The following is a 144,179-nucleotide window of genomic DNA, read 5'->3' as shown; positions in this document are numbered from 1 at the left end:
ATGAGGAAAGATGAGAGAATAGAAAGGGTAAAAAAAAATTTGAAATGGGAATGTGAAAGAGAATTTGATATAGTAATGTCAGTAAAGGTGACAAATATTTTCTGGCTAATACATGCTTGTTTGGGGAAATAATTCTAGTCTGGGTCTTGTATGCCTAATTGTAAAATTGTAAAGATGGTCTACATTTAATGCTTTTACATTATGATAACAAAATTCTTTGGCAGGACTGATGCCATTATAGAAACTTAATCAGGGATGAGAAGTAACTGATACAGGAATATTTCTTCTTATTACCTGTCATGACATCCTTGAAAAAATGAAGCAAATCCTAACCAATAAATTTTTTTGTTATTTATGGCAATGGGGTTAAGTGATTTGACCAAGTTCACACAGTTAGGCAATTATTATTAAGTGTCTGAGGCCCTGTTTGAACTCAGGTACTCCTGACTCCAGGGCTAGACAGTGCTCTATCCACTTTGCCACCTAGCTGCCCCCAGGCAATAAACTTTTGAAATGGGAACACCTCCCTGAAACACCTATCTCAATCTACTACCCATGTCATAGCTCAATCTTGTTGGTACGATTATGACATAATGATTTCTTTCTAGTCATTACCTGCTGACTCCCAATGAATAAGTTCGCTTTTATGTTTATTAATCACAAATGCCAATGATTATATTTGAAAATAATTAATTATATCATAGATATGCTACTTCCTAAAATCCTAGTGTGGCTACAGCAAAACTATACATAGGGGTACTCAAGTGATCACAAATTCAAACTATTACAGAAAGATCACTCTATTAAAGTAACACCATTTTGTCCATTAAGCTTTGTAACAAATTATAATATATCTATTAGTCTTTACAAGGATTCATTTTAAAGTCTAACAGAAATGGTTAAGATATAGCTTAGACTACCATTTATGTGCTCACTATTGAATCCCTAGTTCTTGAACATCCACTGAAATATTGTTCTGTCAAGGGCTGAACATTCCAGGCTAAGGGAATAGAGTGGGGAGGACTAGTTTCAGTTCATTTATTTTCCCTCCACAGAAATTGATTTGAATGCTAGAGTTTGGTTATATTTTCTAAACTTTTAGCATATTTTCAGAAGACAGGTCAAATTTTAGAGTCAAATTACAGATAATAATATCAGGAATAATAAACCTCTTAAAAATAATATCATGAAGGGGCCAAATTGACCTTTTTCATAAGGTGGCCATTGAAAAATGAATTCTCAAATGTCCATTCATTTGTAAATATCAACACTTGGAAGTTGACCAGAAATTAAAAATCTTCTCAGAGCCCTTTGTAACTATTAAATTCACAATATAATCCAGAGAAGTATTAAAGTTCTCTTACTTTACTACTTGAAGGATCTGATCAAGCCTGCCTATCTAAGGCCATTAATTTATAGATGGAGAAATTAAAGCCCAGACATGTTAAGTAAATTGCCCAAAGTCACCTAGAGAGTAAATAATGGAAACAGATCCTCTAATATAAAAACATGTATCCTTTTCATGTTATCATAATCAACAGTCACTGAAAAATTTCTCCTTTGGGGTTCATCATCCTGGTCATGAACTTCTCTCAATATAATTGTATTTCTAATTACCATAACAGTTCCTAATAGACTATTTATACTCAAAACCTTCCAAGCTTCATAGGTTAAGTTTGAGCTTTCCTAGACATAAGATCCAAGAGTTCAATTATATATATATATATATATATATATATATATATATATATATATATATATATATATTTTAAATATAGTGGAGGTTAAAGTCATTCACATTTGATATGTGCATCTGTCAGTAGAATAACAAGAAGATATAGTATTAAAAAAAAAGATATAGAGGCAGCTAGGTGGCACAGTGGATAGAGCATGGCCCTGGAGTCCGGAGGACCTGAGTTCAAATGCGAACTCAGACACTTAATAATTACCTAGCTGTGTGGCCTTGGGCAAGCCACTTAACCCCATTGCCTGGCAAAAACCTAAAAAAAAAAAAGAAAAATAAAGAAGATATAGTATTGATTTCAGAATCAAGGAGACCTGAGTTCAAATCTAATTCTGTGGTTTCCTAGTGTCTACTAAGGAAAGTTTGAAACTTCTTTGCTTAGAATTCAAGACTCATGTCAGTCAGATGTTACCATACATCTATAGGTTTATTTCATATTACTCTCTATCACATACCATAAGTGCCATTTAATGGGTAATCTTATGTCTTAAAATCATTCCCTTTAATTTCTTTCCACTCCATTAATACATCTGCTACTCTCTGCTTCTGGAAAATCTTTTCTCCCATTCATTGCATGCTAAAGTGTCATTATTCCTTTAAAGCCCAACCAAAATGCTACACTCTCCATGATATATGTCCTGATCCCACTTATTGGAAGCAATTTTTTCTTTTTAATATCACATTGCACTTAATATTGGATTTATATAATATTTTAGCATTTAAAATTTTTATTATAGATCATTATTTGTTGTTTTTGTTATACAGGATATCCTAAAAGCTGTAGTGAGGTTTTACTCTTCAGTAAATTTAAAACTCCACTAAGACATTTGGGACTTGCTACATTCTATATTTCAGGCAAATTATAATTGCTTTAAAAGAGCTAGAGGAAGTCCTCTAGTTTCTCAGGTAGATTCTCTATGGAGGATTAAAAGAAAGACATGGAAAATAATGATGGTGGGGTGGAAAAAATTTACCATCTGTACAAATGAAGAGATTTCACACCCCAATATGATCACATAATCTATTAAGATATATGTCAATGTGGCAGGGAGTATCCAGTGGAATACCTCTAAGAAATGAACTTATTCCTTTTCTAACATTTTATATTGATTATTTAAATGAAGGCATAGATAGCAGTATCAACAGATTTTTAGATGGTACTAATCCAAGGGAGCTAACTGCAACCTGAATGACAGAATAAAGAGGCAAGAGGATCTTGATAGGTTAGAACGTGCGATTGTACATATTAATACTAAATTAAATAGGGAGAAATATAAAATCCTAAACATTGATGATGGTACAGAGGATAGAATATTATGTCTAGAGTCAGGAAAATTCTTCCTGAGTTCAAATGTGACCCCAGATACTTCCTAGCTATGTGACCTTGACCGAGTAATTGATCCTTGCTAGTCACAATTTTCTCATCTGTAAAATGAGCTGGAGAAGGAAATAGTAAACCTCTGAGATAACTTTGCCCAGAAAACCCCAACTGAGGTAACTGAAACTGTACAGCAAAACTTGATACAAAAAAATCAATTTCACAGATACAAGAAAAGGAAAACATGGATAGACAATTTCTGAAAAAGTCTAGGGATTTTAATGTGCTACAAATTTAATTTGAGTTTCCAAGGTGATGTTAGCCAAAAAAAAACTAATGCAAACGACCTCCATTAAGAGATGCATAGATACAGAGATGGGATGGGTATTTTCCCTCATGATTATTCACATAGAATATTGAGTTCAGCTTTGTGAACCACAGTTTAAGGATATTGCTAGATAGAATGCAGATTATCTGGATCAGAGCAATGAAAGTAGTTAAGACACATAATTTGAGGACTGCCTCAAAGAACTGAGATGCTTATTTTGGAGAAAAGAAGACAAGGTGGTGGCAGGGAGTTTGATAGCTTTCTTCAAGTATCTGAAAGGTTATCAGACACAGGAAGAATTGGAACCACAGAGTAGCACCAGAAGCAATGACTCGGAAAGAAACCAATTTAAATTTAATGTAAGGTAAATTTTTCTGATAATTATAGAATATGTCCAAAAGTAAAATAGGTTACCTTGAGGGGTAATGGTTTGCTCATCATTGAAGAGATTCAAGTATTTTCCAGGTATATTATAATGGAGGTTCCTATAGTAGACTATAGATTAGATTAGGGAGGTTTTACCATTCTTAAAATTCCTCTGCCCAATTTGTTACCTTCATTCCTATCTTATTCCCTTGCTAGGAGGGCAAGGTCCTTGGCTAAACTTTAAATCTTGCACAGTGAATAGCTTTTTGTTATGTATACAGATGCTTAAGATGTTTTCTTTTTTGAAATTTTGAAAATTTTGAAAGGGAAATTCATAAAATAGCCTGGGGTGTTGACCAAAGGGACTGAATATGAGATTAATAAACAGAAATCTTGCCCATTAGACATTTGCTGTTATTGGTACAATGAATAGAGCACTGGACCTAGAGTTAGAAGAACTCATCTTTTATGAGTTCAAATCTTGCCTCAAATATTTGCTAGATATATGATTCTGGGTTAACCCTATTTTCCTCACTTTCCTTATCTATAAAATGAGTTGGAGAAGGAAATGGTAAACACCATTTTCCCTGCCAAGAAAGCTCCAAATGGGAGTCAAAAAAAGACACAATTGAAAAAATACAATATTAAATCTTTTAAAGAAGTTTAAACAATAGCAAAAAAAAAAAAAGATAAGCAGCTAAGTGGGCTAGGATCATCTCTACTGTTTTGAAGGATTCTCAACACTGCATAAGATGAATCTAGAGGGGTATAGGGAGTTCTGGAAAGAGTTCTGGAGTAAAAGTCAGAATACCATTGTTCTAATTCTCTCCATTCCCCTAACTTGTTTTGTGAATAAGGAAAAATAACCTGCTCTTTCTTGATCTTTCATTTTTTTCATCTTTAAAAGAAGGCAATTGGAATAGCTGATGATCTTTAAGGTCCCTTCCATTCCAACAACCTATAATTCAGTGAAAATAACTCTTTTTGACAGAGAAATCTATAAACTATCTTGAAGTTATACTTGTGAAGAGGAACTATTGTTAAAATGCTAACAGGAAATGATATCATTGTACAAAATCTCATTGCCTAAAGCAAATTTTATCATTCATATGTACCTTCTCCCTAACTCCCATGGGATTTTATTGCAATTCCAAATTGGAAAAAGAGAAAGGATTCCAAATTTCTCAGCACAATCCAGGACTGTAGGTGTCACAGAGCTGTCCCATAGGATTACACCACAGGACTATTGGTATGTTGCCAGAATATGCATTACCCTACCTCCAAAAATTAGGGTTCGAAAATTGTACTTATCCTCTTTTACTCCCAGGATTGGAGGCTCATAATCAGCATGTGGAGCCTTGGGGATACACCTGCAGTGATCCATGTCCTCTTGTCATACATAACAGTCTTTGGCACCATCCACAAGTCTAATTAGTGTCAAGGATTGCTACTTCATGCATCACTTTAAAAACACAAGGTAAATGAGGATAGTGCATTTTTTAAGAGTGTGTTATAATCACTGTTCTGCTGCCTTGCTTTCCATTAGAGTGACTTGAGTAACTTACCAGGGCTTAAGGACAGTTCAGAATTCATTTCACAATTGGAAGAATAGCATAATATAGCTTGTCCAAAAGGTATAAAACATAGCAAATATTGTCTTTAAATTAATGACCTCCCAGTCTCAGGAACCAGAACATATGACCAGAGATTGTAGATCTTTTTTTTAAATATTCAGCTCATAGTGGGTTCCACAAATAGAGTCCCAATTCTCCTACTGTTTAGTTTCTCTCTGACAAAAAAGTCTGCCACATGGAGAAGCAGTAGTTTCCCTCAACTTGACCCTACCCTTTCTTCCACATCCCATAGGCTATTAGGACAAAAATAAATCAATTTAAGAAAATATTTTATTTTTTCTTCTTGCTCACATCACCTTTTCTTTTCAATTGAAATTTTATTTTATTTTTCCAACTACATGCAAAAGTAGTTTTCATTGTTCATCAATTTGCAAACATATAAGTTCTACATTTTTTTACCATTCTTCCTTCCCTCCCCCTTTCCCATGGCAGTGAACAATCTGATAAAAGTTGTATCCATACAATCATATTTAACATAATTCCATATTAGTCATGCTGTGAAAGAGGAATTAGAACTAAAACAAAACCAAAAAAAAATCATTAAAAAGGGAAAGGAAAAAACATAAAAAATGGTTTTAAAAAAGTGAACAGGCCATGTTTTGCTCTGAATTCAGGCCCTATAGTTTTTTCTCTGGATGTGAATGTTATTGTCCATAGCAAGTCTCTCGGGATTGTCCCTGATCTCAGGACTTCTGAGAGGAGCTTCATCCATCATAGTTGATCATCTCACAATGTTGTTCTGCACTCAACATCACTTCATGCAAGTTTTTCCATGCTTCTCTTAAGTCTAACCACTCATGATTTAAGAAAACATCTTAAAAGGCATATAAAATGTCTTAGATTATTTTTCAAACTCAGTTCATGTAACCTCCTATAAGAATTCATTTTTTATATCTCACACAAGTTGGTATATATTTTATGTAAAATTTATTTATGTTTTATACTTAATTTTTAATACACATCTTTTTTTCTCCTTTTTTCATCTTTAGTTTTGTATCCTCACAGCCCAACACAATGAGCCTGGCACACAGTTATCAATCAAATGTTTGTTCATCAAATTGAATTCAATAATAATTTGTACATTGAAATGACACTTTAAGTTTTAGGAACCACTTTATGTAACTGACCTCACTTGATCCTCACAACAGTATTGTGAAAAAAACTACAATTGACCCCATTTTATTTATCTATGAGAAGTTACTTGATTTTCTCATGGTCACATACCTAGTTTTATCTGAAGTAGAGTGTAAGTCCAGATATATTGTAACTATAAATATACAAGTCATCACAGAGACACATGTATGAAACCCTGGCTGACTTGCTAAAATATGCAAGAATATAATTTAGTTACATTTATACTACTTTTGGGGCATCCCAAATGTCTTGATCTTTTAAACTGCCACAAAGACTTTTGGAACACAATGAGTATGTATAATATATATATATGTATTAGCAGTAATTGTTCTTTGATATTGAAGAAGACAGTGACATCAGCAGAGTGAGGTCATGACTTGCTCATAAGACTGATTAAAGTGAGGGAGCATTGTGCAAAGACACCATTCTCACTCTCCCATGTGAGTCCTGACATGGCAAGATCAGAACAGCTGTTGCAATGGGAGACCTTGAACTTTTAGAGTAAGGTCTTTCCCATATCACTGAAGTTCTTCAGTGATACAGCATTGTCAGGCAACAAACTTTTGACAGAAAGGTAAAGCTATCTGTCTATCATGGTCTATTCTACTCAGTTCTGAAACCATATTCCTCTTCAGAAAACAGAGACTGATTTCCCACAAGCTACCTGGTTATTAATTGGCATTGTTTATGGTCAGAATCATGATGGTAAGTGATCATCTTTGAACCTCAGACTTTTATTCTTGATTATTGAAAACATTCTTGCCAAATGCTTTCATTCTGGTCCAACTTGCACCTGTCCAAGAATTTCATCTCTTTCAATACAATAAACTCCTAGATGTCTTTCTTCTATTTCCAAAAGCCAACAAAATGGAACTGGGGTCTGATGCCATTATTCCTAGCTGGGATATCCAGGTAACTCGGGGCTTACTTTGAAGACTAATATTTTTATCAAAATAAAGCTTCAGACCTTGCAGTACATTCAGCTAAAAACATCAAGAGGATACCAGCTCGATGCCAAGAGCCACCTATGAATTTTTTAACTGAAGTACATTTAATATATGCTATTGGAGCTGGAATTACCAAAGCTGCTGGCACCCAACTTGCCCTTCAATGGACCCTCATTAAAGAATCTAAAGTGCAATCATTACAGGACCTCAATGACTCCAGTGTTATTATTTTTCATCACTCTCTTCCTGGGTGGGAGTAATTTGAGTACCAACTGCCTTCTTTGGATGAAGTAACCATTATATGTACATATGCATATGTAAATAGAAATCTTATCAATGTGTATATGTGTTTATATTTGTGCAGCAGATCTTCAGAAATTTAGGTCATTCTTATAATTCCAAAGAACAGGAAATATTTAGCAACATTTACAGTTGTTTGAATGAATATTAACTGTATCCAAACTTCTTAATAAATTTAGATATATCAAAGATAAAAAAGATGTCCACTTGAAAATTTTCTGTGAAGAGAACTAAATGGAACTCAAATAAAAATACAGTGAAAAATCAATCAAATATTAGACTTCAAAAGTTAAAAATGCATCCTATCAAAAGATCTGCAGATTATATTGAACTATTAGATATCTAGAAATGCAAGTTCATAAAACAAGTTTAATTAATTAATTAATAAAAGGGAATCCTGGAATAGAATACACTGAAGAGAATGCAGAATTTGCTGATTCCAAATTCATTACCTCTTCCTAAATGATCTTATTTGGCTCTTAATATACTGGCCACATTTCTGGGTATTTGAAACCCTCTCACTTAGTATCATTGAAAAGTCATTAATATGCTTCTATTATCTTTTTCATATCATCAATAAGGATGTTCAATGAAATTATACACTTAACCCTACCATAAATACTTCCTCCAAACTTAACATTAGGCCATTTGTCAGTAATCTTTGTGGTCCCATTTTTATGATGGCAGTGGTGGAAGGGATTGCTATCTCTTGCAATTTTTAAATTCTTTAAAATCTGAGACACTGTCATATAGAAGAGCAGTCTATCTAGTTCTAAAATAGAATGCTATATGTACACAGCTAAATTTTTGTGGTCTGATTGATCTCTCTTGCTATTCCTCAAAATAGTGCAATGAAATAAAAATGATCTTTCTATACAGTACTTTACACTAGACTTTGTAGCATCTAAATTCCATATCAGAGAATTATGAGATAAAGCCAGGTAATTAGTTTGCACCTGAACTAGTTCAAAACTGGACATTACTGCACTCAGTTCATACCATTCACAATGCCTATTGAAACAAGGGTTCCTTCTCAGGCCTAACATCCCCAGATATCACTAAATCCGAAGTATCTATCTACTTCCTCCTCCAGGACTATCTCAAGTTACAAATTGAGTCCTCAGGGACATCATCACCACTGAGTTAAAATATACAATATATTGTGTGGGTCTGCACTCCTTAAGGCCCTATGATCAAGAGCTCTCATGAGCATTCTTACAAAATAATTATTCAGCAGACACAATTAGCTCAAAGTGAAGGTATTTACTGATTCAAAATCATACTAACAGTTAAAGAAAAGTCTTCCAATAAAATTGAACCATACTTGCCTATAATCACAACAGTGGAAGAATAAAAAAACACCAAATTACACTATCAGAGAAACATATACTTAGGGATTACATGTGTCCAAGGCAATTTATACCTCTGGCATTGCAAGGCCCCAATATCACTTTACTTCTTTTGGTATCTTCATACAGTTCTCCCTAGACACAGAATTTCCACTGGAAATGTCAATCAACTCAGCTCTCTGAGTCTATTATTCACCACATCTTAAATCCTGGTGGTTAGGGTTGGCTCTCTTCTTGATGAACAGAGGTTAGAACTTTGCCCTGCCTCAAAATTCTGAATCGGATTGGGCCTATGTATAGTCCACTACCAGATTCCATGCCTAATGAGAAGATAAGAGAAATCCTTTCTGCTCCTATATGTTATGAAAAAATTCCTTCTCTGGAGCCAGATTCTTCATCTATATATATCCTGTCCTCTTCTCTTTGTAAAGGAATCACACTTCTTAGACATGATTTATACATTCATTACCTTGAAGTAATGTCTTGAATTTAAAGGGTCAATAAGGCTTTTGTATGATCCTTAATCATCAATGACCAACTGAACTCTATGCAGTCAAATTCTTTATACCTCATAAAGGGAGGAAAGAACACAAACCAATGTACATATTTCCTTTAATACCTTAGTATCTCCTATGTCTCTTATCTTTCTGTTATCGTCTAAGAACTCAGCAACTGCATTGAAGAGAAACCAACTGATCAGAGATTTGCTGATCTACTCTTCTCCCACACCCAATACTAAAACTATTTTTCTATAATAAACCTCTGAATATTTATTTTTTTTCAGATAAAGGGCCAGTGGGAGGCAAGGAGGAAACATTGGCTCTAGAATCTTGGTGATACGAGTGCAAGACTGTTAAACCTAAAACTGTAAAAATCTTAAAAATATAGGGCTAAAATAAAATGACAGAAAATATAGGTTAGATATTTTTAAGTTTTTATTCTCTAAGATCTTATCTCTAAACCTTAAGGTAGAGGCCATTTAAATTGCTGAATGACCATCCTTCAATTGGGAAAGAGTTGATCTTTTATGCAAAAGCAGAGAATAGGGAAAATTATTAACCTTCTTTGTGTGGTCTTTGTGTGTATCTCTGCCCTAAAACTGTTCTTCAAAGACAATAATTCTTATGCAATCTATCTGATCTCTTGTCTCTTCCTGGCAGGACAAGTCTTCCAGCATCCTGATCATTATCCTCCTTAGTTTGCAATTAACAAGAGTCTTAATTTTTTACTAAATTGACAAAGGTGACTGATATGAAGGTTGAGTACTCTAAAGAAATAAATCTTTTTATTAGGATTATCTATAGTCTTATTATGCTTACAAGACCTAATTTTCCTATTTACTATCTGATATTAGTCAAGTCATTTAACTTCTGGATTATTCTTTTGCATGACTTTTGGAATTTTGATGTTATATCAGAGAAAGACACAGTTAGAGATAGAGTCAGAGAGAAAAAGAGAAAAATTATTAAAAGGGCTTATAAAATTTAGAATAAGAAGGAGGATTAGAGGTTACCTAATCAATTCACATATTTTACCAATGAGGAAACACACCCAGAGAGAGATTAACTGAACAGCCAAGATTCAAATCCAGGGACTCTGACTCCAAATCTAGTGCTTTTCTCATTAAATCACATTGCCCCTAGTTAACTCTATCCTATGCTCTTATCTCTCACTTAGATGATTACAATAGCCTTCTTTGACTCAAGGGTCTTCTGGCATCCAATTTATCCTCAACACTACTTACAAATCAATATTTAATAAGGAACAGGTCTGACCATGTTATTCTCTTACTTAGTAACCTCCCATGGTTCCTATTGCTTCTATATAAACATTCCTTTGCTTGGACATCAAAATCTTTCATGATCTGGGGCCAACTATTTTACCAAATTAATACTTCCTTTCACATATGTATTAAGGTCCAAACAAACACATTTTTATTCTTCCTCAAATACAATGTCCCATCTGCCACTTTGCACTTTTGATTCACACCTCTAAAGGACTCTTTCTTTACCTCTACTGCCTACAATCCCTACAGCTTTTAAAGATCAACTCATGTGACATCTTCTACATGAGGTCTTTTTAGGATTCCCCCTTAACAGCTAGTCTCTTTTCTTTGAAATAGTTTAGTGTTTATTTTATATATACTTGTGTATATGTGTGCATTTCTGTACTTCTCTCCCCATAGAATGCAATCTCCTTAATATTTGCAGAATATTTCATTACTGAGGGTTTCATTTTCAAGATATATAGGAATCAGTTCAAATTTATAAGCAGTATTACCCTATTCATAAAAATAAAAGGTTATAACAGGCAGAATTTATTAAGTGTTTCATATATGGAAAGGAATGCACATTTATGAAATGCCTACTTTGTCAAAGTGCTAGACAAAGTGCCTTGGATTCAAATATAAAACAAGACTAGTGCTATATTCAAGGAATCTCTATTCTACTGAATAAAAACATGTAGGGGATTGTGGGTGAGGTAGGTAGTTGGAATTTTGGTTCATGAAGAGGAAGAGAAGTTCAAAGAGAGAGTCAATTCAATATTGAAGTTAGTAAGTCGATGGACTTTTTTTTTTTAGGTTTTTGCAAGGCATATGGGTTAAGTGGCTTGCCCAAGGCTACACAGCTAGGTAATTATTAAGTGTCTGAGACTGGATTTGAACCCAAGTACTCCTGACTCCAGGACCGGTGTTTTATCCACTGCACCACCTAGCCACCCCTAGTCTATGGACTCTTATACATGGTGATCTGAGCTAGGGATTCAACTCACTCCAAACCCATTATCACATTACTATAAATCCACTTTCCATAATTATTATTCCTTCTATTTTGACATAGATGATCTCTAAGGTCCCTTTAAGCTCTAAAATTCTATGATTTGTATTCAGATAACTAAACTTAAAAATAAAATCATACTAAAGAGTGAGTTCCTTGATGGTTGGAATTTTTCTAATAACTATTTATATTCCTTGCAGTAAAGAGCCTAATAATTTATATGTAGTAATTGTTTGATTAATGTTAGTCAAATACATAGAGTTCAATAATTATTTTCAATTTTACAATGTAGTTTCAAGCTGCCTTGCACATAAGGGGCACTTTTTTATAGACTTTGATAACTACTCAAAATCCTCTTTCTTTCATAGTACTAACCTCTGTCCATCATTAGTGAAGCATGAAGAAAATACTATTTGCCAGCAGTGTTTGACAGATTTTTACTGTTCATTCACTTTTTCCAATAAAAATATTAGTTAGCATTTACGTAGTTTTTTCTGGCTTGCAAAGTACTTTACAAATATTATCCTCATAACAAACATGGGAGGGAAATGCTCTTATTTTCTCTATTTTATGCTGGGGAAATTGAAGCAGACAGAAACTAAGTAGTATGCCCAGGGTCACATAGGTAGTCTAGTAATTATTTGAGGTTGAATATGAACTCAAGTCTTTCTGAATCCAGGTCCAGTGTTCTAGCCATTTTACACACCCTAGTTTTGTCAATATGAGATTTGTGAGAGTAAACTTCCCTTTATTAAACCTATATCTCAAATCACAGAAAGAGAAAAAATAAAATGAAGTAAATGCAAACATAAAATTGAAGACCTAAAATCTTCTGGTTTTTCCCCATCTATGATATGAAACAAACCTCTTGGCAGAAATCTGATCCACAAAACCCAGAAAGAAAAGCCAGGAGAAAGAACATCGACCTCAGGATTTGTTTTCTGAGGTCCTGGGTGAGTCCCAGCACAGAGGGCGGATCAGTCATTGATCAGATTGATTAGCAATGGGGTTGGAACCCCAGGAGTCTGAGAGCCCAAGAGCTGGACCTGCTTGATCAGCAGCGGGGCTAGAGCTTGGTCAACCACGGGGGCTTGGGTCAACTAGGCAGCAGAGGCATTGGTGTTGGCGCTGACCCTCTGGAGCTTGCTGACAGGGCTGGGGGGGAGAGTTCTGGTACAGGAGAGCTGAGGACACCATCCCTGGACTCCTCTGGGCTGAGGCCTCTTCCTAGCACAAACACAATTGCAGACCTTCTGCCTAGGGCACAGGTGTGTGAGTAGAAGAACCAGCTCAACTGACAATAGGGAGAGGATTGACCTCACCCCAGGGTAGAGTCCACCATTGATTGAAGACAAAAGTATTTAACAGCTTCAACCACTCCCTCCAGGCTAAGGGAGAAGGCCTCAATCAAGGTCACAGACAATCCAGAGAAAGCAACCAGCACCCCCTATTGGCCAGCTGGAGATATTGTACTCAGTGAATAAAGCCTCTAGGGATCCTAACAACTAACATAAGTGTAAGTGCAAGTCTTAGCAAAAGTCATAGCTCTGTAACTCCAAAGGACCTCAGAAAACATATAATCTATCTCCCTCATTTTATAGATGAGGAAATTGAGTGAGGTCAAAAGAGTGACTTTCTCAAAAGAAAACAGATTAACAAGTGGCAAGAATTCAAACTGTGGCCTCCAGAAACTAAGGTCACAGTCATTTCTTTTGCATTAAGTGTTTCTCACTTGAGAAGTTCAACAACGGATTGCAAGAGAATTTTATAGCCCTGGATAGTGGTACAGACTTGTTACTAGCAAGGTTAAGACATAGATTACTTGATCTGGGGGACTCTGAGTCTGAGACAGAAAGATAGGCAGGGACAGGCAGAGAGAGAGAGAGAGAGAGAGAGAGAGAGAGAGAGAGAGAGAGAGAGAGAGAGAGAGATTGAAGGAATTTCTTGACTTTTTTTTGACATTAATGATCACCCTCTTTTCTTGGATATTGTTTCCTCTCTAGAATTCCAAGACATTGTACTCTTTTCTTTTCTACTTATTTAACTATTCCTTTTCAACCTTCTTTGATTATCATTCACATTCTTCACATAGTCTACATACCTAAAGGTAGTTGTTCCATGACACTGTCCTGGGTGCTCTTCTGTTCTTCCTTTCTCTTACCACACATCATAAGCTCTTAGGGGTGCAAATAGCATTTCTAAGAAGATAATTCTCAGCCCTGGTCTTCCTCCAGAGTCACAGACTGCCTTTTATTCATCTCAAATTGAATGCCTTTAAAGCATCTCAAATTCAACACATTCAAAACAAACTTTGTTATCTTACTCCTATAAACTTTTTTCTCTTTCCAAATTTTTGATAACTGTTGAAGGCAGTGCTATTGCATAAACTCACAACCTCAATATCATCCTCAACTCTGCTCCCCCTCAGACAATATCTCCAATCTGTTATACCAAGTTACCATTTCTAATATTTCCAGATTCTTGACATATATATTAATCTTTATGATTTGATTATAAGAAATTGGAATTTTGGGGAATTCTCATGATTTTTGAACTCATAATTTAATCTATATTTTTCAGAACATTTTATTTATAATTTTTAATAAATGAATGAAAATAATAAATAGTGAATCATTTTTCTCTGACTTTTAATATAAAATTTTGGAGTTTTCCTGTAAAAAAGATATCAGAAATGCATGATTTATTATTTTATGGAAATCTATGGATAGATTTATTCAATATATAAACATTTATCAAATGAAATAATTCTTTAATAAATATGAAATATTAAATTTAGTATTATCTGAAAAGAATTGTAGTCTGTATTGAATGTTCAAATGCCAGAAAATATCATTTAACATATTGAGAAGTAATCAAGTAAGGTAACATTCAGATCTTTTAACAAGATTTATAACACTAAAGAGAATCATTTGTCAAAATTACCATCTTATGGACTTCATCTATTTTCAAAACTTATTATTTCTTGGAATGCTATTCATAAAGTTTGTATAAAGGATACTATGTAGAAAAACTTAATATTTATTTGTAAGATTCAGTATTAGCAGCAGATAAGGTCATCAATGCACACATAACATAGCAATAGTTATAAGCAAGAATGACTAATTATATAATGATCATTCATGTTATGGTTACCAGAACTGATGACCTTAACCTTTCACTCTTTATATGAACACTTCTTGTTCTTCTTCTTAATTTGATGTCATTAAATTCCTTCAAACCAGTATCATGTTGAATATTAACCCCTAATTCTCAAAGGAGAATTATAGTATTTTTCTCTGCATTCTTAACTGATAGTTCTCAAATTCAGGATTTGAAAAAAACAAAGTAATTTCCTGAAAAATGCTAGGAAGAAATTATTCATGGAAAACCTAGTTGATTTTAGTTTTATATATATTCTATGTGTACCCTTATCTCTACTGACACAGCCTACTTTAGGTCCTCAGTACTTTTTACCTTATTTCAAATAACTTTCTAATTGTTGTCCCGGCTTCATGTCTCTATCCATAACCATTTTCCAACATGACTTTTCTAAAAATGTTTAACCACATTACCCAGCTCTCTAAAGAATCTAATAACTTCATATTTCCTCTAGAATCATATACAAAATCCTCTTTTAAATCCCTTATTTTTCTTCCTCATCTCTACCTCTTGCCTTCTGCACTTCTTCAGAAATCAGATCAAGTCCAGGTAGGAGGAAAACTAGGAGATAACTATCATGAAAATTTAAAGAATAGAAAGTATCCAGGATATAGTGATCAATAGTGTCAAATACTATGCAGAAAGTTAAAGAGCAATAATGATTTTTAAAAAGGTCATTGTCATGGATCAACTCAGCAGTATTTTATAATTCCTTCCAGTTGTGTTTAGCACTGCGTGCATAGGCATAAAATAGGTGGTGGAAATAATCCTGAATTGGGATTTGACAAAACATTGTTGGCCATAGTGTTCAAGAGTCAACAATTCAAAAAGAGAGGATAGTTTCTAGTAGTCAGTTGAATGACAGATCAAGATAGTACCTCAGAAATAACTTTTCATTTATCTTATCCACTTATTATGTTCTATTTTCAATTGAAGCTATTTAAGCAAAAAAAAAAAGAAATTATGTTGGTCATGTAATGAGAGCATGCAAAAAGAAATGAACAAGCAATGAAGTGCTTTTAGAATAATCAATCATTCATATTCAATGTCTTGACTGGTTGTTGTCCATTATTGAAGAGGAGAAAATGACATCACCATGCTAAAATCAAGTTATGATTTGTCTGACTGTGCAGCTATTCAGAACAATATGAGTTCAGAAGCTCTACCAAAGGTCAGGCACAAATAGACTACATAAACATTTAGGGTGATGTCTTCAAATTTGTACATCTTGTGTTCCTTCTGAGCCACTGCAAGTCTGCTCTGCTCACAAGTTACAGTTTCTTTTCTGATGAAGGTACACCATGCTGCTCCTATGCCAGTGTCTCCCATGTTCAAAGTCTTACTGTTATGTTAAACTGAATGGTTCAGTAATGTATTTGTTACATTAATGAAAAATCAAAGAGGTCTCTAGCATCTTGGGTGTATTTCCTGAAGTGAATTTATATAAGGGCATAGAAAGAGTTACACAATATAGACAGGAATGGGTTGGTTGAAATCTTTCTCACATCATTGTGTTCTTTGATTCATTGAAAGTCTATGTTTTGGATGCTCCTGTAAGACTAAGATTTATAATGGAAGAGACCTCGTGACTCTTCTTTTGTTTTTCTTCTTTTTCTTATTTTCCTTCAGCACTCCCACAGTATTCTATACATGAGCAATGATTTCAAAATATTTGTGAATTCACTACATAATATCCCTATGAAGAAATTAACTTTTGGAATACAATCTAAAGTAAGTTGTCAATGGCTTATATTAATATTCTGAAAATAATAATAGCAATAAAACTAACAAATATTTATATAGTTACCTTGAGTTTTAAAAAATATCTTACAAATATTATCTTATCTGATTTCCACAACAATCATGCTTCTGATTTTTATTCTAATTTTATAAATGAGAAAATTGAGGCAAACAGTGGTTAGATGACTTGCTAAAGGTTATTGAGCCATTAAATGTCTACGATCAGATTTGAAATCAGCTCTTCTTGACTCCAAGTCAAATGTTCTATCCATTCATTGCAACACCTAGTTGTCCCAGGTCCTGGAACTTGAATGTGAAATCTTAGTAACTGATTTAAGATCCTTTTTTTTAATTAAATGGAAACTTAAGAATAGCCTGATGACTTATATAATTGTATAAATACATCTCTGGGATAAAAAATGCTTAAATCTACAATTTTTCTATAATTATAGTGATTTTCAAAACTGTTTGCAATGTTGCCATCAAATCTAACTTTATAAAAAGAAATGCAATCCCTGTGCAAAAAAGAATTGCTACTCTTGCTCTAATTCCATTAAAATAACTGTATGAACTATTCCAGTGCTCTGTGATTCACTATAGTTCACATTTCAATAAACCTAAATGATTATGTTGAAAATGGAAATACTTTAATCCAAAGGATTTAATTAGAATAGAATAATATATTTATCTGGAATAGAGGGGTTTTTGTCTTCTTTTGAACTACCTCCTTCCCCAGTGACTTCTCATAATAGAGGAGTCCATTCATACAAACTTGCCAAGCAATAGAACACCTCAAAACTTTTCCCAAGAGAGCTAAAATATGCCATTTCCTGTGCATTCTCATTTTCCAAGAGCAAGAAAGAAAAGTGAATATGAAAACTGAAATTCCCATGTCTTCATCTTTCTCAACTGTTTTATTTGAATCAAACATTCTCAAAACTATTTTTCCTTCACTAAAAATGATAATCACAGGCCCTAAAATCACAAGTTATTCTAGGATTTCTTGGAAACTGGGAATGTCTTTCTATAAAGTTGCTATTGATTTCCTTCCATTTTTTCCCCCTTCATATTATTCTCAACAATTCTTTTTAGTTTCTTTGTATCTTGACAAAAAAATAGAGGAATAAATTGCTGCTTCTTTTTTGAGACATATTTGTTTTAAGAATTTTTTGAATAATTCCAATGTCCTAATATATAAAATTTCTTATAATAATTGGTAACATTCTAATCCCCTTCCAGCTATCATTCTTCTCTTTAAAACCAAACTCCTAGGGAAAATCTCTCTATATTCATTGTCTATACTTTCTCACCTAACACTCTTAAGTCATTCACAATTTGTCTTCCATTGCTAATACTCACCTGAAATTGCTTTCTGAAGTCACCAGTCATCTTTTTAATGTTAAATTCCACAACCTTTATCAGTATTTATCCTTTTTGATCTCTCTGAAGCATTTAACACTATTGAATATAAATTTCTTTAGTAACCTCTCTTTCTTGGAGTTTCATGATGTCCTGTCCTGATTCTCTTTCTACCTGTAACTGAATCTACTCAGTTGAGCAATGATCATCTGGGATCTCATCTTTCTCTATATTTTTAGTGATCTCACCATCTCCCATGCATTAAATAATCATTTCTTTGTAGATCACTCACATTTCCACGAATAAAGTCTTTATCTTCAACTCCGTATCAGACAGTTAAAATTAGATATCTAATAGGCAATTCACACTCAACCTATCCAAAATAAAGGTCCCTTGAACTAATGCCTATTTCATCTATTCGACTTGTTATTCTCTGGGGTTTGGTTTCTTTATCTGTAAAGTGAGGATGCTGAACTAGACAGTCCTTAAAGTCTCTTCCTGTTCTACAACTATGATTCTACAGAATTGTTGTATTTTTTTTTCCCCTGGTAACTTTCCTATCCAGAGTAACATCATTCCTCTACTCATCTAGGAGTGATTAGAAGTCACGTGGGATTTACATTTAGGAGTTATATTTTACTCTTCATTATCACTTACTACTCCCTATTCAATCAATTGCCACTTCTTTTTAATTTTATCTCTTTGCTATCTTTCATACTTATCACCTTTCTTCTATTCATTCTAATTTAGAATCTTGTCCTCTCTAACATGGTTTATTACAATATTATTCCAGGAATTTTCACTATATATACCCTCTCCTCTTCCCAATTTGTCTTCCATATGGCAGCCAAGTTGATATTCCTGAAATACAGGTCTAATCACATCAATCTCTTGCTGAAAAAAATTTGTTCTTTCTAAGAAATTCTATGAAAAAATAAAAATTTCTTGATTTGGAATTTACAGTTATTCATAATCTGTCACCATTCTATTTTATCAGGCTAGTTACATATTACTACCTCTTATGCCCTCTATTTTCTAGCCAAACTAGTCTCCTTGTTTATTTGAAAAAATCCAATATTTTCTCTCTATATATGTTTTTGTCCCCTACTTCTGCCTCCTAAAGACCCTAGTACCATTTGAGTCTTAATTTAAATACTTCCACCTTTAAAAGTTTTTAGTGATTTCTCCAAATCACTTTGTAACTTTTTTGTAATTTAGTATTTTATTTTCCCCATTTATATGTAAAAGCAATTTTTAATATTCATTTTTAAAACTCTGAGTTCCAAATTCTCTTTTCCTCCTTCTCCATCCTCCTCATTAAGAAAGAAAGCAATTTGATATAGGTTATAAATGTGTAGTCAAGCAAAATATTTCCATAATTATCATGTTGTGAGAGAAAAACCAAAAAAAAAAACCTCAAGAAAAATAAAGTTAAAAAAATATGCTTTCATCTGTATTTGAATACCATCAACTCTTTCTCTAAAGAGGAATGCCACTCTTTATCATAAGTCCTTTAGAGTTGTCTTGGGTCACTATATTGCTGAGAAAAGATAAGTAAGTCATTCACAGCTGATCATCCTACAATATTTCTGTTAGCATCCCTCAATATCGCTGTTATGTAACTTTTAATAAATTCTGAATTTATTTGTAAAAATGCTATATCCTTTCTAGTGTAATATTCACAGATACCTTAAAGACAATGATTTTCTCATATTTATCTTTGTATCCTGCATATCAACAATAGGGCTTTATACTTAATAAAAAATTGCTAATTAATTAGATGATTCATGATTTAGTTTTTTACATTCTAATTTGATTGAAGATGTATGTTGCTTGGACATGCCCCTTATGTCTATTCCATTTTTACTTGCTCTTCTCTGGCGTTCATTTTCTTCATCTGTAAACTGAGAACATTCAACTAAATAGCCTTAAAGTTTCTTTTTTTTTTCCATCTATGGCTCTATAAAAATAGGATCTGTTCTAAGTCATTCATTTACCCATGAAATAACTAAAGCACAAGAGAGCTATCAGGGATAAATAAGATCTACATGCAATTCTAAAATTCTATTATTCTATTTTTGAATATTTTATTTTTCCCAATTATATGTATAAACAATTTTTAACATTCATTATTTTTAATTTTGAGTTCCAAATTTTGTCCCTCTGTCCCTCCTTTCCTCTCCCCTTCCCTAAGAGAGTATGTTATTTGATAAAGGCCACATATGCACAATCATGAAAAACATTTCAATATTAATCATGTTTTTAAGGAAACACCCAAAGAACACACAAAAACATCAAGAAAGTGAAAAATAGTATGCTTTTGTCTCTATTCAAACAATATCAATTCTTCCTCTGGAGTCTGATAGCACACTTCATCATAAGTTTTGGGGATTGTCTTACATCATTTTGTTGTTGAGAATAACTAAGGCACTGACAATTCTTCATCAAACAATATTGCTATTGTTGTATACAATGTTCTTTAAACTATACTTGCTTCACTTTGTATCCAGTAAAATAAGTCATTCTATTTTTTTTTTTTTTTTGGAAATCATCCTGCTTATTGTTTCTTAAAGCAAAATCATTGTTGTTGTTGCTCATCCTCTGTTTTGGAACATCAAGGGAGTTGATGCCATGACAAGCACATGATTTGGATTTGAGTCAAGAGGGGCTGTGCTAAGTTAGCAGCCTCACTTTCTTTTCCACAGCCATCTGGGTACAGTGATCAGATATAAATCAGGATGACTGGAGATGGCCCTGGATGTGAGCCAGTCAGGTAAAGTGACTTGCCCAAGGTCACGCAGCTAGTAAGTGGCAAGTGTTGGAGGTTGGATTTGAACTGAGGTCCTTCTGACTCCTGGGTCAATGTTTATCCACTGCATCATCCGGCCAATCTACATTTTTTTTAGTAACTAAATAATATTCCATCTCAAACATATCCCACACTCAGCCTTTCTTCAATTGATGAGTATTTCTTTGATTTGTAATTCTTTAACGACACAAAAGGAGCTGTTTTTAAATATTTTTTATACAAACCGGTCATTTTTCTTTTTTTTCTTTGATCTCCAGAATACAGAGCTAGCAGTGGCATTGTTGGATAAAAGGACAGGCAGTTTTTATAAACTTTGGGACATAGATCCAAATTGCTATCCTGAATAGTTGGATCATTTCACAATTCCACAACAGTGTCTTAGTGTTTCAATTTTCTAATATCCCCTCAAACGTTTATCATTTTCCTTTTCTGTCAGATTAGCCAATCTGATAAGTGTGAGTTGGTACTTCAGAGTTGTTTTAATTTGCATTTCTCTTAACATTAATGATTTAGAACATAAACTCCTATTATTCTATATGGGTAGTTCCTTGAAGTCAGGGACTTAGGTCTCTGGTGCCTAGCAAATTATCTTTATTCTATGATTTTTAGTACTAGGAACTTAATAAATATTTTCTTCATTGTTTATTTAGATTTGAGTCTGTGTGGGTTTATTCCAGTCTTCAAAAATGTCCATGTTTCCAGAGCCGCTATCTTGACAAGAGTTTTATAAAAATTAAAAGCACTGGCTGCATATTTTGATTTTTCACTGTTGGCAAAGACCAGAAATGAGAAGGGAAATTAGTCAACATTTGATTATGTTTTGACTTAATTTTGACCTTCAGCCTTTTCTTGGAAGAGATATTCAAAATCATAAGGTATTATTTTTCTCCTTTGATACATCTGATTCAAACAAGTTTTGAAGCCTTTTAAGAAAGGGTAGTCAAGACAAGCCAAGTGTCTGATCTCTGCCTAAGGCCTCTCTGAACAGAGATAACTAGAGGACAGTCATTAATCATCAGCAAATTACAAAGAAACACCATGCCAAGTCAAAGGTAAAATCAATTATAATGACAATTAAAGTAGTCAGACAGCCAACTCAAAGCCCCTGCAGTTAAGGGATGGCCTTATCCAAGTTTGCAGTGTATTTCCTCCATAGAATTTCCCATACTGCTGAACCACAGAACTAGATTTAGTGAAAGGTCATGGAGCAATAATTTATATGGTAAGTTGGAAACAAAACCCCGTCTAGCAATAAAAGTGACAGTGACGTGACCCTCTGTTTTAGCAATCAATTATTTATAGCAAGGAAAGTAATGGTGAACATATATTGATTACAGCTCTTTGGCTGCATCTCTGTGGAGGAAAAAAACCCACTCTACATTTATAGTACTTCACTTGATGTTTGCCAAAACTATTTTGCCCATCATTATCATCATAATTTTCTAAAGTATGGAGATCCTCAGAGGAATTTATTTAGGTGACTAAATCCAGAGACATGCAGAGATTTTCAGGTCTGCCTGATGATTAACTATATTATTTATTTTTTTATTTGCTTTAAAAACTCAGCCTAGGGACTTCTTTATGAAGGCTTCTCTCATTTCCCTAGTACTAGAATTGTTTCTCTCTCCTGGCTCTTGCTCTACCTCTCCCTCTCCCTCTCTCCCTCTCCCACCCCACTCTCTCTCTCTCTCTCTCTCTCTCTCTCTCTCTCTCTCTCTCACACACACACACACACACACACACACACACACACAAACATACATACATACACAGAGATATACTTCCTCTCTCAAATGATGTATAGGAAACTGGTCTTAGAACCAGGAAGTATTGAGTTCAGGTCTAGTCTCACAAATTTTTGAGAAATCACAATCTTTCAGTATGCTAAAATAATAGATTTCAAAGAAAACTATTGTATTATTGTATTATTAAATCAAATTTCTTCATCCAGGAGTTCCTACTAGATAGGTGGACTAGCCTAGCAAGTTTTCCAAGATAACCCTCTGAGAAGATAAAAGGTAGCATTTCTAGGGAGATCAATCCATCACCTCCATATTTAACACTGGCACCCTCTCAAAACCAAATGGAAATAGTCAAGGAATAAAAATCCCAAGATACTTGGGAAGAGTAGTGCTCCTCCCTTATACTTAAAGTTCTTACAGCCTAGGGACCTGTAACCAACATCATAAGGTACAATTATTGTGGAGAAGCCCACCTTACTCACCACCACCAGAACTGATGAGCAAATGCCTTCTATGGTAATCCATGGTGCTAGGAGTGGCAGTACCTTTCATCTTATCAATCATGTTTCCATAATAGCTATCATCCAAGAAAGTAACTCTCGTAGAAATGAAGCTTGACAACTACTTCTCCAAGTGCTATAGTTATAGCCACTCACAACCAAGTAAAGCAAAATCTTGCCACAAAATTCCTTGGCAATGTTAAGTGGTTCAGCATTAGAAACTGTTACTATTTTATGAATAGAAAGGAAATTAGAGAAGTTGCATTGCCATAAACTTTACCAGCATGCACCTTAAAATCATGGGATGTCTCCATCTTACTTGTAGTTGAAACTATCTATTTGTCATCTTCCCCAGTAGAATATGAGCTCCCTGAGAAGAAGGACCAGTTTACTCTTCAAGTTGTACTCTCAGAGCTCAAAATTTTTTTTGAGCTTTATAGACAATAGCTTTAAAAATAATTAAGCACTTGATAGCTGCTTTTCATTCATTCATTCATTCATTCATTCGTTTTCATCCTAGTGAAATCATCCATCAGTACAATTTTTATCCATTTCCTTCTTCATATTACCTTAGATTTATCATCTTCCTAATGATGAAATCTAGTGGCAAGGACTGTTTCATTTTGCCTTAGTACCCTTACCACTAATACTGTACTTGTGTTAGGACAGTACTTCACATTTGGTTACGACTTGATAAATATTTATTGAGCTAATTTAACTTATCCTGGTTACAGCTAGAAAGACCCAGGATCAATATTGCATTCTATTCATCAGGGACAAGGTTACAACTTTTTCACAGTTTCACTAGAGGAATGGATGGAAAGGAGAATTTTGGTGATGTTTTGACTACATGTCTAATCTTCATCTGCAGTTTATTATTACAGATATAATTTCTTCTGCTATAATCTGTTCTGTATTTCCATTTGTGATGCAAGGGCATCTGAAAAGTAATAGAGAAACCATCCAAATTAGAAATAGTAGTATCTTATAGAAAGAACAATGAATTGGGAATCAAAGTACTGACGTTCAAACCTCAGTTCTGCTAATAGGTGAATGTATAATTTTAGATTAATAATAAAATCATTAAAATAATATAATTTTATATGTAAAAAGGGTAACAAATTAGATAAAACTGGAGGAATACAGGAAGAAGGGTGTCATTTCCATCACTCCTACCATGCACTATTGCTAAATGATCCTCCAAGCAATTTGAATAACCATGATTCTAGTTTCCAGAAGCATTATGAGAATTAGAAGTAATTTACTCCCCTAGATAAAAAAAAGTCTGAGTTGTAATCCCTGTGAAGAGGAACAATATTGTTAAATTTTGCCTGAAGAGTTCTGTGCTATATTGACTAACTGTGATTGTGAGTTAAAATAGCCATGGGCCATTTCTAAAAAGATCTATAAACAATTCCTGAGGTGAAAAAAATAGCCCAATAGCAAAAATCCAGTGATGAAATAGTAGATAACAGCAACAATCTTTCAGTGAAGCACTAAATGGAAACTTTGGATGCAGTAAAATTTTCCAATTAAAATACAATCTTATGGCATGAAAGGTGCAGATAAGAATTTTTTTCTTTTACCAGTGCTTTGGAATTTTGAGGTAAAGTATGCCTCCATTTAAAGAAGGCAGGGTAAGATATTTTTCCTTGTTATTTATCTCAACATAGTGTTCAATAAAATATAATTTGATTTGAATTGCTATATAGCTTGGTTTGATAAGATAAATGGTAACATTGAATGAGAGCTTGTAAGCCTATATAGACTTGAAAAGATGATGACCTAAAGAGCTCCTAGGAACTTTCAGAGGATCATGTAGAAAGGGACTTGTGTAATATCTAGTCTATCTCTATTATGTTATAGATGAAAAAAATGTGCCTTGTCTGGTGTTGCATAGTTAATTAATAGCAAAGCTTTATGTAAAAGGCAGTTACTCTCTATCTACAATTTTTTCAGTTACACCAAGCAAATTTTGTCTATATGCCTCATTTTTTTTTATTTTGAGAATGGAATTAGTTTCATCTTTTTCTATTTTTGAATAATTAGGATTCTAGGTAAAGCCATTCTGATATCTTCAAAGGGGCAAATTAAATTGTATTATTAGCATCACCTACATGACTATCTATAGTACCTATGTTGTTTTCTTAGCAAACATACTGGAGTGGTTTGCCGTTTCTTTCTCCAGCTCATGTTACAGATGATGAAAGAGAGGCAAACAGGATTAAGTTACTTGCCCAGGGTAACTCATCTAGTAAGTATCTGAAAATCAGATTTAGATTCAGGTCTTCCTCATTTGAGGCTCAGTGCTCTATCCACTATACTACTTTACTATCCTGTAGTAGCAATAGTACCTACAATAAGTAATAAAGTTACTTTCTTTTTTTTTTTTTTGAAATTTTTGCAAGGCAGATGGGGTTAAGTGGCTTGCCCAAGGCCACACAGCTAGGTAATTATTAAGTGTCTGAGACCAGATTTGAACCCAGGTACTCCTGACTCCAGGGCCGGTGCTTTATCTACTGTGCCACCTAGCCTCCCCAAAGTTAGACTTTCAAATGTTCAATAGTCATTGACTAGATATGATTCATATTATCTTTTGAATAAGGATCATAATTTTGTATTTAGTTTATTTTTAAACCTTGAAAAGTCATTTTAACAATGATGTTGTTAACATCTTTATAAACATCTGGAACTCTGTGCCTGATTCAGGTTTATTGGGAATAAAGCAGCATGTTTGATACCCTCCATTTACAGGGGCTATAATTGGATCAATGATCTATTCAATTTACCCTCAAAGGTTGGACTCACTGTCCTGTAGAACAGTATAGCATTTCTCTGCCTGGTTAGTTGCAGCATCTCTGCTCCACTGAATAGTACCATTTCTTTTCTCTTTAATAGAGAATACAGGTAGAAAGGACAAGAAATAGCAGAGGAAAGGATGTGTCCACTTTGCATTTGTTCTTTAGCCTTATAGTTCTGTTTCCCCATACTGTGAGTCAGCTAGATGATGACACCCTAGTGGAATTCTGCATAGACAGTACACTGCTGGATCATTTCTCATTTCAGAGTATAGAGAGTATCTTGTGCTGTTCAAATTGTTCTTTGCTGCCATGATTGATAATACAATAAAAAATAGATGTCGGTATAAGGATAAGCTTTCCACCACTGTAAAAGTATTATCAGACTAAATGACTAGCTTTCCATTTCTTTCCTCCTCCCATCAAAAGTCTTTTGAAGTGGTCATCCAGAGTCTTGACATTAGCTTGTGACTAATGGCAGTGTGCAACCATGGCAGCAGCCACCACCCTGAGGACTCATTTCATGTTAGCTTCTTCTTTGGTCTCTCATTTTTCATTTTCTTTTGTTTATGAAAGTATTCTATGCTGGAATAGATTAGAAAAGTTAATACATTTCTGACTACTTCATCTTTCCAAAGGAGTTAAAATAAAATTTAATGAATTAATGAGATTTATTAGTTTAATTAATTAATTTAAAATTTTAAAAATAATTATTCCAATATGAGTCCTAAATATTTGGTAGGATAATGCTAGTTTTCTGGAAGGAAAAGCAGTATAGAGTTAATGTTCTGTACTGAAAAGAGTAGCATTATATTTAGTGTCAAAAGATTGATTTAATTCCAACTTTGCTATTTACAATTTGAGTCATCATATCTTGGACACAACCTCTTGAATCCCCCTTTTCTCGTGTTTAAAATGAGAGGGTTAAATGAAATTTTCTCTAAGGTACTTTCTAGGGATAATGATATAATAGCCAATACTTATCTATTAAGGTTTATAAAACCCTTTAGGTAGGTAGACCTAGAATTCAAAACAAAGATTCCTGATCCAGGTAAAGCTTTCCACTCAGCCAAGTTTCTTATTGCATTTATTTAGTTCCTATTTATTTAGTACATTTGCTTTTTAAAATCTTTATTCAATACCCTTTGATATAGCAACAGCACTACTAGATTTTTATTCCAAAGAGATCACAAAAAAGGGTAACAATCTCACACATACAAAAAAAGTTATAGTAGCCTTTTTCATGGTGACAAAGAATTGGAAATTGAGGGTATGTCCATCAATTGGAGAATAGCTGAACAAATTGTGGCATATGAATGTGATGGAACACTATTGTTCTGAAAAAAATCAAGAGGAAGAGGAATTCTGAAAAGCCTGGAAAGACTTGTGTGAACTGATGCTGAGTGATGTGAGCAAAACCAGAAGAACACTGTACACACTATCAGCAACATTATATGATGATCAACTAGGATGAACCTGCTAATCTCAACAGTCCAATAATCAAAAACAATTCTAAAGAACTTGTTCTTAAAAAATACCATCCACATTCAGAGAAGGAACTACAGATTCTGAATGCAGACCACAACTTACTGTTTTTAATTTTTATAATTTGTTTTATTATTATAGCTTTTTCCCTCCCATATTTTTTTCCTTTTTTGAATTGATTCTTCTTTCACAACATGATGAATGTGGATATTTGTTTAACATAGTTATGCATGTATAATCTATATTAGATTGCTTTTGACAAGGGAAAGGGGGAAGGAAGGAAGGGAGGGGAAAAATGCAAAACTCAAAACCTTATTAAAAATGATTGTTGAAAACTATCTTTGCATGTAATTGGAAAAATAAATAAATTAAGGTAAATAAATTAAAAATCTTTTCCTACAATAACCTAATGAGACACAGTTAGACCTTCACTGATCATTACATTCAGGAAATAATCTTCCATTGTCCCAATTTATAAAACATATTTACATATCAAATTTTTCAAGTCGCAAATATTAATTCTGGTTTAGTATCTTTACTATTGAAACCACCTCTGAGGCAACTGGGCTGGGCAGGTTACATAATAAAAATGCATTTTAGTCAGATAGTTTAATGTCTCACACAAAGTAAATTCTAAAAAGTTGTTAATATCAATTCAATTTGACACTCATTTATTAAATGCCTAATGTGATGGAAATGCAGCTTCAAAAAACTGAAAACATTTCTTCTCTTAGAGAGGAATGAATGAATTGGAAAGAAACTATTGTTCAGGGACCAATGCAAGAGAAATATATAAGAATTAAGTTTCTAAAGTATAAGCAAGAAAAGAAATTGTTATTCACAATATAATGATCAATATCAATCAGGGATATCTGGTCTCCATTTGAACAAAATCACTTCAACAAGCAATTATACAGATATATGTTAAATTCCTACATTGTATAAGACTTTAGTGACAGATTCTGGGAATCTAAAGACATGGAAACAAAAATAAAACAATTTCTGCCTTTGGAAAAAGATACAAAATTCATAAAGAGAAGTAAATGTCAAGTGATTTGAAGAAGACCAGATTTCAAAAACTTAAAGCATAGGGAACAGAAAGGCTTTCTTGAAAGATGAGGTACACGAAGTAGGCTTAAAGGTATCCAAGGACTTTGACTGGCAAAAATGAGGGGAAAATACTTTCCAGGCATGAAGGGGGAGTATGCACAAAAAGGTGACAGAAAATGAATGGCCAAGTTCAAGGAACAGCAAGAAAACAAACATTTGACGTGCCAAAAAAGAACAAACAGTTGGAAGGACAGACAACAGATAGAAATTGATGGTTACAAGTCAGTCCTAAATTCAAATCTTGCATGGCTGATCCTCAAGATGATCACATTCTTTGGAGAAGTAGTAACTTAGTTTATTATTCTTTTAAGCTATAGGACTTGCCCATTGTAAGTTTTAAATGTCTTGATATTTTCAGACTAAATTCAAAGAAGCAATTAGGGCCATTTAACCATCAGTGTTTTCACTCTTCAAGTAAGAGCCATGACAAATGTCAAGTTGTTTCCAACTTAAAAATCATTAAATAAAAATATTATTGCTCAATTAGGAAATAGTATTTGCCTTTATTTGTCTTTCACAATCTTTGCTATAAAATTTCACACTCATTGCTAAAAGATTTGATTATTAAAAACCTAAGAAATCTGCCCCCATTTATTTTCACATAGAAAACTGTTTTGGAAAGATTGTGACTTGCCCAAGGTCATATGTGACATAAATGGGATTTGAAAATTAATAATCATTGAATGGTTCTAAGAAGTACCTTCTAAGAAATTCATTTTGTTTCCTTTTTCTGCTTTTTTCCCCTTCAGAGGGAAGGTAGATTTAATCCTGTCTAGGTCTAAAGCTGTGATTCTATGATTTATGGATAAATATGAATGAGTGAAGCTGTCCCTTATATGTAGCACAAGGGGGTTGTCATGAAGAGAGACAAAATTAACATCTCTAACCTCTTCTTCCCCTACTCTTATCCAAGGAAATCTAACTTTCTGTATGAAATGAAGCAGGAAGTTGCAGTCAGAATCTTGGCTCCTCTAGTTTCTTTAAATTAGAGAATATAGTTTTCAGGTTCAAGTCAAACTCCTGATTACACTTCATTAGAAGGGAAAGGAGGAACAAATTTTATATTCAAGACACCAAACACAAATTCTATAATCTATATTTGTAACTAAGTAACCATAAAGATGAGATCCCAGAATTATCACAATAGTCTGCTGCTGCTGCTACTACAATCAAGTAAAACAGAAATCAGAAAAAGCATACATATGAGATACCAGATTATACAGAGTTGCTCCATTAGGAGCAAGGAGAGATAGACAGAGAGATGGAGACAGAGACAGAAAAAGAGAAAGAGACAATGACAGAGGCAGAGACATTGACAGAGAGAAGGAGAATTCCCAGAAATCTCTAGCATAGCAAGCTAGGGATAGGAATATGCTGGAGACTGCCACTTCCTTCCATGTTGGTTTCTTCAGTCTTTTCTCCTTTCAAGCTTTCAACCTGAAATCAAGTTAGCAACATCTCTCTCGAAGATGGAAGCCAGAAGTTTTTAAATTGTCTACAAAAAGAAAGGAATAGAGTCAAAAATTCTCTTTTTTTCCTCTTACTACTCCTATCCCTCACAGAAATGTGGGGCATTGATGCCCACCAATAAGGGGAAAATTACATATATATACATATATATATGTATATATATATATATGTATATATATATATATGTATATATATATATATATATATATATGGGGATTCAGATTACACTAATGTGTGAAGGAATTATGACCTATACTTGTGACTAAGTAACCAGAAAAATGAGGTCCCAGAATTATCAAAATAATCTACTGCTGCTGCAGCTGCAACCAATAATAATAATAATAATAATAATATTTATAATAATAATATTTATAATAATTAGCATTTATAGAGTATTATCTGTAAGGTACTTTACAAAAATTATTTCATTCAATCTTTAAAACCCTTTTGAAACATTTTTATCCCTTTTTTACTTTTTAGAGAACTGAATTAAACAGTGAGTTTTAACTTACCCAAGGTCACACACCTGTCTGAGGTCAAATTAGAACTGACATTTTCCTGACTCCGGGTCCAGTGCTCTAACCACTATGTCAACTTGCTGGCCTATCTAAGCAAGATCTTTGCATTTTATTTGATAGAACTTGTTATAGATTGAAAAACAACTTAATGACTTTTGTTCTGTATATTTCACCTCTTCTCAAAAAGAGTCAGTACAAGAGAATGTCCTAGGGACCAGTGAAGCAGTATCATCAGTACAATATGATATGGTTCCATGTTTGAATTCCCACCCGACAAGCAGATTTTTAATTCCAAAGGAGAGATAAGTACTTACAAGCATACAGCTTATCTGTTTATTTAGTTCCTATAATTAGAGATCAAGCATAATGAAATTAAAGTCTAGAAAGTCACCTTGATTGTATTCAAGGAAAAAAAGTTAACATCAATAAGCATTTATGTTTAAGTTTGTAATTAAAGAACAAAACATATAGAGTATCAGTTTTTCTTTGTTTCCTCCAAACAGAGACCACTGGGTTCATTTTCAATGTCATAGAATCTTAAAAAAAGTAGGTCTGCATTCTCAAACCTCTCCAGTAGACTCTGAAAACTAATTATCAGAATACAGCTATTTGTCAGAATCAGAACTAATGTGCTCAGTAATTGAATTCTATGTCTAGAGTATGGTTACATAGATTTTTTGGAGTGAGTGTGTGTGTGTGTGTGTGTGTGTGTGTGTGTGTGTGTGTGTGTGTGTGTGTTTTAAAGTAAAGAAGCTGGAGTATAGCTTATAATACCAATGAGGCTTAATTTGCTTGTTCACTTCTCTGTATTACTTATTTGGAACATTTTCCTGGTGGATTTGAGGATCAACAAACAGTTGTGGCAATATCATTTGCTTGTGTTTTATATACAATTTAAAATATTTCAAAATAATCTTATATTTGAATGGTATTTTTCCCTTAGGGAGTTTTCACAAGCATATAAAACTTAAGTCCACTCTGCTGCATTTGCACTTTGTAAAAATGAAAACATAGATTATCCCTTTGCATATCATGACAGTTATTCCCTGAGAGAAGAAGAGGACAATGGTATGTGGCATTTTCTTACAAATGCTTAGATTATTTCATTGAATTAAAGGAGCATTAGCACTTGGGGAACTTTAAGAAATGTTCCTTATAAAGAAAGTGTTTTTGAAAATTTGGGAGAAATTTTTTCTCCCTTGACTTCAAATCTGATCTTTCCAGAAACCACTAAAGTATAAGCTCCTCCAAAAAGTTTCAGTGTTTTTTTCCAGCCCCCTCTCTAGACTCATAAAGTATCTAATGTCTGCCTGCATCATTCACTGTGGCATTTCATTGCATTCTCTTCTGCCCTGTGATTTAACTTTTCTGAGCTAGCCTTGTCTATACAGATAGATGGTAAGTTATCAGAGGTCAAGAGAGTGCTTGATCTTTCCTTCATATGCCCATCAGGGTATGTGGAAGAGAACATGGAAGAAAGGAAAAATGAAAGGAGGAAAAGAAAAAATAGGGTAAAGGAAAGGAAGTTAGATAGGAAGGAAGGAAATTCTTGAAGAGTAGTATTTCAAGTTGACTTCAAAATTTTAATAAAAAATCTGCATAATAGCTTACTAAAGTTATAAACACATGTTCAACCCCTTTGGCATTTCCCCTATTCAGTCAGTTTCTCTAATGAATAGTAAATATGTGTTTTTGTTTATCTTTCATCTCAAATCAGATTTTATTCTCCATGAAAGCCTGTGAAAGGAATGCTGGGAAGGTAATTAGAGGATCAAAGTCAGAGTTCTTTCTCAGTCTTAGAGTAGCTTTTTAGTATAGTTACTGAATCTTTTAAATTCCATGATTCACTTTCTCCATCTGCAAAATGAGGATATATTATCTACCTATGAAGTGACTATTCAATCTTTCCTTTTAATAAAAAAAATCTATATGGATAGCCTGATCCTCAATCTAATGGAGAGGTAGCCTGCATCTGCTATTCCTGCAGACTTCCTCTCAGAGATAAGTTCAGTCATATTCCACATGTAACAAGATTCTCTGAACCCCTGTTTCCCTTTGAAACATCTTATACTAAGCTTTGAAATACTATTGGAAATCTGAGAGTTAAAAATGGAGGAGGAAGGTCATTCTAGACATTCAAGATTACTATGTAAGAATGGAAAATGTGATTTCAAGCATCTTTATAGAGCTGATAATTGAACTCATGGGAGCTGATGAGGTCTCTAAGAGGGATGAGAAGAATGCCTTGGACATGCATGGTTAGGAAATAAACTATGGTTAATGATCTAGAAAAAGTAGACTGAAAAGAAAATCATACAGATAGGAGAGAACCAGGAACCAGAAGTTTCATGAAAGTCAAAAAAAAGGAAAAATTATCTTGAAATCCAGGGGTCGTTAATCTTTTTTGTGTGATAGAACCCTCTGACAGTCTGGTGAAATCTATGAATCCCCACTCAGAATAATGTTTTAAAGGCATAAAATAAAATACACAGGCTGCAAAGAAAGCCAATTCTATTGAAATATGAAGATCACAGTATATTTTTAAAAACAAGTTCATTGACCCCAGGCTAATAACTCCTGTCAAGTAGGAAAAGAGAGTCAAGTGTCAAAGGTTAGAGAGAAACCATGGTATGTGAAAACAGAGGGAAAAAATGCAATTTAATTGTTACGAGATCAGTGGTAAAGGGATGAATTTCAGTTACATAGTAGAGTGGGAAGTCAGATTCCAAGGGAATGAGAAATGAGTGGGTCATGAGGAAGGGGAGGTAGTAAATACACACACCCACACACACATACACACACACACACACACACACACACAGATACACATGGATCTGTCTGAGAAGTTGGCACTTAAAGAGAGGAAAGACATAGAATGATAGCTTGGTGATATTAAAGTAACTTGAAGGATTTGGGGAGATTGGGGTGATTTGTTTATATGTTTGAGAAGCAGAGAAGGAGCCAATAGACAGAGAAGATTTTAATATAAGATATAGATAAAGAGGGAATGATCATTTGGGTAAACTCCTAAAAGACAGAGGAGGGGTGGGATCAAAGATACAAATAAAGGCATTGGTATTGACAATTTAAAAAAATAAAAGACCTTCCAACACTGGAACAGATGATCATAGAATTCTAGATCTAAAACTGAGAGTTAGAGTTCCACCCCTACATATGAGGAAGCTGAAGCTCAAAGAGATTAAAGTACTTTCTCAAATTCATACAGGTAGTAAGCAGCTAAAGTGGGAATTTGATCCCAGTTGCTTTGATTTTGGATTTAGCATTTTGTTCATTGCCCCAAACTAAGCATTTTTAAGTAACCAGGTATCCCAAAACTATTTTGATAGTCATCTTTATCGAGATAAAATAATGTACATAACATGTTAAAATAATCATCTGAAGGGCACCTAGGTGGTGCAATGGATAGAGCACTGGTCCTGGAGTCCAGAGTAGCTGAGTTCAAATCTGGTCTCAGACACTTAATAATTACCTAGCTGTGTGTCCTTGGGCAAACCACTTAACTCCATTGCCCTGCAAAAGCCTAAAAAAATTCATCTCAGTTTTCCAAAAGATATTTATGAATATCTAATGATAATAAAGTACAAAGACAAATTCAGATATGTATATATATATTTCATCTCTACATCAATTCACCTCTCCTATCTCCTAAACAATATTTTGATAGGAATAAAGTCACTGTGTTCCCTTAGTCAAAAGAGAGACATTTTCAAACTTGCTGGAAGTTTCCAAAATTGAGATACCAATAGGCTTTTACATGTATTATCTGATTTTTTAAAGTGAAAGAATACTAGAATTTTACACTACAAAGATTCTTTATCTAATTCCCGTGGCAGATTTGCAGTAGCACTAATAGATGAGGCTTGACTCTCATTCCTTTTTCAACTCAAGGCCACTGGATAATGCATTTGCATAGCAGTTACCCAGAAAGTTGAAGGTGGCTGCTGTCACCTTGCATTCTTTTGAACATTTTTCTTTTATTTCTAAAAAAGTCCTGTAGAATAAGAATGACATTATTTCTCTCTATCGGCTGAAGATAAATACTGTACTATGAAGCTAAAGCACCCATTTTCTCAAAAACATAAAATAAAAATAAAAATTCTCTGTTATAGCAGAAGAGTAACAAACACAATTTTCCTACTACACAGCAGAAAGAAAAATGAATCATCTCTAGGGTCAATAGATAGAGGAATACAGAGAGAAAGGGAGCACCTGACCTCTGGTCTCATGTATAGCTGCTTCTAAGGGGTGTAGCAAAAGACAAATGGTTATTTCAACATCAAGCCAGCACAAAATGTATAGGTTTACTTGGATTTGTCCAGGAATTTTACATGAGAGACCATTTATACTTTTGGATACTCCAAAGAGTGTTCATACCTATCATCAATTTATCAAACTGTCTTTGAATTAATCATACATTCTTTGCCTCCAACATTTTACCTCAAACATAATTAAGCTTAATTTTCAATGCTTAACTCAAGTTGTATATATATATATATATATATATATATATATATATATATATTTCTACTTTTTCAGAGATGCTCTAATAAATCCTATCACACAATTTTCTTCTAAAATGACACATTGTACCACCATAGAAAATCACATTTTTAATGTGAGACAGAATATTTATATTCATTTTTATTGTTCAGTAGTTTTTCAGCCATGTCCAACTTGTCATGACCTTATTTGGGGTTTTCTTGGCAAAGATACTAGAGTGATTTGAATTTTCTTCCATTTTCATTATTCCTCTCCATTTCTTCAACTTTTGAATTGAGGCCTAATTGAACTTTTTTGAAGCCTAGTTTAACCCTGACAACTGACCTCATACTTTCTAACTAATTCTTCATCTATTATTTATGAATCAGTAAGAAAACACCTTCCTTGAAAAGGAGATCAAAAAACAGACGATGATTTCCTTGGTGTGGAGAGCTCCCATTATCATTGTACTTTTTTCTGTAAATTATAGAGTTGTCTTAGAGAGTTGCCTAAAGCACTGAGAGGTTAAATTACTTTCCCAGAGTCAAATATCCAGGATATGTGAAAGCGGTAGAGCAAATTGAATCTGGTTTTCTTGACTTTGAGATCAACTCTCTATTCACTAAGCCATATTGCCTTTTCCTTTTATTTTTTAACTATAGGACAAGGTTCTGGTTTCTTTTTATTTCCTATATACAAAAGAAATTATAATCCCCAAAACTCATAAGAATGCAATTGACTAATTCAAATGAGTCTGATCTCATCAATTTTGAAATTCTCTCTAAGGCTGCAAATCATAAATCATTCATTCATGTCCATCCTGTTGAACTTTCATTCATGTCCTGAGACATGACAGGTGATGACAGGTCATGCACATCAATATGAAGAAGGTATTCCTCATTTTCTCCAACATTACTAGGATACCTGCAATCCCTCATTCTTACCACATGAGCAACAGGCCTTTTTGTCCTAGCATAGATTTCTTCAGTGATGTACTCCCACCAAGTTAGAGGTCCACTCATTTTCTCCTGATAACCCAAGTGTACAAATTTGTCTCTTCATTTACATAATGGGCTCCCTCAACTCACTAATATAGACTATAGGAATTTAAAGTTAATTCATGTATTCATTTTAGAGACATTCCTAGATTCTGAAAGCTAGTCAGTATAGTAGGAACAGCCATTCTCACTTCCATGAGAAATTACTCTTTAATTGCCTCCAAGAAATGACTAATGCCATATAACTCTATGCGGCTGATAAGGAGATCTTCAAATTGATAAAGACTCCCATTTCTTTTAGAATTATGATCTTCACTAGCAAATACTGCTCTTCACTGGTTAAAAAAGGTTGAGGTTAAGGACTATTTCATTTGTGTCCTTGTATTCTTAGTCCCTAAGACAGTACCCATTAATAGGTGCTCAATAAATAGATATAGAATTAACGACATGGAATTGTATGGAATTGGAGTGTCCAGGGATAAAGACATAGTTTCTTGAAGTATTATTGTAACAATGTCAGCAATCCCTACCACAATGAATTGGACATAGAGAGTAGAGAGTACTGAGTAAATGTTATTATTGATTAAGTATCAGTCATAAACTTTCTCATTCTTTGAAGTAACAACTAAGCTAGAAATAACTTGATAAGGCATATAAAAAGAGTAAAAGCCATATAGGATTTAAAAAGTGCATGATTTTGCTTGGACAATTCAACAGACGTTGGGCTTTCTCTAAACTTCTGTAAAGCTTTATTCCAGAAACTATTCTCTCACAATTGATCTCTCAAGCATAACCATAAAAACTATATAATTATGCAAAAGGAGCAGATGCTCCGATTTAATAAGAAGAAGGCATGAATCTATATCTCCATTTAACATCAAGTCAGAGAAGAATTTTACTCATTTTTTCATTATCATTCATCAGTGACATTATGGAAATAATAACTGAACTGGAGTTAGGAAGTCCTAAGTTCAAATCTGACCAGGCATTTCCTTGTGCGAACCTTAGAAATACATAAAACCTCTGTCTTTCTTTGTTTCTTCATCTGTAAAGTGAAGATGAGTTCACCAACTCATGTGATAACATTTGTTAAGTGCTTTGCAAATCTATTTTTGTTTTTTAATTTTTATTATTTTGAAATTTTTTTGAAATTATCATTTCTTCTCTGAGGCTGTCTCGATTTCATCTAATTTCCTGCTTTGCCTTTGGCTGAGGTCCCTTCATGCTAAATGCCCATGAACCTCAGGCTTTATTCTTCACTGGCTCAGGTTGACAGAGGGCAGGGAGGTTATCGGTGCAATAGTGGAATCAAACTGATAGGAGAATAGAAACACAATCAACTTTAATTTTCTACAATCTACCACAATATTTAACAGAAATCTATTATATCCCCATACAGATAAGAAAATTTCAATCAATCAATAAGCATATTTTCTATGCTTCAATAATGTACTGATTATGGACTTCCAGCCAAGATGGCAGAGTGAAGACAGGCACTGTATTAAGTGCTTCTCTTTCCCCCTCAAAAATAACATGGAAAAAAACTCTTAACAGAAATTCAATCAACAAAACCCAGAAAGAGAAGCTAAGAGAAGAACACCTACCAACAAGGTTTGTCTCGGGATTGTAGGTGTACCAAGAGTCAAGAGCAGAGGGTCAGTGCAGGGAAAGCATCTGGGGGAAGCCAGAGGACCAACCTCAGCCTCAGAGACTTTAGTGAGTGGCAGGTGCGACAACCAACTTTAGCCACAGAATCTTTGGCTGGGCAGAGAAGAGCTGTGGGAGGGTGAATTGCAGCACGGAGAATTGCAGAGCATGCCTGGAGAATGACCAGTTGGGCAGGGGAACTGAGCACCATACTTTCAGTGGAGCCCTTTTCCCAGAACAAACAGTAAACAACCCTAACCCCATAGGCTCAGGTGTGGGCAACAGAGTTCGATCAACAGAAATAGAGATTAATTCCCTCCCCCAGGTCTCAGCCAATTGTTCAAGGTCAATTCAGACCCTACTGTTGAAGGGTTCAAACACTCCAGAGAAAGCAACCAGTGCTCCCTACTGGCTGGCCCTTGGAATTACTAAGTCAAGTGAACAAAGCCTCTAGGATATTCAAAAGCAATCCTCTGAGAGCCAGCTCCTTCCCAACACAAGATCCTAGAAAGATGAAGTAAGGCCATTGAAACACCTTGCAACAAGAAAACAAATCTTTGTAAAATACAATTAGACAAATACAAAATGAGAATAACTCTCTTAGATCTTCAGTTGGGCAAATGAAAAAGAAAATAATTCTCTCAAATCCTCAACTGGGAAAGTGCAAAAAAGAAAATGATTCTCTCAAAACTACACTTGGGAAATGTAAAACTTTCAAAAATAGAATTGACCATCTGGAAAAGGAGTTGCAAAAGGTAAATGAAGAAAATTATTATCTTAAAAAAATACTGGAATTGGTGGAAGCCAATGACTTCATGAGACCGCAAGATTCTGATGAACAAAACCAAAAGATCAAAAAAATAGAAGAAAATGAAAAATATCTCATCAGCAAAACCACTGACCTCAAGAATAGATCAAGAAGGGACAACCTGAGAATTATGGGCCTTCCTGAAAACATTGAAGAGAAAAAAACCTGTACTTAATATTACAGGATTTAGTGATGGAAAATTGCCCTGATATTGTGGAACAAGAAGGTAAAATAGTTATCGAAAGAATACAATGATCCCCTTTAGAAAGAGATCCAAAAATGAAAACACCAAGGAATGTTGTGACCAAATTCCATAACTATCAGATAAAAAAGAATATCCTGTAAGCAATCAGAAAGAAACAATTCAAGTACCAAGGAGTCACAGTAAGGATTATGCAGGACCTGGCTGCATCAACATTAAGGGATCAAAGGGCCTGGAATGAGATATACTGAAGAGCAAGGGAGCTTGAATCCTTGGAGCCAAGAATCCACTATACGGCAAAGCTGAATCTTCTCTTCCAGGGGAAAAGATGGACATTTAACAAAATGGGAGACTTCCAACATTTCCTGATGAAAAGACCAAGGCTAAATAGAAAACTTGGACATCAAACAGGAGGCTCAAGAGACACATGAAAAGATTTTAAAAAGGGGTAAAGACAAAAAACTGCTATCCAATAAGATTAAATTGGTTATATCCCCACTTGGGAGAAAAATTCTCATAGCTTTCAAGAATTATAACTCTATTAGCGAGAATATACTGAGCCAGAAATGATGGACACTCATAACTTTTATGTGACTCAGAGAGAATGATTTAAAAACAATACCTCCTTAGAAGGGGGTGCAGAAAGGAAATGGGAGAATGGAGGAGACTGAATGGGGTAAATCTCATTACTTCAAGAGTCGCAAAAGACCTATTGTAATAGAGGGGAAGAAGGGAGGAGGTGAGAACCAACTGGTTTCATCTCATCGGACTTGGCTTAAAGTTAACTTACACACACACAGTTAAGTTAAAAAAAACTTATATTACCTTTCAAATATTAAAAGGGGGAAAAGGGAAGGGGGGACAGGGAGGGGAGAAAAAAGGGAACTAATAGAAGGAAGGGAAGAAGGGGGAAAGGGAAAGGGTAAAGAAAGGGGAGGGGGGTTGATATAGGAGGGCAAACACATTGAAGGTGGCAGTATTCAGAAACAAAACACTGGGGAATATGGATAAAAAGAAAAAAGAGGGAAAAATACAAACAGAGGGAAGATACCATGGAGGGTAATTAAGAGTTAGTAATTATAACTTTGAATGTGAATGGGATGAACTCTCCCTTAAAGAGTAAGCAAATAGCAGAGTGGATTAAAAACCAGAATCCTACAATGTCCTGCTTACAAGAAACGCATTTGAAGCAACAGATACATATAGAATAAAAGTAAAGGTTGGATCAAAATATAATTTGCTTCAGGTGAAGTGGAAAAAGCAGGGGTAGCAATCCTTATCTCAGACAAAACAGCTGCAAAAATCAATAGCATTAAAAGAGATAAGGAAGGAAACTATATCCTCCTAAAAGGTACCATAGACAAATAAGAAATTTCAATACTAAATATGTATGCACCCAATGGTATAGCACCCAAATTCTTAGAGGGGAAATTGAAAGAACTACAGGAAGACATAGACTTCAAATCCCTACTAGTGGGAGACCTCAAGCTCCTGCTCTCAGATTTAGATAAATCTAAACAAAAAATAAAAAAGAAGCATGTTAAGGAGGTAAATGGATTGTTAGAAAACCTAGATATGATAGATTTATGGAGGAAGTTGAATGGGGATAGAAAGGAATATACTTTTTTTCAGCAGTACATAGCATTTACACAAAAATTGACCATGTACTAGGGCATAAAAACCTAATGATCAATTGCAGAAAGGTAGAAATAGTGAACACATCTTTCTCAGATCATAACGAAATAAAAATCATATGCAATATTGGGCCAGGGAGCTATAGACCCAGAACTAATTGGAAACTCAATAACCTCATTTTAGAGAATTAATGGATCAAGCAACAAATTACAGAAAGATTTAATTATTTCATGCTAGATAATGACAATAATAAAACAACATACCAAAGCCTATGGGATACACTCAAGGTGGCTGTCAGGGGATATATTATTTCTTTAAATGTTTACATGGATAAATTAGAGAAAGAGGAGGAAATCAATGAATTAAGTATGCAACTAAAAAAATTAGAGAAACTCCCCCAATTAAATACCAAATTAGAAATTCTAAAAGTTAAAGGAGAAATTAATAAAATCAAAAGCAATAAAATTATTGAACTAAGAAGTAAAAGCAAGAACTGGTTTTATGAATAAAACAATAAAATTGATAAACCTCTGGTCAATTTGATTTTAAAAAAAAGAAAGAAAACCAAATTGCTGGTATCATAAATGAAAAAAGGTGAACTCACCACCAATGATGAGGAAAGTAAGGCAATAATTCAGAATTATTTTGCCTAAATTTATGCCAACAAATTTGACATTCTAAGTGCCCAGCTTGAATGAAGAGGAAATTAAAAACCTAAATAATCCCATCTTGGAAAAAGAAATTTAATAAGCCATTATTGAACTCCCTAAGAAAAAAAAATCTACAGGTCTAAATGGAGTCACAAATGAATTCTATCAAACATTTAAGGAACAATTGCTTCCAATTCTATATAAACTCTTTGGAAAAATTGGGGAAGACAGTACTCTGTCTAACTATTTCTATGACACCGATATGGTGCTGATACCAAAACCAGGAAGAGTTAAAACAGGGAAAGAAAATTACAGACCTAGCTCCCTGATGAATATAGATGCAAAAATTTTAAATAAAATGTTGGCAAAATGATTACAAGTTATCATTAGGATAATACATTATGATCAAGTAGTATTTATTCCAGGAATGCATAGTTGTTTCAATATTAGGAAAACTGTTAGTATAATTAATTATATCAATAACATACCTATAAGAAGTCATATGATCATATCAATAGATGCTGGAAAAGTTTTTGACAAAATACAGCACCCATTCCTAATAAAAACACTAGAAAGTGTAGGAATAAATGGATTGTTCCTCAGAATAATAAGTAGTATCTATCTGAAACCATCAACAAGGATTATATGCAATGGGGATAGACTAGAGGCATTTCCACTAAGATCAGGGGTGAAACAAAGATGCCCATTATCACTATTACTATTCAATATCGTATTAGAAATATTAGCTTCAGCAATAAGAAATAAAAAAATTGAAGGAAATGGAATTGGGAAGGAACAGATAAAACTCTCACTCTTTGCAGATGACATGATGGTATACCTAGAGAATCCCAAAAAATCATCTAAAAAACTACTAGAAATAATTAGTAATTTTAGCAAAGTCGCAGGATATAAAATACACCCTCAGAAATCCTCAACATTTATGTGTATATATATATATATATATATATATATATATATATATATATGTATATGACTAGCAAGATACAGCAGAAAGAGCTAGAAAGAGAAATCCCATTCAAAGTAATCTCAGACAATATAAAATACCTGTGAGTCTACAAAACACTTCTTACACAAATAAAATGAGGTTTAAATAACTGGACAATCATCAACTGTTCATGGATAGGTCAAATATATAATAAAAATGACAATTCTATCAAAACTAAGCTATTTGTTTTGTGCCCTACTCATCAAAATTCCAAAAAAATTACTTTAATGAGTTCGAAAAAGTCAAGAATTTCCAGGGATTCAATGAAAAAAAAGTGCAAAGAAGGTGGCTAAGCCTTACCAGATCAAAAATTATATTATAAAGCATCAGTCATCGGAACTGTCTGATACTGGCTAAGAAATAGAGTGGTGGATCAGTGGAATAGACTAGATGCAATAGCAGGAAATGATTATAGTAATCTGCTGTTCAATAAACCCTAAGAGTTCAGCTATTGGAATAAAAACTCTCTCTTCGATAAAAACTATTGGGAAAATTGGAAATTAGTTTGGAAGAAACTTGGATTAGACCAACACCTTATACCCTATACCAAGATAAGATAAAAAAAAAGATACAAAATCTAGACATAAAAAAAAAATATTATTAGCAAACTAGAAGATTAAGGACTAGTTTACATGTCAGATCTATAGAAAGGGAAGCAACTTATGACCAAGGAAGAGATGGAGAACAACATTAAAAACAAACTAGGTAATTTTTATTACAATAAATTAAAATGTTTTTGCACAGACAAAACCACTATAACCAAGATAAAAAGAAATGTAGTAAATTGGGAAACAATTTTTACAACTAGTATTTCTGACAAAGGACTCATTTCTAAAATATACAGAGAACTGAGTCAAATTTCCAAAAAAAAAACTAAGCATATCCCAGTTGACAAATGGTCAAAGGATATGCAAAGGCAATTTACAGATGAGGAAATTAAAGCAATCCATAGTCATATGAAAAATTGTTCTAAATCATTACTTATTAGAGAAATGCAAATTAAAGCATCCCTGAGGTACCACCTCACACCTCTAAGACTGGCCAATATGACCAAAAAGGACAATGATCAATATTGGAAGGGATGTGGGAAATCTGGGATGCTAATATATTATTAGTGGAGCTGTGAACTCTTCCAACATTTCTGAAGAGCAATTTGGAATTGTGCCCAAAGGGCAACAAAAATGCACATACCCTTTGATACAACAATACCACTACTGAGTCTATACCCTGAAGTCATTATGAAAAAGGGTAAAAAACATCACTTGTACAAAAATATTCATAGCAGCTCTGTTTGTAGTGGTAAAGAATTGGAAATTTAGTGAATGTCCTTCAATTAGGGAATGGCTTAACAAACTGTGGTATATGTATGCCATGGAACACTATTCTTCATTAGAAACCAGGAGGGATGGGAACAGGGAAGCCTGGAAGGATTTGCATGAACTGATGTTAAAGCGAGATGAGCAGAATCAGAAAAACATTGTACACCCTAACAGCAACATAGGGGTGATGATGAACCTTGATGGACTTGCTCATTCCATCAGTGCAACAATCAGGGACAATTGTGGATTATCTGCAATGGAGAATACCATTTGTATCCCAAGAAAGAATTGTGGAGTTTGAACAAAGACCAAAGACTATTACCTTCGATTTAAGGGGAAAAAAACATTATCTTATTATGTAATTTTGCTATCTCTTATACTTTATTTTTCTTCCTTAAGGATATGATTTCTCTCTCATCACATTCAACTGAGATCAATGTATACCACGGAAACAATGTAAAGACTAACAGAATGCCTTCTGTGGGGAATTAGGGGAAAGAAGCAAGAATTGGGGGGGGATTGTATAACTCAAAATAAATAAAATCTTCCTTTAAAAAAGTACTGATTACTTTGAAATAGAGAAATATTACATGTGATTTTACCTCTCAAGTTATAGTAGGCATAAAGATTAATAATACATAATTCAATGAATACTATAAGATATTATTCATTCAACTGGTTCAAATATAGAGCAACTTTTTATTTAATTTGTATTAGTGATATAAAAAATAATCCTGGGCAAATAAAGAAGTCTCAAAGTCTCAGTTTCTTCATCTATAAAATAGGCCTAATAATAATCCTAATTTAGAGGGTTGTTGTGAGAATCACAACATATAATATATGATATAATATGTTATGTGCTTTGAAGAACTTAAAACAAATATATAAAACACTTGCTATAATATTAAATTTATGGTTAATATTAATAATAATAATAATGAAATTCCTTATCAAATATCCACAAGACTTTTAGAGGCCATAGAACTAAGGAATAGCAATGGGCATTGAGTTTGGGATTTCATAGGTAGGGAGAGTCCCTATAGATTTCCTCTACTTATACAGATTAGCAAACTTTTCTGCCTCTTATAATTTTAAGGAATTGTCATGGGGCAGTTTGGTGGCACAATGGATAGAGCACCAGCCCTGGAGTCAGGAGGACTTGAATTCAAATCCAGTCTTAGACACTGAATAATTACCTAGCTGTGTGACCTTGGGCAAGTCTCCTAACCCCATTGCCTTGCAAAAAAAACCAAAAACAAACATACAAAAAAAGAATTATCTAGAGATTTTTGAAGAATTGCATAGAGAATTTAGATGATATGTCCTGGTCATATAACAAATATGTGTCCAAGGCAAGTTGAATTAGAGACTAATAGAAAACAAAATTGGACAGATAGGGTGCTGCCAGAGCAAGTAGAGTAGGGAAATCTGAGAGGTATGGTTCTGGTTTGTTTTAGGTGATAAAATCACTAAGCTCTGACTCAGGGAGGTAAGAAAGGCTTACAGTTTAATACATTGGTTGCAAAAAAGATTTATGTCACTATAAAAAAGTTCACAAGTTAGGTTCTTTGGAGAAGCAGCACAGTAGTAAGTTTCAGTATTGCTATGAGCTAAAGGCAAAGAAAGGCTAAAGTGAAAATAGGAAACAACTGATCCCTAATGAGAGAGATTAGACATGTAAGGAATCACATTTTGTTCTTTGACAAAGTGAAGGTGAATTTCTAAGAAGATAGTTCTTTAATAATGTAAAGAGAGTGAGTTTATAATAAGATAGTCACAAGTTAAGTTAAAGAAAATGAGATTTTAAGAAGATAATCAGTTTGAGCAAAGAAGAGACAGTTGGGGAGAATAGCAAAGACAGTTAAGAAAAGAACAAAAAGGAAAGGGAAAGGAAACAGTTCAAGACAGTGACTGGGCTTAGATCAACAAGGAGCTAGGACCACATGAATCCAGTCTGGAGAAAGGAAGAGAGAAAAGAAACCAGGCAGCAGCAGCCTGGCTGAATGTGCAGTAAAAAAAGAAGGACCAGATCTTCTTTTAAATATACTTCTGTGGTGGGAGGAATAGGGGCAGCATTTAAGAAATGGTTAACACCCAGGATAGGAGTGGTTTGCACTGCATATGCCACAGGGGTGGCCCTGAGGGGGTGGTTAATAGTTGAAATAAGGTAGTATTCACTGCCTATGAGCAGTGCCTGCATGCTGCCCCAAGGGCATCACCAAGATCAGACATGTGGCCCTCCATCAAGTCAGACACAGGGATACTTGGAGGGTGTTTCCAAAAACCAATATAGAATCAAGAAAATTTTAAAAGTACAAAAATTGAAAGATTTGTTTCCAATACAGAAAGGAAGTTTCAACATTTCTTTGGGTCAAGAATTGTCCTGGTTCAGGGTGGGCTTTTTTTAAGAACTACTACAAACAGAAATATCATTCCCCAATTGATCAATGATCAAAAGATAAGAACAGTTTTCAGATGAGGTTTATCAGTACTACCTATTTAAATCATTTTTTAAAATGTCTTAACTCACTATTGACAGAAGAAATGCAGGCTGGAACAATTCTGAACTACTACCTTACACCTATTGGATTGTCTAATAGTACAGAAAAAGAAAATGACAAATGTTGGAGGCGATGTAGGAAAAGTAAAATATTAATGCACTGTTAGTGGAGTTGTGAAAGAATTCAACCAATCTATAGAGCAATTTGAAACTATGCTCAAAGGACTAAAATACAATGCCTACCCTTTTACCTAGACCACTACTGGGTCTGTATTCCAGAATAGATGAAAATAGAAAGAAAAGAATCTATATGCATATAGATGTTTATAGTAGCTCTTTTCAGGTGGCAAGGAACTGGAAACTAGGAGATGCCCATCAGTTGGGAAATAGTTGAACAAATTGTGGTATTTTTAAGATTAAAGACTATTCTGTTGGATTAGCTAAGTGGCACAATGTATAGAACACTTGCCCTGGAGTCAGGAGTACCTGAGTTCAAATCCAGCCTCAGATACTTAATCATTACCTAGCTGCATGGCCTTGGGCAAGTCACTTAACCCAATTTGCCTTGCAAAAAAAAAATTGAGAAAAGACTACTCTTTTATAAGAAATAAACAAGATTCAGTAAAAAAAACTTGCATGAGCAGAAGAAATGGTAAATATACTACAAACAAAACAACAGCAATTTGTAGGATGATCTCTGTGACTGACGGACATACCTTTTCCCAGCAATGATGTGACCCAAGACAAATATGAAGGAATTATTTTAAAGAAAACTATCCATCCCCAAAACAAACACCAGAAATATATTGGGCAATATTGTTGTTTAGTCATTTTCAGTTATATCCAACTCTTGGTGATGCCATTTGATGGTTTTTTGGCAAAGATTAGAGTGATTTGCCATTTCCTTCTCCAGTTCATTTTACATATGAGAAAACTGAGGCAAATGTGGTTGTATAACTTGCACAGGATCACAACATGTGTTTGAGGTTGATTTTAAACTCAATTCTTCCTGTCTCCAAGCCTGGCACTCTATTACTGAACCATCTAGGTACCCACAGACAATAGGGTATTATTATATTTATTAGCTTAGAATTGATATAAAAAATCAACATTACTTTATCGACAGATTATATAGGACATATTGCCACAGGAATGAGTAGAATCCTGAAAACTCTCTAGGAAGCTGTTCAGGTTATTCAATTATATGATGATTAAGCATGAACTGATGTTCATAGGAAAATGGGGAAAATGGCTATGAAAGATCTTTGAGAGAAAAAATAATAGGATCTGATGACTGACCAGATATAATAATGCCTACCATTTGGAAGGTATTTCAGGATGTACAAGGAGCTTTACATATAATTATTTGATGCTTAAAATAACACTGAGCCTGGGGCTATTATTATAATAACAATTTCATAGGTGAGGAAATGGACTTAAAGAGGTTAAATGAGTTGCTTAAGGTTATAGAGCTGGTAAGTATCTGAAGTGGGATTCAAATTCAGGTCTTATTTTGACTCCAAGTTAAATGAGCAATCCACTATTCCAAGTGAACTCCCACATAGAGAACAAAGGAGGAATAATGGGTTAAAAATGACTCCAAGGTTAAAAAAATGAAAGGCTAACAGACTCACTTTACTGGTAAACTTTGTCTTAACAAAGGAAAAACACTCAACAAAGAATACAGTGAAGTCAATGACAGAACAATTGAACTAGCTGTGATTAAGCAGCAGACAGACTTCTATAGACAGTCTTATATGGCATTCATGACATTGACAGCTGATGGATATCGACTCCACTGCTAAATGAAACCAAGGAAAAAGAAAAGTATAAAATGACCCAGCAACAAGCGGACAGCCCAGCCTCATGGACAAATAGCCTGAAATATGATCATGAAAGCTGGTTTCTATTCCATGTTCCAAATGACTCACTTTTAACCTTGACCAAGACATTTAATTTCCCAATGCTTTTATATAGAAAATGAGAAGGAAATGAAGCTACAGAAGGAACTTCATCTCTGATCTGATCTTTCCTAAGAGGTTAAACCCTAATCGGTTGGAGCAAAAAACAGTTTCCTATCACTTTGAACTCCCATCCTAAGCAGAGAAATATATTCTAAACTGTTCTGGAAATTCCAAATTATTTGAGATTTGCTTGTGAAATGTAACAGTGAAATTAAATAGGCACAAAATTCATCCACAAACAGACACCAGGAATTCATATATAGAAGATGTTCACTTTGCTTAATTCCAAAGCAATAAATAACAAACTAATTTCCAGAAAGCTTTAGACCATACCTATAAAACAGTAAATAAACTTTTTGGTAACAAAAATGATACAGATGATTTTGAAATTTTTGCTCTTGCCATCTCTTTCTATTTAGGGTGTATTTACCATCCTGAAGTCTACTGATTAACTATTAATGAATTAATTAACTGTAGAACAATATACCTGGAGCAGATCTAGCTGAAGAGGATATTCTCAGTGACTTGAAGTGAATACAGGAAAGGGTTCCCAGGCAAGGAAATTTTGTACATCCCAAATTAATGATAAATATTGAATACTCTTTCAAAAAATGATTATTGATTGCAATTCTTTTGGAATAGACCTAAGATTTCATAGTTGTGGGTACCGTCCCCTAATGAAGAAGTCCTATCTACTAATGCAGAGTCTAATTTTCTGACTGTCAAGGTGGCTGTTGTTTTTTAATTTAAATTACTCTGTAGTCTTTTAGCTTCCTTCTTTGAATTGAATAATCAGCACATTTGATAAGCATGCCACCATCTATGCTATTATCAAAGGCACTGAAAACATGTTAAGTAGCATATGACTAAGCCACAGGGTCATAGGTTTACTTGGGTTAGTATCAAATCATTTATTACTCTTCCTTCAATTTGAAGAAATTTCTTCAACCAGCCTGAAGTAAACCAAACTGTGTCATTTCTAACCAATATCTTTCTATCTTATCAGAAAGAATAGTATAAGAACATTTTATCACTTTGCTAAAAATCTAGGTGAATTACATCTATAGGTGTCTCCTGATCTACCAAACTAGGTAACCAAAAAAAGTAATAAGATTAGTCTATTATGGAAAAGGAAAAGATGAGATGAAGGAAAAGGCTTCTTGTTTTGTTTTTACATGACAATCTCTGAAACAATTCCACATTTGCCTCCTCAAAAATTAATCCTATCCTTTTAACAAAGAAAAATAATTTAAACAAAAACACTATATACAATGATAGTATGAGAGAAAAAAAGGTTTCATTATCTCCCCTCCAGGACCATTCTGAATTTTTATTTGTCCTGAGAGTGGCTTCAGAATTGTTCCACATATTTCTTCTGTCCTAACTTGATCTTTTCACCTCACACTGCTTCAATCTTATTCCTTTCCTTCTTTTCTTAGTGGTTAGAATCACTTTCTGATTCAAGTGGAAAGGGAAGAATGGGCAGTTTCAGCAATCTCTTGTTGGGGATTCCTTTAGGTTAACATTCAGTTTCAAGCCCTGTGAGATTATTTGTGCTCCAGAGGTCCCAGGACACTCAATGGGAGTTCTAATTATTAAAGTTCTAGAGCAGGGTGTGTCCAACCCATGGCCAGTGACTTACATGAAGCCATCAAAATGCATTCATATGGCATTGTTATATTTTATTATTATATTCATTGGTAATATGGATTACATTGTAGTCATAAATAAATATTAAAATATATGTGTGTGGGGCAGCTAGGTGGTGCAGTGGATAGAACATTGGCCCTGGAGTCAGGAGTACCTGAGTTCAAATCCAGCCTCAGACACTTAATAATTACCTAGCTGTGTGGCCTTGGGCAAGCCACTTAACCCCACTGCCTTGCAAAAGAAAAAAATTCCCCCCCCCCAAAAAATAGGTGTGTGTGTTAACAAGTTTTTTGAGGAGTCATGTGGGCCAGAAGAACTAAAAGGTTGGATACTTATATTTTAGAGCAGGTATGTCTAACCTATGGTCTATGGTCCTCTAGGACCTATTCAAGTGACCCCCACAGCATTTGTTGTGGTACATTTTGGTGGTATGGTTGCACTGTATTCATGAATGGTATTGAATTTTGTGTGAGGCTTTTGAGGACTTTTTGTTGAGTATTGCAAAGAGTTAAAAGGTTAGCTACCTCTGATCTAGTGTATTAATTCATGTTGTTTTTTACCTTGTATAGGAGATTTTATCTTATCTCACAGACCCAATCATAATTATTCTATACCTGGTTATAATTCCTTTCTTTTAAGCATTTACATAAGGAGGGGATAGAGTCCTGAGGATATCTACCAACACAATGTTGTTGTATTCTTGTTCATCTTACATACTAAGAAATTTCTAAGTAAATTAAAATAACTAAGAAAAGTCCTAGACGTTAACTATTCAATGACCTATAAGTGTCACATTTCAACCCAGCATCCAGACTGAACTAATAATAGGGTACCAGGGTCATGTCCATGGATCTACCTCTAACACATGACATGGTTGCAAATTTGCTTGACAATTTGATTGTAACTATGAGGCTTGCCCTTAAAGTATAGAGCCTAAATATGGATGCGGTATTTGAAAACTACCCTTTATTTTGACATTGTATTCCTGCTAAACCAGTCTATATTACATTAGCTGCTCTAGCAATGGCATTATACTGTAGGCTGATGTTGAGCCTATTCAACTAAATATCCTTGTTCCTTTTTATTGCAATTGCTGTCTAGTCAATTCTCCCCCTCTGTAATTGCACAATTGATTTTTTAGCCTAAAAGAAGGAGTTTAAGTTTTTAAATTACTGTTTAATTTTATCTTGTTGATTTTGATCCTTGACCATTTCCCATTATTCAGAGTCAACAGCTCATTTAAATAGGTCAGGTTAGAGCTTCTATAATTACACATAGTGTTTCCTCATTGTTAGCCTTTCTTCTAATTTGGTTTTGATTTTGACCTCTGCTCTATATAACTAGTCAATGGTCTGACTCCACACAGGCAGTTGATTAAAAAAATGACTGTCACATCAATAGTTAGTCATTATCATGCTATTGGGTTATATCAAATTTCATTTTTGTGCTATTATTTCCTGTGCTTTAAAGTTGTTTCCTTCTGAATCTTAAAAAGTTACTTACTCTGGAAAAAAAGGGAAATGGATAAGGGTAAAGACACTGAATCTATTCATCACTATTTCTTAGAGAAGTCTACCCAATGTAAAGCTATCCCCACAGCAAAAATAATCTGGAAACTACCAAATGAGTAATCACAAATCGTATCTGTCAAAAACAATACTATCCAAGAATATAAGATCATTTGAATATTTCAGGCATTTAGAATGATAGAAGATTCTGAGAATTATCACCTTATAAAATAGCAAATTAAGAGTAGAAACAAAAATAAACCTACAGAAAGTTTGAGAAGAAACCTCAGGTCATAGGACCTTAGATTTTAACCAAGAAGGAATCACAGAGACCATCAAGTACAATCTGATAATTATACATATCTGAAAGGAAGTTGTTGAAATAAATATATATATATATATATATATATATTTATATATGTATATATATGTAATTTGTGTATATAATATGCAATACAGATATATGCATAAATATACATATAAATACATTGAATGTTCATCTATGATGTATGTAAAACTATGTATGTGTGCATAAACACTTATAAATGTATATGTGTGTACAAATACACTTAATATATTTTCAATTTTATCAAGTAATTTCAAAGGTTGTTCTCCAACAAAATGATTCCCATCCATGCATAAGGTAAGACCATTTGAAAATGTTAATAGATGAAATTATAATTACCTTAAAGAGGTTCAATAAGTGTGATTTACAACTCCTGGAACTGGTCTATCAGTACATAAATTTTTGTCCAAAGTATCATACAAAACAATATATATATATATATATATATATATATATATATATATATATATATATACACATATATATATAATTGATGATATTCCCAAACTGTTCACAAGTGAGCAGAAGGAAAGTAAAATGGATGACTTTTAGAAAATTTTTCACTTTTTACTGATCCCAAGCTTTTACCTGAAAGCAAGGCCTACTTTTTAAAATCAATTCTTATCCAGTGATTGAGTTTGTCTATAAACAATGGAAGAACAATCTCTGAAGAATTTAAATTGAGAATCAGGCCAAAAGAAAAAAAAGCTAAAGAGGCACAAAGTTTACATTAGTAGACTGCACATTTTACCATTACATTGAGAATTATGCAAGAGGTGTGTTTAAAAATCTGAAACCTGGGGCGGCTAGGTGGCATAGTGGATAAAGAACCAGCCTTGGAGTCAAGAGTACCTGGGTTTAAATCTGGTCTCAGACACTTAATAATTACCTAGCTGTGTGGCCTTGGGCAAGCCACTTAACCCCATTTGCCTTGCAAAAACCTAAAAAAAGAAAATCTGAAACCTCTCATACAGGAAGGTGACAGAAGACTAAGAAAAATAGTAGTAGCAATAGTAGAAAATGAAGGATAAACTACAACAGAAATAAGTATGGAATCTGAATGCAGATTGAAGCATACTATTTTTACTTTTTTATTTTTGTTCCTTTTCTCTGTTTCTTCTTTCACAGCATGTCTAATATGGGAATATGTTTACATGATTGCACATGTTTGACCTATATCAGATTGCTTTTCACCTTGGGGAGGGGAGATGAGAAAGAGAGACAGATTAAAAAAACTAAAACTCCAAATCTTATTAAAAATGAATGTTGAAAACTATCTTTTGAAAAAATATTATTTACCAAAAAATATTGAACCCAGTACAAGGTTTTAACTACCTTTCCGCTGATTTCCTTCTTTAAAATAAATCTTTTACTGATCTTTTTTCCTGTGCTTATCCTAATAACTACCCCTCAACACAAATCATTTTTAAACAACTGCCATTAAACAAGTAGACCATCACATTGATCAAATCTGTTAATGTATACTCCATTTGAACCTGTAGTGCAGCAGTTTGCTACCAAAATGCCAGAAATATATTTCATCATCAGTGCTCTGGAGTAAATATTTTATTTACCATTGATCTGAATTTCCCTGAAGCATACTATTTCCTGAAGCATACTATTTTCACTTTATTTTTTGAAAACTGAAAGTTTTTTGTGAACTTTCATTCACAAAATGAATAATATGGAAATAGGTTTTATATGATTACACATATGTCACTATATCAAATTGCTTACCATATTAGGGAGAGGGAGAGAAGAGTAAGAGGGAGCACATTTGAAACTCAAAATTTTATGAAAATTAATACTAAAATTTTCTTCATGTGCAATTGGAAAAATATTATTAGAATATGCAGCTTCATCTTAGTAAAGTCAATCAGAAAGCATTTATTAAGTACCTACTATCTCCTAGACACTGTGCTAGGTGCTAGGGATACAAATAAAATAAATAAAATAATTCCCATTCTCAAAAGAAACAAGAATTATCTGTAGAAGTGAATATGAGTTAAAATTTTTTTTCAAACAGTTACTACCACATGACCATGGATGTGTCACTTAAATGCTACCTGACTCAGTTTCCTTCTCTGTAAAAACCAGAATCATATGATCACCTATCACCCACCCAGTGATGTAGTAAAGACCTTTATTCAATAAACTCCAATGATTCTCTATCACCTCCAAAATTATAGACAAAAATCCTTTGCTTGGAATCATTTATTGTCCTTCATAACCTGCCTTTTTCCTTTCTTTCTAGTCTTGCATCTCATACCAACATTCCCCAATAAACTCATCAATCCAGTAATGTTACCGCTTTCCTCTTCCCTCAATAAGACACTCCATTGCTTGACTCTGGGCATTTTCTCTGGAAATTGGATTTTCTTATGCCTAAAAATGGTCTTTATCCTCATCTCTGCTTCCTATCTTACCAGACTTCCTTCACACCACAGCTAAAATCCCACTTTCTATAAGAAGCTATTCCTAAGAGCCTTCTTAATATATATATATATATATATATATATATATATATATTCTTCTTTTTGTTGACCATTTCATATATACTTACATATAGATAGATAGATTAGATATATACATAGATATATACATAGATATAGATATAGATGATAGAGATAGAGATAGAGATAGAGATAGAGATAGAGATAGAGATAGAGATAGAGATAGTGATAGAGATAGAGATAGAGATAGAGATAGAGATAGAGATAGAGATAGAGATAGAGATAGAGATAGAGATAGAGATAGAGATAGAGATAGATAGATATAGAGATAGAGATAGATATAGATATGTTTGGACATATTTGTTTGCACATTATCTCCATCACTGAACTGTAAGATTCTTAAGGACAGGAAATGTCTTTTGCCTTTCTTTAAATGCCTAACCTTTGATAGGGTACCTAGTACATAATAGTTCATTACTAAATGTTAATGACATATTGAAATAGTTGTAATTTTTTTTTGCAAACCTTAAAACTCTCTATATAAATTCTTGCAATTTAAACTGAGTTTGTGTTTAAATAGAGAATAAAGAATAAGCAGAGGGACTGATGTGTACTAATCAGTTGGTGAGAGCAAGGGATAATAGATTTTGTACTAATATGCTTAAAATATTAAAAGATATAGAGGATAACCTCTAGCATATTGGGTGGAGTCACAGTGGGGTATAGAGGGAAATATCTGAGCAAGTGTTGCATAGTATAAGAGGGTATGGATGGGTTGCAATCGACATCAGTGGACAAAGTCCCACATTAAACAGATCCCAAAATGAAGTTTTAACTCATATTCACTTCTACACATCTATTGAAATAGTAAATTATTAGTATCAATCAAGATACTGAGAAAGGATAAAGAAGACTGTCCAAAGTATTCATCTCCATCATAATGGAACTCCTATAGGAAAACCTCAAATGTATTGGCTAGATCTTTTTTTGGACAGTAAATACATAAAACCTAATGAATAAAACATGGATGATTTGTGTGCTGTATAAGTGGAAAGAGTTTTCCCTCAATATCATGGAGCCATTGTGGTATCAAGATATGATTTAGTCCTAACATTTTGACATCTTAAGTTCAATTTGAAACTCATATGACACTGTATTCTTGTAGCTTACCTCCTACATTTCCAACTGTTCTTTTTGTTTCTTTGATAGTCTTCATCTTTTTGCTCCAACTGTACACAAGCATGAATGTTTCATTAGTTCTTTTGTCTCTACACTCTCCCCCTAGTAAGATCATCTCCTCTTGAAGTTTCAGTTTTATTTCTATATGACTCTAAAGTTTATACTTCTAAATCCAAGTTCATCTTTAAGATACAATGGCATATTTCAATTCTGTATCTGGACATTCTATTTGAATATCCTATCAGATAGATGCTCACACTCAAAATGTCCCATCACCTCCACATATTTCTCTTCAAATGTGTAAATCCTCTACTCTTTTAGATTTGTTTTAACTTTATTTTTATTTATTTTTAGGGATTTTTCTACAGGGCAATGGGGTTATGTGACTTGCCCAAGGCCACACAGCCAAGTAATCACGAATTGTCTGAGGCTGGATTTGAACTCAGGTACTCCTGACTTCAGGGCTGGTGTTCTACCCACTGCACCACCTAGCTGCCCCTGATTCATTTTAATTTTACCTGGACCTTACACCCATTAATCCACTTATAGTGTCTTGTTTTTCTTCTACTTTTGCAATACTTATCATATCTGCTTTTCTTCTTTTCACTCTCACTACAAATATTCGCTAGAATGCAAATTTCTGGAGGATAGGAACATTTTCATTTTTTTTCTTTTGTATGTTCAGTGCCATATAGTTTTTTGACTCCTCTGCATTTAATATATTTTGATTATTGATTGATTGGATGCCATATTTTAAAGCTTAATGTCTTCTTATTGAGACTATTCTAGTCACATCTTAAATGGTCATATTCTCTACCCATCTTTCACATAATGATATGAATTATCCTTCTAAATCCTTCTGATCTTTCTAATAACAATATGATTTCTTTTTACTTATTTCACTCTCCCTTGTGTTTAATTATTTGTGTACATGTCCCAACTTAATTAGACCCTAAGTTTCTTCAGAACAGGTTATTTTTATATATTTTGTATATATATATATATATATATATATATATATATATATATATATATATATAATTTTTATATACCTAGCACTAAGTACAATACCCAGAAATACTTAGCAACTTAAAGAGGTTGCTGTATTGAAGTGAAATGGCATAGCCATTATGCCACCTAGCATTCTCCATCTGTTTATCCATATAAATCCACAATCATCCATTCCTCTACCTCATTCATATGTATTTAAGAAGCAAATTTATGAAACACTTCCCTGAAAGTAGAAAACATTCCATTTAACACAAAGAGAACACAGTATAGGGTAAAGGGCAATGTACTTAAACTTGGGGCTCATGAATTCAAATCTTGAGTTGATGTGCACTATCTGTAGCATGATGGGAATAATTTTTTTACCTCATCTGTAACATAGGAATATCAATACCTGAATTATCTAACATAAGTGTTGTGGGGAAAGTTCTTTGAAAACTATAAAGCACTGTCAAGATGCAGACTGTTATTCCTTACTAGTATTTTGATCCTGTTGAGAAAGGAAATATAATTAACACATATTCATAGTGAATCCTCAAAACAGGGATTTTTGTTATAATTATTGGTGTTGTTGTTGTATCCTTTTAGTCACATTAGATGCTTTGTGACCCCATTTGGGTTTTCTTAGGAAAGATCCTAGAATGGTTCACCTTCATTAACTCATATTATAGATGAAGAAACTGAAAAGAAGAGAATTAACTGACTTGATCAGGGTCACATGACTAGTAAATGTCTGAGTTTAGATTTGAACTCAGGAACTCCTAACTCCAGGCTTGGCACCCTAGCCCCCACACCTACCTAGCTACCTTAAAACTAGGGATTAGCCCAGGTTTTTCAAAGTATTTCCAAACTATCTGATTAACAAGTCTCTCCAGAATGCTGTCATGGATTAATTTTAAAATCATTAATATTTATTTCCCCAAATCCATGTTTTCCCCAAGACCTTTTGAGTGTAAAATAGGGTTTTACCCAGTTGTAGCCATCTTATATCTCTTTGAATTTCCATGATATTGAAATTGTTTTGGAAGGCTCTCAAATGCTATCTTAAATATACTGTTATATAATTCCTGTGGACCTAAAGAACTTAATTTCAATCTGTTTGATGCTCTCTTTTACTTTCTCCTTACCTGTGTTAGACAAATTTACATTATTACAATATTTTTACACCCTTTCTACTTCTTCTTGGTAAGGAAGGAAGAAATAAAATTAGGGTTAAATAGTTCTACACACTTGGTTTCATTTGCAATTATTATGCTATCAATTCTTTTTTTAATTTTATTTTATGTTTAAATTTTTACTCCAGCTACATGAAAAGATGTTTCAACATTTACTTCCAAAACCTAGAAAGTCCAAGTTCTCTGTCTTTCACCCACCTCACTCCCCACATTGAGAAAGCAAGTTACTTGGTGTAAGTTGAAATGTATAGCCATGAAACCCATTGCTACAATAATTATGCTGTAAAAGAAGACATAAATCCCCCCCCAAAAAAGAAAGTGAAACTTAAAGAAAAATAAAGTGATAAGTAAAAGTGTACTTTAATCTGTATTCAGACACCATCAGCTTACTTTATCACAAGTCCATCAGAGAAATTGCTTCAACAACTTTTCCCACAGTTAATATTGCTAGCTGTATTTCCCTCCATCCTATTCTTCCCTACCCCCATTTACTCTAGTTCTCTCTCTCTCTCTCTCCCCCTTTCACCCAAAAGTGTATGGTATTTGACTACCCTCTCCCACAATTTTTCCTCTCTTTTATCACCTATGACCCCTTCATTTGCCCTGCCTCCTTTGTCCCATCCCATTACTTTCATATTTTCCCCAAGGTAAGATACATTTCTATATCCAATTGAGTGTGAATGTTATTTCCTCTCTGAGCCACTTCTTTTTGTTTTCTGAGTCACTTCTAATGAGAATAAAAGCTCACTCATTCCCTTTCACCTTATACTCCTAACTGCCCTATTAAATGAGAAGGGTCATATGAGTTATCAGTATCATCTTCCCATGCTGGAACACAAGCAGTTTAACATCATTAAATCCCTCATGATTTTCCCTTCCCATACACCCTCTCTATGCTTCACCTAAGTCCTGTACTTGAAGATCAAACTTTCTGTTCAGCTCTGGTTGTTTCATCAGGAAATTTTGAAAATCCCCTATTTCGTTGAATGTCCAACTTTCCTCCCCTCAAAAAATATGTTGAGTTTTCCTTGGTAGTTGATTCTTGATTGTAATCCATGTTCTTTTGACTTCTGAAATATCATATTCCAAATCCTACAAGCCCTTAATGTAGAAGTTGTTAAATCTTGTCTTATCCTGACTGCAGCTCCACAATACTTGAACTGTTCCTTTCTGGATACTTGTGATATTTTCTCTTTGACTTAGGAGTTCTGATATTTGACTAATATTCCTGGCAGTTTTTATTTTTGGATCTCTTTCAGGAGGTGATAGGTAGATTCTTTCCATTTCTATTTTACCCTCTATTTCTAGGATATTAGGCCTTTTCCTGGAAATTTTCTTGAAAAATGAAGTCTAGGGTCTTTTTTGGGGGCGGGTTATAACTTTCAGAGACTCCAATAATTTCTAAATTATCTTTCCTGGATCTGTTTTCTGGGCCAATTGTTTTTCCAATGAGATATTTCATATTTTCTTCCAATTTTTTATTCTTTTGGTTTTGTTTTATTGTTTCTTGATTTCTCACAAAGTCATCAGCTTCCCTTAGCTCTATTCTACATTTGAAGGGATTATTTTTTTTTCAGAGAACTTTTCCTTTTCCATCTGACCAATTCTGTTTTTTAAGGCATTCTTTTTCTCATTGATCTTTTGGATCAGTTTTTCCATTTGACTTAAATTGGTTTTTAAGATATTATTTTCTATAGTATTTTTTGTAATTCCTTCACCAAACTGCTGACTTAGTTTTCATGATTTTCCCATACTGCTCTCATTTCTCTTCCTAATTTTTCCTCTACCTCCCTTACATGATTTTCAAAATCTTTTTTTTTTATCTCTTATATAGCCTGAGACAAGTTCTATTTTTCTTGGAGGCTTTGGATACAAAGGCTTTGACTTTGTTACCTTCTGAGTGTATATTTTGATCTTCCATAGGAACAAAGTAATTCTCTATGGTTGGATATTTTTCTTCTGTTGTTTGCTCATTTCCCCAGTCTATTACTTGATTTCAATTCTTTGATAAGGTGTGGCTCTGCTTCCAGGATGGAGGGTGTGCTCTCCCAGGTTTTTGAGGGTTTTTGCAGCTATTTTCAGAGACACCTCCCCAGGGAGCTCATTCCTGCCCAGGTCTTATGAGAGACTCTAATTGCTCTCTTGGCTTGTTTTCTGTTCTCTGGATGACCACAAGCAATCCCCTCTATCCTGGAATTGTGAGGAAGGTCCCTTTTTTGCTACAGTAGTAAAATTTATATTCCTGAAACTGGGGCCCCAGAATAAAATCTGAATATGAATATAAGCAAAGCTACAGAGTCTTGCCTCAGAGACCTCTGCAATTTCCCCCAGTCCCCTTACTCTCTGGGGGCTGAGTACTCTAGAACTAGCTACTGGTGATGGGGGGTGGGGGTGGCTTCTTCCTGGTCCCTGGGGCCAGGGTTGGGCCAAGGTCTGTACTGGATTGGACTCTGTGTTCAGACTGGTGTGGCTGAACTTCCCTATTATCCTTGATAATCCCTTGACTGAGAAGTCTGGAAATGATAAAACTTCCATGACCCAGGTTCCCCCAGGGACCCAGGCACCCCTTGGACTGTTCCTGGATGGCTAGAGCTGGTGCTTCTGCCACTCTAGAATTTGATTAAAGTCATTGTAATGAGGTTCTTGGAGTGGTCTAAGGGACAGCTTGTGGGAATTCCTGCCTTTCTCTGCCATCTTGACTTCACCCTCATTAGTTTTTATTCCTTCATTTTTGTTCTGGCATTGAAATTTTTTTAAATATTGTTTATGATCACTAGTATTTTTTTACAGTATATATTCATTAAACTTTTTGAAAATGTTCTCAAAATCTGTCAGGAGGTGGGGAGAAGCTGACAGAATGTCTTCATTCATCTTTTGCATCAATTATAATCAAGTAAGATTTATTCAGACTTAACATGTGTCAGGGGTAACTGGGTGGCACAGTGAATGAAGTGCCAAACCATGAGTCAAGCAGATTCATCTTCCTGAATTCAAATCTGGCTACAGATACTTACTAGCTCTGTGACCTAGTAAAGTCACCTAATCTGGTTTGTTTCAGTTCTTTATTTGTTAAGTGATATGTTGAAGGAAATGGTACCAAGAAAACTCCAAATGGAGTTACAAAGAGTTGGACTTGACTGAAAGGATTGGACAACAAAAAATATATGCCCACTGTGATTGGTATTAGTCATACAAGAAATGAAGTTATTCCTCCTTTCAAGAAGATTATAATACAAGTGGATTGTAAATACATGTGCAAATAGCTATGGAATAAATATGAATTAATAAATAGATGTACATATTAGTTAAATGGAAGATCACTTGAAAAAAAGAGCACTAACAGTTGGAATTATTAAGATTTTATGCAGGAGGCAGAGCCAAGAGGGCAATGCGAAGGCAGGAATTCCAGGAAACTCATTCCCCAAAAAACTCCAAAATCCATCAAATTATGACTCTAGACAAAATTTAGGGGAGCAGAACCTACAGAAATAGTGAGTGATGCAATTTTCCAGTCCAAGACAACTTAGAATTTCCTCAGGAAGGTCTGTTTCACCAAGACCAGGGGCTGGAAAAAAACACAGTGCAGCTGCAGCCACAGCGCAGCACAGCCAGGCTCCTGGGTCCCCAGAAGAAGGGGTGGTTTAATCATCAGGAGCAACCTGGAAAGGGTGGTAAGAGAACTCTGCCACACCAGAATGAGTGCAGAGCTGAACTCTGGCCTCAGAGCAGCCCTGTGGTGAGAACCTGCAGTGGGAGTCTGCAGAATCACCCAGCACATCCAAAGCTCTCAGTTCATAGATGGTAAGGGGGTTGGGGAAGAATACAGAGGTCTCTCTGCTCTCCCTGGGAAAATACTCAGCTGTTTGCCCCCGCTCAGATCCAGCTTGCAGTCCGGGCCCCCATAACACCACCATAGCCGAGCAGGGCCCCTCCTCATAGCTCCAGGGCCTGAGCACAAGCAAAAGACCAGTCAGAGCCTCTCATAAGACCTTGGAGGAATTAAGATCCCCGTGGGTTGTCCCCAAAAACCCCCAGTCTTGGAAGTGTAGTAAATCTGTCATACACTGAGAAAATGAGCCAACGACAGAAAAAGAAGAATATGACTATAAAAAATTACTTGGGTCCCATGAAGGATCAAAATATATACTCAGATGATGACAAAATTGAAGCTTCTATATCCAAAACCTCCAAAAGAAATAGAAAATGGGTTCAGGCTCTGGATGAACTCAAAAAAGACTTTGAAAAGCAATTAAAGGAGGTAAACAAAAAATTGGGAGGAGAAATGAGAGTAATGCATATAAATCACAAAAACCAAGTCAGCAACTTGGCGAAAGAAATACAAAGAGTACTGAAGAAAATAATATGATATAAACCAGTTTAGACCAAATGGAAAAAGAAAAACAAAAGACAAATGAGAAGAATGCCTTAAAAAGCAAAATTAGACAACTGGAAAAGGAGATAAAAAAACTCTCTGAAGAAAATAACTCCTTCAAATGTAGAATGGAACTAAAGGAAGCTGATGACTTTGCAAGAACTCACAAAAATAAAACTACACCAAAAAGACCTATAAAAAAAACCCAAAATTAGAAGAAAATGTAAAATATCTCATTGGAATAACAATTGATCTTGAAAACAGATCCAGAAGAGATAATTTAAAAATTGGGCTACCTGAAAGTCATGACCAGAAAAAGAGCCTAGACTTCATTTTTCAAGAAATAATACAGTAAAATTTTTCTGAGATCCAAAAAGCAGAAGGTAAAATAGAAATTGAGGGAATTAACCAACCACTTCCTGAAAGAGATCCCAAAAGAAAAACTTCCTGGACTATTATAGCCAAACTCCAAAACTCCCAAGACAAAGAGAAAATACTAAAAGTTGCCAGAAACAAACAATTCAACTACCATGGCTCTATAGTCAGGATTATACAGAGTCTGGCAGTATCTACATTAAGGGCTCATAGGACTTGGAATATGATATTCCAGAAGACAAAAGATCTTGATTTACAACCGAGAATGAACTACCTAGCAAAACTGAACATCATCTTTTTGGGGAAAAGATGGATTGTCAATGAAACAGGGAACTTTCAGACTTTCTTATTGAAACAACCAGAGCTGAACAGAAAGTTTTATCTCTAAGGTGAGCCATAGAGGGGGTAGATGAGAAGGACAAATTATGAGGAACTTAATGATGTCAATCTGTATTCCTACATGGAAAGAAGATACTGATAACTAATATAAACTTTCTCACTCATAAGAACAGCTAGAAGGAGCCTACATAGACAAGGCACAGGAAGGAGATAATAAAATGGTATAGTATAGTAAAAAGATAGAAACAATGGGTGATAAAGGAAAGTACTGGGAGGAAGAGAAAAGAGAGTAAGAAGGAGCTAAGATATTTGACATAAGAGTCAAGAAAAAGCTTTTTTTCAGTGGAGTGGAATGGGGGAAGGCAAGGGGGAATGAAAGAGCCTTCATTCTCATCAGAAATGATTCAGAGAGGAAACAACATACACACTTAATAGGATATGGAAATTTATCTTACCCTAGAGAAAAAATGAGGGGAAAAGTGTGGGAGAAGGGGAAATGGGGGAGGGAAGAGGGGAATATGTGATAGAAGAGAAGGAAGATTGTGGGAAGGGTAATCAGATACAACACACTTCTGAACAGGGACAGGATGAAGGAGAGAGAGAGAGAGAGAGAGAGAGAGAGAGAGAGAGAGAGAGAGGGAGAGAATGGAATAGATGAGAGTGGGGAGGAATAGAGTAGAGGGAAATACAGCTAGTGATAGCAACTGTGGGAAAAACATTGAAACAATTTCTCTGGTGGCTATGATGAGGAGGGCAACTCATCCCAGACAATCTGAACACAGACTGAAGTACACTTTTTTCTCTCTTTCTCTATTCTTGAGGTTTCTCATCTTTTTGGGGGTAGGGGTGTTATGATTACTCTTACAACATGATTATTGTAATAATATAAAATAGTCAAAAAATAGTAAAAGAATGAATTAATGTGACAAAAATATTAACCTATAAATATATACTGTACACAATTGCATGCACATATGTGTGATGATGATGATGGTGATAATAACAATAATAATAAAAAGATTTTATGAAAAAGATTGTGATTTAACTATGTTTTCAAGGAGGAGAGGGAGATAAAGTAACAGAAGGAAGGCTATGTGACACAATAGCCCATGCAATGAATGGTATAGAAATATCAGATAAAGTGTGCTGTATGTGAGAATAAGAGATAAGGCCAAATTGACTAGATTAAAAAATGTTGAAAGGGAAGGCAGTTATCACAAGCCTGGAAAGATAAGTTGAGAACACATTATATAAAGTCTATAAATAAAGAAGTTGATATTTTATCTTGCTTTCAATAAGGTGCCATTGAAATTGTATGAGTGGGGAACTCACAAAGTCAGCTCTATACTTAAGATGCAATGGACTGGGGAGAATGCTCGGGAAGGAAGATCGATTAGGAAGTAGTTGTGATAGTCTACATGCAAAGTAAAGGGATTTCTAGAGGTGGTGCCAAGATGGCAAAATAGAGAAAAAAATCAGCAAGAATCTCTCCCCTTTAAACAACTTTAAAATCATGCTTCAAATCAAGTTCTGGAATGGCACAGTCAACAACAACAAAAAAAAAAAAACACATTTTTTTTCAGTCAAAGACAATTTATAAAGTTAAAAAGAGAAAGATCTATTACACAGAGGTGGAGGCTGACCCCAAGAACATGTGTATATAAGACCAGTGGTGAGACCAACTGGTGGTGTCAGAAGCAGCAAGCTCTCAAGCAAGAGATGGTAAAGGGGGGGGAGCTGTTAAATGGCCAAAGAGTTTAGAGGGGATCCCTATACTAGCACTGTATGCAAAGACCATATGTGATTTGGAAACTCCATTGCCTATATTCACTTCTGTGTTCAAGGATAGAGATGAGCACTTTCATTCAAGAGGGAGCAGAAGTGCTGAGGAAAATTATCACTTTTGGTCACAAAAATTCTGAGGGAAAGTATCATTCTTTGTCCCAAGGGAGCCATGGCTTTGAGAAGCAGTATTGATTGCAATCCCAAGGGATCAGGGGTCTTGTGTGGGTAAAGATCAGAATGCATATCTTGAGAGCAATGTCCACATCTCACCCCTGATCAAAATAATGTTTGTCCTTCATTTTTGAAGAAGACCATGATATCAAGGAAGTGATACCATGACAAGCACGTGAATTGGATTTGAATGAGGGGGATGCTATGCTTAGTCACAAGCCTCACTTTCTTCTCCAGAACCATCTGTGTCCAATGGCCAGATATGAATCAGGACAACTGGAGATGACACTGGATGTGAGGCAATCAGGGTTAAGTGACTTGCCCAAGGTCACACAGCTAGTAAGTGGCAAGTGTCTGAGGATGAATTCTAATTCCCATACTCCTGAATCCAAGGTCAGTGCTCTATCCACTGTGCCACCTAGTGGCCCTTCCCCTAATGATACCACCGTGTAAGCAGCAAAAATCTTCAAAACTCTTAAAAGTAGCTCTGAAAAGAACAACACAAAAAACTCCATTAAGACAACTCCATCTCCCTTCAATCTTGAAACAGAGTCAAAACTTAACATGAATTTCAAAATTAAGAAATAGGCTGGAAAAAATGAGTAAACAACTCAAAAAGAACTTGACCAAAAAAGTCTACCACAGTGGCAGGAAAGATCAAGGAAAGGAACTCAGAGGGGAAACAATGAAGTAAAAATAGCTACATGTAAGTGCAAATTGGATGAAAATTCAACAAGAATTCCCAGAAGACCTAAAAAGAATTTTTAAAAATGGAATAAGAAAAATAGAGGAAAATTGGGAAAAGAAATCAGACTGAGGGAAGAAAAATATGAAAAAGATAATATAATTAATAGCTTGGCAAAGTATAAAAATAGTAAAGAAAATAGCTCCTTAAAAACCAGAACTGACCAAATGGAAAAAGAGGGACAAAACTTCATGTTTGCAAATGATACTATTTCATACTTAGAAAATCTAACAGAATCAACTAAAAACTAATTAAAACAATTAAAAACTTCAGCAAAGGTACTGGACATAAAAATAGATTCATCATAAACATGAACATTCCTATATATTAGCAATAAAACATAGTACAAGGGAAAATCCATGTAGAATGACTGAAGAAAATATAAAATACTTAAAGTCTGTTTACCAACCAACCTGTTTACCAGGGATTATATGAACACAATTACAAAACACTTTACACACAAATACAGATCTAAATAATTGGAGGAATAATAATTGCTCATGATTGAACAATTGAAGATTGAGTCAATGTAACAAATTGATAATTCTAAGTTAATTTACTTATTCAGTGCCATAACAGTTAAATAACCAAAGAATTATTTCAGAAATCTAGAAAAATAATAGTAAAATTAATCTGAAAAAATAAAAGGTCAATTAAATTCAAGGAATAAATAAAAAAAGTAAAGGAAGAGAACTTAACAGTTCCAGATTCCAAACTATATTTACAAAACAGTGATCATCAAACCACCTGGTACTAGCTAAGAAATAAAGTGGTAGATCAATGGGATAGATTAGGTCCACAATATTCTTGTAAATGGACCATGGTACTCAAAGAGACAAGTTTTAGGGATAACAACTCAAAATTGACAAAAATTGCTGGGAAAATGAGAAAACAATTAGCAGAAAGTAGACAGAAACTAATATCACATAATGTATGCCAGTAAGATCAAAATGGATAAATGATATAGACATGAAGGATGATATTATAAATAAAGGAGAGTCTGGGAAATATACCTGTCAGATCTGTGGATAATGGAAGAACCCATGATCAAACAAGAGATAGAGTGGATCATGGGAAGTAAAATACAGAGTTTGATTTCATGAAACTAAAAAGCTTTTGCATGAACAAAACTAATACTGCTAAAATTAGGACAGCAAGAAATGGGAGTGGAAGTTACCTAAGGTTCTCTGATAAGGGCTTTATTTTTTCAAATATGTAGGAAAATGCATCAAACTTATGAAAATAAAAGTCATTCTACAGTTGATAAATGTTCAAAGGATATGAGCAAGCATGTTTTGGAAGAAATCAAGGATATCAATAATCACATTAAAAAAGTTCTAAATCACTACTGATTAGGAAATGCAAATTAAAACAACTCTTATTTTGATGAACATGACAGAAAAGGAAAATGGCATGTTGGAGGGGATGTGGAAAAATTGGGACATTAATGCACTGTTGGAGTTATGAACTAGTTAAACCATTCTGGAGAACAATTTGGAACTATACTCAGAGAACTATAAAATGGTAACCCTTTGAACTAGCAATACTACTGCAAAGTCTATATCCAAAAGAGATCAAAGAAAAGAGGAAAGGACCTTTTTGTACAAAAAAAATAGTTATAACAGTTTATTTTGTGGTGGCAAAGAATGGAAATCAAGAGGATGCCCAACAACTAGGGGATTGCTAAAGCAGTTGTGGTATATAATTGTGAGGGAATATTATTGCACTATAAAGAAATGATAAATAGGAGAGTGTCAGTAAAACCTGGAAAGACCTATATAAACTCATACAAAGTCAAGTGGAAAACACTGTATACACTGATAGCAACAGTGTAAGGATGATTTGTCTGAAAGGCTTATCTACTCTGAAAAAGATGATCACAGAAAATTCCAAGGGATTCATGATGGAAAATGCTATCCACCTCCAGAGAGAAAAGTGATGAATGCAATTGAAGCATACATTTTTAAACTTTCTTTATATTTCTTGATTTATTTTTGCCTGTTTTTTTCTTTGCAATCTGGCTAATATGAAAATATTCTATATGACTTCACATTTGTGATCAATATGAAAATGCTTCCCTTCTCAAGAAAGGGTGAGAGGCAAGGAGGGAATTTGAAATTCACAATTTTTTAAAAAAATTTTTGTGTTGGGTTGTTTTGCAAGGCAATGGCGTTAAGTGACTTGCCCAAGGTTACACAGCTAGGGAATTATTAAGTGTTTGAGACTGGATTTGAACTCAGGTCCTCCTAACTCCAGGGCCAGTGTTCTATCCACTGTGCCACCTAGCTACCCTAAAAAAATTATTGTTAAAAAATGTACATGTAATTGGGAAATATACAATGAAATAAAAATATATTTTTATAAAAAATAGCCATAAAGGCCTGAAATAATGTGGAGCTTTATAAGTGGAAAGACAAGTGAAAATGCAAGACATTTTACAAAGGTAAAAAGTACAAAAATTTGGCAGCTAATTGAATATGTCAGGTGAGTGGGAGTAAGGAGCATGGCATAATGCCAAGTCAATGAACCTGAGACACTTGAAGAAATAGGAAAATATGGAAGAGAAGAGAATTAAAAAGAAAGGATAATGACTTCAGTTTTAAAAGTAAATTTAAGATTTTTTTGAGTTTTCTTTTCTCTTTTAAATTCAGAGAATGTTTCATGTAACCATACTTGTTTCTTTATATACCTTTCCCTTTGATTTTTATTAGCAAGTATTTGTTATTGTTTAAGGAAACTAACCATTCTTTTGCTATGATCTTTATTTTCAGATCCCAGGTATTCACACTAAATTTTCATAATAACATAAACTGAACTCAAGACTTCTTTGAAAATTAGAAGTTTTGCTGATCAGAAGGGAGGTGAAAGAAAAACACAACTAAAGATTGCAGTATCAAGAAAACAAAAACTGTTATTTTCTCTTGAATTACTGTCACTCCACAAGAAAGAAGCTGTCTTTTAATGAGGTAAATGCCAACCACCCTTTGCTTACCTTTATCAGAACATTTTTCTCAGTGTTAAGAAACCATCATTTTGTTAAGCCTGAAAAACTAATGGGGATAAATTGCATGATGGAGGCATTTGCATGTCCTTGCTGAAGGGCCATAATTATTACTGATGCTTATTTGTGAGTATTCCTTCATTTAATATCTACAAAAATATTTAAGGAAAATAATGCTTTTATAAAACCGAATATGGTTTAATGAAGGGAGGCAGTATAGAACAGTGAAAAGATAGTCAGATTTAGATTATTGAAAACTAGGTCTGACTCTTTCTCTTGATATTTCATAGCTTTGTAACTCTAAGCAAGTCAATTGAATTTTCAGAGCTTCAGTTTTCTCATTTAGAAACAGTATAAAAACCCTTGTTTTATCCATTTCACAGAATTGCTTCAAGAGAAGTTCTTTGCAGAACTTAACACAAATACTTATTAGTACAATGATTTATCAGTGTTGGCAAGGACCCATACCAACACAAAGCATGCAGTTTAGTAAATAAATTCTAAAGGGTCACCTGAGACATAAAAATGGTAAATGATCTATTCATTCACACCTCTGGGAAATGTCAGAAGCAAGATTTGAACCCAATCTTTTCCTGGCTCCAAGCTTAGAATTGTAATTTCACTATGCTGCTTCTAAGATCTATGTAGTAAAAAACTATTTTATTATTATTTTATAATAGTTTTATTTTTGTAATGTCTCGTTATTGTTATTATTATACTTTTGGTTGATAATGATATCTGCAATGAAATGCTCCTAGGATAGGTGATGATAGCCATCTCATTAATTAGTTCTGTAATAAATAAAGCTTACTATAATATCTGAGGTGAGACAGAATATATGAAAATGCTTTAATCCAGCCACATGCCTAGTAGCTATTCATTAGTTATTCTATTTAGGGTAGAAGCATATATACATATATGTCTATATATATATATATATGTGTGTGTGTGTGTGTGTGTGTGTGTGTGTCCATGTGTGTTGTGTGTGTGTTTATAAAATCTGAACTCAGCTTCTAAACTGAAAATGTTTATTTATAAAAATAACTATTATTCTAATTCATATTAGTGATTCAAATTGTGAAATTTAGTTAAAATCAAAATGATAGAAAAGATAATGATTTAGGTCAAATAATAAAAAATTCAGTTGCCTCTTAAAGAACTGTGAATAGTACATAAAATTTATCTAAAAACATAAAAAAAATCCTATTTTTGCATGCCACTTCCAGTTAACTCACATCTGCACATCTACTGACAACATTTCACTTTAAAGTTTAGATTTGTCAGATGTAGCCTATTCTTAATGAGACTGATATTTTGAATGTAGGTAAGAACAAGATAACTGTCATCAAAATTAAGAACAGCACATCTTTACAAATGAAACTTCATGGAGCTTTTCAGCATATTTGAAATCTAATATTCCTGCTAGTGCACATAATACTGAAGATTGGTTCAGTACTCAGAAAGTTTAATTATAGTTTTTAATGACATAAAATGTGAACCAGGGAAGTGAGTTATCATATGAATACAGATATTGTAAAAGTGATAGAACTAAATGAAAAGTTTAAGAAAATAAAAGTAAAGGAAAGAGAGGTAGAGAAGAGAGCCAAGAAGAAAGGTGTAATTCACAATTCCCCCCAAAAAGAAAGAAATCACTTGATTGTCTAAGGGCAATAACTGTAGCATTATAATTCCACTACCAAAAACTCTCATCTTGTAGGAATTTTAAAGCCATAGAAATCAATTTGTCTAATTTTCTGTGTTATCAGTTTCTAGTGACATATCAACTTCTCTTCAAAAAGGTTGATTTCCTTTCTACCTCTTAGAAATCCAAAACACCTTTGAACAGGCTATCTCCTATGCCTCCATCTATTTCCTCTTCACCATGTCCTTCACCATGTTTATTCTTTTGTATTCCCATTTAGGAGATAGAAATCTTTTAATTCTAGTTCCTCCAGCAATTAAAGAACCTACTAACCTACCTGCTTTTTATTTGTTTGCTCGCTTTTTTGTTTTTTGGTAGGGGCATTACATTATAAAATGGTTCCATATTTTCCCTTTTGGTATTTTAAGTTAGATTTATGCAAAACAAAGAGAGGAATATTGAAGTCTCCTATCATTATTGATTTACTGTAGTAAATGTTTACATTATAAATCTAGATGCTAAGGCATCTGGATTATATGTTTATTACTGATACTGGTCTGTTGTTTATAGTTCCTTTTACCATAATGTAGGTTCTTTGTTTATCCCTTATTTTTAACATTGTTTTTGTTTTGTCAGAGTATGACTCCTGCTTTTAAAAAATTCACTTGTTGGGGTGGCTAGGTGGCGAAATGGATAGAGCACCAGCCTTGGAGTCAGAAGTACCTGGGTTCAAATCGGACCTCAGACACTTAATAATTACCTAGCCCTGTGGTCTTGGGCAAGCCACTTAATCCCATTGCTTTGAAAAATCTAAAAAAATTCACTTGTTTCATAGTAATATTTTTCATTCTTCCAGTTTATGCATGTTTTTGTTTATAAATGTGTTTCTTATAACCAACAGATTGTAGAGTTCTGTTCTCTTATCCAATCTGTCACTTATTTTTATTGGATTCTTCAATCCATTTGTATATAAGGTAATAGATTACGTTTATTTTTTCTTGCATATTCTCCATTTTTTCAAGCTATGATTTTTCTCCTCTTTTGTTGTAAACAGAGACTTAAGTTTCTTCAGTAACTTTGGTGTAATCTTTTTATGGTGTTTTTATTCTTTCTGGCTCTTGTTCCCTCAACTCCCATCCCTGTTTCTATTCATCAACCATTTCCCTTTGGAATTTTGCTTTCCTGTTTAATATAATTTTCTTTCCCACTTTCATATAGATATTTAATTTTCCTCTCCCTCTTTTTCTCTCAGTTTATCATAGTTTCCCCCATTTCTTTCCTCTCTCATTCAAATAGTTTTATTCATTAGATTTTTCATTAGTTTTTAAATATCCCTTTCCAGATAGGGTCTCACTTACTCTTCATTATCCATACCTTCTCTGTTTAACATTGTCCATAACTAACTAATCTCTTTATGCTCTGTTTTCCTTATGGAATTAAAACTTTCAAGATATCTCTTCTGGGCTCTCTGCTCTGGTCTCTGACCTGTAATGCTTGCCTCATGGATTCTGCTTTTTCTTGATGCCTCATGGCCAGAGCAATATTAACTCTTTCAATTAGCAGAGAAGACAATGCTTCTTGGTTGGACCCCACCAATTCACACATCCCTAAGTTTGCAGTCTGCTACAAATCTATACCACCTTACAGCTTACATTCTTTTCCTAGTTTTCCTTCAAATTTCCCTACACTCATGCCCTTGCAGTACCCCAAATATCAGTTGGTTTGAAGCATTCTGACTCCCCACCTTTCCAAGATCTTTTCAAGTACCAAATCCTATGGATCACATCCATCACAAGATCCCCATCTCCATTCAAATGAGTATTCATGAGTGGAATCATACTAACACCACCACCAAAACAAAGGCTCTCTCCAACTCCATTCTTTCAATCCACCCCCCCCAAAAAATTATACTCATATATTCCCCAAATGTTCTTCTTTTTCTAAGAGCATTGTGGATACTTTCCCTTCATTGCTAGCCACAGATTTGGCCAGTAATCATTACATCGTCACATGATTTCTTCTATTTTTATTTTATATGCTATTCCATTGTATAATGTAATGCCCCTACCAAAAAACAAAAAAGTGAACAAACAAATAAAAAAGCGGGAAGGTTAGTAGGTTCTGAACATAATGCCCTAGATTCACATCTTTTTTGCATAATTATCTCCACGTGAAACATGCCTTCATCATTTTCTCCCTGGGCATATTACAGTCCTCTCCTCTATTGCTCTGCTGCTGCTGTCCTTGGTTGCTATATTCATTCACTCTTAATGCATTTCTGTAGTCTGTAGTATTCAGTATCATCATATCTGATTTTCTTTCTCAGAATGTTTCAAATGCCTCTTAATATTGAATATTTATCTCCTTTCATTTATGGATAAGCTCATATTTAGAGTAAATTGCCCTGGGTTGCTTTCTGAGCTCCGTTGCTCTTCAGAACATAATTCCATTCTCTCCTGTTTTCTGATGGGTTCAGAATAGTATTGTGATTTTTGAATTTCCTTTCCTTTGTATCTGAAATTCTTTCTTCTGATCATTTATAGGATTCAGTGTTTCTAAACTGAATTGCTGTATCTTGGACTAAACCAGCTTAGTCTTTTATTTGGTTTTTGTCAAGGCAATGGTGTTAAGTGACTTGCCCAGGGTCACACAGCTTAGGTAATTATTAAATGTCTGAGGCTGAATTTGAACTCAGGTCCTTCTGATTCCAGGACTGGTGCTCAATACACCGCACAACCTAGCTGCCACCTTTATTTTGTTTTTATTGTTTTTTGGAGATAATCTATAAATCATTTCAATTGTTATATGTGTTTAGAAGTTTTGGACTCTTGCTTTATGTCTTGCATTATATTGATCAAGGTTTTATTTTGTCATGTTCTTCTGGAAGAAATATGACCCTGAGGTTGACTCTACATATTCTATCTCTGAGGTCATTATGTTTTTCTTGGACAGTTAACATATTTAAATAGTTTTGCTTCTCTCCTCCTAAATTATCCTTCATTATGATGTATTTGTTGTAGGGTCGAGCAGTATGTCAAGCCCAGGAAGCCCTTTCTCAGTATTCCTTCACTCTCTTATACATTGTTAAAGATTAGCTTCCCCCTTAAATGACTTCCTCCAATCCAAGGTTCTCTGATTCCAAGTTCATTGTTGCTTCTATTATGGCATACTGTCTCTCCAGATTAATTAATCAATCTTTAAAAGTGAGCCGAGGATTCATAAAGAGACAAAAAGAAAATCCCTTCTATCAAGTTTCTTACACCCTAATAGGAGAGACAACAAGCAAATCTATTTCAATAAGTTATATACAGAATAATAGGAAATAATTAACAGAGGGAAGGCACTGGAATTAAGAAGAATTAGAGAAGGACTCTAGTAAAAGATGGATTTTAGTTAGCATTTTAAGGAAGTCAGGGAAGTCAATAGGCAGAGCCATGGAGGCAGTATTCCAATCATGTGGTACAGACAAAGAAAGTGTCTAGAGTCAATAAATAGAATGTCTTGATCCTGGAACAGTTGGACTGAAGAGTATGTGTTTGGGACTAAGGTATAAGAACAATCAAAAAGTAGCTTATGAAGAATTCTGAATGCCAAACAGCATTTTGCATTTGATCCTAGAGGCAATAAGGAGTCACTGATTATTGAGTAGGAGGATAACATGATAAGTTCCCACATATAATGTGGAAAATATAATTTTTTTCTTTTAACTAGGAAATGGTGTTAAGTGACTTGCCCAAGGTCACATAGCTAGGCAAGTATTATGTGTCCGAGGTCGTATTTGAACTCAGACAATTGACTCCAGTCCAGTGCTCTGTCCACTTATGATATCTAATTGCTCCAAAACTAAGAATTTTTATGAAAACAGAAAACTCATTCTACAGTTAATCATCTAAAAAATTTAAGTGTTTATTTTGTACTAGCCACTAAGCTAAACTCTGAAGATTCAAAGAAAAAAATTCCTATTATTAAGAAGCTCATGTTCTAATACAGAAGAAGATATTTAAAAAAATAGGAGCATGCAGAATAAATATACAGAACTGATTAGAGGTAAATTCAGGAGGGAATATCAAGTGAGAAGACCAGGAAAGACCAGCATGGTCATTTCTGAGTTGATCTTGAAAAAATGTGAGAAATGAAAAGACAGAGCTGGAAAGGCAGAAAAATGAAAAAGAACAGATAGGAGAGATAAAGTACCCCTCTTTCCTTTATGTAATTTTCACAGAATTCCAGACTTCAATATCCACCTACTCCAAAGCATACTTCAATGAGAATTTCCTATACCGTTACATGCCTCCTTTGGGAGTCTAAATTTTACTTAACACTGGAACCTTATGTGCTCATAGGATTAGTGAAGTATAAAATGTATATAGTGAAATATATTATGTATATTATGAAGTATGGTATAATATGAAGTATAATATGAGTATATAAGGTTCCAGTGTTAAGTAAAATTTAGACTCCCAAAGGAGGCATGTAACGGTATAGGAAATTCTCATTGAAGTATGCTTTGGAGTAGGTGGATAATGAAGTCTGGAATTCTTTGAACAAATAGTGCTTACTAGGTAGTAGGCATTGTTCTAAGCACTTTAGAGTTATAATCTACTTTGATACAATAATCCTGAGAGGTAGTTACTGGTATTATTTCAGAGTTGTGAAAAGTGAAAGAACAAAAATTAAATAACTTGTCCAAAGTCATATAGTTAATAAGTATCTGAAGATAAATTTGTACTCAGGTCTTCCTAACTCCAGGCAAGGAAGTATATCTGGCATGCCACTTAGCAGATCAAGGTTCCTGATTAGATGATCAGTAATGATTGACTGGAGAATAGAATTTGCTCTAACTCTTGGCTTTATAAATGTCCTTTATTTCAGACTTACAAAGGAATGCAAAAAAAGAAAAAAGAAAAAGAAAAGAATAAAAAAGTAAATGCTGTTCTGAACAAAAAAATTAAATTAGTAATTGTGGAAATGTTTCTTAAGTAAAAACTTAAAGACATTATTTTCCATTCTGCCTTCAGGAATTTAAACAGGCAAACCTAAATGTGATTTTATGACCCTTGGAAAGATAACATTTCAAAAATGTCTTTCTCACTAATGCCAGTTATATTTCCTTCGCAATTCTTTCCTTTGCCTTTAGTATTCATTACCATTTTCTGAAGAGTAATAATAACTAGCTTTTATATAGCATTTGAAGGATTACAAAGCAATTCACAAACATTATCTCATTTTTATTCTCACAACACTCCTGAGAAATAGATGTTAAATTTGGCCCCATTTTACAGTTGAGAAAACTGAGTCATAGAGTAGTGATGTGATTTGCTCGGGTTCACATAGCTAGTAAGTATCTCATGCTGGATTGTAATTCAAATCTTCTTGACTCTAGGTCTAGTGATCTATCAACTGTACTACCTAGCTGACTTTATGTAGAAAAATATATACTAAAAATATAAAAAGGTCAAAGAAAGGGAAACTATAAGCTCTAAACACAAACTAGGGATATCTCAATTTTTGCCTTCTGGTGGTCCTATCTGTTTTTGATGTGTCTGCATACAGTTGTATTTTATTTTAACATTATTACTACAGATTTCATTTCCAATGTGATTACTATTACTTAGGCTTAAGCATTACTCTCTTTGTGATAAAACCATTTAATCCAAAATTTAATTCTAATATTCCTGTAAACCTCTGGTGTAGCAAACCTCACAGGTGTCCTGCAACAAAGCCTGAATATTATTTCTAATCCTATTAGCTCAGATTCTTCATTTGTAAAATGACGGGGTTGGAATAGGTAATCTCTAAGGTCCTTTTCAGCTTTAAAATTCTATGAACCAATGATTTCTACCTAGGCCTTTCTCAAGCATACAAGAACAAGTAAGTTGTCATTGTTTATATAATTCTATATTTTATGTTCTTCCCAATTGAAAATATATTTCAGGTTTCTGTTCAAACAACATCGTAAACCAACAAGTTTCTACTAATAACTCAATAGAAAATAAGGTTATTAAATGGATAATTAAAGCTAAGAATATTTCCAATTCAAGAATCTGAATATTTTCAACTACAGTATCCATTAATCAGAGAGACCCCCTAACATAGGTCTCTCTTGATTACTCCAAATTCAAGGCACTCAGAAGATAATCACAACTCATAAGTCCCTATTTCACTAAAATTCCCCAACCAAGTCAAGATAGTCCATTTGACATTATAATAAATCAAATTATCACTATTTAGAGAGTTCTTGGACAGAGTCAAGACAGTGTAAAAGTAACATGCTCCCAGAGCTTTCCCCCATCAAAGATAAATGAAGCCTCTGCACCGACATTAAAGCAACAGATCCCACCAAGAAAAAGAGAAGATACAAAGAAGTTTTCAATGGTAGACACCATGGAGGATCTTCAGTGAAGGTCTATCTCTTTGGGGGGCTCAGGGAACAAAAAGTAAAGCCCAGCAAGGGAGGAGAGCAGGAAAGCCAGAAAGGCTTTTAGCCACAGTGCAATCTAGGTGTGACAGTTTAACAAGCATAAATCCCAGCAGCTAGATAGCAATCTAACAGGGAGGGTCCCAATCCCAAATAAAGTCTTAAACTTTGAAACCTCTTTGCAAAAGACAAGACTGAGTTGGAAACAAACTACTACACAGTCAGAACATGAACATAAAGGAGGAAATAAACCTCTGCAAAAGCAAAGTCTGGACTACATAGGCAACATCTTGAATAATAACAAGCCAGGGATCAGACCCCAGCCCCAGCCCCAGCATAGAAAGTTTAGATCTATACTCTCTATACCCATAAAACATAGTTCAAACAATAAAGATGAGTAAAAAGATGGATAAATAAAAGAGTGTTCACTATAGAAAACTACTTTGCAGATAAAGATGACAACAATACCATGTCTGAAGAAGAGACATCTGATTCTATTTAACGATTATCTGTATAGATCTCAAATCCAAAAGCTCACAGAAAAGTCTTAAAAATAATTTAAAAACCAAAGAAGAGAGGAAGAAGGAAAATGGGAAAAAAGGAATGAGAATCATGCAGGAAAAATTATGAAAAATTGACCAAAGAATTCAGCTACTTTAAAAGTAAAAATAACCAACTGGAAAAAAGAATGCAATACTTCAAAAAATAAAATTGACCAAATGGAAAAGGAAACAAATATTAATTGAAGAAAATAAACCCTAAAAATTAGAATTGAACAATTAGAAACCAATGAAACTATGAGACTACAAGATTCCATTAAACAAAATTTAAAAAGCTGAAAATTTGAAGGAAACTTAAAGTACCTTTTAGGAAAAACAAACGACCTGGAAAATAGATCCAGGAGATACAATTTATGAATCATTGAACTATCAAGAAAGTGTAGATCAAAAAAAGAACCAGAAAACATCATGAAGGAAATTATCAGGGAAAATTGTGTAAATCTGCTAGAATAAGAAGATAATATAGCCATTGAAAGAATACACAGAAATCCTCCACAAAGAGACTCCAGGATAAAAACTCCAAGGACTGTTATAGCCAAATTCCACAGCTCTCAAATAAAAGAGAGAATACTGTAATGAACAAAAAGGAAGTAATTTAAATATAAAAGAAATACAATCATACCCACAGGAACTCTCAGCCTCAACACCAAAAGACTAGAGAACCTGGAACATTATATATTGAAGGGAACCTGGAATTACAACCAAGAATTTAGTACCCTGCAAAATTCAGCATATATTGTCAGGGGAAAAGATGAATATTCAATGTAATAGAGGACTTCCAAAATATCTGACAAAAAGACCAGAGCTGAACAGAGAATTCAATTGCCAAATGAACAGCTCAGGAGATGCTTTAAAAAGATAAATGAAAAGGGGAAGGAAAAAAACAAAAGTAAAGCAAAACCCTAAAAGAAAGTGTTGAATATAGTTGAAGAGATTGTGCCTAGAGGATATGGGTATAGCTGGGTCTTGTCTCTCCATTAAAGAGGCCCAAGATGACATCACTATGCTTGACATTAAAAAACCCTGATGAAAAGCAGGGGTGTTTCCTCTAAACTTAAGTGTCTCGGTTTCCTTTGGCCTACTTTAATTCTACTGTACTCACAAAGCTTAGAATTTTCTCTGATGAGGGCATCTTAAGCTGGGCTGTCCTGAGTCAGTGTCTCCCATAACTTACAATCAATTGTAAAATTATTAAGTAAGACTTCAGAGCATCCCAGTACAAAGAACACTTTGAGATTCTATAGTTAATTAATGAGGGTTTGACTTAATGATGACAATGAGGCATCATACCAAAATTTGTGGGATGCAGCCAAGGCAATTTTGAGGGGAAACTTTATATCTCTAAATGCTTATATGAATAAAATAGAAAAAGAGGAGATCAGTGAATTGGGTATGCAACTAAACAAGCCATAAAAAGAACAAATTAAAGATTCCCCAACTAAATACAAATTAGAAATTCTGAAAATCAAGAGATATTCATAAAATTGAAAGCAAGAAAACCATTGTTCTAATAAATAAAACTAAGAGTTGGTTTAATGAAAAAAGCCAATAAAATAGTTAAATCTTTGGTTTATCTCATTAAAAAGAAGAAAGAAGATAAACACATTACTAGTATCAAAAAATTAAAAAAGGATGTGCTAATGTCCAATGAGGAGGAAATTAAAGAGATAATTAGAGCTTCTTTGCTGAACTATATGCCAATAAATTTGATAATCTGAATGAAATGGATGCATATTTACAAAAAATACAAACTTCCCAGATTAACAGAAGAGGAAATTCAAACCCCTTTCAGAAAAAGAAATTGAAGAAACCATCAATAAACTACCTAAGAAAAAGTCTCCAGATCCAGATGGATTTACATGTGAATTCTACCAAACATTTAAGGAACAATTAATTCCTAGTCTTCAAAAACTATTTTAAAAAATAGAAGGAGTTCTACCAAATTTCCTTTTATGGAACATGGTGTTGATACCTACATGGTATCAATATCTAAACCAGGAAAAACTAAAACAGACCAAAAAATTATAGACCAATCTCCCTAATGAAAATTGATGCAAAAATCTTGAATAAAATTTTAGCAATGAGATTACAGCAAGTTATTACCAAGACAATAGGCCTTGGTGAGGTAAGATCTATACCAGGTAGGCATGAATAGTTTGATAGTAAGAAAACACTCACATAACTGTACATACCATTAGCAAAACCAACAAAAATCATATGATTACCTCAATAGATGCTGAAAAAACTTTTGATAAAATACAGCATTCATTCTCATTTCAAAATACTAGAAAATTAAGGAATAAATTGAGTTTTCCTTAAACTATTAAGTAGTATCTAAAACATCAACAAAAATTTTATGTAATGGGATAAACTGGGAGCATTTTCAGTAAGATCAGAGGTGAAACACAGATGTCCATTCAATATAGCATTAGAAATGTTAACTTGAACAATAAAAGAAGAAAAAGAAACTGAAGGAGTCAGAATTGGCAATGAGGAACCAAAGCTTTCACTCTTTGCAGATGATGTGATGGTATACTTGGAGAACCCAGTAAAATCATCTAAAAAACTCCTTGATAACAATTAACAAATTCAGCGAAGTAGCAAGATATTAAATAAATCCACATAAATAATCAGCATTTCTATAAATGAAAAACAAAGCCCAAGAGCAAGAGATAGAAAGAGAAATTCCATTTAAAGTAACTATAGATAACATTAAATATTTGGGAATCTACCCCCCCAAGACAAACTCAGAAACTGTGTGAACACAATTATATAGCACTTCTCACCCAAATAAAGTCAGATCTAAATAACTGGAAAAATGTCAAATGCTCATGGTTAGGTCGAGCTAATAAAACAAATCTCAATCAGATCAATGCAAAGGAGACAAATTTATGACCAAGCAAGAAATAGAATACATTACAAATTGAAAAACAAATGATTTTGACTATATTAAATTAAAAAGGTTTGGGACTGATAAAATCAATGCTGCTAAAATTAGAAGGAAAGCAGAAAGTTGGGAAACAATCTTCAGAACTAGGAGTTCTGATAAAGATCTAATTTCTTTTTATTTGTTTATTTTCATCCATATGCAGACATATATTTTTAACTTGAAAAATTTCCTTCCATTCTTCTTTCCTGCCCCCCTCCCCTCAGCAGCAGTCATTAGCATTCTACATACATATTTTTGGTAAACATGTTTAAAGATTAGTTATTTTCAGTATAATGAACTAGGATTAAGGGAAAGAGCTACATAAGAGACAATTTTTATAAGGTGTCCATCAGATTCTGAAAGATTGGGTTTTGTGTGTGTGTGTGTGTGTGTGTGTGTGTGTGTGTGTGTGTGTGTGTGTGTGTTTTGTTTTGTTTTTCTTCCTCTGGATGGGGATAACATTGTCCATAGCCAGTCTAATACAGTTGTCCTAGCTCTCAGGACTGCTGGGAGGAGCTGCTTTCATCAAGGTTGTTCATCTCACAGTGCTGTTGTTGATGTGCACATTGTTCTCTTGGGTCTACTCCCTTCACTCAGCATCAGATCTTGTAAGTCATTCCATGCTTCTCTAGAGTCTGACCACTTATGGTTTCTTATAAAACAATAGTATTCCATAGTACTCAAGTACCATAAATTGTTTAGTCATTTCCCCAATTGATGGGCATCCCCTCAATTTCAATTCTTTGCTATTCTTGACCTTTTGTTGCTCCAGATGAATTTTGTTACTATTTTTTCTAGTTTGGTAAAATAATGGTTTGGTAGTTTGATTGGTATAAGTAATTTAATTTGAGTAGAATCATCATTTTTGTTTTATTAGCTCAACCTAACCATTACCATTTGACATTTTTCCAATTATTTAGATCTGACTTTATTTGGGTGAGAAGTACTTTATAATTGTGTTCATACAGGTTCTGGGTTTGTCTTGGGAGATAGGTTCCCAAGTATTTAATGTTATCTATAGTTATTTTAAATGGAATTTCTCTTCCTATCTCTTGCTCTTGGCTTTGGTGTTCATAAATAGAAATTCTGATGATTTATGTGGGTTTATTTTATTATATACCACTTCTTTGCTGGATTTTTTAATTGTTTCAATGACTTTTTAGTTGATTTTCTTAAGTTCTCTTAGCATACCATCATATCATCAACAAAGGGTGAATTTCTAAAATATATAGAGAATTGCATCAAATTTATATAGTTACAAGTCATTCCCTGTAGAGGGACAGCCCTGGGAGTGATATTCACATATCCTTGGTGACTTTTTCCAGCAAAGATATGTATGGATTATTGCTCATTGTATGGATCCATTGGCTCACCAGTGAACCCTGACTTGGGATAATCTGTGGCTCCAGAGGTGGTTGTAAAAGGATTTTCTGATGCAGAAGTATGCAGATTTCTAAGACCAAATATTGTAAATTTACCCATGAAATTGTGAAACTGGGTCTTCTTTAACTGGTCATTCCTGAGATAAGTTTTTCCTATAAAACATCTGAGTTTCCAAAAATAAAGTTGGTAGATTTTCACTTCCCAACCTTTCATGTTTGGGTATGTTTTTCTACCCACCTGACTCTTGGAAATTCATGTCCAAACCCACACCAGAGCTATTGCTGGTGATAATTCCCCAAATGATAAATGGTCAAAGGACATGATAGTTAACAAGTGGTTAAATGAAGAAATTAATGCTATATTTAATCATTTGAAAAAATCATTATTGATTAGAGAAATTCAAATTAAAACAACTATGAGGGGGCAACTAGGTGGAAGAGTGGATAGAGAGCACAGGCCCTGGAGTTAGGAGGAACCTGAATTCAAATCCAGCCTCTAACTCTTAATAATTACATAGATGTGTGTCCTTGGGCAAGTTACTTAACCTCACTGCCTTAAATAAATAAAATTTTTAAAAAACTACTGTGAGGTATCACCTTAACACCCACTAGATTGGCTAAGATGATAAAAGGGGAAAATGATCAGTGTTGGAGAGGTTTGAGATATTAATGCATTGCTGATGAAATTGTGAATTGATCCAATCATTCCAGAAAGCAATATGGAACTATGCCCAAAAGAGCAATAAAACTGTTCATACCTTTTGACACAAAACTTCCAATTCTATGTCTTTATCCAGAAGAAATCATAAAAAAACGAGAAAAGTTCCACATGTTCCAAAATATTCATAGCAACTCTTTTTCTATTGGCAAAGAATTGGAAATTGAGGACATTCCCGTCAACTGGGGAATGGTTGAACAACTTCTGGTTATAAATATTGTGGAAGAGTATTTTTATAAGAACCCATAATTGGTCATACTCTAATGAAGCTTGGAATAAATAACAGAATCTGATGCTGAGCAAAGGGAGCAAAAGTAAGAGAACATTGTACACATTAACAACATTGTGAGATGATCGATCTTGTACAAATAATGTTTTTTATACATTACAAAAATATTCTTGTTTAAGAGTAAACATAATACTTCCTCCCCCCAATAAAATATAGACCCACATAAGTGATAAAGTAAAGGGGAGAGAACAAAATTAAAATATAATAATAATAATAATAATAATAATAATAATAATAATTGTAGGTATGGCCAGGTGGCACAGTGGATGGAGCACTGGCCCTGGAGCCAAGAGCACCAGAGGAGTCCAAATCTGGCCCCAGACACCCAACAATCACCCAGCTGTGTGACCCTGGGCAAGCCACCCTAACCCCACTGCCCTACCAAAAAAAAAGAGAGATGCAAAATAAAATAAAATAAAATAGTAATAATAATAATAGTAGGGGCAGCTGGGTAGCAAAGAGATCACTGGCCCTTGGGCCAGGATCACCCAGGTCCAAATCCAGCCTCAGACACCCAACAATCACAGAGCTGTGCGGCCCCAGGCAGGCGACCCAGTCGCATTTGCCCTACAACAGCCCTCAGAAAATAATAATAATAAAAAATGTGCTTCAGCCTGTGTTTCAACACCACCAGCTCTGTTGCAGGTGGATCACATTCTTTAGGATAAGTCCACCACAAAAGTTACTTCTATATTTTTCCACCATTGCCATTGCTGATCGCAACTTCCTCCATTCATACTTCTCTACTACCATGAACTATATTCTCTCTCTCCTTTCACTCTTTCTCTGCTGTAGAGTAGTTGAGTGGCACAAAAGACATATGCCCAGTCCTGGGGCCAAGAGGCCCCAAACCCACATACCACCCCTTACCCAGCATCCACCTGGCCGTATGGTCCCGGACAGGCCATCCAATCCCAGCCCCTTGCAAGAAGTAAAAAAGAAAATGTGTTATATCTGAACACTCTCCCCCCATGGTCCATCCTCTCCTCGATCACTCGCATATCCCCCCCTTCCCCCATCCCCCTTCTTTCCTTCTTACTATAGATGTCTATGCCCCATTGAGTATATATGTTGTTTCCTCTCCTAGCCAGCTCTGATGAGGGCAAAGATTCCCTCATTCCTCCTCACCTTCCCCCATTTCATATCATTGCAATAGCTCATTGTAATAAAGAAAAATCTTATTATATGAAATATCTTGGCCTACTCCTCTCCTCCCCTTTTTCTTTCTCCCATTACATTTCCCTTTTATCTATTGACTCCATTTTTATACCACAATATATCTTCAAATTCAGTTTTCTCCTGTGCTTCATCTATAAAAGCTCCTTCTACCTGCTTGATTAAATGAGAAGGTTCATATGAGTATTATCAGTATCATTTTCTATACAAGAATACATGTAGTTCATCATCATTAAGTCCCTCATATTTTCCTCTTCTCCTCCACTCTCTATGCTTCACCTGAGTCCTGTATTTGAAGATCAAACCTTCTGTTCAGCTCTGGCCATTCCAACAGGAACATTTGAAATCCCCCTGGTTCATTGAAAGTCCATCTTTTTCCCTGGAAGAGGATGTTCAGTTTTGCTGGGTAGTTGATTCTCAGTTGCATTTTAAGCTCTTTTGCCTTCTGAAATATTATATTCCAAGCCCTACAAGCCTCTAATGTAGTTGCTGCTAAGTCCTGTGTGAATGTGACTGCAGCTCTACAATATTTGAGTTGTGTCCTTCTGGCTGTTTGTAATATTTTCTCTTTGACTTGGGAGTTCTGGAATTTGTCTATAATATTCCTGGGGGGTGGGTTTTTTTGTATCACTTTCTCGGGGAGATCGGTGGATTCTCTTCATTTCTATTTTTCCCTCTGCTTCTAGAATATCAGGACAATTTTCCTGTAATAATTCTTTGAAAATGATGTCAAGGCTCTTTTCCTGCTCATCACTTTCAGGTATTCCAATAATTTTTAAATTATCTTTCCTAAATTTGTTTTCCATATCAGTTGTTTTTTTCAATGAGTTGTTTCATATTTTCTTCTAATTTTTCATTCTTTTGGTTTTGAAGTATTGAATCCTGATTTCCTGTAAAATCAGCAATCTCCCTGGGTTCTATTCTTTGTCTGAAGGATTTATTTTCCTCAGAGAGCTTTCTTATCTCCTTTTCCATCTGGCCAATTCTGCTTTTTACAGCATTCTTCTCCTCAATAACTTTTTGAACTGTTTTATCCATTTGACCTATGCTGGTTTTTAACATGTTATTTTCTTCAGCATTTTTTTGGATCTCCTTGACTAAGCTGCTAACTTCATTTTCATGTTTTTCTTGTATCTCTCTCATTTCTTTTCCCAATTTTTCCTCTATCTCCCTCACTTGATTTTCAAAGTCTTTTTTGAGCTCTATCATGGCCTGAGCCCAATTTCTGTTTTTTCTTGGAGTCTTTAGATGCAGGAGCTTGTACCTCCTCATCTTCAGATTGAGTGTTTTGATCCTTCTTGGGATCACAGGCAAAGTATTTCTCAATGTTATTCCTCTTTTTTCTCTGCTTACTCATTTCCCAGCCTGAGCCTGATTTGGGGGTGCTTCCTGAGCTTTTGGGACACTCCCACAAGGATCTCAGTGTGTGAGGCTCTATCCTCCCTCTTGGTCTGTGAATGACCATAAGCACCTCCCCCTTCCATAGGCCTGATTTGGGGGAAGGGGCGCTGCTGTTCTATGTGGGGCCTAGACTGCCATCAGGATCTGAATGTGGTCAGAACCCCAGAGTCCTATTCCAGTGGCAGAGGACAGAGCTCGGCTGTCTCTCTCTTCAATCCTCTCCCTAGGCTCAATGGACTCATGACCTGGGGGCTCCTGCTTTCTGGCTCCACCTACTTCTGGTTCCTGGATCTGGACTGCCATGACCACGCTGCTCGCTGTGTGCCCTGAGGGCTGGGCTTCACATGATCACTCTGGCAGAGGTCCCCTGGTGCTCCTCCAAGTTGTGCCTGATGCTCCCTGGGGTATAAGTCAGGAAACTGCCCCTGCTGCTGTGAGCCGTGGCTCCTAGCACCCTGGAGCTGCCTCTGGGAGGCTGAAGTACCTTCACTCTGGCGGGCCACCCCTCTGGTGGGCCACCCCTCTGACCCTGTGGAGCTGAGCCTTTCTGCTCTTTTCCATGTTACCTTGGGTTGGAGAATTGCCTCACTGGATCCCTGTGTGGGTTCTGTCTCTTGAAAATGTAGTTAGAGTCCTTAGTTTATAAGTTTTGCTCCAGAACAACTGAGAGAAGGTCCTCTCCTGTTCCTATCTTGGCTCTGCCCCCCAAGATGACCAATCTTGATGGATTTATCTCCTCTCAGCAGTTCAGAGAGTTAGGACAACCATATTAGACTGACTTTGGACAATGCTGTCCCCATACAGAGGAAGAAAAACAAAACAAACAAAAATAAACCCTTCAGAATCTGATGAACGCTGTATTGATTTTTTTTTAAATCTGTTACGTATTTCTCTGCCTTGCTCCTATTTTCTCATACTGAAAATAATTAATCTGTAAACATATTTAACACAATTGTGTATGTACAATATTTGGAGGGAGGGAGGGGGGAAGGAAATTTTGTAACTTAAAAATATTCACATGCATTTGGATGAATGTTGAAAAACTTTCATAACATATATTTGGAAAATAAAATATCATTAAAAATAAAAAAACAAAAGTAAAAAAATCATTACTAAAGCAGAATGTAAAGTAAATAACTAGGATTTAATCAAGCACACTAGTCAAAACCATTTTCAAAACTACAATACAACATCCACACACTTGTACACACACACACGCACACACACACACACACACACATACTCACCTCCTGAGAATCATTGCTCTGAGTAGTCACTCAAGCCATCTCCTGCCACTTTACCAACACAGAATGAGCAACTGCCGTCAATTTACTTATGAAGGATGCTACATAAGCATCCAGTGCAGCAACACTGGATGCCCTGAAATTCTTAGAATAGCATTTTAGACTCAGAACCCTCAAAACGGCATTTCAGCATGGGGATTTAGTGTTATTAAGGAAAAAAAAAAGGTGTATTTTTTCCCTCAGAACAATAACTTGAAAATAGGTCCAGACCCTGTTTCTTCACTTTTCCTTGTTTTTTGAAAATTCTCTCTGTCTCTTCTACACCAGGTATACTGTGTGTACTAAAAACCATGTCATTAGAAAGTGTGATATAATAAGGTTATCTCTTTCTTTTAATTTATTTCTCATGAGGTTTTATATTTTTTGAGGGATGGGGTATTATGTTTAGTCTTAAATAAGAATATTTTAGTAATGTGTAAATAAATTAAAGAAAAATTTTAAAAAGAGGAATGGAATAGATCTATAAGACCATCCAGACAAATTTTCTCATTTTGAAAATGAAGAAATATTATACTAAGGAAAGTCTAACGTCATCCAGGTGCTAAATTTTGAAGACAAAATTTGAATTTGTATTCCACTTTTTCATACTCAATAATATGTCTTCTAGTCTAGATTGCATCAATTATGGTTAAGATTTCACAGATGTGAATAAAAGGGTAATAATGCCATACAAGCATTGATGGAATTAAAAAAGAGTGCATGTCAGATAAAGGTCAACCTTTATTTCATTCCACAGAAAATTCAGTAACTTTATGGGACTGAAAAGCTCCCCTAATGCAGAAAATATAAAGAATAATTCCAGAAGTGAATAAGCTACCTCAGGAATTTAAAGTCCTTCCACCTCTTTTCTAGGAGATTAGGCATCTGTCTCATTGACTGTGAACTGCCCTTTATCTTTACCATGTGTTTCTATAAGAAACTCCACTGTTATTCAACCTGTTATCAAATGTTAGAAGAGAACAATCCACTCTTAGGTCTCAGAAACATTTACATACACACACACACACACACACACACACATAAACACACACAAAAACACAATACATCATCCACTCTATATAGTTCTTTGAAGCTTTCAAAGCACTTTTTTCCCCTATTGTTCTGTGAGGTAGATAGAGAAAATTTCTCAGAAGGGAAACCAAGATCCAGAGAGAACTGACTTTCCCAAGGTCACACAGCTTTTTAGGTCTTTTTAAGTATCTTTTTAAGTATCATGCTCTGTATTAGAACTTGTCTCCCAATTCCAAATTTAGTATGTATTCCATTTTAACACTTTGTCTTTCAAAATATTTGAGCCTAGCTCTATTATTGTAAATGATCTGATATGAAAATGGCAGGCTGGATATTCAGAAATTAGTCTATCAATCAAAGTCAAAGAAAGACATTGACAAGTTTAGTTAGGTATTTATATTTCCTCGTAAATGGATAACCTTTATTTTCCAGCCTTATCCTGAGTAGTGGTGTTTCTCCTCTTTTTAACTAATTCTTTTCTTATCTTTATCTTGTTACAATAAAATAATAGAATCATAGGGAATTTAGAGTTAGAAGGTACTTTTTTATTCATGAAGTCCATCTTTCTCATTTTATATGTGAAGAAACAGTTTCAGAAAACTTAACAAGTTCGCATAGCTAGTAAGTGTCTGAAGTAGAATTCAAATTCAAATCTTCCTGATTTCAATGTCACTATATCACTATAATTCCATCCACTATATCACATATGTGCCTGAGATATAGATATAGATTCCTTTTCTTCAAAAAGAACCTTTTGTGAAGCACACGATAATATGTGATAGTCTATCTAATTTTTTAGAACATAAAAGCCTTAATTAGTATCAAGTGATGGGCAGTTGATGGTGGCTTATAATTCCCTAGCCTATTTAATTAGTACAAACTAATGATGCATGTCTCCAAATGAGTCAGAACAGGCTATTGTTCTTATAGCACATTTATTTTTAAAAATGTTTCTGTCTAATTAATTCATTTTAGCTTCATCGTATATTCTATAGAAGAAAAAACTGAAACATAAAAATTATTAGTTCAATTAGCACATAGCAAATTTGGGGAAGTTTGGACTTCACTAACTCCATATTTGTAATCAGAGCATACTACAAAGCTTCCTGAAAAAAGAGGGGGAAAAGGAAATAAGTGTTTAGGGAAACAAATCACAAGTCTGACACAAAGGTTTATATAATGAGGACAGTCAATTATCCAAATATGATTGAGTTCTCAGTCTGTCAAGAGCAAAGCATCTAATAAATTATTTTTTTTGCAGGTAACAAAAAGGTTTTTTTAATGGAATAGTGAACCAATAAGTAGTTTGGATGAAGAGATCTAACTGAATAGAAATTAAATGATTAAAACTATGAAAAGCAATTTCACGTCTTAAAATGATATATGAATTCCATTCATAATTCTTTTTCTTTGCCTTCTTGATAGGTTAAGAATGTTTCTTTTTTATTATTTAATTTTATTTATTTGTTTTCCAATTATACATAAGAGTAGTTTCTAACAATTGTTTTTGTAAGGTTTAGAATTTTGCAATTTCCCCCCCTTCCCACCACCCTCCCCCAATAGAAGTCTATCTGATAATTTTTACATTTTTTTCCATTATATTGATCAAAATTGAATGTGTTGAGAGAAAAAACATTCCAGGGGGAAAAATAAAATATTAGACATAGCAAAATTATATAGTACATAAGAAAACATTTTTTAAAAATTGAAGATAATAATCTTTGGTCTTGTTTGAATTCCACAGTTCTTTCTCTGGATATAGATGGTAATCTCCATCACAGATACCCTAAAATTGTCCCTGATTATTGCACTGATAGAGTGAGCAAGTCCATTAAGGGTGATCATCAATCCCTTGTTGTTGCTAGGGTATGTAATATTCTTCTGGTTCTGCTCATCTCACTCAGCATCAATTCATGAAAGCCTTTCTAAGCTTCTCTGGAATTCCATCCCTCCTGATTTCTAATAGAACAATACTGTTCCATCATATACATTTACCACAATTTATTTAGCCATTCCCCAATTGATGGACATCCTCTCAATTTCTAATTCTTTGCCACTACAAACAGAGCTGCTACGAGTATTTTTGTCTTTTTTTTTCAAGATATCTTCAGCATATAGACCCAATAGTGGTATTGCAGGATCAAAAGGTATGCACATTTTTATTACCCTTTGAATATAATTCCAAAATACTCTCTGGAAAAGTTAGATCAGTTCACAGCTCCACCAACAATACATTATTAGTGTTCCTTCCAACATTGATCATTGAGCTTTCTGGTCATATTGGTCAAGCTGAGAGGTGTGAGATGGTACCTCAGAGATGCTTTAATTTGCATTTCTCTAGTCAGTAATGATTTAGAGCAAATTTTCATATGATAGGTTTGATTTCCTCATCTGAAAAATTGTCTTTGCATATCCTTTGACCATTTGTCAATTGAGGAATGGTTTGGATTTTTTAATAAATTTGATTCAGTTCTCTATATATTTTAGAAATGAGTCCTTGTTCAGAAACACTAGTTGTAAAAAAATTGTTTCTCAATTTACTACATTTCTTTTGATCTTATTTAGAGTAGTTTGTGCAAAAACTTTTTAATTTAATGTAATCAAAATTATCCAGTTTGTTTTTATAATATTCTCTTCTTTGGTCATAAACCATTCCCCTTTCCATAGATCTGACAGGTAAACTACTCCTTGTTCTCAGTTTGCTTTTAATATTGACTTTTATGTCTAAATCCTGCATCCATTTTGATCTTATTTTGGTATAAGACATGAGATGTTGGTCTAATCCAAGTTTATGCCATACTATCTTCCAGTTTTCCCAGCAGTTTTTATCAAAGAGAGAGTTCTTATCCCAGAAGCTGGACTCCTTGGATTTATCAAACCACAGATTACTATAATCATTTCCTGCTTCTCTTTGAACCCAGTCTATTCCATTAATCCATCACTCTGTTTCTTAGCCAGTACCAGACAGTGTTGATGATTGTTAAATATAATTTTAGATCTGGTAAGGCTAAGCTGCTTTCTTTTGCATTTTTTTTCATTAAATCCATTGATATTCTTGACTTTTTGTTTCTCCATTTGAATTTAGTTACAATTTTTTCTAGCTCAATAAAGTAATTTTTTGAAAGTTTGATTGGTATGGCACTAAATAAGTAGTTTAATTTAGTTAGAATTGTCAATTTTATTATATTAGCTCGGCCTATCCATGAGCAGCTGATATTTGCCCAGTTACTTAGAATATTCCAGACAATCTGGAATCTAATAAATTCTTGATTTTTCTTTTATGTATCTGATTTTCTCTGATTAATAAGAACTATGGAGGGAAAAGATGAGAAACTTGGGGAAACTGATTCATCCTTGTTCCCAAAGTTTTTGAAAGAGGACAGGAAAACCAGCACAAACTAAGATGCAGCCTAAATTTGGAGATTTTATATTTCAAAGGAATCAGAGAATGGATAGATGGAATAACATGGACTGCAATTCTATAGAGGGGGTTAGCTCAAGAGTAATGGAAACTTCTTAGGAACAAAATTCCAAAGACAAAAAGGGGAAAATCTAATAAGAAGGAACAATTGTCATAGTCTGAAGAAATACATGTGGGGATATAGGTAACTCACAAACATTTAGTTATTTTAATTACATATATGTAATTAGAAATAATGACAAATAACAGAGAAGCAATTCAAAGGCATGGCACAGTAAGATAAGATTAGTATCAGGAATACTAAAATGTAGATTGAGGTAATGAAAGGTAAAGAATAATATTGGGGGTCTTTTTTGAGTAATATAAGAGGAAAGAGCAAGAACAAAGAAAGTCTGGGATATTTGCTTGGTATAGCAGGGATGATTATAGTTAAAAGAAGAGGGAAGACAGAACTGTTCACATCTTATTTGGCATCCATTTCATCTATCAAGGATGAGAAGGACAGGATCACAACTGAAAAAATACATAATACACAAGATTAATAAATGAGGAGACAGTGAGAAAGTCCCTAGCTGCCCTAGATTAATTCAAGTGACTTCTTCCAAATGAATTAAATTCTCCAGGACCAAGTCTGGCAAATAAAGCTGATTTATTGTCAGTAATAACAGAAAGATAAAAGAACCTTGAAAAGATATTACAAGACCACAGAAAGTTAAGTATTCTTATACTTTCAAACAAGGGAAAAGATCAATTTGCAAAGCATAAACCAAATGAACTCAACTTTGATTGCTGGGGTAATTTCAGAATGAATCATTAAAGAAATGGTTTCTGAGCAACTAGAGAATGATACAGACTACAAAGAGCAAGTCTGGCTTCATTGAACATAGGCCATTCCTTGCCAAGACTAATCTTATTTTCTTGATTGACAGGTTTACTAAAACTTACTAAGCAGATCAAGGTAATACTGTGGATAGAATTTTGCTAGAGTTTAGTAAAGTGCTTGATAAAGTATCTCATAACTTTATTATGAACAAAAAAGTGAACTAGATTATAATGTTATTACAAGGATTTGGATCTGCTTGATTTACGAGGTTCAAAAAGTAGTTATTACAAGTCTGACTTAATCCAACAAGAAATCTATACTGGGGTGACATAGGGATCTCCACTAAGCCTTATGTTATTTAATTTTTTTATCAGTTATATAGATGAAGGCAAAGGTAATTAAATTTATTGATGACACAAAACTGGGAGTTTTAACCAACACTTTATGACAAAGCCAGAGTCTAAAAATATCATATTAAATTAAAACATTAATAGATTGAGATATGGTTATAATATTCTGAGAAAAATTTGAAGGTTTTAGATAAATTCAACCTCAACATGAGCCCCAATTTTGACATTTGTAATGATCAAAAAATATATTATTTAATCGTGGACAATAGAATATGGAATGGTAGTCTTATTTTGCCCTGATCAGACTATATATGTTTATCAAGAATATGAATAAACTACAAAGTCCAAGGAGGAGGACAAATAGGATTGTGAAGGGCTTTGACTCCATATAAGGTTTAATGGAAGTAACTGGAAAGAAGGGAGAGGCTTTTAGCCTGGAGAAGAAAAGACTGAAGGGGTACATGAGAACTCCAATGATTTTTATTGCTTCTAGTAATAAATATGAATATAAATTTCTCTGATATTTTAAATTAATTAAGTAATTTAAATAAATATAAACTTCTCCAGAACTTGCCTTAATACTTATTATTCTCCTTCCTAAATACTATCAGATTGGACCTTGTACACTTTGCTCCATTTTCCATCCCATATATTTGCAATGGCTGTCTCTCATATTCAGAATGCACTTCCCTAGCCCCATTGTTTCACTTTTTTAAAAATTTTTTTTCTGACCTTAAGAATTAAAAAAAAAGCATTTCCACAAATAGTAGAATAGAGAAAGAGATAAATGTACATGAAGCTACGAATCTATTATGTACTACTTGTTTTTCCACTCAAATACATAATAAAGTACCTGCAACTTTTTTCTTATTTTCCCTTTTTTCTTCCTTCTCTCCTTCCCCTAACCTAGCAGTGATACATATCTGTGTGTGTGAGTATATGTGTATGTGATTGTGTATGTAAGACCATTCTAAACATACTTCTATTTATCAATTTTTTCTCTGGATGTAGATAGTATATATAAAATGATTATGACTGATTCACTCAAAGTTCTTAAAGCAATATTGTTGTTACTATATGTAATATCTCTTACTTCTCATTTTGCACTTCATTGTTTCAAACAAATTTATCCATATTTTTCTGAGATCATCAAGTTCATCATTTCTTATAGGACAGTAGTATTACATCAGAATCATATGCCATAAATTGTTTGGGCTAACTTTCTTCAACACTTAATTCAAACACTGCCTTCTAAATGAAACAGTTTCTAATGCCCTTGCTCCTAGAATCCTTCCCATCAGTTACATACCCCAAAGAGCAGAACCAAAAATATTAGTTAGAAGTTATAAAGTTATCAGTAGAGTGCCTGAGAAGAAGGTATGTTCTTTATCACCAGAAATCTTCAGACAGAGGCTGAATGATCACTTGTCTAGAATGTTAGAATGGAAATTAATTTTAGCATATGGATTATATTAGATGATCAATGACATATATGCCAATTCTAAAATTCTGGAATTCACATATGCTAAATCCATATTCAATCTGACTCATTCTTTTCTCATTGATTGTTTCATTTGGCATTCTTAACCCTGATCAGCACACCAGTACAGAACCCCCCAAGTGATTAACAGGAAATAAAAGGTAGAGAGATAAAGAGATAAGTTAGATAGATAGATAGATAAATGAATAGATAGAGGCATCAATAGTATATAAAGCATTTATTAATTACTTGCTTTATGTCAGGCATTGTACTAAGCATTAGGAATACAAATACAAGCAAAAAAGAAAGAGCCCCTGCTCTCAAAGAGCTTATATTTTAAGAGTGAACTAAAGTGTATAGAAAGAATATGCTCATATTGGGGGTTGGGGCTGGGAGTGGGGTCAATGACACTGCATGGGGCATGAAGGAAGGCATTAAAAGTCATTAGAGTCAATACTATAGCTATAAGGAAAATGAACATGACTGTCCTGGGCACTTTCTCAAACAGATTCTAGGTAAAGAACTCACCATTTGGAGAAGAGAAGCAGAGAGGACTCATATCCAAGGTAAACAGGCAGCTGGAACAAAGAAAGAAAAGCCCAAAGAATTGAGAGCTAGGCTAAGAGAGAGAAATGAACATGAGTGTGCTAATAAATATTTAACATCCAGCTCTCCAGGGCAGCAAAACTTATGAAATAAGGTATTTTCTTAGCATCATATTTCTGTTTAGACAATCACCAACCTTGATTTGTAGCATTTGCTGATTTACAAGGTATAAATTTTCATACTGATAATTAATTATTAGCTCTCCTGACCCAGAACAAGTTGACTCCAGTTTACCTTAAGTCTCTGGCACTTACATATATTCAGGATATGTATTTTTTTTTAATTGGGAGGGGAGGGGGAGGACAGGAGAATAAATAAATTGCTCAAATAATACTTTGTTTAAAGTTTTTTCCAAAGCATGTCTTTCCGTAGCATTTCTCATGATATGGTTCCAAAATCCTTTGTAATCATATTACAATGGGTAGAAGAATACATAAAAGCACCTACCTTAATTTAGTATCAAGAAAAAAGCAGCATGATTCAATATAATAAATAAATGAATACATGATTTGCATATTAAATAAATGTTTGGGTCATGTTACTGCCTTTAAAATGTCAGTAGATACATTGTGATATTGTGAGTGATAAGTTTCAAAACCACTTAAAATATTGTTAAATTTCTAGTTTTTTATTTTGTAATATCTCAGTCAATGGATACCACTAACACAACTATCAACACACTATAATTCTGTTATTTTTTATATTAGAGAAAGAAGGGTTCTCGTATTCAAAAAGATTCGGAACCTTGGGATGCTGGTAAGAATGAAGGATTGGGATGGAAGTAACCTGAAATCTATTCTCAAATTTGGCAGTAACTGCAAGAAGGTCATTTTATATCCTTTTGGGCTTAGTTTTTTCTTCTATAAAGTGAAGCAACTTTGTTTAGATGATCTTTAATTATTAGTTCTATAATTCAATACTTTTGCAGTAAACATGAGTAAGCAAACATACTTTCAAGTATATTCCAGACTATGAGTCACTACTAACCTAGTGAATTTATGAATGGCTTATCTTTGACAATTAAAAAATAATCTACAATATACTATTTCACTTTTAAGCTCCATTACTCCTACATTTCCCCAAAGCTAAGAACTCCTTTGCTGAATTGATGCCATATTATTATTTTTTCCTTCAGAAAAAAGTAAAAAAATAATGTTAAATTCCTCAGCAATTGCCTTTAAGATTTTTTCTACATTTTATCTTAACAGCTATATCTAAAAAATAATCTGCCTTCATTTCAGACATTTCAGCTACATCATGTCTCCTCCAAGTGGAAATACTACTCAGTTTAATAAAAATCGACTTATCTAGGGTTAGTCATGTTGGCTTATGGCTAAAATGGGCAAGCAACTCAAATTTTCATCTGAGACAACTGCTTTCCAAACTATCTGCTCAGTTTAATCTACTTTGATATTGTTTAAATTCTCTCCTTCATATATGGCTATGATGAAATTATAGATTTAGAACAAGAAGGGACCTTAGAGGGGATTTACTCCAATTCCCCCATTTTACAGATGAAAAAACTGAAGCACAGAGAGATTAAGAGAATTATTTAAAATGTCACTGTTGTTCGTCCTTCATTCCTCAAGAGATTCAATCATATCAGGAGACTGATGTTTTGAAAGCAATTTAAGTGAAGCTTAAAATCACAGTCTTTGATTCTAAATCAGTAATTCTTTCTACTGCATCACACTATTAACCCTCATCAACATAGTGTGCTGTGAAGTTTTGTTTTGGGGTTGTTATTGTTATTATTATTTTAATATCTATAATGAATTTGTACTGTTCTATTCACTTCCTCTCCTCCTTAAAATCAATACAAACAAAACATTCTTCATGTTCTGGAAAAAGTGTTTTGTAAATCTTAAAGCATTTTATATCATTTTATATATACTGATATTATCATTATTATTACTATTATTATTGCTTACCATTGCTTCTCTTGTGGAAGAAATAGATAACTAATGATAGAAGTCATGACCATGTAATTACTGGTGCATGTAGTTTTCTAAGCCATGACACTGGTTTTAATAATATGGTACAATAATCAGCTAACAATCCACAAACTATTTTGATAATTAAAAAAAAATTGAGGAAGTTTCACCTTGTCATATGGGTTCCACAAAATTATTAGAAGTATGTCTGAAATATTTTTAATTAGAACAAATTGTAAACAAAGTAGTTTTCCATCACTCAGCGAATGGCTATATAAATTCTGAGACATTCACTTATATTCATTGTGTAGATTATGTTGTACATATACATATATATCTTATATATATACAGTATATATTTTTATGATTTTATTTATTTTGGGTTTTACAATTTTCCTCCAATCTTCCTTTCCTCCCCCAATCTACAGAAGGTAGTCTTTAAAATGTTTCCATGGTATACATTGATCTAAGTTGAATGTGATGAGAGAGAAATCATATCCTTCTATTCACTTACATTTTAAGGGAGAGTTCATCCCATTCACATTCAAAGTTATAATTACTGACTCTTTATTGTCCTCCATGCTATCTTCCCTCTGTTTGTATTTTCCCCCTTTTTTCCCTTTATCCATATTCCCAAGTATTTTGCTTCTGGATACCACCACCTTCAATGTGTTTGCCTTTTTATGTCAGCCCCACTCCCCTTTCTTTCCCCTTTGCCTTTTTCCCTTCTTGCTTCCCTTCCTTCTGTTAGTTCCCCTTTTACTACCCCTCCCCATCTCCTCCCTCCCCTTTTCCCCTTTAATAGTTGAAAGGTAAGATAAGTTTCCAAACCTGAGTGTTTGTGTAAGTGAACTTTAAGCCAAGTCTGATGAGAGGAAGATTCAGGTGGCTCTCAGCTTCTCCCTTCTTCCCCTCTATTACAATAGTCTTTTGTACCTCTTAATGTAATGAGATTTGCCCCATTAAATCCCCTCCCTCTTCCTGTCTCCTTACTACCCCCCTTTTTAAGGAGGTGTTGTTTTTAAATCATTCTGAGTCACAGAAAAGTCATGAGTGTCCATCACTTCTGGCTAAGCATATTCTCTCCAATAGAGTTACAATTCTCAAGAGTTATGAGAACCTTTCTCCCAAGTGGGTATATAGCCAGTTTCATCTTATTTAATAGCAGTTTTTTTTCCTTTACCCACCTTTTTTTAACCTTTTCATGTGTCTCTTGAGCCTCCTGTTTGATGTCCAAATTGTCTATTAAGCTCTGGCCTTTTCATCAGGAAATGTTGGAAGTCTCCCAAGTCATTAAATGTCCATCTTTTCCCCTGGAACAAAAGGATCAGCTTTGCTGGGTAGTGGATTCTTGGCTGCATTCCAAGCCCCCTTGCTCTTTGAAATATCTCATTCCAGGCCCTTGATGTTAATGCAGCCAGGTCCTGTGTGATCCTTACTGAAGCTCCTTGGTATCTAAATTGTTTCTTTCTGTCTACTTGCAGGATTTTCTCTTTTCTCTTATAGTACTGGAATTTGACCACAACATTCTTTGGTGTTTTCATTTTAGGATATCTTTCCAGATAGGAATCGATATTTTCTTTCAATAACTATTTTGCTCTCTGGTTCTATGATATCATGGCAGTTTTCCATCACTAAATACTGTAATATTAAGTCCAGACTTTTTTTCTCTTCAATGTTTTCAGCAAGACCTATAATTCTCAGGTTGCCCCTTCTTGATTGGTTCTCAAGGTCAGTGGTTTTGTTGATAATGTATTTTACATTTTCTTCTATTTTTTTATTTTCTGGTTTTGTTTAACAGGCTCTTGCTGTCTCATGAAATCATTAGTGTAGAAAGACTGTAGAAAGACTCCATTCTTTTTCTTTAGAGAAGAATTTTCTTCATTTACCTTTTGCAACTCCTTTCAATTGGTCAATTCTATTTTTGAAAGTTTTCCATTTGACCAATTGAGGTTTTGAAAGGATTATTTTCTTTTCTGCATTTGTCCAATTTTCCCAATGATTTGGTTTTTTGTTGTTTTTTTTAGGTTTTTGCAAGGCAAATGGGGTTAAGTGGCTTGCCCAAGGCCACACAGCTAGGTAATTATTAAGTGTCTGAGACCAAATTTGAACCCGGGTACTCCTGACTCCAGGGCCAGTGCTTTATCCACTGCACCACCTAGCTGACCCTGATTTGTTTTCTTATTGTAGGGTGTTGTCTCTCCGAAATCATCCAATTGATTTTTAAACTCCTTCCTGATTTCTTCAAGGAAATCTTTATATGTTGGAGACCAGATCATATTCTCCTTAGAGGTTCTAGGTCTCTCTGAGTTAGGGCCTTTTCCTTCTAGAAATTTTTCTATGGACCCCAATTTCTTCTGGCCTTTCTTCATTTTACTTTTACATTTTTGAAAGTGGAGAGGAAAACAAAAAAATAAAGCACAAATCATTGTTCTCAGTAGAGAGATTGGGCACTAAAGGGCAGAAGATTGCCCACACTTCAGAAATGATTACTTTGTCAGTTGGTTTTCTTAACCACTTTTTGTCTGTTACCAGAAAAGCCTCAATATGGATGAAAAACATTTTGAGAAGTTATTACTATTTAAAAAAATTAAACATGAGTAAATTATGTCTAAAAAACATATGCATATGCAAATTGAAAACATATTTTCAGGAGGGATGTAGTTGGAAAAACAAATAAATAAAATATTTTTGAAAAAAAATTTAACAAAAGAAATTTAACAAAAGAAAATTCAAGACCTGAGCCACCTAGAAAATTCTAGTATGCCTTCCCAACCAACAGGAAATTATTACAACTAGTTCTAATTTTTCATAATAACATCTGTGTGTTTAGTAAGGTGAATTAACAATAAGGCATTATATGAGAACATGAATAAACAAACATTAAATTAAGCACCATCTTTATGTTAAGCACTATCCTAGTAGTTAATAATGCAAAGGACAAAATAAAGCAGTGAAAATGAACTAATACTGTCCCCAAGGAGGTTACAATCTATCAAGGAAAAAAATATGCATGTATGTATATATATATATATATATATATATATATATATATATAAATATACATATAAATCCACATATACAAACAATAAAAGATATATCAAGTAGAGACATGGTAAGAACATCTTATTCACATTCTAAGTTTCCTAGATGAATTTATGGAACACAGATGTATTTCAAAATAATAATATCCAATAAAGTACTATTTCTATTCCTTAATCTTCCACGGACATGTTGAATTGACTAAGCTATGTATTCAATGGTGCACTAGTGGATACCTACAGTTAATAAGCTTCCTTAAGCATTTAAAATAGTCCCAGGGCATAACTTAGGCATGTACTTGAAACTGCATAGAATTCTAAATTTATGATTTTATTTCTAACTGTGGCCTCTGATAGCTGTTCTAAAAAGGAGTAAGAGAAGAGAAATCGTAGCACAGGCACATTAAGAAGGTATCATGTCTTTTCTTTTCTTCTGGTCATGCCAGAATGCTAGGAAAAAAGCCCAGAAAAATAGAATTGCACTGTAATATTGTAAATGACTATATATTCTAATGAGTATTGAAATAAAAAAACTAGGTTAAAATTTTCCACTCACAGGAAAAAGACAAAATAAAATCAAATAAAATTTATTGCTGAATTATTTTAAATCACAGAGGAAAACAAGAATGCTTCAAACACAAATACACAGAGGCTTTCTTATTCTTCCTCCTCTTCTTTCCTATAACATTGTAAGTTTATTAAATAAAATTAAATAGGCTATCATCATTATCCTCTCCTAAAGTGACTTTGCCATGAAAATTGATTGTTAAGTATGGTGTCTTCCCTAGAAGTAGTGTCTTCAGAAAATTAAGGTAGGATGGGATGACCAGAGTATGACTTAAAGGTTAATAGGTTTAGTTTTATAAAAAGAAATTAAAGGTAATCTAACCTCCTCTTTTAAAAATCATAAAAATCAAAAATTTATAATTTGAAGAGACATGAAAGACCATCTAGTTCAATATTCACATCTTAATGAAGAAGAATTAGTTGACTAGAAAAGTTAAATGACTTGTCCACAGTCAAACAATGAATAAGAGCAGGTATAGAATTTGAACCCAATTCCTCTAACTTTAGATCCTATTGTATTTCTACTATAGAAGATGACAAGCACACTGGAAAGAGCCAGAAAGGAGGACTTACTGGTCTCAAGTAGTCTAAAATGTTGCTAATGAGCAAAAACTAGAATGCTTTTGGCACAAGGTAAAACTCCAGATTCAAGAAAGAATTGGATGAGACTGTCAGTTTTATATTCAGGCTCTTCTCATGTTGAACAACTATAGATCCATTTGGAATAGAAAAAAGTTAAATGATAAAAATGCATTAATATCTCTGACAAACTACTTTGAAAGATATTTGAAGTTTCAGTGAGTTGCAAAAGTAAGAAACTGTCCTTGCATTAGTTTTCATCCTGATTTTTTCCCAAGGAAGCTAGTGATCAATATTCTTGCACTGATACTTATATTAAAACTTGTTCCCAACAACAGTTGAAGTAGAAAATCAGGTTGGAATTAGTTACAGATTGCTGCCAGTCCACAAAGGACAAAGCAAAATAATATATTTATGAATGGTTGCCTCAAACCTTAGTAAGTTTTAAGCAAGCTAGGAAACATCTTCATTCCTGTGAGTTAGAATATGTTTAGGTAGCTGCTAATTCTCCAGCATGTCATGAGATCTGTGATCATTAATTCACATAGGTCTTAATTCCAAGGGCACTAGTAGGGCTCCATCAGGAATGGCAGGGATATAGGGTGGCCCTCCACCATGATGCAGAGTTGAGAGGCAGTAGTTACTTCATGCTTATCTGGGGCTTAAATTGGGAGGAGAAAGATGAGACTAAGTCTAAAAGGAATCCAGCCTAGAGGGGTGGTGATATTTGGGACCAGTTGGGGTGAAGGGGGCATGATAGTCTTGGAGAAGGAAGGTATTTAGCTCCAAAATTCATGTTCCATTTATCCTTTGCACCACCACCCACCAACATTCATCCCTAAACTATGTAACCAAGGCACATACACCTCTGTGCTTCAGTTTCCTCATCCATAAAAGGAATAGGGTTGAGACTAAATGACTTCTGAGGTTTCTTCCAGCTCTGGATCTATAAGTAAAACTCCTTCCTAGACCCTAAGTAACAGAGTAGGTGAAAACAAGTTTAAATTTCTAGAAATATTATATTTTAAATATAAATTTCTTTTTTAAAACATCAATTTCTAGAAATGTGTTTGCATTTCCCAGCTAGGACCCAGATTCAGGGACTATTTGAATGTGATATTCATGAGTTGACATGTATAAAGCTTAAATAACCTAAACCTATCCCTAGAAGATCCACTGTTCTTTTCTATGACTAATGGTCTTTCATACTAATAATAATAAGATTATTAGGGCAGCTAGCTGGCACAGTGAATAGAGCACTAGCTTTGTAGTCAGGAGGACAGAAATTCGAATATGGCCTCAGACAACTGACACATACTAGTTGTGTGACTTTGGGCAAGTCACAACCCTGATTGCCTTGTATCCAGGACCATCTCCAGTCCTTCTGATTCATATCTAGCCACTGGATCCAGATGACACTGAAAGAGAAAATGAGGCTGGTGACTTAGCACAGCATCCCCTCACTCAAACCCAATTCATGTGCTTGTCATGGAATCACCTCCCTGAGGTCATGTTCTTCTTTGAGAACAAAAGACAAACATCTTCATCATCCAGGGGCAAGGATTATCATGTGCAATTCTGATAATCTGTAAGTAATAGTTTTCTACATTTAAGACTATTTTCACTATTTCTATAGGACCAGGCCATCTTCATAACCAACACTAAATCTCAATATATTTCATGTTACTCTATATACATAATTCATCTTTGTAATTTGTTTTGGACTCTTTTCTTCCACTATGAGTTTCACCATTGCACTTGAATTAATATATATATGTATATATTACTTGCTTGAAAACAATAAAAAAGGAAAAAATAATCTCAGCTTTTTTTTCCCTCACCTAAGCAGTGAATTTCAGGTTTCAGGGTAGATCAGAGGTTCTATAATCCAACATGCCAAGAAGCCTTTCAATGATACCAAGAATTGTAATCTAATCATTAATTGAATATTTCTATTGATGAGATAGTCAATTCTATTTTGAGATCATTTTATCAATTTTCCCCCCTTCTATCATTCCCTTTCTCTTTCCTTCTTCTACCATTGTCTCTAATTCAGCTTCTTCCTCCAAAGAAAAACAGGCTGAATTTTCTTGAAAACTGATTAGATAGAAATTCCATCCCAGGGGGATGTTTACTTTCTACATTTTCAAAAAGTTACAAATCTTATATCTTCTACTTAGTACATGTGTGACCTTGAACAAGACTCAATTTCTCAGGGCCACCATTTCTTTATTGCAAAAAAGAGTTGTTCTAGATGGCCCCTCAGGTCCCTTGTAGCTCAAAAACTATGATTCTATGATCTTTCTAATGAATTTAACCAAAAAAAGTGAAACAATATGAGGTATAATTGTATTGGCAAATTTTTTGCTTTTGTTTTGTTCACTAACATTCCAGAACTTGTCATCAAATTAAATATCTCTCCCTTCAAGACTGAAACAAAAGATTATCTATTGATTACAGAAAAATTGTGATTATCTAAAATATACTTTTCAGAGCCACATTGATGAGTTTGAGACATGTATTATCAAATTTGGCTCAGTATTTGAGAAGCTCTGAAGGAAAGTGTGGAAGAGAAGAGGTATAAGACTATCTACCAAAGTGAAGATCCACAAAGTTGTTTTGCTGACCCCATCGTTGTTTGTATATGGAAGCTGATAGTATACCAACACCATGTAAGGAAACTGATCACTTCTATTTGAATTGTCTTTGCAAGATTCCTGAAGATCACCTAGCAAAATAAAGTAACAGACACAGGTCTTTTTTTCAGCTAAACTACTAAGCATTCCATCTCTACTGTAAAGAGATCAACTCTGAGAGTCGGGCCCCACTGTTCAAATATCAAATGCAGAGTTGTGTAAAAGACTATTTTATGAAGAACTCACATAAGGCAAGTACTCACATGGAGGTCAGAAGGATGTCATACAAGAACATTCCAAAGATCTCTCCAAAAAACTTTAGAATCATTGTGAAACATGGGAGACTCTATCACAGGACTGCGCAGCAGGGCATGTCCACATGGCTGCTCCATGAGCAAAGCTTTATGAACTCTGTGAGAATTACAGTAACTCAAAATGTGAGATGGGTAAATTTAAAGACATCTCCACTCCAAATGGTTATATGGAATATTTGTGCCCAACCTGCAGTAGAGCCTTCTGAGTCCATATTGGACTGATCAGCTATAGTTGCATACAGTGGACCTTGACCCCACATAATGAGGTTATATTGGTCCTCATAGAGAATGAAGGACAACAAACAACCATGATCTTTGAAGGCAGGGAGTACTTCGTTTTTATCCTTGCTTCCCCAGTGACTGGCATATCTCACTCAGCATCAGTTCATGCAAATCCCTCCAGGCTTCCCTGAAGATGCCCATAGTAGGCATCTAATATGTCTATATTATGCTATATTTTTAGAAAATGTCTATGTATAATAAATGTTGCTTTTTTATATTGCTTGACTGAATGAATTAATCTACCTTCACACAAAAAATAGTTAGAAGTTGGAAGAACATTAGGAGGTCACCAATTCCAGAGATGAAAAGCATTTTTTTTATTAGAATGCCAAAAATTATTCCAAGGATTTTCTTTCAGACCAAAGTTATAAAATTGTATATACAATCTTTTCAGAATACCTTTAAAGTCCTATGCCGATGAAAGTGTAATCAGGATACAAAATTCCTGAGTACAGTCAAAACCAGATGAAAATGTCACTCGAATATGTTTAACAATAGAAAGCAATATGGGTTATACTAATTTATTTACTAGGTCAAACAGGGTTCTAATTTCTATTTGAATTTGGCACCATTGATATAAACCACTCTAAATTCTCAAAGACTGTGCCAATTTAACACAAATTCATAGGGTATCCCCTCTAGTCAGAAATGATATTTGAATACTTGAAAAATCACCTGGCTACAAGGTATCTTATAAGTCCAAAGACCAGTTTCACTAAGTGTGGAAGCTCTCATCATTAAACTGGAAGAAGATGCTAAGTTTCTGCAATCACAATGGCTGTCAAGGACTATCTGTGAAGAGTTTATAACAAGTCACAAACTATATTTGGAAGAAGGGCCCAAACCAACTTAGTACAGCTAACAAAATACCTTATCTGTTTTGTTTAAAGAAATGTAAAAGTATAGTACCCCTCTCACTTTTCAGTATTTCCTTATTAACAGAGAGCATTTAAGCAACCAAGATTATGAATCTTTTAGAAAAAACTGAGAGGGGACTTGACATTCTTTCTTGGCTAAATGAAATATAAGCTTAGAAAATAGTGGGGGAGCTCTGAAACACAGTAAGTGAAAGTTGACTAGGAAGGAGAAAATCACTATTTGCATCTGACCTGCCCTTATTTACATCCCAATGGGACATTACAATGAACAAGCCACAATGAATAGTCAATTGGCCCAAATGATCAACAATGAAATTGAAAGAAATAAAAAGATTAGAGATTGTGAGTTGAAAAACTGTTCTCCAAATCTCAAAAAGCTGCCCAATCCTTTTCTCTTCCATTATTGAAAACCATGTGTTGGCTCAGCTTTCCCTATACCTTAACCACAAACTATTCCTCCTTCTTCAAGCAGGAACTTCAGGCACTTCTTCAAGTGCTCTAATCTGTTGATGATAAGTTTTCTAGAAGTCATCATCTCTTGAGCCCTACACTTTCCTTGAGTGTTAATATTTAGCCTGGAGAGAATAAGCCTGTATCAGTCCTATGCTCTACACCATATATCACCTTCATCACCCTCACATCTTATCCATACAATAACATCATATAAATGCCATTATTTGCTGTGAGGGTGCATCAATGAAGCATTATAGCATATGGAAGACAGTGTTGATGATAAGAAAGTTTGCAAAAGCTTCCAATATTAAGTGACCTTGCTATAGTTGTTTCTATTTCTTCCAAAGACTCCCTGCCATATCTGGTAATTTGTGTTTATTCCTGCATTAATATTATCCAAAATGATAAACTTTTCCTCTTTCAGCACATTAATGATGAGGGCCTCCAGTACTACAAAAATTATTCTTTGACTTAATCAGAATTCATCATGGTAGGAGCATACACATTGATGATGGCATGTTTTTTTTTTCTGCAAGTGTTAATCTCATTGTCATAAGGCTATAATTCACTCCTCTTGGTAGTCATACAAGCTGTTAAATGTTTAGTATTGATTACAAAACCTATACCAACTTCATGGTATTTCCCTTCATTGTAGCCACTCAAAAAAACCATGCACTCATCTTCAACTTTGGTAAAATGATTTCATTTGACAACCTTTTTTCACTCGGGGCTGCTATTTGGGTGTGAAATTCATTGAGTCCTCTTAAAATAAGAGCTGAGAGTCTTTCAGGTGTACTGGATTTCATGTAATCCATAAGTGTGTAGCCTTTTTATGTACCAATTGTGTATGAAATCATCTTTACAAAAGTTTTTGTATATTTTTTTGTCTTTCAATCACAGGGTGAGATTCCTGCCCTCTGCATAAGCAGTCCAGGGTTGGGTGAAGCAGACAAGTTTCTTCTTCTAGTGAGATGATGCCTCCTTCATATACTTCACACACTTCACATACATAACCCCTAACTCATTTAAGAAATTGAGACTCTCAGTTACCTTCACCATGGGTTAGCCCATCTGCCAAAACAATGTATTGTGGTATAGCTGTTCCTTGAAGCCACAGGTGAGAACTGGGTAAATCAGGTGAGCATCAAATGTGGAAAGTAGCCCTGAAAAGGGCTCAGCAACCCTCATACCAGAGGTACTAATCCTCCCTGAACACACCCTGCATCCCAAATGAGATGAGTAGTGAAAACTAAAGAGGTCAAGCCTGGGTACAGAAAATTGTCTGTACTCTAAGACCCTTAGAAAATTTTGCACTTGTAAGATTGCCTAAGTAGAAAGTGGCACTTAGGATGAGATTAATATCTAACAATGCCACCTGATGGTTAAAAAAAAGATAAAACTGAACTTTTTAATTCATGACATGAATCACAGTCTTCAGGTTAAAGATCTGCTATTGCTGAGTTAATACAATGTCCGATCACCTAGTCCCCTCTACAAATTTAGCAAAAGGTAATACATTGTCTTACCTCCAAAATTTCCAGTCACAAGTAATTAACTGCCTCACAAAATACCCCATTCCATTTTTTAAAAGATTTTATTTATTTTGAATTTTACAATTTTTCCCCCTGATCTTTCTTCCTTCCCCCCACCTCCCCCCCCCCACAGAAGGCAATTTGTCAGTCTTTACATTGTTTCCATGGTATACATTGATCCAAATTGAATGTGATGAAAGAGAAATCATATCCTTAAAGAAGAAACATAAAGTATAAGAGATAGCAAGATCAGAAAATAGGATATCAGGGTTTTTTCCCCTAAATTAAAGGTAATAGTCCTTGGTCTTTGTTCAGTTCTTTCTCTGGATTCTCCATTGCAGACAGCCCCAAATTGTCCCTGATTGCTGCACTGATGGAATGAGCAAGTCCATCAAGGTCGACCATGGCTCCCATGCTGCTGTTAGGGTGTACAGTGTTTTTCTGGTTCTGCTTATCTCACTCAGCATCAGTTCATGCAAATCCCTCCAGGTTTCCCTGAAATCCCATCCCTCCTGGTTGCTAATAGAACAATAGTGTTCTATGACATACATATACCATATAGTTTCCTAAGCCATTCCCCAATTGAAGGACATTTACTTGATTTCCAATTCTTTGCCACCATAAACAGGGATGCTATGAATATTTTTGTGCAAGTGATGTTTTTACTCTTTTTCATCATCTCTTCAGGGTATAGACCTAGTTGCTGAATCAAAGGGTATGTACATTTTTGTTGCCCTTTGGGTGCAGTTCCAAATTGCTCTCCAGAAAGGTTGGATGAGTTCACAGCTCCATTGACAATGTAATAGTGTCCCAGATGTCCTACAACCCTTCCAACAATGATCATTATCCTTTCTGGGCATATTGGCCAGTCTGAGAGGTATGAGGTGGTACCTCAGAGATGCTTTGATTTGCATTTCTCTAATGAGTAATGATTTAGAGCAATTTTTCATATGACTATGGATTGCTTTGATTTTTTTCATCTGTAAATTGCTTTTGCATATCCTTTGACCATTTGTAAATTGGGGAATGGCTTTTTTTTTTATTTGACTCAATTCTCTGTATATTTTAGAAATGAGTCCTTGTTCAGAAATATTAGTTGTAAAGATTGTTTCCCAGTTTACTGCATTTCTTTTGATCTTGGTTACAGTGGTTTTGTCTGTGCAAAAGCTTTTTAATTTAATATAATTGAAATCATCTAGTTTGTTTTTAATGATGTTCTCCATCTCTTCCTTAGTCATAAAATGCTTCCCTTTCCATAGCTCTGACAGGTAAATTATTTCTTGATCTTCTAGTTTGCTTATTAGTATTGGGGTTTTTGTGGGGGGGATGGTTTTTTTAATATTTAATATTTATATATTCTCATTTTGTACAAATATTTTTATACATTAATAAAATATTCTTGTTTAAGAGTAAACAAAATACCCCCTCCCCAAAAAAATATAGACTCACTTGAGCGATAAAGGGGAGAGAAAAAAATAAAATTAAAAATTAATAATAGTAATAATAATTGTAAGTATGGCCAGGTGGCACAATGGACAGAGCATCAGCCCTGGAGCCAGGAGCACCTGAGCCCATATCTGGCCCCATACACCCAACAATCACCCAGACGTGTGACATGCAAGCCACCCCAACTCCACTGCCCTGCAAGAACTAAAAAAGAAAAAAGATAAAAAAAGACCCAAAATAAAATAAAATAGTAATAATAATAGGGATGGCTGGGTGGCAAACAGAGCATTGGCCCTTGAGCCAGGAGTACCCTGGTCCAAATCCAGCCTCAGACACCCAACGATGACCCTACTATGTGGCCCCAGGCAGGCCACCCTGCCCCATTTGCCCTGCACCCCCCCCAAAAAATAATAATAATAAAAAATGTGCTTCAGTCTTTGTTCTAACACCAACAACTCTGTCGCAAGTGGATCACATTCTTTATGATAAGTCCATCGCAAAAGTTGCTTCCATATTTTTCCGCTGTTGCCATTGCTGATTACAACTCCCTCCTTTTGTATTTCTCCACTACCATGTACTATATTTTCTCTCTCCTTTCACTCTGACTCTGCTGTAGGGTAGCTGAATGGCACAGCAGACAGATCTCTGACCCTGGGGCCAAGAGGCCCAGAGCCTCCCTACCACCCCTTAGGCCCAGCATCCACCTGGCCCTATGGTCCCAGACAGGCCATCCAATCCAGCCCCTTGCAAGAAGTAAAAAAGAAAATGTGTTATGTCTGACCACTCTTCCCCCAAGGTCCATCCTCTCCTCCATCACTCACATCCTCCCCTTCCCCCTGTTCCCCCCACTTCTTACTCCAGAGGCCTGTACCCCATTGAGTATATATGCTGTTTCCTCTCCTAGCCACCTCTGATGAGAGCAAAGAATCCCTGGTTCCCCCTTGTCTTACCCCCTTCCATATCATTGCAATAGATAATTGTAATAAAGAAAAATCTTATTATATGAAATATCTTTTCCTATTCCCCCTCTCCTTTTTCTTTCTCCCATTACATTTCCCTTTTTTCCACTGACTCCATTTTTATACCATATTTTATTTTCAAATTCAGCTTTCTCCTGTGCTTCAACTATAAAAGCTCCTTCTACCTGCTCTATTAACTGAGAAGGTTCATATGAGTATTATCAATGTCATTTTTCTATGCAGGAATACATGCAGTTCATGATCATTAAATCCCTCATATTTCCCCTTCTCCTCCAATCTCTTTGCTTCACCTGAGTCCTGTATTTGAAGATCAAACCTTCTGTTCAGCTCTGGCCATTCCAACAGGAACATTTGAAATTCCCCTGGTTCATTGAAAGTCCATCTTTTTTCCCTGGAAGAGGACATTCATTTTTGCTGGGTAGTTGATTCTTGGTTGCATTCCAAGCTTTTTTGCCTTCCGGTATATTATATTCCAAGCCTTACGAGCTTCCAATGTAGTTGCTGCTAAGTCCTGTGTGATCCTGACTGCAGCTCCACGATATTTGAACTGTGTCCTTCTGGCTGCTTGTAATATTTTCTCTTTGACAAGGGAGCTCTGGAACTTGGCTATAATATTCCTAGGGGTTGGTTTTTTGGAATCTCTTTCTCGGGGAGATCGGTGGATTCTCTCCATTTCCATTTTGCCCTCTGCTTCTAGGATATCAGGGCAATTTTCCTGTAGCAATTCTTCGAAAATAATGTCAAGGCTCTTTTCCTGATCATGACTTTCAGGTATTCCAATAATTTTTAAATTATCCTTCCTAAATCTGTTTTCCATATCAGTTGTTTCATCAATGAGATGTTTCACATTTTCTTCTAATTTTTCATTCTTTTGGTTTTGAAGTATTGAGTCCTGATTTCTCATAAATTCATCCATCTCCCTGAGTTCTATTCTTCATCTGAAGGATTTGTTTTCCTCAGATAGCTTTCTTATCTCTTTCCATCTGGCCAATTCTGCTTTTTAAAGCATTCTTCAACTCAATAACTTTTTGAACTGTTTCATCCATTTGACCTAAGCTGGTTTTTAGCATGCTATTGTCTTCAGAATTTTTTGGATTTCCTTGACTAGGCTGCTGACTTCATTTTCATGTTTTACCTGCATCTCTCTCCTTTCTTTTCCCAGTTTTTCTTCTAACTCCCTCATTTGATTTTCAAAGTCTTTTTTGAGCTCTGTCATAGCCTGATCCCAATTTCTGTTTTTTTGGAGTCTTTAGATGCAGGAGTTTGTGCTTCCTCATCTTCAGACTGAATATATTGATCCTTTTTGGGATCATAGAAAATGTATTTCTCAATGGTGTTCCTCTTTTTTCTCTGCTTGCTCATTTTTCCAGCCTAAGCCTGTTTTGGGGATGCTTCCTGAGCTTTTGGGACACTCCCACAAGGGTCTCAGTGTGTGAGGCTCTGTCCTCCCTCCTAGTCTGTGAATGACCATATGCGCCCCCCTCTGCTATGGGCCTGAGGTGGAGGGAGGCCCTGCTGTTCTATTGGGGGGGGGCCTAGACTGCGATCAGGATCTGAATGTGTTAAGAGCCCCAGAGTCCTGTTCCAGGGGCTGAGAGCAGAGCTCCACACTCTCTTTCTTCACTCCCCTCCCTCAGTGCAATGGGTTCATGGCCATGGCCTGGGGGCTCTGCCTGCTTACATTTCCTGGATCTGGAATGCAGTGGCCATGCTGCTCGCTGTGTGCCCTGAAGGCTGGGCTTCACATGCTCATTCTGGCAGAGGTCCCCTGCTGTTCCCCCAATTTGTGCCCTGTGCTCCCTGGGGAGTAGGTCAGGAAACTCCCCCGCTGCTGTGAGCCACAGTTCCTAGAGCCCTGGGGCTGTCTCAGGGAGGCTGAAGTTCTTTCACTCTGGCGGGCCACCCCTCTAGCAGGCTGCCCCGCCAACCCCAGGGAGCAGAGCCTTTCTGCTCTTATCCAGGTTACCTTGAGTAGGAGAACTGCCTCACTGGGTCCCTCTGTGAGTTCTGTCTCTCGAAAATTTAGTTAAAGTCCTTAGTTTCGAAGATTTATGAGAGAGCGCCTAAGACAGGATCAGTTCTTGTCACCATCTTGATTGTACCCCCTATAGTAATGTTTTTTATGTCTGAATCCTGTTTCCATTTGGATCTTATCTTGGTATAGGGTGTGAAGTATTGGTCTAATCTAAGTTTCTTCCATACTAACTTCCAATTTTCCCGGCACTTTTTATGGAAGAGAGAGTTTTTATCCCAATAACTGGACTCTTTGGGTTTATCAAACAGTAGATTACTATAATTGTTTCCTGCTATTGCATTTAGTCTGTTCCACTGGTCCAGCACTCTATTTCTTAGCCAATACCAGGCAGTTTTGATGACTGATGTTTTATAATATAATTTCAGATCAGGTGGGGCTAAGTCACCTTCTTTTGCACTTTTTTTCATTAAGCTCCTGGCAATTCTTGACATTTTATTTCTCTATCTGAATTCACTAACTCATTAAAGTAATTTTTTAGAATTTTGATTTGTGGGGTACTAAACAGGTAGTTAAGTTTTGGTAGAATTCTCATTTTTATTATATTAGCTCTCCCTATCTATGAGTAGTTGATGTTTGCCCAGTTATTTAAATCTGATTTCATTTGTAAGAGAAGTGTTTTGTATTTGTTTTCAAAAAGTTTCTGAATCTGCCTTGGCAAATGGACTCCCAGGTATTTTATATTTTCTGAGGTTACTTTGAATGGGATTTCTCTTTCTAGCTCTTCCTGCTGTATCTTGCTAGTCATATATAGAAAGTTGAGGATTTATGAGGGTTTATTTTATATCCTGCAACTTTGCTAAAATTGCTAATTGTTTCCAGTAGTTTTTTGGATGATTTCTTGGGATTCTCTAGGTAGACCATCATGTCATCTGCAAAGAGTGAGAGTTTTGTTTCTTCCTTCCCAATTCTAATTCCTTCAATTTCTTTCCCATTCAATTTTTTATATAGCTCTAATAGAAATTTTTCTTTTACATTTAATTAAGCAAAATCTGATTCTTTATAATTTTGGTGTTTGTATCTAATTCCCTATGGACTTACAGGATAAATCTAATCTCCCCTGTACATGGCAACATTTCAAAAATTTTAAGAGAGTATTGTTGTTTCTTCAACAATTTTTTATATGACCTGTCATCATCCTAATTATCCTCCTCTGGACATGGTTTCCTTTCTCAACATCAATCTTAAAATTTTAGTCCTATCACTAATCATTTAATACCTAAATAATTCAGCTTTTTGTGAAGCAAAGGCTTTAAAAATCTAATAAATAATTCACTGACAACTGGAAAACAACAACATATACATATATATATGTATATATACATATATGTATATATAATATATATATATGCATATATATATATATGCATATATATATATATGCATATATATATATATATGTATACCAAAAACTCTTGGTATACATTATATTTATTTTAAAAGCAAAATTGTCTGAAAAACAACATTTATTCCAAAGTCAGAGAATGACTGCTTATAGCAAATATTTCAGCTGGAAAGAACAAAGGGTACTTTGGAGAATAAATTCTTCCTTTAAAAGGAAAGAACATATTCAATACTATTGCTGCACACACATCCCATCTTGGACATATCCAATCATTAGCACAATAAGTGTCTTCTTATGTGTATAATATTGTGCAAGTCAACGAGAAGGAAAAGGATGAGGCATAAACTTTATATAAGGCACAAAGAGTTTGTGATCTAATTAGACAAGGTACTATATACTATCTTAATGAAACTAAGTTTTTCTCCATTAATTGTTCTTCAGTTCTCTTAAATATATCTTCAAATTCTTCTTCTCCACCTATAAACATGTGCTATTATTTCCTGTTCTGAAAACAAAACAAAATGAATTTTTGAAATGTATTTTTACCATCTCATTTTATCTTTCTCCTCCTTTATCATCTTCTTTTACTACCAATTCTCTTAAAAAGGCAGGGAATGCCAAATTTTCTCACCATCTACTTATTATTTACCATATTTCCCCATATGTAAAGATGCACCCTTTTTAAGAATTTGGGGTCTAAAAACTGAGAGCATCTTATAAAGTGGTTATAATTTTTTTACTTGCATTTCCCACTTTTTCACACTTGTTGTCTTTGTGTCTATTGTTTTGCATTTGTTACTGGTATATTAGATTGCATTTTGCCTCAATCTGCCCAGAAATGGCTTAGAATGGCTTAGAAAATGGCTTAGAAAAGCTTCTTATGAATTGAATTCAAGGTAAAAGTGATCCAGTTTGCAAAAGTGAATGGAAATTGTGCTGCTGAACCTAAGTTTGGTCCTCTTCCAATTCAGAAAACAATCTGAGACTAGCATCAGGAAGAAGAAACCTTACTGAAAATGCATAGCCAAAGAAAGCCATGAAGAGCAAGTCAGCAAAATAGCCTGAGTTAAAAAAGGAATTGAAGAGATGGATTGAAGAGCAAAGGACCGTTGGAATTCCTGTATCCACAAAGATGGTTCAGCAGGAGGCAAAAATTGCTGTTGAAAAAGAAGTGACTTATTTCAAAGGACACAATTGATGCTTCAGGTTCATGAAAACAGAAAGGACTAAGCAAGCATTCATGTACCAGACTTGTCTAGGGAGTGATTGTGGTCAACCCCAGACCAGAGCAGAGGCAAGGAGAGCAGTCAGAGCCTCTCCTAAAAGAGAGATTAGTCATCAAACACAGATGAGGACAAACCAATGGATGGGAGTTTTGACAGTGATGAGGAGTTGTATGAATTTTATGATAAATAAAAACTGAATTCAATAACTTTATGTGGTACCTTTTTCTCAAATTTCAGGCCCCCAAATTAAGGTGCATCTTCTATGTGGGGAAATATGGCAATTTTTTGCATCCAGCATTACTCATCATTTTTTCTCAGCATTCATCAATTAACTCCTAATTTCCAAATGGATTGGTCTTTCCTTAGTCTTCTGTTTTGTTACTTTTTTTCTGCTTTGCAGCATATAGTGCCTTTGATTTCCCACTGCTTTATAATCTCTCCTTGCTTCTTTGACACTGCATTGGTTCTCCTAACTCTCTCCATAATCCCATACTTCAAACTGAAATTATCATGTCTCTCTCTTCTGACTTCTTTTTTTTTAGTTACCATCAACTTGACTTCATCTCCATTCTACTCTCCCCTTCATTATCCAAATTCTATTATATATCTGAACCTATCTCTCACATGTGATTATTCCTTAGCATTTTTATTGCCCCAATGAACTTTATAATTCCCACCTACAAGATGATTGCAATAACTTTTAATCAATACCTTTGACTTCATTTTCTCCCTCACTCTAACATCCATTCTACAGTCACCAGTTTTATCTTTCTGAATTGCCCTATTAGTTCAAAAAAACCTGCCTTAATCTCAAACAAAAAATACCTGCCTTATTAAACAAAAAAATCATACCTTTCCATAATCCAGCCTATTTTTCCATACTTATTTTGCATAGTCTATGTATCATCTAAATTAAATCACATTTATTCAATTTTTCCTACCTCTGTGACTTTTTATACAATCCTTTATAGCTGGAATGCTTTACTCTCCATGTTCACTTCTTTTTAAGGTTTTTGCAAGGCAATGGGATTAAGTGGCTTGCCAGACAGCTAGGTAATTATTAAGTGTCTGAAGCCAGATTTGAACTTAGGTACTCCTGACTCCAGTGCCAGTGTTCCATCTACTGTACCACCTAGCTGCCCCTCCATGTTCACTTCTTAAAGTTCTTCCTATCCTTCAAGGCTCAGATTAAATGCCACCCCCTCCTTGAAATCTTCTCTGATACTCATGAAACTGGAAGTGATGTTTCTATCCTCTGGATTTTCATGGTATTTCATACAGCACTTATGTCCTTAGGATCACAAGCCTATGGAAAGGCAGCAAAATGAAGTAGAATGTTAATTAGGTTTGCATTCAGAGGAATGGGTTCACATATCTGCTCTGCTAATTTCTGTCCATATGGCCTTGGACTCCACTTCCAAGGACTTCAGTTGTCTCTATAAAATGATGGTCTCACTAAATGCCCTCTAATTTCCCTTCTAACTATATTATGGTAACTAGAATTGATTACAAGATAGTTTAGACACCATGTAGTCCAGTAGTTTTTACCCTAGGATCCATGAACTACAAAGAAGAAAATTTTCAGGGAGTTCATGAACTTGGATGAAAAAAATATTTATTTTCATTAATCTCCAGTTTCTTTTGAATTGCTATGCATTTTATTGTATGCACATGAAATCATTATTTTGAGAAAGAGTGTACCCCCAATTGATAAATGGTCAAAGGATATGAAAAGAAAGTTTTCAAATGAAGAAATTAGTTATATATAATCATGTGAAAAATTCTCCAAATCATTATTGATTAGAAAAATGCAAATTAAAACAACAATAGGGTATCACCTCACACCTCTCAGATTGGCCATGATGAGGAAAAGGGAAAATGATCAATATTGAAGAGGTTGTGGAAGGATTGAGACATTGACTCATTGCTGGTGGAGTTGTGAATGGATCAACCTTTCTTGAGAGTAATATGGAACTATGAACAAAGAGTAATAAAACTGTTCATACCCTTTGACCCAGTAATTCCAATTCTAGGTCTATATCCAGAAGAAATTACCAAAAAAGGAAAAATTCCTACATGTTCCAAAATATTCATAGCAGCTCTTTTTGTAGTGTCAGAGAACTGGAAATTGAGAGGATGCCATCAATTGAGGAATGGCTAAATAAGTTATGATACATGAAGACTAGGGAATACTATTGCTCTATAAGAAACCATAAATGGTCAGATTCTAGAGAAGCATAGAATGACTTACTAGATTGATGCTGAGTGAAAGGAATAGAACCAAGAGAACAATGCACACATCAACAACAACGCTGTGAGATGAACAGCCTTGATGGAAGCAACTCCTCTCAGCAGTTCAGAGAGCTAGGACAACTGTATTGGACTGGCTATGGACAATGTTATCCCCATCCAGAGGAAGAAAAACAAAACAAAACAAAACAAAACACACAAAAAACAACCCTTCAGAATCTGATGAACACTTCATAAAAATTATCTCATATACCTCTTTCCCTTAATCCTAATTCCATGTATCAAAAATAACTATTCTGTAAACATTTGTCAAAATGTGTATGTACAATGCCAACCTGACTGTTTGCTGCAGAGGGGAAAGGGGTGGGAAGGGAGAGTGGAAGGAAATTTTGTAACTCAAAAATATGCATTTACATATGGCCGAAAATAAATAAATAAATAATTTTTTTAAAAGAGAAAGAGTATAGAAGTTTCACCAGATTTCCAAAAGGGGCACTGATACAAAAAATATTAACATATCCTGTCAGATTTCTTAGATAAGGAAACAAGCTTAAAGAGATGTAATGACTTCTCCAAGATCACATAGATCTTAAATAGCATACCAGGTTTTGATGCCAGATCTTCTGACTCATACCTCTATGCCATGATGCTTTATTTTTTTTGTTATGATTATTTGTATGCAGTCTTATCATTCCTACTAGATATTAAGTTTCTTGGGGAAGAAATGTTTTTAAACTATCTTTGTATTCTCTCACATTTAGCATAATGGTTTTAAAATATATAGGAGGATATTATTAATTATTGTACTAGTTTAAGTTTATTTAGCTCTTGGCATAACTTAAACATGCAAAGCACTTTAGGTTGACATGGTTTTTTTAAATCTTTTTAGCATCTTGTAAAGTAGATTCCTTAAATATTATTACTCCCATTTTACAGATTGGATGAAGCTCAGAAAGATAAACCAACTTGTCCAAGTTGCATGCATTTTAAGCACTGAAGTTGGAATTGGAATTCAATATTCAAACTCCAGATCTTTCACATAGTGTCTATAAGTGTTTGCTGTTATTTGAGTTAGTCAGAAAGACTATTCATATGAAAATATCTTTGGTACAAGAGAAAGAGCAAGATCATATATGGGAATTTTATATTGATCAGATCCTAAAATACAAATCTAAGTTCTGTGTTTGAAGGGAAGGAAAGGCATTGGTATTTCTTCATTTCAAGACATACTAAAATGGGTTAATGACCCCCAAAATCCTAATGTAGTGAGACTTGTGAGGCCATAATTTTCTATTCTTTCCTTCAAAATGAATGTATTTCATATACCTGCTTTCCCCCAAGATATATTTAAACATATGAATTAGCTCTCAAATTGTTTGGCTGATATATCCTTCTAAAGATCCCAAACATGCTAATAAGAGTTTTATACTAACACATACTTAAAATGTATTTCCTGATTTATTGATCTTTAATATTAAAGCATGAATTTATATAAATTTTCCCCAAATAATTGAAAGCCAAGATATAGAAAATAATATGAGGATAGTACATAGTATTGCAATCTCCTAAAAATTTTATATGTGGTCATGTGGTACTCAGGGTGTATATACACATCTGAGTATATGGACATCTGCATATGTGTATCTAGACAACTGCATATATACACATAAATACATATGTATATGTGTGTCATAGAAATATAAAATATGGTGCATACATGTTCTTGTCATAGATATATAAATATGATATATGAATAAATATAAATAAATTTTTTGTTTTATAGACATCAATATGTGCCACAGATATATAAATATATATTTAAATGTGTATGCATATGTTTATATAGGGAGAGCTAAGGGAATCACTGTTTGTGCAGATATTATAAAAGCCTAATGCTTTTAAGCAAGTGTTAGCTATCATTCTCTTGTTCTACTTTTTAATCTTATAAGTAAAGGGTCCACAAGGCCACTGAGTGACTGTCTTTCACTCATGACATGAGCCAAGTCCTTTGCTGTTAGACCTTTAATGGACCTGAGTTTATGATGTTTAAAGGCTACAGTCAGTTCTCATGAGTTTAATGAAGCAATCTTCATCCCTGAAGTTTCCTCCAAAATTGGTTTAGGAAAGATAATTCCTTTCTTAATATTTTCTTAATGTCTAGCAGGAAAGAGATAATGTGATTTTACCCAAGTGAATCATTCAGCAAACATTTACTGACCTAATGCATTGGGATAGCCTTTTGAGATGCAAAGACATAAAATTATTTTTGTCCCTGTCCTCAAGGAGATTACAGTCATAGATATGTGCAGCAATCCATAAAACATAAATAAAATGTGATGAAGTTAAAGGAGAGCAATAGAAAGAAAAACTGCAAACTAGAGACACATTAGATTTATTTCCCGTGTTGCTATTACTTGTTTCTTAACTCTGAATCTGGTTGTTTAAGAGAAACAACATAGAACTCAGACCAGTCCCTGGTCTATTGCTGATTTTTCTCCTGAAGTAGGTTCTGTTCTTTTGAGGGAAAAGAAGAATTTAGGAATTCTAAATAAATCAAATATGGAAGCTGAGAAGTTTATTCAGACCATGTTCTACAAAAATTAGTTTCAGAGAAAAGGACTTAAATTCAAGAATTGAATGACAACATATGTTAAAACCTATTCAGCTGTCCTTGGAAGCCATCCCTCTGATGATGGCATGAAGCAATACTAGTGAGAAATGGGTTCAATCCATTCTCTGTGATGAAATCACTGATATGTGAGTTAATAACCAAATGAACTGTCCCTTTTCTATTAAAGGGATGTAAAAAAGAAAAATAAGGCAATACATTTAAGAACCTTGTAATGCCGCAACTAATTTGCTTCTTGAGAGATAGTCTGTTTTAGAAGAGACAGATAAGATAAAATGTAATGCTGGAGGAGTATAAAACTACCAAGAACAAATTATATGACTCAAATAAAGTTTACAAGTACAGGTTTATAGCTTAATTACTAATATTTCTCCAATTGCATTTCAAGAGAAAACCTCTTGAGGATTCTACATGAGCAACTATTATTAGTATAATGAGATAAAGTCTAACTTAGACCTGTTAAAATATGTATATAGGCATATACATGCATATACATAATATTTTTGGTCAATTAGTGAGTAGTATTATTAGATTTGTTGAATTGCTTTTTGACCTATACACTGGCTGTACAGGTTTACTAAACTCAAAATATAATGATTTAATTCTTTTATTCATTCTTTTGGTTAAAAGTCATTGACATCATCACCAGATCTCAGCTTCAACAAAGAAGAAAGGCCTTTGCTATTTGTCACCTGTCAGCTCCCCTATTCCTGCTTCCAATGAACCACATATATCACTTTAAATGATCTTTTCAAAGGTCCTAAAATTTCCAAAGCAGTCAGATAGTACAATGGTTAGATTACTAGGTCTCATTTCAGAAGAACCTGAGTTCAAAGCTAGCATTAGATACTAACCTACCTCCTTGTATAACTCTAAGTAAGAGACTCTTGCTTGCCTCAGTTTTATTCAACTGTAAAACAGGGAAAATGACAACACCTACCTCCCAGGATTGTTATGAGGATCTTGTTATGAAGATAATATATGAAAAAGCACCTGTCATGATGTCTGGGACAGAACAGATGCCATGCAAATTAGGAATAGGAAACTTTTTTCTTCCAAGGGCTATTTAGATATTTATAAGATCATTTACCTGCTATATTTGGTCAAACATTTAATTAATTCACCCCTATGAAGCTTCTAGACTTACTGAATTTCAAGTACTACCTACAGTTGCCGAGACAGCACCAGATCATAAGTCTTACATGGTCAGCAGACCTGACCCGATATAAATACTTACTCTCTTTCCCTATAATTAGAAAACTGAGACCCAAAAAGCTAAAATATCTTCAGCAAGCAACAATGCATATGTTTTCTCAAAGTCTGAAATTGCAAGACATGTCTCTTGACCTCAGATCCAGTAAACCATCGATGTCTTTTAAATATTATATCATATATAAGTCTTGAATTGAAGCAGGGGAATTCTTGGCACAGAAAAATGTGATAGTTTTGAAATTTTTTTGTACTATGGAGAGCTTTCAGAATCATCATAAAAGAAAATTAGGTTAGAGTAAATGAGTATTTGTGAGTGATACTAAAATTAGTCTTCTGTTATCTCCCTGGTGGAGAGGCAATGCGGTACAATGACTTGACAACTGATCCTAGAGACCAGAAGACCTTATTCATTGTGTGAGGCTAGGAACATCTTAGGTCCCAGTGGCTCAAACAGGTTTTTAGGAATAAAAATCATAAATTAATTGCCTTCAAATAAAAAGAATTTACCCACTGGGAATCCCCTATATACATTAAAATCAGTTATAGTTCCTACTCACCCCCTTTCCCCATTCCTCCTACTCCCCTTCCATGGTGATAATTAGACCTTGATGCTGAGAGCACACAGTGATAATGTATATAAAAGTGTTTTGCAAGCTTTAAAATACCTTATAAATGCCAACTATTATTGTGAAAATTTCAAGAATCTGTTTTCATCTGATTAGTTCCTGAATCTCAAATCACATTCTACCATCACCATCAACTTGACATCTTGATTGGTCCAATTCTAGGTTCTCATGCCAAGTCACCCATAATCATATGGATGATATTATCTAATACTTTTCAAACCACTTTCATGTATTATAAAGGTATTTATTTCTTTCCTGGGTGTCTTTCTTAAGAAATTAAAAATAAATCTCACAGCAATATTCTCAAACAAGAGCCAATTTACCTAGTCTAGGACCAATCCCATCAATAGCAGTTACCACTATTAATACAACTATCTCACATCTCTATCCTCCCCATCTTTGTTCCCATATATTGCAGGTTAGCATAAGAAATTAAATGAGAATTTTTTGGGGGAGGAGCCATACCACACAGAAAAAAATTTAGAAACTCAGAAATGCATAAAATATATGTATTGTATAATATCAACCTAAATTTTACGATAAGATACTATGAACATCTCATAAAAGTAAAAATAAAATAAGATTTCTTCTCCATTATGCAAGGAAAGACAAAAAATTTTACATGGATTTTCCTAGATAATGGGAGTGTTGTGCCCCTAAACTCCACAATGTGGAAGGATATAAGGCCAACTTAACTCACAGATATTACTGTAGAATAATAATGATGATAATAATAATAATGACAGTGAAGAAGATGATGATGATAAATAATAATAGTTAATATTTATAAGGCATCCACTATTTATTCAACATTATGCTAAGATTTTTATAATAATTATCTCTGTCAGGGCTCATAACAACCCTGAGAGATAGATGTTAATATTATCCCTATTTTGCAGACTACGAAACTGAAACAGAGGCTAAATGACAAGTCCATGGTGAAATAGCTAGTAAGTGACTGAGGTCAAGCTTGAACTCAGGTCTTTTAGTGTACTATCCATTCACTGCCTCTCTTAGCTGAATTTAGAGCTAGAAAGGAAATTAGAGATCTAACCCCTTTTTTAAAGATGAGATTAAAAAATAGCTAAGTGATCTGCCGAGGTTATAACAAATCAAAATTATTAATGAAGAGGGGACTAAATGAAAAAAAATTTAAATGAAGTTTAAAAGTACTTTGGGTGGTCTAGTTTTGGATTGAAATATGATAAATTTTTGAAAGGACAAGCTTTTACTCACACATATTTAGGGACATAAAAAAAGGTTTCTTTAAGAATTGCAGTGATTTGCAAAAGCTAGAGGAAAGAGGAGAGAAAGGAAGTAAAGGCAGATGGGAACAATAGATTCCCTGAGTGATGAGTAGCTGGCTTAGGATGGGGGGCGGGGTGCAGCAGTGGCAACAGTAGCCAATGCATCCACCATAAGTAGCAGAGAAAGGAGAGAGATTAGGGACAGTAGCAAAGACAACTGGTTGATAAGGGGATTTGCCCTAACAGAGACATAGAGCTGATTTATTTAAGGGAGCAGGGCAAGGTGTACATACTGAGAAAAGGTGGGGAAAGGTGTTTGAAGTAATCCCCATCATCTAAATCAATTTATATCACAGAAGGGACTATGGTCTTTCTCACTACCTATAGCCATTTTCTGTAGGGAAGTTCTCAGGGCTAAGTTTGAGGATGAAGCTTTTTACATTGAAGCTAAGACAATTTACATTTCAGTAAGGTCTTTAAATCCCACAAAGGGGCTATTTATCTAGCTATTAGTGGGATAGAAATCAGAAGCCCACAGATATGCCTGGGAGCACAGTAATAGTTTTCCTTAATATTTCCTCTTCATCAATATTGGAAGTAGCATTTGATCACACATCTTCTTGAATGCAATGACTGAAGACTATTCAGAACTCCCCAGTATTCCCTTGACTTCAAAACTAGCATTCAGTTAACTTCCTCATTAAGACTTTGCTCCTTGTACTCACAATTGAGTGAAGAGTTTTCCAAAAAGGTCCATCTTTTCACCCCCATTGGACAAGAGGGCACAATCCTAATAGATGGAGTAGGAAGTTTTAGGTTCCTGTGATTGTCAAAATTATGAAAGCCAATAAAATTTAAATCACAACTTGGTCAAACAAAGGTCTTTGACCAGATTAAATCACCAATTTGCCTGCATTCTTGCTCTGATTCTTAGAAGCTACCTTAACAGGTCAAATGAGTTTGGAAAAGTAAACTGATGGTAATCTGTCCTCATTTTGTGCCAAATCTGTGGCCTTCTTACCCCAGCCAAAAAAGTCTGCAGGTTTACTATTTCTTCCTTTAACTGTCCTCCAGGACATGCCCCAGCATTGACAATGCAGCTTTTACTGACTTGAGGTGGTACAATCTGTCAAGAATGCACCATACCTATTAAGAATATGCATTATAATTCACGCATACATGCAAAAAAAAATTAACTTCCCTGTAGCATTATGCAAGTCATTTAACCTCTTCAGGCTTCTTTTCTCACCCTTATAATGAGAGGATTACACTAAAATAGCAGCTAAAGCCCTTTCCATCTCTAATCTTAAAGTGCTGTAAGCTATAAAACACAAATTAACAATTTATTAGAATCCAATTATCTCCAACTCTAAAGGCATAATAGAACTATAATTTACTCCATTAACAATCTCAAAATAAAGGAGACATTTATATGTATAATATTCTAACTTTCCTTTTATTTTCTCTTTCTTTTTTTCCATTTAAGGAATTTCTACAGAGGAAAAAAAAATCTTATTTTCAAAGGTGACCAAGGGTAAATTGAGGTCCAAGTGTCTCCAATGGTATTATAACAACATCAGAATAAATTAATATTTGAAATACTCATGTAATTTGTAAGTTACAGGATGCAAAAAAATAAATCCTGGGTAACCAGCAATGCTTAACAATGAGAGAGCATTTTAAATTATGTTTATATTATTACTGATAAGAATGATAGGTATTATAATCATGCACAGTACTAATTGTTATTGAAGTCTCATTCAAGAGAGAGATATGCCCTTAGGGTTTCTCATCTAAGGCAGAAGATGAATTTAACAATCATAAATCATATGAAAAATAATACTAGATGAGGTGCTTTCTGGTTAGGAACTCAGAATGAGGTTCTATGTTGCCTTTTCTTATTATTCTTTCTGAGGTTATAATCTGCCCTTTGGGTAAGGGACTGTCACTCAGGCAGACTGAATTTTTGCAAAAGCATCTGAGGGAAGTTACCCAGATGCAAAAAGGAAGAAAAACTACTTCAAGCAAGTTAAACTATAGAGAAGAATATATTAAAATGAAATGAAGAGACTACAAAAGGAAATATTTGTTTAGTTGACTGACTTAGACAAAAGAAAGGGTGGAATGATCATTTCAGTTATGCATTTGAATGGAGCATTAAATTTAAGTATCAATCTAAAATTGAAGAGTCTTTCAAGCTTTGCCTTAATTTTCAGTTATTCTTCCCACTAGAACCTCCAGTGTAAGACCCTGAGTTTCGAAACCTGTGAGCCTGAATGCCTGTAAGACCCTGAATGTCGAAACCTATGAACTATTGCCTAAATTCTGCCCCTAAGTCTCTGCTTGGTCAGCTAGCTGAGTTTCTGCCAGATCAGCTCCTGAAGATTCTGCCTGGTCAGCCCTCGGACCATGCAGCAGGGAGGCTTCTCTGAAGACCTGAATCCAATAAGACCACGCCGCACCATCTCAAGACAAGATGCAGGCAGATGCTTGAAACTCCCCTACCAAACCATAAATAAGGTCTCTCCTAGTTTAATAAACCCTTGCTATTGCATCTCCATTGTGTCGAGAGCCTCTGTTCTATAATCGGGGACTTTTCTCGGACCCTAACACCAGCAGCAAGGAAACTTTGAAAACAAGAAAAATATTTTATTCTGATTAGTCAAACAAATTTGTCTTTGTTCAAGTTTAGGTTTCTTACCTAAACTAGTCTGGGACTGAATCTCAAATAAAATATTAGATCATACAAACAAGCAATCTAACTAGCAGGCTTAATAATGGTAATGCTGGGGAAAATGTAGCTGACTACACCTGGGGTCATGCCAAAGTGAAATAATTCATTTAAAAGTCCAACTCTGACCTAAAAGAATTCAGGGACAAAGAGTGTTTAGGGGAGGAAAGAGTAATGCGTGTTGGAAGGCACTGATCCCCTAAGGGTATTAGCAACAGTAGCAGGTCAAAACATCTGTCACTGAGATCTCTAAAGTCTTATTAAACCTTCTGATCCCTCATTTTGTCCTTTCAACTTAATTGCAATCAGACAATGGTCCTGTCTTCATCTCTAAGGTCACTCAGTTCCTTTTTCAGTCTCTTGGCATTACCTGGCACCTCCACATACTATATAGGTTCCATCATCAGGCAAAGTGGAAAAGGCAGATCTCATCTTAAAATAACATTTAACTAAATTATCTTCAAAAATACAATCATACTTGGCTTTCCTTCTCTCTCTCTTGGACTAACCAGGATTTGAGCCCCCCCCCCAAACACACATAGGGCACCCTTGAGTTGGCTCCCTTTGAATTCATGCATGAATATCCTTTCTTCCTTGACAACTTCCCATCTGAACCTGGTCCCTCTCCTGGAGTCTCTATTGCCACAAGGCATCTCCTGAGGGAATATGCTGGCAGAACTCTTCCCCTCCCCCTCCAGATTATCCAGATGTAATTCCAATCGAACCTGGTGATAGGGTCCTATTGAGTCTCCATGAAGAAACTAAAAGGTTCAGTCCCAAATGGATAGGTACTTACCAATTTATCTTCACTGGCCCTACCTCTGTCGAACTGAAGAGCTTTGATTATTGGGTTCCTTCCTCCAGATTAAAACATTTTGCACCTCCTGATGATGCAGGGAGTTTTGGACATGTAACATTTTGTAATTGGAAACAAATATCACTGTTAAATTCACACTGTTAAATTCTGATTGAATGGGGAACATAAAGAAGGACAAATATAAAAGAAGTATCTGTCTAGTAAGAAATGTTATCTGTGCCTGTGGTAAATTGATTCCTATTGTTCCATTGTTTAATGTAAATTCACAACCTCAACTCATTTCCCAACATAGCTCCCCCCCCACCCTACCTTACATCCACTTACCTGATTTCAGTCACATAGAAGTGGAGGTCTTTCCCCCTTTGCTCATTTTCTCATGGCATTTCTATGCCTAGGGCATAAACAAGACTATAAGTCTGGCCTGGACTCCCCTAATGGTACATACTCACTTGAGTCTCAGCCCGGTCAGATCTCCTGGCTCCCTCTCTGTTGCCCAGTCTCTCTGTCTCTATCTCTGTCTGTCTCTGTCTGTCTCTGCCTCTCTGTCTCTCTGTCTCTCTCTCTCTCTCTCTCTCTGTGCATTCGTGTGTGTGTCTGTGTGTGTGTGTGTGTGTGTGTATGTGTGTGTGTAACCTCCCAAGCCTTTGTTATTTCCCCTGTCCTCAAGGCACTTACAAACAGCTTGCTACTTCTCCAGGAGGAGAAAAGGATTTAATCTACAAACTTCGCAGGCTTGTATAATAAATCCTGAATGATTTTAAAACCACAGGGCTATATGTGAATTCTTTCACTTTCAAGACCTCTCAGTCTTAAATTGGCAACACCAATCCTCCAACAACACTGATTCCAGGTATACTTCAATGATTCTACTTTGTGAACTATCTGATCCTTGTCTTGCAGTCTTTGAATCAGAGGTATCTCCTCAATGACCCTTTGAAGAAGTAAGGCCTTAAGACCTAATACTGGATTTCCTAGAAATTCTAGTTGCACCAGTCCCCCTACTGAGGATAATCTTTCCACTTTCTCCTTTGTTTGACTTCAGGGTGAATTAATTCATTTCTCCCCTGGACATATTTATCTTTATACCTTCCTTCTTTCACAATGGCTCATCTTCTTTTGCTCTCTAATTTTTACATCCTTCAGATCTCCCTCACTATATCTGCCTCACTAGTCCAACAATTTCTTATTTCCAGGAATTTAGATTGAACCCTTGCTTTAACTCACTCTTTGCCTGATTCTGACTCTTCTTTCTACTACTGCATATTAAGCTCTCCCAGCTCCCTTATGTGCATGGCTTTACAGCCTTACCTTTCTTTCCCTTCATAAGGAAGTGGGTAATGCCTTTCTAGATAATTTTGATACCCTTCTAGGCAATTACCCAACTCTCTCTTGCCAACTAGACTTTCAAGCTTTATAATGATTATGACATTTCACCTATGGTACCCTAGAGGGATCTTAAAAAGACAACATCTTGCAATTATATATCTCCATCCCTAAGTCATTCTAACTCTGATCTTACTACTCAATACTGTAGTGGCTGACCAATGTGTGGCTTCCAGATTGACCTCTACCCATGGCTCCTGTCCACTAAAGGAACTGGATCTGGTTGCTTTAGCCTACCTAACAACCACAGCATACTAGTGGATACTAGAATAAAACTTCTTTTGACTTAACCTGAGGTCCAACAGCAACCTTTACAAACCATGACAGGCCTAGCCCTTATGGGTTCTCTCACTTTGGCACAAGAAAAGTAACATTAATTCTCCTTTTCTTTCTCCACCTTGGTGGAGATGGGATCTTCTTTCTTTGTGAAAATGCTGCATACCTATGCCTTCCCACCAACTGGACAGGTATTTGTTCCCTGGTCTACCCTTGCCCCACATTGAGGTATCGCCCTAACAACCACTCCCTTCCTGATACCTCCAAGACTCATGCAAGACACCAAAGGACCACTGGTAGGAGGCATTACAACTTCTCTGTATTACGTTCAACAACTGCCACAAGATCTTCAAGAAAGTCTTGATGATATAGTTAAAAGCCTCTTACAAATTCAAGATCAACTGGATTCCTTGGCCTCTTGTACCCTTACAAGACAGATGGGGCCTGGACCTATTGACCATGAAAAAGGGAAACCTCTGTTCCTGGATGAAGAATGCTATTTCTATATTAATCAGTCTGAATTGGTTCAGGATGTTGCAAAAAAAAAAAAAAAACCCTAACTGATAGGAAAAAAATCAACTGACACCTAGTCCAGTTGGTTTCAGTCTTCCCACATACTCCCTTGGCTCTTCCCATATTAACCCCACTAATCATGGACTTTTTGGCACTCTTCTTAGGTGCTCCTTTGTTCTTTGTTCTAGATGTTTTGTTCTGGATCCTTCAACCAAAAGATAGTGCAATATCCCTAATGGTCAAACCCATGATATTACTTTAGATTCAAGGATAACAGCAGTTCCACTGGTTACCCTTTGCTGTACCAGATGACATCATAGCCCCCACTCAAATAGAAGCAGTTCCAGAAGAACCAACTTCTGACCCCAATCCCCCCCTTTAGTAAAATTAAGACAAAAAGACTGAAATATTAGATACAGACCTGAATTTCATTCTTCCCCAAAAGAGTCCTATTAATTATCCTTTCCTGAGGATATGAATCCTAACCTCCATAGAAACACCAAACAGCTCCCAATCTCACCTTGGTGACTCTCCAAACAAATTGCATCCTCCATGGAGGCCCCAAATGCCTCTCAGTCCCTATAGGAAACCATACTATCCTTTCTCCTATATGCAGTCTAGATATATCAAAGGATTACCCTCCCTACTACCAGCTGATGAAGTCTGCTTTGACCCAGTCCACTATACTTATCCTTAATAAACAGTTTTGCAATCACTTCTATTAGTAACACCCTCCTTTTAAATTTTCATTTATATAAAAGTTTACAAACCTCCCTGGAGTACTGGTATACAATTATGGATAGAAGAAAATACATCCTTCCATAACTCTACCTCATTTGGATTACAGTCTTTTTTTTCAAATTTTGGACAATGAAGTTGCACATATAATAAAAGTCAACAATCAACCCTTCTCAGAAATGCAGACTAAAATGAATAGTCCAACTGTGTTAGTGATAAAGAGGAAATATCAGGTGAAATATTATATGTACTTGCCTGGCATATTCTGGGCATCCAATTTTCATCCTATTATTATCTAGCACCTCAACCCCCTGCTGAAATGCAAATGTCTTACCTTCAATGTAAAAACTTCATTCCCAAACCCCCCCTGAGACTTTCCCAAGAAATTGGATACTGAGATACATGGTACAAATCACCATTACTACTTCTGAGATATAAATTCACTGAGAGGATGGGAATTGCCTCAAATATCTTTCCCCAACTCCTCCCTTAACCTTTTCCTATATAAACTGGGTTCCTGATAGGTACTGCTATAACTACTCAAGTTGCAAGCATCTTGCAACTGTTTCTGATCTCTTCTCTCTATATATATATGCTACTTATGGCAGCAGCTGCTGATGTTCTTTCTATCTAATTGTATATCTGACTATCCTACTGCTCATCCCTTCCAAGGATCATCTATTCCCAATTTCCTTTACTTACTTTATCTCTTCTCTCTCTCCCTTAGTTTTTTGCTAACCATGGTAACTCTTGAATAAATTTTTTTGTCTCTAAATACTTTTGGGTCAGAACCAGTGAATTAGTCACATTCAATCTGAAACTAGATCAACCCAAAATATTATTAAACATTATTAAGCTTCTTCCTTTTTCAAGTTCTTCTTCTTTAGAGAGTGTATGATTTCATGCTAAATCATAATGGAAGGTTGGTGCATATTTCATATGTACCTAAACTATGATGTGTGTATGCCTAAGGCCCTTTTGAAAACATTTTTCATAACTCCAATAAATATAATTATTGGGATAAGTTACACTCCTTTGTCATAGGCCATGTTGATAGACATGCCTGACTCATCAGGCATTCTAAATGTTTCTATCCATTCGTTTTCCTCTCTCTGCAAGAAAAGACTCAGTGTGGATAAAATCCACCAACCTATGATTGTTCCAAAATATAAGGTTTCTTTTATATGTCTTCTCAATAAAAACATCCCTTGAAAAGAAAATTATTTTTAATTCACATTACATTTCTAATTAAGTTGATATAACTTAAGCATCTAGTTTAACATAATCCTTTTTCATGTAAGGGAACTGAAGCTCAAAGAAGTTGAATAACTTGTTAAAGGTCACATTACTAATAAATAGCAAAACATGGATCTGACCCCAGTGACTCGGATTTGTAGTGTCTAGTGGACAAAATCTGGGGAATCCAATCCAACATATGACATTCAAATCAGTTCTTTTTTGGGAAACAGATGATTTAAACTCCAGCTTTCTAGTTACTTGAATAAGTTCTTCACTGTATATCATTTGTATATCATCATATTCAATATTTGCTCAATTAAAAATATAATTACATTCCTCAGTGGGCAAAAAAAAAATATCCCCAATTCATGACTTAGCTATCTCTGAAGGTTTGGATTTGGGAGTTGTTACTGAAACCTGATTATAATCAGAGGATTTAGCTATCCTGGTGGTGTTATCTGCAGGTTCAGTTGAATGGGAACCTGTTTTTTTTTCACACTCCCCTAAATCGAATGAAAAGTTTGTCAGAAATAATCTTATTGTTGGCTCAGAGCTGGCTATATCAATCCTTATCTGTAGCTGACAAATGTTCTGTAAACTGTCATACTGTTCAACAGTGTTCCCCTTTTTTTATAAAAATGAGAAACACTATGATATTGAATGACATTAGACTGGTTTGGGTTTTTTTTTTAATTTCTGAGGGGGAAAAAATAACTACAAAATATAGACTAGCCCTCAGATACTGCTGTTTCAGAGACTACTGTTGAGCACAACTTCTCCACGCTTTAGTTACTGGTATTTATGAGCTCCTGAGGTCAGAAAAGGCCTACGGATTTAGAATTGGAAGGGTAGTTAGAGGTTACCTTGTCCAAACTCTTCATTTTACACATCCTGAAGTTAAGATGGAGAAATTTACCCATTAAACATACAGAAGTAAAAGAACAGAGTGGTATTCGAACCCAGATCTTCTGATTCTGCTGACTCTCTACCACACTATTTCCTTTTACCTGGTAGATATCTGTTCTGCAGTCCTTCCAGGCACCAGTCCAGGAAAAAAAAATCTTCCTGTACCCATCCCCACTTATTGAGGGAGAGATAATCTACTAGCATGTGAGGGAATTCTGGGGCAGAATAACTGAAAAATTCCAGCTAACCCTTCTATAATCATTAGCCCCAGAGCTCTGTCCATGATCATGATAAAGGATCAGGGTTAGATATCTAATTGTACTTCACCTAGATCTCTCCTTACAACTTCTACTAATAATCAAATCAACATTATCTTTGCTACTAAAAAACAGTCATTTAATCTAATGCTTTTTAGCTGCACTGAAAAATCCTGTTCATACTCGCAAAATCAAATTCCTTAACTACCTCTTCTTGATCCTTCAAATCCTTTGAAGTCAGTCCTTCCTCACAGCATCCTTATTGCACTCTCCCCTTATATAAATGTAGTACCCCTGCAACCCTTATTTCATGTATTACAAACTAGCAAGAAATTTATCTAGCATGTCAACCCAATGTCAGAGTGACTTGCATCAGATTTAAGTTGTGTCCTTCTTCTTGAAAAGTATTTTTTATAAAATTTGCAATCACTTACATGTATACATGTCATTCCCCAATCTCCTCAAAACAATGGTCTTTGAAGGCAAGTATTGTTTCATTTCTTTCAATGTATTTTCAGGATCCAAAACAATGTCTGACATATAAAAGGTGTTTAATAAATGCTTTCTGAAGTTCAATGAATAAGTTTAATCAACTTTCTAGTGATGGACTTGATAATGTATTTCTTAATAAATTATGAACAAGAAATAACAATTAGGTATTTAATAATAAAATGGTTATAAGAATCTTAGAGATGGCTCCTCAAATCTTGTTCTTGAATCATTTTTCTTCCCCATGTAAAAGATACCATTTTTCTATGAACATATTTCTATTTATCATAAAACCTTTGTATTAGATTCAAGAGCCATCTTATACAAAAAAACATTTTCTGATTTCCTCAGCAACTGGTGATGCCTTGTCCAAAAAAAAATCAACAATCTATACACTAAATAAATAATTATTGATTGATCAATTGCATTATTTTCACAGTTTGTTACAGGTTATTCACAGCTCATTTTTTTCACAGTTCAAACTGTGAAAATAGATTCAGATATGTGTTTGGCATTGTTCAAATGATAAATAATGTTTAATACAACTTTTAGACATTATTTGTATATGTGATTCTGTCCCTGAAACATCCAGACTTTGTTTTCTCTTTCCTGAGCTTAGTTATTAGTTAGATAAGATCATCTAAGAACCATGAGATTTTTGGTTGCTGATCAAAAAGGTTATCTTTTATTGTTGTAATGTGTCCCTACTGTATAGTGCTTGTTTCAGGGAAGAGTCAAATCTTCAGGGAAACACTAGATTTGTGACCAGGGCAGTTTGTATAACCTCTCTGAGTTTCAATTTCCTTATATGGAGCCTTTCCACTCTGACTATATTCCTTTCACCCTTATTAAAGATAGGCCTGTATAAAGCAAAGCACATGAGAGTAGGGGAAAAAAGATAAAACTGAAAAAGTAGGCCCAAAACTACAGAATATTTTAAGTCTTCTTGAAGCCTTACTAAGGAAATTAGAATTATTTTTTCTGCTGCATTTCAAATATACATTAAATACCAGAAGAGTATTTTACTCTAATTAAAACAAATTTACTTATTTGTAACAAATACTTTTAAATGTTAGTAATTTTTAAAAAGAGGTGGGATTGGGATTAATCATCTGACCTCCATTCCAGGAAGATCTTAGTTAAAGTTCCTCCAGTGATAATGCAATGAGTGTGTGACACTGGGCAGGTCATTTAGTTTATAATTGTATAAAAGATATTGATCTGCATTAGGAGAGGGAATTTCTTCATTCAGTAGTTCCCTGTATCAGTGAAATCATAGGTCCAGTTCCTATTCATCTAAAAAAATGAAACTTTTACTATTCACTTCAATATGTTCATGATTATTTTTAATCACTTGCACATTTATAGCCTGAATACTTTCAATGACTCGAAATAACTTTTATCTAGACAGTTATCTTGATCATTTATGAACTCTAAGAACTTGGATAAGTAATTCTCTTCTATGAATCTCAGTTTCATTATCCGTAAAATAGAAAAGTCAGAGTAGAATGATCTCTAAAGTCCCTTCCATGTTTCTAGTAAAGTAGTAAAATAGGAACTAAGAAAAAAATAACAAAACCTTATTCAAAAAAATTCTCTCTCTTACACACACACACACACACATACATGCACACATGTATACACACACACACACACACACACACACACACATAAATACAAACAGAATTATTACCAAAACCAAGGTGCTGCCAGATTCTAACCTCAAATCTCAATTTTATATTCCATGCATTAAAATCATAGAGTTGGAGCTTAAAAGAGCATCAAAAGGCATCTATTTTAATGTCTTCATATTAATAATACAGATGAGAAAACTGAGAATCAGAGGGTATAAATGACATCCAAGATGTTGCACAGGTGACATAAGAGTCAAGATTTGAATCCAGGTCATAAGACTTAAGGACAAAAAAAAAAGAAAATGGAAAATCTTGGAGGTCAAATATACACATCAATATATTATTGGTACAACTCTGTATTGGTACAACCATTCTAAAAAGTGTTTGGAATTATGTCCCCAAAAGTACTAAATAGTACACACCCTTTAACCAAGTGATATCACTGCCAAATCTAAACCTCAATAAAGTTACAAAAAATCAGGAAAACATTTCAGAACATTTGAAAATGTTCAAAAATATTGCTCTTTTTTGTGGTGGCAAAGACCTATACATGAAGGGGGTGCTCATCAACTAAAGGATGTCTGAAGAAATTAAGGCATATGACTATGAGACACAATAATATAAGAAATGAAAAAAAGAAAATGAATGTCAAAGAAACCCAGAAAGATTTGCATAAATTGATGCAAAATGAGCAGAACTATGTATATCAATTGTTTGAAATGTATATTTTTAAAAAATATTTAAGGACTTTAGAACCATACAATTAAATGATCAGTCCATGATTCCATGATTTAAAAAAAATACTGTCTATCATATGATTGATAAATGATTGACTAATATGTAAATTCAGAATTGGATTTTGACCTGTGTGGTAATCTGTTTTGCTTGAGTATGCTTGTGTAATATGGGAAGTCTTTCCTTCTTTTTTTTCTTTCTTTTACTCTCTTTTTTCTTTCTTTTCTTCTCTCTCTTTCATCCTTCCATTTTTTTCTGTCTTTCTTTCATTCCAGTGGTGAGAAAATGGGGGAGAAAACAACTGCTTGATAATGGGGGGGGGGGTAGGGATTGAGAACAGAAGGAAATCCAAAAAGAATCACAAAATTCTATTTTACAGACAGGATAGATTTGAAATTGACAAATTAAATTATTATATATTTTAAAAGAAAGATCCACAATTTTATATACAAGTAACTTTCCTTGTAACACTATGCATATGGCCATTTTATTTGTTATTTCTCAGATTTAGAACTGTAAAGGATAATAAAATTTTAAAAGGTGATTTTTAACCAATAACTTAAAGGCCATATATTCTTGATAAAAATCCATCCAAAATCTTATGCTTCATATTTTTTCCCTAACATGAAGAACAAGAAATTCAGAGAAACTTATTTGTTCAATAGGAAAAAATAGAAACTAAATCCATAGGAAGTAGAAGGAAAAAAGTTAAAAATGGTTGTGATTTGTTGTTCAATGTCTGCCCTGAATATACTGTTATGTGATAAGATATTCTTTCTCTCCAATATGTTCAAAGCCACAACTGACTTGTAAATGAGGTCATTTGATAAATTATTGCTTGAGCAAGTGGGTCCTGTGAGCTGCTTAGTTAACTATTTAAGCAATGTCTGTGATTAGTTTAAAGAAACTCCCATTCTGCAAAGAGATAGCAAGAGACCTCTCTCAAAGAATAAAGTGCAAAAATCTTGTTATAATGGGAGAAAAACTTTATCCAAACACTTTTTTTCCCCTTCTAGAAACAAAATGTAACTTTCTGTCCACAGATTCATAGAATCTTAGAGTTTTAAGTGACATTGAACAGCAACTACTAGTGTAATCTACATTCAACTTTTTATTAAATGGCCACTAGACTCCATGGAAAGACCTTTCAAGGAAGTCCAAAACACTTTTGAATAACTCTAATTGCTAAGAAAAATTTTATCTTACATCAAGAATAAATTTGTGTCATAGCAACTTCCAACCAGAGTTGCTGATTTTATCTTCTAAGATTAAACAGAATATCATGTCTCTCTTCCATATGCCAGTCTTAAAAATACCTAAAGATAGCTATCATGCCACTTCTGAGTCTTTACTTTTTCAAAATAAACAGTTGCAATTCTTTTATCTGTTTCTCACATATGACATGGACTCAGGCCCTCCACCATTCTGTTTGACCTCCTCTGGCCTCCTCAGACCAAAGTATCAATGTTCTTAAATTATAACACTTAGAATTGAATAAAATATTTCAGGTATAATCTGATCAGAATACAATAAAGTATAGCTGACATTTCATTATTTTCTCCTCTAAGAGAGGGCAGTTAGAGCTCTCTTAATTTGGTCTAAAATCCCAAATGATTCTTTTGACTATCATTTTACATATTGAAATGGTAATCTACTAAAATGCCAAGATTTTTTTTTAAGACAAACATCTGTATAACCATATGGTCACTCTCCAGAACCTCTTTCTTTAAAAATGAACTTTTTAACCAAAACCTAAAACTCTGAATTTTGTCTTTATGGAAATTTTTCTGATTATATTTAGTTTAATGCTGTAGATTTTAGATCTAGTGTGTTATATATCCTTTCCACCTTTGCATCTTCTGCAAATTTGATGAAGATTTCTTCTGTTTATCCAACATAAAAAATGTTAAGCAGCAAAGGATCAAAGTACTTTATTGAAACATCTATAGACTTTCTGTGAAGATAACATGGGGATTTATACTTTGTGAAATCAGTCTTTCACAAACTTCTGGTTCCATCTAATTATATTTTTGTGAAGCATATATCTCCTCATATTTTCTATAAGAATAGTATATTTTATCAAATTATATTTTCTTAAAAATCTAATCTATAATGTCCCAGTTTCAAGTTTAGTATCCCTGATATCCCATTTAAAAAAATGGTGAAATGGTCTTTGAAATGGATTAATGGGGCTGAGATGCATTAGGCAATTACCATGGAAGGAGATTATGAAAAAGAGCAGTAGTCATGGAAAGTCCATTAGCTTCCACAATGTGTCAGAAAGGCCTACTATGTGAAAGTCAGAAATTATTGTTATAGTTGAAACACTCATGACCAAAGCCAAGAAATAAAAACCAAGAAGCACTTTGATATTAGTCACACCCAAACATCATATTGAGTTCAAACTTGCAACCAACTAAATTTTTGTGAGTTGACAAGGTGTTTTTTTTAAGTTTTACCGATCTTTTCTTTTTCTACATAACATCTGTTGCTCAATATATCTCTCCCTCCTCCTCCATCCAGGAAGTCCTCAACAGCAAAGAAAAAGAAATGTGGGAGTAGAAAAGCAAAATTAAACCATATCAAAAGTACGACCAAATTAATGAATGGGCAAATAAATGCACAACCAGTATAAACTGTTGCATACATGAGATTACTAATCTTTTTGCTTACCTCTCAGCATCCCTACTAACTTGAATACCTATGAATTCAGAACAGTATCAAATAGGTCTTCCAGGACTTTGAAAAATACATAATCTCAATTTTTTCCTCAATTTCAACCCCAAAGGAGAAGCTAGTACTGAAGTTCTAATCATTAAGAAAACCAGGACCTTCTTTCTTTCATTGGCATATTCTCAAACTTTAACATGTCAAGCCTTTAGAATATAATTTACTTAACTTCCTTCTGAAATAAAAAATAGAGACAGCACAAATTGAGTCAGCAAATCTCACACTAAGAAACATGAAATCACAGAATGTCAAAATTGGAACCACTCCATCTTTCATTTTCATTTTATAAACAAGGAAACTGAAGTACAAAGGTAAGAAATGACCCAGGACTCCTAAAAATCAAAAGCAGAACTCAGGTTCCTACTACAATATTCTTTCCACTACAGCATGGTTGGTGAATGATAAGGAGCAATAGAAAAAATACTAGATCTTGGTGTCAAAAGTTCTCAGTTTAAATCAGGGCTCTGACACCCATTAGTTATATGACTCTGATTTTGAGTATTCATTTCTTCATTCTAAAATTGGACTAATACACTTATCCTAAAGGTTTCACTAGTTTACTAGGAGAAAAATTTCCACACACATTATAGGAACATGAATTTAGACCTGAAAGAAATCTCAAAAACCATTCAGTCCACCCTCCCTACTCTTTTTACAGATGGATAAATTGAGACCTATGGAGGACTCACTCAAAATCACACAATTAAAATGTGTGAGGGGTGAGATTTGAACCCAAATTGAAGATTGAACCTCTGATACCAAAACCAATATACTTTTTCCTTCTGTCACCCTTGAAGGGCTATGTAAATGTAAGTTTCTGTTATTAACAATTCTATCTCCTGATCCCATTCATTTTAGCCATATTGTTTTACTGCTTCAGCTACGCACTAACATTTTGATAGCACAATATTTTGAGAACAAAATACCATCTCTAGACTGTTTTTGGTCAAGTCATCAAATAGTCATAAATCAAGATCTTCTTCATCTCCTAACAATCCCAGAAGAAGAAGCAGAAATTCATTTTTCTTTTCTTTTCTTCTTACTGTCAAATTTTAATATGTCTGTCATTAGTTCAAAGGAAGGACAATGTGAGACAAGATAGCATGCTCAAAGTCATTCTTAAAAAATGAGTATCAAAGTACAGAGCATGAATGCCACAAAATAAGAGAAATCAAAACTAAATTTGGTTAGTGCTCTTATCAGTAAATTGAATGATTTAATAGATCATCATTTAGGGATTAACCATATCCTTTTATTAATAATAAGCATAATTGATTAATAAAGATAATTTTGATTTTCTCAGTATGAGGAAATTGATATGTGAAATCTTGTCATATATAAGGCCCTGAGAATTGCATTAGGCATAGAAAGATTAATCATTTGCCCTGGGGTTAAAAAAAAGGTAGTAAGTATCAGAGGTGTTATTTGGACCCAGGTCCTCCCAATTCTAAGCCCAATATTCCATTCACTATGTCATCCTGATGGTATGATTAATAATAAAACAAAGAACAGAAATTGTGATTTCATTAGTATAGGAACAAAAGAATAAGAAAACTCCATTGACACAAGCAAATTGCCATCTTCTCTAAAATTTGTAATCTTAGAGAGTTGCCTAGAGTCTAGGGAGTTACTTAAATGATCAGAGTTTCTTCTATGTATCATTAGTATACCACCTTTATTGGAGTTAACAATTAGTTTCTACGAGAAGCTAGGTGGCACAAGAGATAGAGTACTGGCCCTAGAGTCAGGAAGACCTGAGTTCAAATCCAGCATCAGAAACTTAATAGTTGCCTAGCTGGATGACCTTGGGCAATTCACTTAACTCCATTACCTTAAATAAATTAAAAAAAGTTTTAAAAACAATGTTTCTAAGTAATGAGTGAAAATTCCTTATGTTATGACCCTAAGGGTCATGATAACATAAAGAAGGAAAATTAAAAAGTTATCGAAGTCATATCACATTTTATAGATGAGATGGAATTTATTATGTGAGGACCAACAAGGAAAGGCTGTATAGCTAAATTATAGAGTTCATGAGTTAAGTATAAGAAGACTGAAAATGTAGGAAGCTTGTACAGGGTTTTAAATGTCAAGCATAACTTTATATTTGATCTTAGTGGGAATTTAAGATTTATTGGAGCTTAATGAATAAGGGGGATAAAGTGGTCAGAAATGTATTTTGGGAAAACCAGTTTTGCAAATGAATGGCTGTGTGGATTGGAGTGAGGAGATGTGGGGCACAATTTAAAAAACTATTCTAATAGTCCAGACAAGAGATAATGAAGACCTTTAAAAAGTTGTGATTATCTATGAGTGAAGAAAAAGGGTCTATAAAAAAGATATTGTGAATATAGAAATGACAAAATTTAACAACAGATTGGATATATAGGGTAAGTCAGAATGAGGATACTGAAGTCATAAACATGGATAATTGGCAGAGTGATGGAGTCTTTGACAATAATAGGAAAGTTGTATGTGTGTGTCTGTGGGTTGGTGGGAGAAGGGGGGGAGATTAATAAACTCTCTCACATATTGACTTGCGAGTGCAACATCTAGGTTGAGATGTTGAAAAGACAGTTTCCCTTATTCATCTATTTCCAGAGATTAAAGGACCTATTCATGCAAAGGGATGGTCATCTTCTATACAGCTAGAATTTCTAGGTGATTCAGACAAGGAATTTGTGGTTTAGGATGGGAAGAAAAGCAAACACACACATACACACACACACACACCCCATGCCATTTAAGTTTGTACACAGTCTAAATATCTGATCAGACCCTAAATTTTAAAGCTTGTTTGTGTAGGTGCAGTAAGTAGATTTATATTTACTAAAATTCCAGCAGGACCCAGAGGATAAATCCAACCCAATTCCTCCAAGATCCCTCCTACCTTGCCAGATCCCACATTTCTTCCTTCCTCAGCATTTGTTGGCTTAAGTTCCTCCAACCCTCTGACTGTGGGAAACTGCTTTGATAAGCAGGGAGTTGACTTTGTAATATGCCTGGATTTTGTATTCCCCAGTTCTTCAGGCATTGCCACCTGCCTTTCTACTTCAACTTTAGGTCCAGATGACATATCTGCCTGAAGTTTCACCCTTTAAATGTATTGCCCAGCCCAATTCAAATGGGGGTTTCCTGAGAGAAGAGACTATCTTGTTCCATTATGTATATCCCCAATTCTTAACATAGGGCTGAGCTGATATTAATTTCTTTTAATGCTGTTTTCATTCATTCATTCATTCACTCATTCATTAAGGACTTTTGTTCAGTTCTCCATAAATAGTGATATATTGCATCTATGAGATAACTCATCAGGAAGTACAGGAGGCATAAAAAAATAGTCTGGAAGCTAAGTGGCACAGCAGATAGCACATGGATCCTGGAGTCAGGAGGAGCTAAGTTCAAAGCCTCAAATGCTTAATAATTACCTAGCTTTGTGTCCTTGGGCAAGTCACTTAACCTCATTACCTTGCAAAAAAAACCCAAATAGGAGATTAATGATAAACAGAATGTTTGTACATTAATCAAGAAACAAAGTGATGGGGCAGCTAGATGGTGCAGTGGAAAGAGCACCAGCCCTGGAGTCAGGAGTACCTGAGTTCAAATCCAGCCTCAGACACTTAATAATTACCTAGCTGTGTGGCCTTGGACAAGTCACTTAACCCATTGCCTTGAAAAAAAACTAAAAAAAATTTAAAATAGCATTATCTTTGATAAAATAAAATTAATGGGTAAAATATTAGAGGACTGAAAAAAAGTAGTATGAAAATGTATTTGACCATAAAACATTTTGAATGTGAAGAATTCCAAGAAATATGGGTAGAGTTGTCTGAAGCTATGCAGAAGGTAGATAAATGAACAGGGAATGATAAGCATGATGCCTGCAACAATACAAATAATGATAATATTAAAAGACAATAAAACTCAAGCTATGTGCCACAGAACATCTGGGAATCTGGCTATAAAACTTAAGGTATCTATTCTTTTTTTTTCAGTTAATCAAGAAACTGCAAAAGTGAAAAGGTACTTGCACTATCAATCAACATCCATCAATTCACCAACATTTGCTAAATACCTACTATGTGCTAGTTCTGTGCTAGATATTGGAAAATCATTTACAGAAGTGAGAGCATTCCTTTCCCCCAAGGAACTCACAGTCTATTAGGAGAAGATCCCATGTTTACAGTTAAGTAATGTAGGATAGCTGCACAATAATTGGACAGCAATGTGAAAAGGGGAGCCCACTAACAACTCAGAAATTAGAAAAGGTCTGCTTGAAAGAAGGAGCATGGAAACTAAACCTTGAAAGTGTCTAAGGATTACAAGATGTGCAGGTAAGAAGGAAGAGCATTCTAGGCATGAGAGAACAATCTGTGTGGATTCACTGATGTGAAAAATGCAATGTAGAGGATGGGGAACATTCAATAGATCAGTTTGCTGTAGCATAGAGTAGATGAGAGGGAGTAATGTGAAGTCAATCTGAAAAGATAGGTTGGAACCAGATTTTTCAGAACCAGAGTAAAGGAATTGTATTTTTTTCTGAAAGCAATGTGGAATTACTGAAGTTTTTTGTTTGTTTTTGTTTTCATTTTGAGCGGTGTAGAGACGTGGCCAGATCTGTGCTGTTAAACAGTTTTGTTGCATTATTTTCAAGTAATGAATAGTACCTATTGGTGGGGGGCATTAAGAAGGAGGATTTTATAGGTTTTGTTTGGAGTAGTTAAGATGTATTGAAACACAATTAATATAAGAGTTAGAACCTGTTCTCCCCAAAACTTAACAAGAAGTTATTTGGACAAGCCCTCAATGAAAGTGTTATACATAGTCGGATAAAGTACAAAGAGCAATGGTTAAAGAAGAATAAAAATTCAACTCTGGACTCAAATATTGACCTTGTTGAAATTATTTTCCTTTTTCTTAACTTTAATTTCTTCAGCTACTCAAAGACAGAACTGGCTTGGAGGATCCTTAAGATAATTTCATTCTTCAATGTTCATTTATTGAGGTTATTTGAGACATACAGAATTCACTGGTACTTTCTTGGAGGAAAAAAAAACATAATTATATATGAATAACTCATCAGGTTATGTTCTAAAATTGTACTGTGCCAGTTCATTTCCATCGAATATGCACAAGCAAGAGCCAATGGACTCCATGGTTCTCAGTTTTTCTGCTTTAGTGTTCAGCTTCACCCCTACATTCTGAATTTAAAACTTTAGGGCAAGGATAGTCCCATAATAGTGAATAATTGGTGCTTATCTTTTCCTGCTTGGCTTCCCAAAATTGTTTTTCTTCCTCAGAATGACCTCAAAAAAATTATCTGAGTTGGTATTTAAATCACATTGCATAAGGGCAGCTAAGTGATGCAATGGATAGAGCATGTTCTGAGTTCAAATTCAGTCTCAGACACTTAATAATTACCTAGCTGTGTGACCTTGGGCAAGTCACTTAACCCCATTGCCTTACAAAAACACAAAAACAAAACAGTTTTAAATCACATTGCAAATACTAAAGCAAAATCAAATTAATGATAATAATTATATTAATAATTTAACTTCGAAATTCAGGAGTACCAGAGCGTTCCATTGCATAAGACCTGAATCAGCTCCACTTCATTTTCTGTATATATGTAACCTTTTAAGCCAACCTTTGTTTATCTTAGGATCACAAAAAAGGACAGTCATCTATGAACCATTATCATTCTTAAATTCCTAGCTAATATCTAGATAAATCTGATGGTTGATTTCTTTATGGGATGGTATCAGAGACCCATGTGATTGTTTTGATATTTATTGCTTTATAATACAGCTTGAGAAGGCCAAATATTCATCCTCTCCCCAGAGTTCTTCAGACCCTTAAGGAAATTTGGTGTTCTGTAGTTTCTACCATTGGCTCCAGTCCCTATTGTTAGTCCCTCAGTCTTATATGTCACCCCAGTTCCATTTATCTATTTAAAAGTCAAATTTGCTTTTTACAAACTAATATTTACTTAAAACGTAAAGTAAGAAATAAACATACAAATATTCCTCTTAATACTTGGGGGCATAAATCCCTTCTCCATTTCCTTAATCTCTGGCCAGGAGAAGGTAACCAGAATCATAGACTAGTTCAATTCTTACATATCATCAACGTTAAAGTCCAAAATCCTACTTTGGACTTGAATTCCCAGGCACTTGTCTTCTCAGAGATTTCACTGCTGATAGCAATATCTGTGTAGAGTACTACCTCTAAAATCACCAAGGCTCAAGTTCAGGTCTGGGGACTCCACTGCCTATGGCTAAAACTGAAAAAGGACAAAAGAAATAGATCAGACCAAAATCCTCCAAGCCTGATTCTTGGGTCTATGGGGTTACAAATGGAGAAGAGAGATAGGAGCCCTTTACTCTGTCCTGTTCAATATATGATGTTTGTCCTTGATGCAGGGAATTATGGAAGGGGGAAGAGGATGTGATTGCAAGCAAATTTTGTGTAAGGAAAAATATAATTTGTACCTATCTGGGGAATTCTGCTTCTTTTTTAATTTTTATTTATTTTTAAAATATATTTATTTTCATCCATATGCACATTTATATTTTTAAATTACAAAATTTCCTTCCATCCTCCCTTCCCACCCACCCCCCTCTCCTCCACAGTGAACATTCAAGTTAACATTGTACCTACATATTTTGATAAAGATGTTTACAAATTAGTCATTTTTGGTGTGAGGAATTAGGATTAAGGGAAAGAGATACATAAGAGATGATTTTTATGAAGTGTTCATGAGATTCTGAAGGATTGTTTGTGTGTGTGTGTGTGTGTGTGTGTGTGTGTGTGTGTGTATGTTTGTGTGTATTGCCTTGTTTTTCTTCCTCTGGATGGGAATAATATAGTCCATAGCCCATCTAATAGTTATCCTAGCTCTCTGGATTGCTGAGAGGAGCTGCTTCCATCAAGTATGTTCATCTCACAATGTTGTTGTTGATATGTACGTTGTTCTCTTGGTTCCACTCCTTTTGCTCAGCATCAGATTCCGTAAGTTATTCCATGCTTCTCTAGAGTTCGACCATTTATGGTTTCCTATAGAACAATAGTATTCCATAGTATTCATATACCATTACTTGTTTAGTCATTCCCAATTCATGGGCACCCCCTTAATTTCCAATTCTTATCCGCTACAAAAAGAGCTGCTATGAGTATTTTGGAACACGCAGGACTTTTTCCTTTTTTAAAAAAAAATTCTCCTATATATAGACCTAGAATTGGAATTGCTAGGTCAAAGGGTATGCTCTTTGGGCATAGTTCCATACTGCTCTCCAGAAAGGTTGGATTCATTCACAACTCCACCAGTAATGCATCAATGTCCCAATCCTCCCACAACCTCATGAACAGTGATCAATTTCTCCAATCATTAATGATTTGGAGCATTTTTATATGATTATATATAGCTTTAGTTTCTTCATTTGAAAACTGTCTGTTCATAACCTTTCATCATTTATCTATCGGGGAATGACTTGTGACCTTATAAATTTGATACAATTCTGTATATTTTAGAAATGAGACCTTTATCAGAACTCTCAGTTGTGAAAATTGCTTCCCAACTTTCTGCTTTCCTTCTAATTTTGGCAGTATTGGTTTTATTAGAGCAATTCAACTTAATATATTCAAAATCATTCATTTTTCAATTTATATTGTGCTCAAATTCTTGCTTGATCATAAACTTATCCCCTTTCCATTGATCTGATTAGATAATTTCTTAGTCCTATTAATTTGTCTATGGTGTCACTCTTTATGTCTAAATCCAGTACTTGTACAACAATCCAGATTGCTGTAGTCATTTACTGTGACTTCTTTTGAATCTATCCTAATCCATTGATCCATTACACTATTATTTAACCAGTACTAGGAAGTTTTGATGACTGCTGCTTTATAGTATAATTTTAGATCTGATAGAGTTTAGGCTACCTTCCTTTACATTTTTTTTCATCAGTTCGCTTGCTATTCTTGCCCTTTTGTTGCTGCAAATGAATTTTGTTACTATTTTTTCCTAGTTCAGTAAAGTTTTTATTTGGTAGTTCTATTGGTATGGCACTGCATAAGTAATTGAATTTTGGTAGCATTGTCATTTTTATTATTAGCTCACACTAACCATGAGCAATTGACATTTTTCCAATTATTTAGATCTGACTTTATTTGGGTGAAAAGTCTTTTATAATTGTGTTCATACAGTTTCTGGGTTTGTCTTGGGAAGTAGATTACCAAGTATTTAATGTTGCCTATAATTATTTTAAATGGAATTTCTCTTCCTATCTCTTGCTCTTGGGCTTTTTTGTTCATATATAGAAATGCTGATGATTTATATGTGTTTATTTTATATCCTGCTTGCTACTTTGCTGAATTTGTTCATTGTTTCAAGGAGGGTTTTTTAGATGATTTTCTTGGGTTTTCTAAGCCATCATATCATCTGCAGAGTTTTGCTTCCTCATTGCCAATTCTGATTCCTTCAATTTCTTTTTCTTCTCCTATTACTATAGCCAGTGTTTTTAATACTACACTGAATAGTAATGGTGATATGGGGAATTCTGTTGTGCAAAGTGACTCCCCCAAGATGAGAGTAGCCTTAGATTGTTCACCTTTTCTTCAACTTTTCCCTTCCCACAGCTTCTGGTTTTCAGCTACTTGACCTTACCCATTGATGAATCAAATTTATGCTGGTGTGACAGGGAATGACATGTTGGACTTCTAAGTCATGCACCTTTGAGATAGGAAAGATGAGTAGCTTGCCTATTGGAGAATACCTGAGCCAGGTGCAAGACCATTCCCCAAGAGCCACCCTTTTTAACCCTACCACAATAATGTATTGAAGAACAAACACTGCCCCTTCTCTCTTCTTGTGGACTCTACTTCCTCCTTGCAAGAATGGTTATATCTCTCTCTTTCATAGGCCATGTACTCCTGGCCTAGACCACTGGAAACCATGGGCTCTTATGCCATGGGGCTGAACTAAGCCAGTCCTAAACCCATCAGTCTGTCTTTTCTCTCTTTCTATGTTTATTGCTTTGCTAGGAGAGAAAATTTTTTAATCTACATACTTTTCAGTCTTCTATAATAAA

The sequence above is a fragment of the Macrotis lagotis genome, chromosome 5, assembly GCF_037893015.1.
Source record: "Macrotis lagotis isolate mMagLag1 chromosome 5, bilby.v1.9.chrom.fasta, whole genome shotgun sequence".
Classification (NCBI taxonomy): domain Eukaryota; kingdom Metazoa; phylum Chordata; class Mammalia; order Peramelemorphia; family Peramelidae; genus Macrotis; species Macrotis lagotis.
Note: the sequence above shows the minus strand (reverse complement) of the source record.